Genomic DNA, 129426 nt, shown 5'->3' with positions numbered 1-129426 from the left:
TATCTCCACTTGACAGAAGAGGAAGCCAAGGCACAAAGTCATTAAGTAATATGCTCAAGGTTTCAGAAGCAGAAAATAATGCCACAGGGGTTTGGGTCCAAGTATGTCTGAAACCAAAGTTCTTGTCTTTTCCATAATGCTCCATATACTGCCCATTAAGGACTGCCAAATTCCATGTAATAGATTTTCCTCAGACAATTTCTGCTTCCCACTGGTGTGGCAGGTGCCCCAACTTCAGAATCGTTGCCCTGGTTTTACCACTTGGAGCTATTGTAGACTAATTCATTGAGGGAGAGAAAAATTGGATTCCTTCAGGCTAATCCCTTCATGGAAATTAAAACTTGGCATTCAGAAAGAGGATTTACATTTTTCTACCAGCTTCAAGATTCACTACCAAAGGGATTTCCCCCTCCTTCCTTCATTTTCTTCAAAATCTCTAGGCTTGTCTTTCACTTATTTCTGTTTCATAAGTAGCATGAGATGAAGGGCCAGTGACAAGTTTTTCCTTCCCTGCTCATCCTCCTAGAGCTACAGAGTCCACATAGGGAGGTAGAGAGAGAGAATCTAAACACGGACAGACCTACCAACCAACCTCCACTCACCACATCTGCCTCCAGGCCATTTATTTCATTAAAGCACAGGATGCTCAAGAGAACTCAGGGAGGGGGACAATTTCATTTTTCCTACACTTTGGAAATTAAAATTATTTCCAAAAAATGATGTGCTTTGTTCTTCAAGAAAGCTGAGGAGAGGAGAAAAGAGGTCAAAGGAGTGAGAGGTAAAAAAATGAGAGGCAGAAAGGGAGTGAGGGAGAAATAGATAATAGAAAGACATATAGCAGTGGCTCACACCTATAATCCCAGCACTTTGGGAGATCAACAATGCAGGAGGATTGCTTGAAACCAGGAGTTTTAGACCAGCCTGGGCAACATAGTGAGACCCTGTCCCTACAAAAAGGTTTCAAAAATTAGCCAGATGTGGTGGCATGCACCTGTGGTCCTAGCTACTCAGGAGGCTGAGGTGGGAGGATTGCTTGAGTCCAGGAAATGGAGGTTGCATTGAGCTTTGATTGAGCCACTACACTTCAGCCTGTGTAACAGAGTGAGAGCCTCTCCAAAAAAAAAAGAAAGAAAGAAAAAAAGATATATATATATATACATATATATGTATGTGCATGCATATATATGTATGTATGTGCATACGTATGTATATGTGTATGTATGTATGTGTGTGCATCGTGTGTGTGTATGCAGGAAATAGAAAGAATAGAGTGGCAATGATATCGGCTCTGTGTCTTCACTGTATCAACAACCATTTGATTTTTTTAAAATTTAATTGGTACTACTTTGTCAATCACCCACATTTGGAGTGTTTTATGGAATCCCTTCCTTGAACTCCCACTCACACCCCTAGAAAAGCCTCTATCTCAGTGGTTCCCACGAGTCTAGTTTATATCTGTGGTTCTTCTTGAAATGACATGGGGTAGTGGGAAGGAGGAACTTTCTAGTTCAACTAACCTGGGTTCAAAATACAGCCCTAGCCCAGCCCATTGTTTTCATTCAACTAGTACTTATTGATAACCATATGTGTGCCAAGCACTGTTCTAAGCACTGAGTTACAGTGAACAAACTTCCCTGCCTTCATAAAGCTTCCATTATAGAGGAATAAATAGAAAGAGGAATATACAATATCTTACTGATAAGTACAATGGAGGAAAATAAATCATAGGAGGAGGGTAAGGAGTAACAATACTGGAGTGAGGCACGATGTTCAATAAAATGATTGGGGTGGGCCTCACTGTGAAGGATGACACTGGAGGAAAGCGTTTCAGGAGGTAAGGACTGAACCCCACAGGTATCCTGGGGAAGAGCAAACACCAAGTGCAAATGTCCTGGGGTAGGAGCACTCCCGGCATGTGAGGAGGCCACTGAAGGAATGAGGAACAGCAAAGAGAAAGGTGTAACAGATTGTAGGTCATGGTGCAGTTGTAGAGTTATTGAAGTTCAGACACTAGAGGGAGTGAGCTGGAAAGAAAGATATCAAAAAGTGGGATGTAAGAAATTTACTTTATGGAATGATTGCCATTCCCATGCATAATCCAGAGTAATGGCAGTGAGTGTCTCAAGTAGGATAGAAGAAAAAATGACAGGTGGTGAGAAGGTGAAGGTTATTGGAAGTCTCACTGATGTAGGTATTAAAGTACCTAGAGTAATGGCAGTGAGTGTCTGAAGTAGGATAGAAGAAAAATACAGATGGTGAGAAGGTGAAGGGTATTGGAAGTCTCACTAATGTAGGTATTAAAGTACCTGAGAATTAGAGAATGGCGCTGGAGTATAATCGCCCAATGGGTTCATTTTGCCCACTGCCCAGATAGAGCCGATTTATCAAGGGGACTGCTATAGAGAAAGTTGAATACACGTACAGCTCCTAAACAGAAGACCAGAGTTTTGTTATTACTCAAATTGCCTCCTTAAAAATACAGAGGCTAAGGTTTTTTAAGGATAGTTTGGCAGGCGAGGGGCCAGGGAATGGGTGCTCCTGATTGATTGGAGATATCATCATAGGGAGGTGGAAAATGGCCCTCATGTGCTGAGTCTGCTTCTGGGTGGGGTGGAGCCATCTGGTCATGAGAAACACAAAAGCCTCAAAAGACATCTTAAAAGGTCAATCTTAGGTTCTACGATAATGTTATTTATATGAGTAATTGGGGAAGGGGCAAATCTTATGACTCCCAGAACAATGGCTAGTTATCGGCTAACTATGCTTACATTTTAGCAGAATTCAGACCCCTCTCATCCTCCTAACCTGACATCGTCTGTCACTAGTTTTACAAAGGTAGTTTAGTTTTGGGAAGGGCTATTATCATTTGAAGTATAAACTAAATTTCTCCCAAAGTTAGCTTGGCTCACACTCAGAAATGACAAACAACAGCTTGGGGGTTAAAGGCAAGATGGAATTGGTTAGATTAGATCTATTTCACTGTCATAATTGTCGCACTGTTATAATTTTTGCAAAGGTGGTTTCAGGAGAGGGTGACAATGAGCCAGGTCCTACTCTTCAAGGAATTAGAGGGAGGGTCTGGAGAGCAGTAGTTGATTGTGATAAGAAGGGGGAGGGGGTCTGTGACTTGCAGTTCAAGCTCGGTTTGGAGCAGTTAGTGAAGAAGGAGGCAGATGGTCTGAATGCATCAATAAGGAGCTAGGAGGACACCTACCTTACACCAGGCCCTGTAGGTAAGGGTCATTGGATAGAAGGCAGCCACCACTTGAGAGAGAACTATAGGGAAACAGGGTTCTCAAGGGAGAAGCAGGTATCAGTTAGGTCAATCTAATCGGGAGCACCTGGAGCTTAGGTTTCCTGTTGGCCCTGGAGGAAGGAAGACCTCACAAGGATATTATGAACTCTACTTAGTTCCTGCCACATCTAACTCTTTGTCCTTGGGCAAGTTACTTGACCTTACTGAGCCAGCTTTATAATCCATAAAGTGACTCAGTGAGACCTATCTTACAGGATTATGGTGACGCTTAAAACTGGACAACATCCAGAAAGCATCTATAAAAAGATACAGTCCAGCAGATGGTAGGTGCTCACCACTGTCAAAAAGATACAGTCCAGCAGATGGTAGGTGCTCATCACTGTCAGGCCCACAGCCTATGGCTCAGGTTACACAGGTCTGAGTTCAAATTCTGACTCTGCCCCTTACTATTACCGTGTGACCTGGGACTAATTATCTAACTTCTCTTAGTTTTCTTCTATAAAAGATTGGAAGGCTTATACCAGGCACAAAGGATGCTTGGAAGGAATAAATGGAAGAATAACGTAATGAGCTATCAAGTTTTGTCACCTTCTCCTTGCTAGAAGAAACTCCAAAGCATAAAAAAGTAGTTTTCTCCTTCCTACCCCGAGCGATTTTTAAAGTGAATCAGCAGGCCTCTGGAGTCTGGGCTCTATTGTTCCGGGAAAAGTAAGGAGCTTCTCTGAGAAGTTTCAGAACTGCTACTGAGGCCTAGCGTACATTAAGGGGTTAGGCAAGATCATGCTGAACTGGAAGGTAACAGAGACTGGAGTTTGGAGTTGACATTGGACTATGGGTAGCCCAAACCCAGGAAAAGACAGGTGAATTCCCTAACATGGGGGAAAAAGGAGGCTTGGGTTCTACAAAAAAGTGGCAGAGAGCTATCTGGCATTCTAAGGCAGACTTGGGGATGTGCTGGGCTGCCACTGGGATAGTGCATTCCAAGTCTTCACTTCTCTTCCAGCCCCATCACATTGATGGGTGTTTCTGCAGCCTGGAAGTCAAGGGCACCACAGCGTATGCAGAGCAAACATGTTGCAATTTTTATCCCCGTCTTGTTCTTGGCTCAGAGCATAGCAGGCCACCTGGTCAAGACGCAGTCAGATAGCTATTGTGTCAAGGTCACCCTCCACACAGGTGTCCCTGGAGGTCACCTCACTCTTCAGTATAAGGGGCTGGCAGCTGCCTTGCCAGACATTTTAGGTGGCTAGGATGAAGTCACCTGAATTCAGTGTCCTCTGCTTCTGTTTGCTCTTAATGCAGCTTCCAAATTTCAAACTCTTTCTACTCACTCCTTGGTGACTTAAGGCCAATCATTCAGGTAAAAATTTGCCTAGGGCTTGTCTTCTGTTAAATGGAAATAATTACTATTTCATAGGATTTTTATGACTCATGAACAATAGAAACTCTGCAAATGGGTGTGGCAATTAGGTGCTAAATGAATGGCAGCAGTAATAATGATACTAGAACTAGCAGTACTAGTAGTAATAATAATACTATCAAGACAACAGATACAGTGACCAGAGGCTGGCCCAGCTTTTCACCAGTCCCAAACATAGGCAGCAAAAATAGGAGAAAGCACATTGGCCCAGCAGTCCTGGGAACATAGTTCTGCTCACGGTGCTGCCACAGACTGCCCTGGTAACATTGGTTAACCCCTCAAGCCCCTGCCTTTGTTTCTGTATGTGTCAAGTGGAGATGGTCCCTTCCACTTTAGAAAAAAAGTTGCAGCTGGAAATGTTACTGGTAGGCTGGCAGAGATCCCTAAACTCCAGAGGACTTCAACCCCAGCCAGTGTCCAGGCTTTTGACACTATCGTGAGAAGGAATTCAAGGATGAGTCAGAAAATAGTGAAAGCCTGGAGATATATTGCGAAGCAAAACATACACACTCAAGAAAGGGGAGTGTGGGCCTACTCAAGAGTCACACGCAAGGGGGTTTGGGGCTGCTACCCTTATGGGTTTCTTTAACCAAGGGGTGGAACATTCATGAAAATTCCTGGAAAAAGGTGGACATTTCTCAGAACAGCAGTGCCATCCATTTTTATACCAAATATGGGTCTTCTCGGAACTTTCATGGCACTGGTGGATTTAGTGTTTTAATGCGCATATAATGAGGTCCTAGGAGAAGCCCGGGTAAAATCCAGCTCTGCGTTGGGTCCGGTTGGTCTTAGCCAGCTTGGTCCACACGCTGGTTTTCCAAGGTCTCAGTCCTTGGCTTCCGTAGCTGTTTCAAGTTTCCTTTTGCTGGTCATGTGAAACTGCCGCCTGGAATTTTCTATTTTACCGCAACTATACTACATTACTCCTGTCTCAGAAGGGCCCTGTGAGAATATCTGGTCCAACCTTCTCTCCTCTGCACCCCATTTTATAGAGGGAAAAAAATTGAGGCCCAGAAGGTAAAGCAGCCTACATGATTAGTGCAACGAACACTGTTTCCAAAACCATAAAAGCTTCATTTAATTTTGTTTTGTTTTGTTTACTGACATGGGTTGGGAAGATAGTGGGGTAGGAGCAAAGAATCAACAAATGTGAGATTCTTTTCCCTTGAAAGGCTTTTGATATACTGGGAAAACAAGGTAAATTCACGCCAGAAAAAAGTTTTTAGAAATGAGATAAGATATGATAATTTATCCGAAAAATGTAAAAATATATAGACAAATTATGGTAGTGGAGGCCAACAGAAAACCTTTCCTTTGCCCTCTGAAGTTTTGCTGAAAAATAAACTGACAAAAGGCAGATTAACAGGAGAAATGGCACACAAATTTATTAACATGCATGGGTGAGAACCATAGAGTGACTGCCCCCACGCCCCAGTGGGGTACAGAATCTTATACACCATCTTGGGATTACAGAAGAATGGGGGCTCAGAGTATAGACAAAAACAGACAAGGGTGGTAAATCGGGTTATGGCGGCAAGACAGGTTGTGGGAGAGAGAGAAGAGGAGACCTGGCTGGCAAAAGTGGTCTTGTTATATGGATGAAACCTCACATGTAGCAGCCTGCAGGGAGAACAGATGGTAAATGTTTCTTTCAGATCTTTAAGGGTGTCAGGCTCTCTGTTAATCTTTTCTAGATAAGGACAAGAGAAAGCTTCAGGGAAAGCCTGATTGCTTCAATGCAGATTCTCTACAGATGCAAATCTCCCCAGAAAAAGACAGCTTTGCAGGGCCACTTCTGTGTGCCGGCTCTCTGAACTGCCATCTCAAAATACGTCAAAGAAGTATATTTTGGGGTGAAATATTTTGGTCTACTGCAGTAGCCAGCCTGCAAGATGGCTCCCAGTGACTCCACCCTTTGCTATTCACCCCTTTGTGTAGGCTCCTCCCACGTTGTACCAGGGCTGGTCTGTGTGACCAATAAAAGACGGCAGAAGTGATGGTCGGTCACATCTGAGATTAGATAATGGAAGACTGCAGCTTCTTCCATCTTGGGCTGTCTCTCAAACTGCTTGCTCTAGATGAGGCCAGCCACCATGCTGTGAGGGCATTCAGGAAGCCTATGGAGAGACCCATGTGATGAGGTATGCAGTCCACTGCCTGTGAGGAGCTGAGTCCTACTAACTACCCCACGAACGAGTTTGGCAGCAGATCCTTCAGCCCCGGGTGACCACAAGCCTGGCTGACAGCTTGATGGCAACTATAGCAGATATCCTAAGCTAGAACCACTCAGTTAAATCTTGTCTGCATGCCTGCCCTGTAGAAACTATGAGATAATATATGTGCATTGTTATGAGATGCTAAGTTTGGGGATTGTTATGGAGCAATAAACGACACACATACATCATCATTCTTTATAGAGCACCTACTGTGTGCTGAGCCATGCTTCCCAAAGAACAGGTAACAAAGACTTCAGCAAAAACTCTGGCTAGAGATAATGAATGCATCAGCGGTTTGAACTCACAGGTCTGAGTTCAAATTCTGACTCCGCCCCTTACTATTACTGTGTGACCTGGGGCTAGTTATCTAGCTTCTCTGAGTCTTAATTTTCTTCTACAAAAAGATTGGAAGACTTTCACCAGGCACAAAGGATGCTTGTAAGGAATAAATGGAAGAACAATGTAATGAGCTATTAAGTTTTGCCACCTTCCCTTGGGTTTGTCTCTTGGGAACCAGTGGGTGGTACACACTAACCCCTCAACCCTATCAAAGTAAAGCCATGGTTTCTTTCCAAAAGCAAGATCACAAGGCTTGTGTGTGCCTGCTCGACGAGTGAGAGAGAGACTCATTTATATTAATTTCAGCATGGAGTAGAGATCCAAGACATGGCTGCCTTCCACATGTGCCTTCGAAGGGTGCAGGTTCTAAAAGATTCCCAACAGTAAGTGGGAATAAAACATTTCCTCTGAACCGGGTGCAGTGGCTCACGCCTGCAATCCCAGCACCTTGGGAGGCCAAGGTGGGCGGATCACCTGAGGTCGGGAGTTCGAGATCAGCCTGACCAACATGGAGAAACCTTGTCTCTACTAAAAATACAAAAATTAGCTGGGTGTGGTGGTGCATGCCTGTAATCCCAGCTACTCAGGAGGCTGAGGCAGGAGAATTGCTTGAATCCGGGAAGCAGAAGTTGCGGTGAGCCAAGATTGTGCCATTTCACTCCAACCTGGGCAACAAGAGTGAAACTCTGTCTCAAAAAAAAAAAAAAAAAAAAAAAAAATTCTCCTCTGGAAAACGGCCTTTAGCTGCTCCCTTGGAGAACCTGGCTGCATCTATGAACCTAGCAGGCAGTAGCTACATCATATGTAGTGTGGCATCAAGCAAGTCAGTTGCTCATCCACAAAATGGAAATACAATTGACTTTCTTCTCTCAAAAGAATGTAGCAAAGGTCAGATGAAAAAATGCTTCACAAATTATAAAACTTCGTGCAAATGTTGATTATAATGAAAATAAAGTGAGATCTTATATATAAAGTTCCTAGAACAGGGCCTGGCTGGCAGTATAAAGTTAACAGATGGTAGGGTGTATTTCTATTGATAGACTCACCTCTGGTAAAGTGAGAGAGAAACAAGTAAAGTGATGGCTGCAGAGATTTTCTGACTTCTGGACTATGCCCAGATGCCACTTCCTTCCTAGGAAGCCTCATTAATGTGCTGAAGACCACCCCTCCTCCACTCCTCACTCCCACACTCCCACCCCCAATTAGAGGCCTCTGCAGCCATGCTGAATATAAGCAGGATTTGGATCACAAAGCAGGGGGTAGAGGGCAACAGATCTAAGAGGATTTGACAGCTTCCTCTCTCTAGAATCTGAGGAGGCTGAGACAGTCTAAACGCATAGGATGTAGTCATAAGAGATAGGAAGACTAAACGGGCAGGAAGAGAAACACAAAAGCCCCTTTTATCCCTCTGCCCAGGGCTTGGGTACTGATATCAATCTCCAGCTCTGGGATTAATGGGGAAAGGAAATACATACCTGCAAACAAGTGCATTTCTCTTGCCTTTAAGATACTAACTAGATCTTGAGGTCTGTAATGAATTGAAATGTGTCCCTATCACCAAAAATGTTGAAGTTCTTACCCCCAGGGTCTGTAAATGTCCCCTTGTTTGGAAAGAGGGTTTTGGAAGGTGATCGAGTCACAATGAGGTCATTAGAGCGGCGCCTAATCAGATATGACTGTGTTCATATCAAATGGGAAATTTGTACACGCAGATGGACACACAGACAGGCACACAGGAAGAATGCCATGTGAATATGACAGCAGAGATCAGGGTGATGCATATTTGATGATTACCTGCAAACCACCGGGAGCTAGGAGGGAGGCCTGGAACACATCCTTCCCTCACTGCCTTCAGAAGGAACCAATCCTGCTGACGCAGTGATCTTGGACTTCCAAATTCCAGAACTGGGAAATAAATTTCTGTGGTTTAAGCCATCCAGCTTGTGCTACTTTGTTACAGTGGTCCTAGCAAATGAATACAAGGCCACTGGATGTCATCAGGACAAAACTGCCGGGTCAGATGAAATAATACAGAACTCTGCATTGCCATTTACTAGCAGCATGACTTTGGGTCACGAGCTTGCCTTAATAAGCCTTGGGTATTTTATCGTCAAAAGGGAAATTCCTATAGAATTTATAGATAGTTGTTGAAAATCAAAGTAACAAATGCAAAGCTTCTCGTTACAATGCCTGGCTCCTAGCACCCACTCAACAATGGCAGTGGGGTTATCATTAGCAGAGATAACATCGGAACTCAAATTCCTTTACCCTCTAAACCAGAGGTCCCCAGACCCCAGGTTGCGGACTGGTACTAGTCCATGGCCTGTTAGGAACTGGGCGACCCAGCAGGAGGTGAGCAGGCCAGCAAACCTTCATCTGTGTTTACAGGTGCTCCCCATCACTCACATTACTGCCTGAGCTCCTCCTTCCGTCAGATCAATGGTGGCATTAGATTCTCATAGGAACATGAACCCTACTGCGAACTGCACATGTGAGGTATCTAGGTTGTGTGCTTCTTATTAGCATCTAACTAATGGCTGATGATCTGTCGCTGTCTCCCATCACCTCCAGATGGACCATCTAGTTGCAGGAAAACAAGCTCAGGGCTCCCACTGATTCTACATTATGGTGAGTTGTATAATTGTTTCATTATACATTACCATGTAATAGTAATAGAAATAAAGTGCACAATAAATGGAATGTGCTTGAATCATCCTGAAACCATCCCCCGCTAGCCCCCTGGTTCATGGAAAAATTGTCTTCCATGAAACCAGTCCCTGGTGCCAAAAAGGTTGGGGACCATGTTCTAAACCACTCCACCCCTCACAGAGAAACAGGACCAACTTCCTTTCAGTCTGTGAGGATACCAAATGCTGTGAAGGAAAGGCTTTAGACTTGCATTGGACTTCTATTGCTTCATAACAAATTGCCACAAACTTAATAGCTTAAAACACCACCCATTTATTGTCTTACAGTTCTGTAGCTCAGAAGCCCAAGGGGACTCAGCTGGATTCTCAGCTTAGAGTCTCACAGCCTGGGTTTCTACCTAGTGGCTCTGTGAGCAACTGCTTCCTAGTTCCTTCAAGTTGTTGGCCAAATTCAGTTCTTTGGCCAAATTCAGTTCTTTGCAGAAGTAGGACTAAGGCTACTGTCATTGCTGGCTGTGGGCCAGGGGTCCATCAGCTCCTCAATGCCACTCTCATATCATTCCACATGGCTCCCTCCATATCTGCAACAGAGGACTGCTGTCATGTCAAATCCCCCTCACACTTTTGAGTCTTTGACTTCTTCTGCCACTAGCTGGAGAGAACTCTCTGCTCCCTTAATGGGTTCATGGGACTAGATTAAGCCCACCTGAATAATCTCCCTATGCCAAGTACTAAAGAAAAAAGTATTAAAAATACTTGTTGTTAAAGACAGGAAGGAAGACTTTGTTCAAGAAGGGACTATGACTGTTGAGACTGGCATATAGACTACTGCAACGGGGTTTTGCAGTAGGGAAGAGAGACTGTGCTCAACTCTAAATAAGACGAGGAGGCCGGGCGCCGTGGCTCACAACTATAACCCCAGCACTTTGGGAGGCCGAGGCGGGTGGCTCACAACTATAACCCCAGCACTTTGGGAGGCCGAGGCGGGTGGATCACGAAGTCAGGAGATTGAAACCATCCTGGCTAACACGGTGAAACCCCGTCTCTACTAAAAATACAAAAAATTAGCTGGGCGTGATGGCAGGCGCCTGTAGTCCCAGCTACTCTGGAGGCTGAGGCAGGAGGATGGTGTGAACCCGGGAGGCGGAGCTTGCAATGCAGTGAGCAGAGATTGTGCCACTGCACTCCAGCCTGGACGACAGAGCAAGACTCTGCCTCAAAAAAAAAAAAAAAAAAAAAAGGAAAAGTGGGAATTTATAGCAAGGAGCAATGGATGGAAAATTACTAAGAGGTAACATCAGTGGGCCAGGCGCAGTGGCTTACGCTTGTAATCCCACCACACTGGGAGGCCGAGATGGGTGGATCACGAGGTCAGGAGATCGAGACCACGGTGAAACCTCGTCTCTACTAAAAATACAAAAAATTAGCCGGGCGTGGTGGCAGGCGCCTGTAGTCCCAGCTACTCGGAGAGGCTGAGGCAGGAGAATGGCGTGAACCCGGGAGGCGGAGCTTGCAGTGAGCCGAGATTGCGCCACTGCACACTCCAGCCTGGGTGACACTCCAGCCTGGGTGACACTCCAGCCTGGGCGACACTCCAGCCTGGGCAACAGAGCGAGACTCCGTCTCAAAAAAAAAAAAAAAAGAGGTAATATCAGTGGTAAGGAAGATAATGGCTGAACTGACCTAACAGGATTCTTGCTGAAAGCAGACCAGGGTAATCAGAAAACATCTAAGGGATGGTGGAGGATACGGAATTTGATCAGATATGGAGACTGGGGGATTCTGGCTAAACTGACTTAGCAGGATTCTTCCTAAAATTGGGCTCTTGAAGGATATGCCCAGGGATAGGACCTAATGGGGCTCAGAAGAACTTGACTAGAGCTTGGTCAAGAAGAGAACCTTTGATACATGTAACGTAATAATCTCAGAAGTAGCACCAGAGGGCGAAGGTCATGGGGCCATCTTAAAATTCTGCCTAACACGCTGGGTTCCTAGTTCTGCTATTAATTGGATAGGTAGACAAGGTGCTTTTCCTTTTTTTTTTTTTTTTTTTTTTTTTTAAGACAGAGTCTCGCTCTGTCGCCCAGGCTGGAGTGCAGTGGCGCAATCTCTGCTCACTGCAAGCTCCACCTCCCGGGTTCACACCATTCTCCTGACTCAGCCTCCCAAGGAGCTGGGACTATAGGTGCCTGCCACCACGCCCAGCTAATTTTTTTTGTATTTTTAGTAGAGATGGGGTTTCACCGTGTTAGCTAGGATGGTCTGGGTCTCCTGACCTCGTCATCGGCCCGCCTCAGACTCCCAAAGTGCTGGGATTACAGGCATGAGCCACCGGGCCCGGCGTGATGCTTTTCTTTTCTAAACTACAAATTCTCTTTAACTCTAATATTCTATAACTCTTTCCATGATCAAATCACATTTTCTTAACTATCACCAGATGTGTGTCCTGCTTGAGGACTGCAAAGAAGTTTTAAAAAAAAGTTTCTCTCAAATAAGCTTTGCAATCTAAATGCAACATTGTTTAGGCTTCAGTGCAAATTTGATCATGTGGGAGCTTAAAAAAATACTGACGTGTGAGCTGACACAAGTTAGTAGACAAATTTCTACAGGGGCCAAAACACTGTGTTACAGACACAGAGTTCTGTGGGCTATGCCTGCCTGGCTCCAGACCTCAAGTCTAGGTTATGTGTCTTCAAGAGAAATGAATGGAATGCATCTTTTTGTCTAAGTATTCCCATGTATGTATACATGTCTATGTTTGTGTGTAATTGTATTGGGGGTGGAGGTGGGTAGTTAGTGTGAAAGTTGATCATACAAATTGAGTCATTCTTAACATACCCAACTAAAACAGAGTCAAGCAGCTATCGGGGTAAAGCACTCAGGACATACAACATTGCTCCAAAAATCTAATTCTCTGAAAGCCTAGCTGATGAAACTACCCACTGTAACCTGAAACCCATTTTATCTAATAGCTGCTGAAACAATCTGCTGCAATTCTAAGATTAATTTTAACCACCACCATCACTCACCAATAAAAACGTCTAAGCTCCCACCTTACTAGTGCCAATTAACTTTCTCAAAGAGCAATACATAATGTTTCTCTTTTTTATAAAACCTCCAACCTTTTTTGTTCTTCAGGCATATCAAAGACCACCTCGTCTGTAGGTATGCCCTGAATTGCAATTCTTTCTTCACAAATAAAATGTTAAATTTGGAGATTCATCTCTACATTTTTATTTTGATGTTGATGATAGATACTTAGAGAGACAGATGAAATTTCTCTCATTTGATAATAGTAGGAAAGTCCACAGTTGATGATTATATTCTCTGACAAGGTCTTGGTGTACAGAGTTTATCCTGGAAAATTTTAAATCCATACAATTAAAATATATAGTACTGGGAAGAAATGTGAAAAACTTTGTAATGGGCAAAAAGATTATTGGGTGTCCTTTCAACAGAATGCTTTTCAGTGGTGATATGGTTTGGCTCTGTCCCCACCCAAATCTCATCTTGAATTGTAACTCCCACAATTCCCACATGTTGTGAGAGGAATCCAGTGAGAGGCGATTAAATTATGGGGGTAGGTCTTTCGTGTGCTGTTCTCATGATAGTGAATGAGTCTCGTGAGATCTGATGGTTTTAAAAATGGGAGTTTCCTAAAACACCAATAGCAATGGCAACAAAAGCCAAAATTGACAAATGGGATCTAATTAAACTAAAGAGCTTCTGCACAGCAAAAGAAACTACCATCAGAGTGAACACGCAACCTACAAAATGGGAGAAAATTTTTGCAACCTACTCATCTGACAAAGGGCTAATATCCAGAATCTACAATGAACTCAAACAAATTTACAAGAAAAAAACAAACAACCCCATCAAAAAGTGGGCAAAGGACATGAAAAGACACTTCTCAAAAGAAGACATTTATGCAGCTAAAAAACACATGAAAAAATGCTCATCATCACTGGCCATCAGAGAAATGCAAATCAAAACCACACTGAGATACCATCTCACACCAGTTAGAATGGCCATCATTAAAATGTCAGGAACAACAGGTGCTGGAGAGGATGTGGAGAAATAGGAACACTTTCACACTGTTGGTGGGACTGTAAACTAGTTCAACCATTGTGGAAATCAGTGTGGCAATTCCTCAGGGATCTAGAATTAGAAATACCATTTGACCCAGCCATCCCATTACTGGGTATACACTCAAAGGACTATAAATCATGCTGCTATAAAGACACATGCACACGTATGTTTGTTGCGGCACTATTCACAATAGCAAAGAGTTGGAACCAACCCAAATGTCTAACAACTATAGACTGGATTAAGAAAATGTGGCACATACACACCATGGAATACTATGCAGCCATAAAAAAGAGTGAGTTCATGTCCTTCGTAGGGACATGGATGAAACTGGAAAACATCATTCTCAGTAAACTATCGCAAGGACAAAAAACCAAACACCGCATGTTCTCACTCATAGGTGGGAATTGAACAATGAGAACTCATGGACACAGGAAGGGGAACATCACACTCCGGGGACTGTTGTGGGGTGGGGGGAGGGGGCAGGGACAGCATTAGGAGATATACCTAATGCTAAATGACGAGTTAATGGGTGCAGCAAACCAACATGGCACATGGATACATATGTAACAAACCTGCACATTGTGCACATGTACCCTAAAACCTAAAGTATAAAAATTAAAAAAAAAAAAAAAAGGGAGTTTCCCTGCACAAGCTCTCCTATCTGCTGCCATGTGAGACGTGAGACATACCTTTCCCCTTCTGCCATGATTGTGAGGTCTTCCCAGCCATATGGAACTTTAAGTCCACTAAAGACTTGTAAATTGCCCAGTCTCAGGTATGTCTTTATCAGTAGTGTGAAAACGGACTAATACAAATAGAATGCTAAGTATTTAGAGAAAACTTGCAGAGTTATTTGATTCTAAAGAGGTCTGCAGATTTCATTGTCCCTCACAATTCTGCAGTGCTGTTGAAATAGAAGTTAACTTCTGAAAGTCTAATAGGATTTAAATCATTTTTGTTAATAGAAATGCAAAATTTTGTTGATAAACACAGAATGGATTATTTATGATCCTACAGATACTGACTAGATTTTGTGTCTGTTAGCAAATTTTTGTAATATTTCTATTACAAAATGTTTCCTATGAAGAAAAAAAAGACCACCTTCTTTTTCTTTGAAGGGAAAATTTTTTTTACTTATCTTCCTTCAAAGAAAGAGAAGGGTGCCAAGAGATGTAGAAGTGCATAAACAAGGGAGTCAGAGTCATTGAGGAAGAGTGGAGGTGAGACTATTTAGAATATGTGCTAGTAGGGTGGTCCTTTACAAGTAGCTTGAAGTTCAGTACTGTCAATATTATGTAGTAGAATGAAGCAATAAGGGAACATCCATCTTTTGTTTTAAAATTCCAATAAATCTGGAATGAATAAAGCATTATTCATCACGATAGAAGCTAATCCTTATAGGGGGAAAGTTCTTTGACAGATGGTAAAGATTGAAAAATATCTATATACCAGGATCTTAAAATTTTTAAGGCATGAATCGACAACATTTCTTCATAAATTTGGAAGTCCTTTGATATAAAATGTACCCAAAGTGTTAACTGGGTAGTGTCTTTTATATTACATGACTTATCACAGCAAAAGAAAAATACTAGTAATTTTTTAGTTTTGAATTAATTGATATTTAATATTCTAAGAAAGGCCTTGGATTATTTGGCCAATGGTTTGCTTAATTCAAGGTATTTTACCTTTTCTAAAATATTATTTTTAGTCTTTCCTATTTTCTAACACAGTTTCCATAATTAATAAAATGTTAACATCTCTCCTCAAAAATCTCATATGTACATGTGTGTAGGCAAGCAAGAATTCAAACAAAATTTTGAAACAGAATTTTCAAACAAAATTTTGAAAAAGAGGCCGGGCGCGGTGGCTCACGCTTGTAATCTCAGCACTTTGGGAGGCGGAGGCAGGCGGATCAAGAGGTCAGGAGATCGAGACCACGGTGAAACCCCGTCTCTACTAAAAATACAAAAAGTTAGCCGGGCGTGGTGGCGGGCGCCTGTAGTCCCAGCTACTCGGAGAGGCTGAGGCAGGAGAATGGCGTGAACCCAGGAGGCGGAGCTTGCAGTGAGCCGAGATTGCGCCACTGCACTCCAGCCTGGGCGACAGGGCGAGACTCCATCTCAAAAAAAAAAAAAAAAAAGAAAAAAAAAAAAAATTTTGAAAAAGAATTCAAACAAAATTACCAGCTCAAATTATTTTAAGAAACTTATTAGACAGCAAATATCTTTTCATTTTGTTATTTTATTTGTAAAATTACACTGCAGTTCTGTTTAAAACAAAAACTGTTCTGGTGGTAGTACTCGTTTCTGTATCTCTGCTTAATTTTGTAACAATAGTACGCCTTTGTTTTAAACTTAAAAATTTATCCACGTGTAATTGTTTAACTAGAAAACTAGTCAAATTATATTATAATTAAAATACTATACATATCAAGTTAATTGCAGATGCGGTCTGGCTCTGTGTCTCCACCCCAATCTCATCTTGAAGTGTAATCCCCATGTGTTGGAGGAGGGGCCTGATGGGAGGTGACTGAATCATGGGGGTGGACTTCCCCCTTGTTGTTATCTTGATAGTGAGTTCTCACAAGATCTGATTGTTGAAAACTGTGTGGCACCATCCTCTTTGCACTTTCTCTCTCTCTCTCTCTCTCCTCTGCCACCACGTAAGACATGCCTTTCTTTCCTTTTACCTTCCACCATGATTGTAAGTTTCTGGAGGCCTACCCAGCCATACAGGACCATGGGTCAATTAAACCCTTTTTTAAATAAATTATCCAGGCTCAGGTAGTTCTATATAGCAATGTAAAAATGGACTAATATAATTGCCAACCACAATTTACATAGGTATCACTATAGCTCATGCTGCTGGTACAAAATTTTGACAAAAACATTACAATACTATGTTCAGTACATAGAAAAAATCAGTTGAACTGAAGCAATCTATTGACACTGACTAGATCAGCAAAGCGTCCATGTATATAACACCAGAAAAACAGGCAGGGTGCAGTGGCTCATGCCTATAATCACAGCTCTCTGGGAGGCCAAGATGGGAGGATCACTTGAGCCTAGGAGTTCAAGACCAAACTCCTGGCTAACTAGTGATACCCCATCTCTATTTAATAAAATAAAATAGGCCGGGTGCGATGGCTCACGCCTGTAATACCAGAACTTTGGGAGGCTGAGGTGGGAGGATCACCTAAGGTTAGGAGTTCGAGACCAGCCTGACCAACATGGAGAAACCCCATCTCTACTAAAAATACAAAATATTAGCCAGGCGTGGTGGTGCATGCCTGTAATCCCAGCTGCTCAGGAGGCTGAGGCAGGAGAATCACTTGAACCTGGGAGGCAGAGGTTGCAGTAAGCCAAGATCATGCCACTGTACTCCAGCCTGGGTGTCAGAGTAAGAATCCATCTCAAAAAAAAAATAATAATAAATAATAAAATAAAATAAAAATAATATCAGAAAAACAACAGCACCCAGCCCACACACTATAATGCAACAATAATATATTATATTAAATGATGTAACTATTAAGGTGAAATTTACTCCTATTAAAACCATATATTTGTGTCCAATGGGAAAATACTTAACACTGCTTCAGTTTTACATTTTAAATCAAAATTAAATAAAATTTAAACATTAGCCATTTGGTCAGCCTTACCATATTTCAAGTGCTCAAAAGCCATGTATGAAATAGTACAGTTTAGAAAGGGAAAGAAAGAGGCTTGGTGAGCTTCTAGGAGGTGTGGGAATTTGGGAATATAGAACAATCACAGGAGAGAATTTTAAAGCTTTATTATACTCTATTATCCTACCTTTGCTAATACCACAAGAAAATCTACAATCTATGTCTTAGCAGAAGTGAACAAAATTGAGACCCAAAAATTCATACAAAGAATCAATAAAACCAAAAATTGGTTCTTTGAAAGGATAAAAAAGAATGATAAACCACTAGATAGGTTAACAAAGAAAAAAAGAGACAAGATCCAAATAAGCATAATCAGAAATGACAAAGGTGACATTATAACTGATCCCACAGAAATCTACAAAAGACCCTCAGAGAATGTTATGAACACCTGTATGCACACAAACTGGAAAATCTAGAGGAAATAAACTCCTTGAAACACACAATCTCCTAAGATTGAATCAGGAAGAAACTGAAACACTGAACAGACAAATAATGAGCAATATTGAGTTCCAAAATCAAATCAGTATTAAAAAAAAGCCTACCGCCAACATCAATAACAAAATTTCCTATGCCAGATGAATTCACAGCAAAATTTTACTAGACATATAAAAAACAGCTAGCATTAATTCTGCTAAAACTATTTCAAAAAATTGAGGAGGAAGGATTCTTCCCTAACTCATTCTACAAGGCTAGCGTAGCATTACCCTGATATCAAATCCTGGCAAAGACACAACAACAACAAAAAGAAACTGCAGGCCAATATCCATGATGAACATGGATGCAAAAATCCTCAAAAAATACTAGCAACGCAAATTTAACAGCACATGAAGAAGCTAATTCACCATGATGAAGTAGCCTTCTCCTGTGATGCAAGGTTGGTCAACATGCACAAATCAATAAATGTGACTCATCACATGAACAGAATTAAAAACAAAAACCATATGATCATCTCAATAGATACAGAAAAAGGTTTTGAAAAATTCAACACCCCTTTATGTTAAAAACTCTCAAGAAAACAGGCATCGAAATAACATACCTCAAAATAATAAGAGCTATCTCTGACAAACTCAACATCACACTGAATGGGAAAAACCTGGAAACATTCTCCTTGAAAACTGGAACAAGACACAGATGCCTACTCTCACCTCTCCTATTCAACATAATACTGGAAGTGCTAGCCAGGGCAATCAGGCAAGAGGAGGAAATAAAAGGCAACCAAGAGGAAAAGAAGATGTCAAACTCTCTCTCTTTGCGGATGATATGATTGTACACACAGAAAATCCTAAAGACTCTGCCAAAAGGCATCTGGAACTAATAAATGACTTCAACAAAATTTCAAGGTACAAAATTAGTGTACAAAATTCAGTAGCATTTCTATCCACCAATAATGTTGAAACTGAGAGCCAAATCAAGAACACAGTTTCATTTACAATAGCCACACACACAAAATACCTAGGAATACATTTAACCAAGGAGGTAAAAAATCTGTATAAGGAGAACCACAAAACATTGCTAAAAGGAATCACAGGTGACAAAAACAAGTGGAAAAACATTCCATACTCATGGATATAAAGAATCAATACCATTATCATTAAAATGGCCATACTGCCCAAACCAATCTACAGATTCATCACTATTCCTACCAAGCTACCAATATAATTTTTTACAGGATTGGAAAAAACTATTTTAAATTCATATGGAACAAAGAAAGAGCCAGAATAGCCAAAGCAATCCGAAGTAAAAAGAACAAAGCGAGAGACAACACATTACCCTACTCCAAACTGTACTACAAGGCTGGAATAATCAAAACAGCATGGTACTAGTACAAAAACAGACACATAGACTAAGGGAACATAATGGAGAACTTAGAAATAAAGCCCCACACCTACAGCCATCTATTCTTTGACAGAGCTGACAAAAATAAGCAATGGGAAAATAATTCTATTTAATAAATGGTGCTGGGATAACTGGCTAGCTGTATGAACAAGAATGAAACTGAACCCCTACTTTTCATCATGTAAAACACTAACTCCAGGTAGATTAAAGATTCAAATGTAAGACCTCAAAACTATAAGAATCCTGGAAGAAAACTTTGCATACACCAATCTGCATATTGGCCTTGCGAAAGAATTTGTGCCTAAATCCTCAAAAGCAATTTTGACAAAAATAAAAATTGGTAATTGGAACCTAACTAAACTAAGGAGCTTCTACACAGCAAAGGGAACTACTGACAGAGTCATCAAACAACCTAAAGAATGGAAGAAAATATTTACAAACTGTGCATCTGACAAAGGTCTAATACCCATAATCTATAAGGAACTTAAGCACATTAACAAGCAGAAAACAAACAACCCCATTCAAAAATGGGCAAAGGACATGAACAGATACTTCTCAAAAGGCATAAACACGGCCAATAAGAATGTGAAAAAATGTTCAACATCACTAATCATTAGAGAACTGCAAATCAGGTCTGGTTCCAAGATGGCCGAATAGGGACAGCTCCAGTCCACAGCTCCCAGCATGAGTGACAGAGCAGAAGGGGGATTTCTGCATTTCCAACTGAGGTACCAGGTTCATCTCACTGGGGCTTGTCGGACAGTGGGTAAAGTCCACAGAGCAGGATGGGGCATTGCCTCACCCAGGAAGTGCAACGAGTTGAGGAATTCCCTTTCCTAGCCAAGGAAAGCTGTGACAGACAGTACCTGGAAAATCAGGAAACTCCCACCCTAATACTGCGCTTTTCCAATGGTCTTAGCAAATGGCACACCAGGAGATTATATCCCGTGCCTGGCTCAGAGGGTCCCATGCCCATGGAGCCTCACTCATTGCCAGCACAGCAGTCTGAGATTGAACTGCAAGGCGGCAGCGAGGCTAGGGGAGGGGCATCTGCCATTGCTGAGGCTTGAGTAGGTAAACAGAGTGGCCAGGAAGCTCAAACTGGGTGGAGCCCACCATAGCTCAAGGAGGCCTGCCTGCCTCTATAGATTCCACCTCTGGGGGCAGGGCATAGCTGAACAAAAGGCAGCAGAAATTTCTGCAGACTTAAATGTCCCTGTCTGACAGCTTTGAAGAGAGTAGTGGTTCTCCCATCACAGAGTCTGAGATCTGAGAACGGACAGACTACCTCCTCAAGTAGGTCCCTGACCCCTGAGTAGCCTAACTGGGAGGCACCTCCCAGTAGGGACTGACTGACACCTCATACAGCTGGGTGCCCCTCTGAGATGAAGCTTCCAGAGGAAAGATCAGGTAGCAACATTTGCCGTTCTGCAATATTTGCTGTTCTGCAGCCTCTGCTGGTGATACCCACACAAACAGGGTCTGGAGTGGACCTCCAGCAAACTCCAACAGACCTGCAGCTGAAGGTCCTGACTGTTAGAAGGAAAACTAACAAACAGAAAGGACATCCACACCAAAACCCCATCTGTATATCACCATCGTCAAAGACCAAAGGTAGATAAAACCACAAAGATGGGGAGAAACCAGAGCAGAAAAGCTGAAAATTCTAAAACTCAGAGCACCTCTTCTCCTCCAAAGGAATGCAGCTACTCGCCAGCAACAGATAAAAGCTGGACGGAGAATGACTTTGATGAGTTAAGGGATGAAGCCTTCAGATGATTGGTAATAACAAACTTCTCTAAGCTAAAGGAGGATGTTTGAACCCACCACAAAAAAGCTAAAAACCTTGAAAAAAGATTAGATGAATGGCTAAATAGAATAAACAGCATAGAGAAGACCTTAAATGACCTGATGGAACTGAAAACCATGGCACGAGAACTACGTAATGCATGCACAAGCTTCAGTAGCCGATTCGATCAAGTGGAAGAAAGGGTATCAGTGATTGAAGATCAAATGAATGAAATGAAATGAGAAGAGAAGTTTAGAGAAAAAAGAGTAAAAAGAAATGAACAAAGCCTCCAAGAAATACGGGACTATGTGAAAAGACCAAATCTATGTCTGATTGGTGTATCTGAAAGTGATGGGGAGAATGGAACCAAGTTGGAAAACACTCTGCAGGATATTATCCAGGAGAACTTCCCCAACCTAGCTAGGCAGGCCAACATTCAAATTCAGGAAATACAGAGAACACCAGAAAGATACTCCTCGAGAAGAGCAACTCCAAGACACATAATTGTCAGATTCACCGGAGTAGAAATGAACGAAAAAATTTTAAGGGCAGCCAGAGAAAAATGTCGGGTTACCCACAAAGGGAAGCCCGTCAGACTAAAAGCTGATCTCTCGGAAGAAACTTTACAAGCCAGAAGAGAGTGGAGGCCAACATTCAACACTCTTAAAGAAAAGAATTTTCAAACCAGAATTTCATATCCAGGCAAACTAAGCTTCATAAGTGAAGGAGAAATAAAATCCTTTACAGACAAGCAAACGCTGAGAGATTTTGTCACCATCAGGCCTGCCTAACAAGAGCTCCTGAAGCAAGCACTAAACATGGAAAGGAATAACCAGTATCAGCCACTGCAAAAACATGCCAAATTGTAAAGACCATCGATGCTAGAAAGAAACTGCACCAACTAATGAGCAAAATAACCAGCTCATATCATAATGACAGGATAAAATTCACGCATAATAATATTAACCTTAAACATAAATGAGCTAAATGCTCCAAATAAAAGACACAGACTGGCAAATTGGATAAAGAGTCAAGATCCATCATTGTGCTGTATTGAGCAGACCCATCTCACGAGCAGAAACACACATAGGCTCAAAATAAAGGGATGGAGGAAGATCTACCAAGCAAGTGGAAAAAAAAAAAAGCAGGGGTTGCAAGCCTAGTCTCTGATAAAACAGACTTTAAACCAACAAAGATCAGAAGAAACAAAGAAGGCCATTACATAATGGTAAAGGGATCAATCCAACAAGAAGAGCTAACTCTCCTAAATATATATGCAGCCAACACAGGAGCACCCAGATTCATAAAGCAAGTCTTTAGGGACCTACAAAGAGACTTAGAGTCCCACACAATAATAATGGGAGACTTTAACACCCCACTGTCAACATTAGATCAACAAGACAGAAAGTTAACAAGGATATCCAGGAACGGAACTCAGCTCTGCACCAAGCAGACCTAATAGACATCAACAGAACTCTCCACTCCAAATCAACAGAATATACATTCTTCTCAGCACCACATCACACTTATTCCAAAACTGATCACATAATTGGAAGTAAAGCACTCCTCAGCAAATGTAAAAAATAGAAATTATAACAAACTGTCTCTCAGACCACAGTGCAATCAAACTAGAACTCAGGATTAAGAAACTCACTCAAAATCACTCAACTACACGGAAACTGCACAACCTGCTCCTGAATGACTACTAGGTACATAAGGAAATGAAGGCAGAAATAAAGATGTTTTTTGAAACCAACGAGAACAAAGACACAACATACCATAATCTCTGGGACACATTCAAAGCAGTGTGTAGAGGGAAATTTATAGCACTAAATGCCCACAAGAGAAAGCAGGAAAGATCTAAAATTGATGCCCTAACATCACAATTAAAAGAACTAGAGAAGCAAGAGGAAACACATTCAAAAACTAGCAGAAGGCAAGAAATAACTAAGATCAGAGCAGAACTAAAGGAGATAGAGACACGGAAAACCCTTCAAAAAATCAACAAATCCAGGAGCTGGGTTTTGAAAAGATCAACAAAACTGATAGACCGCTAGCAAGATTAATAAAGAAGAAAAGAGAGAAGAATCAAATAGACACAATAAAAAATGATAAAGGGGCTATCACCACCGATCGCACAGAAATACAAACTACCATCAGAGAATACTACAAACACCTCTATGCAAATAAACCAGAAAATATAGAATAAATGGATAAATCCCTCAACACATACACCCTCCCAAGACTAAACCAGGAAGAAGCTGAATCCCTGAATAGACCAATAACAGGTTCTGAAATTGAGGCAATAATTAAGAACCTATCAACCAAAAAAAATGCCAGGATCAGAAAGATTCACAGCCGAATTCTACCAGAGGTACAAAGAGGAGCTGGTATCATTCTTTCTGAAACTATTCCAATCTATAGAAAAACAGGGAATCCTCCCTAACTCATTTTATGTGGCCAGCATCATCCTGACACCAAACCCTGGCAGAGACACAACAAAAAAAAGAGAATTTTAGACCAATATCCCTGATGAACATTGATGCAAAAATCCTCAATAAAATACTGGCAAACCGAATCCAGCAGCACATCAAAAAGCTTATCCACCATGATCAAGTGGGCTTCATCCCTGGGATGCAAGGCTGGTTCAACATACAAAAATCAATAAACATAATCCTTCATATAAAAAGAACCAAAGACAGAAACCACATGATTATCTCAATAGATGCAGAAAAGGCCTTTGACAAAATTCAATGGCCCTTCATGCTAAAAACTCTCAATAAACTAGGTATTGATGGGACGTATCTCAAAATAATAAGAGCTATTTATTACAAACCCACAGCCAATATCATATTAAATAGGCAAAAACCGGAAGCATTCCCTTTGAAAACGGGCACAAGACAGGGATGCCCTCTTTCACCACTCCTATTCAACATAGTCCTGGAAGTTCTGGCTAGGGCAATCAGGCAGGAGAAGGAAATAAAGGGTATTCAGTTAGGAAAAGAGCAAGTCAAAATGTCCCTGTTTGCAGATGACATGATTGTATATTTAGAAAACCCCACTGTCTCAGCCCAAAATCTCCTTAAGCTGATAAGCAACTTCAGCAAAGTCTCAGGATACAAAATCACTGTGCAAAAATCACAAGCATTCCTATACACCAATAACAAACAAACAGAGAGCCAAATCATGAGTGAACTCCCATTCACAATTGCTTCAAAGAGAATAAAATACCTAGGAATCCAACTTTCAAGGGATGTGAAGGACCTTTTCAGGGAGAACTACAAACCACTGCTCAATGAAATAAAAGAGGACACAAACAAATGGAAGAATATTCCATGCTCATGGACAGGAAGAATCAATATCATGAAAATGGCCATACTGCCCAAAGTAATTTTTAGATTCAATACTATCCCCATCAAGCTACCAATGACTTCCTTCACAGAATTGGAAAAAACTACTTTCAAGTTCATATGGAACCAGAAAAGAGCCCACATTGCCAAGACAATCCTGAGCCAAAAGAACAAAGCTGGAGGCATTACACTACCTGACTTCAAACTATACTACAAGGCTACAGTAACCAAAACAGCATGGTACTGGTACCAAAACAGAGATATAGACCACTGGACCACACACCTACAACCATCTGATCTTTGACAAACCTGACAAAAACAAGAAATGGGGAAACGATTCCCTATTCAATAAATGGTGCTGGGAAAACTGGCTAGCCATATGTAGAAAGCTGAAACCGGATCCCTTCCTTACACCTTATACAAAAATTAATTCAAGATGGATTACAGACTTAAATGCTAGACCTAAAACCATAAAAACCCTAGAAGAAAACCTAGGCAATACCATTCAGGACATAGGCATGGGCAAGGACTTCATGACTCAAACACCAAAAGCAATGGCAACAAAAGCCAAAATTGACAAATGGGATCTCATTAAACTAAAGAGCTTCTGCACAGCAAAAGAAACTACCATCAGAGTGAACAGGCAACCTACAAAATGGGAGAAAATTTTTACAATCTACCCATCTGACAAAGGGCTAATATCCAGAATCTACAAAGAACTCAAACAAATTTACAAGAAAAAATCAAACAACCCCATCAACAAGTGGGCAAAGGATATGAACAGACACTTCTCAAAAGAAGACATTTATGCAGCCAACAGACACATGAAAAAATGCTCATCAACACTGGCCATCAGAGAAATGCAAATCAAAACCACAATGAGATACCATCTCACACCAGTTAGAATGGCGATCATTAAAAAGTCAGGAAACAACAGATGCTAGAAAGGATGTGGAGAAATAGGAACACTTTTACACTGTTGGTGGAACTGTAAACTAGTTCAACCATTGTGGAAGTCAGTGTGGCGATTCCTCAGGGATCTAGAACTAGAAATACCATTTGACCCTGCCATCCCATTACTGGACATACACCCAAAGGATTATAAATCATGCTGCTATAAAGACATATGCACACATATGTTTACTGCGGCACTATTCACAATAGCAAAGACTTGGAACCAACCCAAATGTCCATCAACGATAGACTGGATTAAGAAAATGTGGCACATATACACCATGGAATACTATGCAGCCATGAAAAAGGATGAGTTCATGTCCTTTATAGGGACATGGATGAAGCTGGAAACCATCATTCTCAGCAAACTATCGCAAGGACAGAAAACCAAATACCACATGTTCTCACCCATAGGTGGGAATTGAACAAGGAGAACACTTGGACACAGGGTGGGGAACATCACAAACCAGGGCCTGTCGTGGGGTGTGGGGAGGTGGGAGGGATAGCATTAGGAGATATACCTAATGTAAATGATGAGTTAATGGGTGCAGCTCAGCAACATGACACATGTATACATATGTAACAAACCTGCATGTTGTGCACATGTACCCTAGAACTTAAAGTATAATAATAATAAAAAAAAGAGAGAAATGCAAATCAAAACCACAACGAAATACCATCTCCTACCATCAGAATGGGTGTTTTTAAAAAGTCAAGAAACAGACGTTGGTGGGAATGTAAATTAGTTCAGCCACTATAGAAATCAGAAATCAGGAAGCTCTCTTCCTGATTTATGGACAGCTGCCTTCTCATTGTGTCCTTACCTGGCCTTCTCTTTGTATGTGCAGATAGAAAAAGAATGAGCTCCCTGCTGTCTCCTTCTAAGGACATTAATCTTATCAGACTAGGGTCCCACCTTATAATCTCTTTTAACTTTAATTACTTCCATACTCCAAATATAGCCACAACGGGGGTTGGGATTTCAACATATGAATTTCAGGGAAACACAAACATTCAGTCTGTAAGAGTTATTATGCAGACCAACAAGGACAGGCATGACATTTTTTTCACTGACCACATACAATTTTAGGAATTTTTTTTGTTTTTTTAAAAGAATTTTGGCCAGGCATGGTAGCTCATGCAGGCAATCCCAGCACTTTGGGAGGCTGAGGCAGGCAGATCATGAGGTCAGGAGTTCACGACCAGCTTGGCCAATTTAGTGAAACACCATCTCTACTAAAAATACAAAAATTAGCCAGACTTGGTGACGCGTGCCTGTTTTCACAGCTACTTGGGAGGCTGAGGCTGGAGAATTGCTCGAACCCAGGAGGCAGAAGTTGCAGTTAGCCAAGATTGCGCCACTGCACTCCAGGCTGGGCAAGAAGAGCAAGACTCCATCTCAAAGAAAAAAAAAAAAAGAATTTTGCTGACTAGAGAGTCACAGAAAAGGGACCCAATGAGAATCCACAGCTGATCCCGAGTTTTATAATAAACTACATATCTTTTCAGCATTAGCTGATATGTAACTAGATGTGGCTTTCCTTTAATCATCGTATTATCTAGCTAATTTGAGGTATGAGAGTCATAAATTATAATATACCATCAACCTAAAAGGAGGAAGCTGAGCCAAAACTAAAACTAATATAAGTTTATTTGCACCAAGCCTGCGGACTGCAACCCAGGAGCATAGATTCAAGTTGCCCTGAATATCAATCGAATTAGCAGCACTTACAAGTGAATTTTTAAAGGCAAAGAAGAGGGGACAGGGAGCAGACTAATACAAAGTTGTTTGTCAGGAATTGTCACTGGTTTGTGGAAATTACATTGATTCATGATTGGCTATACACTGTTAAGCTATAATGTGCGGCTTATAGTCTCAGGTGAAGAATTCTTAGGTTAATTTATAGCTACTTGTGGCAGTAGCAAACAATTTCAAGAGGTAAATATATAACTCAAAAGTGGGGAGTATGTGTTTGCTGTCTCATTTAAATGTCTCTCTGGGTCTGACCATTTAAAAGAATAAAGATTCTTTTCTCAGTGCCAGTAAATTGAGTTTATTCCTCCCCTCTTTCTCATCCTAAAAGTGGCCCCTGAGCTCACAGAAGGTTTGTATCATACCATAACATCATAGGAGACCAGAATATGTCCTCCCAAATGTGTCTCCTTGGCATAAGGATTATTTGGAGCTAATTATTTTGAGAAACAGCAGACAAAGGAGAAGCTCTGAAAAGAGCAAAACCTAGCTCTTTGTAAGGAAATTTACCTTTATAAATGGAATATCCATGTGTAACAGCTTCTCCCTCTTTGTACCAAGAAGAGAGGATGACTAAATCTCAAGAGCCTTTTCTTAATGGAAAAGACACTGACTTAAATCTGCATAACAGACCTTACTCTGATTTATCATACGGTTCCTGGTCACATTCCCGTAACTTGCCTTCCCTGCATCCTTCTTCCTTTGATTTAGCTGAAGATGATATTTAAGGTTGAATTCTAAGCCACCTCTTTGGGTTACTCCCTGGATTTCTCCCATGTGTATATGAGATATACATGTTAACAAACTTTTTTTGTTGTTGTTTTTCTCTTGCTAATCTATCTTTGTTATGGTGGTCTCCAGCTGAGAACTTAAAAGGGAAGAGGGTAAAGGAAATTAAAATATTTTACCCCCAAATATATTTATTTGACATATTTTGAGATGGCTGCCACAGGGACAGCAGACTGAAGCAGTCCTGCAAAGCTGTCTTTGGTGGAGGAGGTATGCATCTACAGAATGTCAATTAATGCAGCCAGCCTTCCCTCATCCAGATCTAGGAGGGATTAACTGAGAGTTTGACACCTTAAAGGACCTGAAAGGAATGTTTACCATCTATTCTGTTTGAGGACTGCTACCTGTGAGGTTTCATGTATATAACAAGACACCTTTGCTAGCCAAACCTCTCTTCTCCCCCTCTCATAACCTGTCTTACCACCAGAACCTAATTCACCACAATAACCTGTTTTTTGGCAATGCTTTGAACTTGTATTCTTCCTGTAACATAGCCTGAAGATGGTACATAAATTTCTGTACCTCACTTGAGGGTTGGGTCTTCATTCTGAAGCCTCCTGTGTATACACATTATATCAATTTGTATGCCTTTTCTCCTGTTAATCAATCTGCCTTATGTGAGTGATTTTCAGTAGAACTTCAGAGGCCCCTTATAAGAGAAAATTGTGTTTTCCTCCCCTGTAACATGGTGGGGTAGGGGGCAGGATGGTTTCTGCTAACATCCTCTGCTGAAGCAACTCATCCCATCTATTCTTTGCCCCTTAACTAATAACCTAAGGAATTCACTAGTCAGGTTCTCCTGTCCTTGGAGATCATGTCTTTGGTTGATATAGGCTGCTCTGTGCCTTCTTCATGCTCATCGCAAAGCCTCTTGGGCAGTCCACATTCATTTTGGTTACTATCTCATGCTTCTGTGGCATTTCCAGAGACTAAACCTGGGAACTTAGACCCCTTTTGCCTAAACGTACTACTTTGTTCATTCTGCCTTGATCGGCACCCCCATACCTGGGGTTCCATATGCAGTCTCTCTCAAATATACACCAGAAATAGAGACACAACTGTTTTCTGTCGTCAGAGCTCATCAGTTACCTGAGACATTGTATTCATTTTGCAATCACCCAACAGGTTCTTCCCACCCACTGCACAGACAAAACCAGGTCACTGAGACAGTGGTATTGCAGTAAAGAGCTTAGTTAATGCAAAGCTGGCTACGTAGGACATGGAATTATCACTGAAATTAGTCTCCCCAAAGGTTCAGAGGTTAGAGTTTTTCCAAGGATAAGTCGGTGGGCAGGGAGCTAGGAAATGGGTGCTGCTGTTCGGCTGGGGATGAAATCATAGGTGTGTGAAAAACAGTCCTTCTGTGCTGAGTTTGCCTCTGGGTTGGGTGGCGGCAGGGGCACAGGACTGGATGAATCAAGTCATGGGTCTGGGTGGGGTCAGTCAGTTGTCAGAATGTAAAAGTTCAAAAAACATCTCGAAAGACCAATCTTAGGTTCTACAATAGTGATGTTATCTACAGGAGCAATTAGGGAAGTCACAAATCTTTTGACCTAAGGCCACATGACTTCTGAGTCATAAGGAATTTTGGAAATTATGCTTATATTTTAGCCGAATTCAGATCCCTTCGTTAATTCTAATCTGGTGGCCTTTTAGTAGTTTTCCGTCCCTTAACAAGGAGGGAGTTAGTTTTAGGGAGGGACTATTATCATCCTTGCTTTCAAGTTAAACTATAAATTTCTCCTATGGCTAGCTTGGCCTGTATCCAGGAATAGGCAAAGACAGCCAGCCTGTGAGGCTAGAAGCAAGATGAAGTCAGCCATGCTGGATTCCTCTCACTGTCATCATCCTCGCAAAGGCAGTTTCCCTTTCAACCCAGTCAGATAAAAAGACTATTGATCTCCTTCTCAAAAACCTACAGCAGTTACTCACCCTCACTCTTCACCTCTCAAGCCATCCTGTACCATTACAGACGAGAAAGAGTTTCTATTGTAGAGGAAAAAATAATAACCCTGTTGACCTAATAGCAAAAGACTATGGCACAAAATATAATTTAAAGAGTTTACTCGAGCCAAAGTGACAACAGCTGCCCAGAAGACTCAGATCCAAGTAATCTTGGCTGTGAGCTCCTCTGTTCATATTTGGCCTCTGTTACAAGCAGGTGTTCAAAGCAGGTTTTCAAAGCCAAAACAAGGGCAAAACGAATAAGGTACAAAGTTGTTTACAGAAATAACATCAATTAGTGATTGGCTATACATTGTTATGCTAAAAGGTATGTGTTATGGTGTGAGACAGGGCATTATTAAGTTAATTTATAGCTACTCATGGCAACAGCAAGCAGTTTTGAGAGATGAATACATAGCTCAAAAGGAGAAGTAGAATATGACTACTGTCTCATTGTGATGTCTCTCTGGACTTGCATTCCTCTGATAAAAGTTACTTTCTTTTCTAACCCCCATAGGTTCTTAGTTAAAACACAGCCATCTTTAAAAAGACAGATTAACAAGAGAACAATAAACAGAAGTTTATTAACACGTATATTTCATATCCACATGGGTGATACCCAGAGAATGAGTAGTTCTCAAAGAGGTGGCTTTGAATTCCAGCTTTTATAGCATCTTCAACAAAATCAGTAAATATTTAGAGAAATGAAAAGACTAAGGAAAATACTTTAAGTCTTTACTGGTGATGTTACCTTCTCTAGTGCTTGTAAGGCTGCAAGGCTGGGCTACATCACTGTGACACCCTAACCCTGCTTCATCTCCAGCAAACAGGATACCTGTAGTCAGAAGTTCCCCCTCTTGACCAGACCAGCAGAAACAGGGGAGATCCAAGATGGCAGCTCATCTGACCTCTGAAGAGCCTCTAACTTCATCATAACCTGATTACCATACAACTGGCACACCTACTCGCAGCCATAACAGGAAATACCTCACCATAAAAGGAAGGAAAAAGGGCAGCATCCAGACTCCAGGAAATCTCTGCCAATTTCCAGAAAAGACATGAATACTCCTCCCTTTCCTTTTCATGTCCAACACTTACATTATAGAAACCCCATATTTTAACCCCATCACCCCTCACTAATTGATAAATTGGTTTCAGAGCCATCCTTCTGCTTTTCCAATTCCTGTGCTATTAAATAAACACATGCCCTAGCTGGACGTGGTCGCCCATGCCTGTAATTCCAGCACTTTGGGAAGCTAAGATGGAAGGATTGCTTGAGCCCAGGAGTTCGAGACCTGCTTGGGCAACATAGTGAGACCCCGTCTCTAAAAAAAAAAAATAAAAACTTGGTCAAGTGTGGTGGCACACACCTGTGGTTCCAGCTACTGAGGAGGCTGAGGTGAGATGATCCCTTGAGCCCAGGAGGTGAATCATAATTGTGCCACTGCACTACATCCTGGGCAACAGAGCAAGACCCCGTTGATACAGGAGGTAAAAAGAAATTATTTAGAAGATTAGTGAGAGTAAGAGAGTCCTCAGTAAGGCTTCCCTTTTAACAAAAAGCAGCCCCAAAATAATTTCTTTTCTAACAAACAGCAGCCTGTGAAACTCAGTTGGAGACATAGATAAGCAAGCTGGAAGCTTGCATGGGTGAATTCCAGCAGCTGTGCCAACAGGAAAAGGCTAGGGGGCCAGGCATGGTCAACATGGCAGCCCCATCTTTCCTTTGTTAACCACATGTACAGTAAACGAACTGACAACATGGCGCTAGCCAGGTAGAGAACCTATCTGCATAATAAAAGATGAGGATGGGGCGGCCAGCTTCTTCCTGCACTATGTAAATGGCACACGTGGTCCGACCAGTCTTTTGGGCCCTATATAAATCAGACACCGCCTCCTCAAGCTCATCTATAAATACCCCCCATCCCCCTCATGCATTTCGCCACTGAACTGGAAGACCCACTTGGGAGCCCCTCTCTCTCTGCAGAAGAGGGTTTTTCTCTTTCTTTTGCCTATTAAACTTCTGGTCTTAAACTCACTCCTTGTGTGTCTAAGTCCTTGATTTCCTTGGTGTGAGGCAAACAGCCTTGGGTATTACCCCAGATGAACCATACTGCTTCAGTGTCTCAGAAAAACAAACAAAAACCAAGCTTGCTCTGCTTGACACTCACTTTTGGCTTTGTGTATTGGTTCTCCAACACCAAACAGGAAAGAACCTCAGCTTTTCAGGCTACAGAGTTTATCAGTATCAGTGACAACTTCGGGAGGGTAAAGAAATGGCAGATACATGCTAGTTAGTGTTAAATTTAACCAGAAGTTTCCTCCTTGCATATTTTAAGTTCTGCCTAAAGGATTCTCTGTTCATAGTAAACTGAAACCTAACCGGCTGTGCACATAGACTGTAACCTACTCCTCCGCCAATCACCGAGTTTTGGCCAAAAGTAGCCAACTGTTCAAACCGTGTTCAAATGAGGCAAGCTCCAAGCTTAACCAATCCAGCTGTTTCTGTATCTCACTTCCATTTTCTGTACATCTCACTTCCTTTTTCTGTCCATAAATCTACCACCTGGCTGCGCTGGAGTCTCTCTGAGCCTGCTCTGGCTCAGAAGGCTACCTGATTCGCAAATGGTTCTTTGCTCAATTAAACTTTGTTAAATTTAACTTGTCCAAGGTTTTTTTTTTTTTACATTAGGAAAGCTTATTAATTTCAATTCCTCTGATACTATCTCCAGGCCTATAAGGTCCAAAGCTGTTTTCAATGGTTAATAAAGGTTAGGGAGGTAGTAGAGAGGTAGGTAGGGTAACTTTTGTCTTTGTAAATTGTAGACGCCAAGGCCCTTGGCCCCTTGAAGATTTGCTGAAAAATCAACTTACAAAAGGCAGATTGATAGCAGAAAAGGCACACAAATTTATTTAACGTTAGTTATAGACAGGAGCCTTCAGAATGAACACCCAGCTTCCCTAGGTGGTGCAGACGCTTATTTACCGTTGAGGTTAGAGAAAGAATATGGACTCAGAGCATGGCCAAGATCAGGTTTTAGTGCCAAAACAGGTTATGGAAGGGAGAAATGAAGACACTTGGCTAGAAGGGGTGGTCTTGTTTAGAGGAATCCTCACAGGCAGCAGCTCTCAGGAAGAATAGATGTTAAGTGTCTGTGTGTGTGTGTGTGTGTGTGTGTATGTGTTTTCCAGACCTTCAAAGGTGTCCAACTCTCAGTTAATCTTTCTAAATCCAGACAAGGGAAGGCTTCATTAATGAAGGTCTCTCCAGATGCAAATTTTCCTCACTAAAGACAGCTTTGCAGGGACACTTCTGTTTGCTGGCCCTCTGACAGCTATCTCAAAATAGGCCAAAGAAATATATTTAGCAGTGAAATATTTTTATTTCCTTCAACATCTATGTTCTGCTTTAGGCAAATAGAGGCAGGGCTGAGAGCTTTCCTGCATCTACTTCTTCATTGTCTTCAGCTCAACAATTCTTCCTGTTCTGGGGAGGTACATGCTGGTCTCCCACATTATCATCCCCTGTGTGGCAGAAAACCTAGTCTTAAATAATCATATATTTCTCCACTGGCACAAGCTATTTTCTGAGTCCTCTAGACCTGGCTTTAACCATCCCTACCCTCATTTTTATAAGGAAAAGTAAAGAGAAAATAAAAAGGCTAGTAAAATGGAAATCTGCATACCCTCCACCTAGATTCACCACCTGTCAACATTTTGTATTTTACTTCAGCATTCTCTTTCTGCACACAAATACTTTCCCTGTCTCTCTCTTTCAAAAATAAATGGGCAGTTTTAGTGTAATCACTCAACAGCGTCTCCCTGCACATTGCACAGACAAAATCAGTTCACTGAGACTGCAGCACAGCAGTAAGGAAAGACTTTAATTGACACAGGTTAGCCATGTGGGAGATGGAGTAATTACTAAAATCAGTCTCCCCATAAGTTTGGAGGTTAGGGTTTTACAAGGACAGTTTGGTGGGCAGTGGGCTAGGGAATGGGGAATGTTGATTGGTTGGGGATGAAATCACAGGGGTCTGGAAAACAGTTCTCATGCTCTCGGCCCACCTGTGGGGGCCACAGGACTGGTTGAGTCATGAATTGAGGGTCTATGTGGAGTCAGAAATGCAGAAGTCTAAAAAACATCTCAAAAAGCCAATCTTAGGTTTTACAATAGTTATCTAGGGGAATCATTGGGGAAACTGCAAATCTTGTTACCTCCAGAACAAGGGCTGGTAATCATTAGCTACACCTACATCTCAGAAGAATTCAGGTCCCTCTCATAATCACAACGTTGTGAACTTAGTTTTATAGAGGTGGTTTAGTTTGGGGAAGGGCTATTATCATCCTTGCTTTAAAGTTAAACCATAAACTTAATTCCTGCCAAAACTAGCTTGGCTTATGCCCAGGAATGACCAAGGACAACTTGGAGGTTAGAATCAAGATGGACTAACTACGTCAGATTTCTCTTACTGTCAAAATTTTGCAAAGGCATTTTCGCTTCTGGCACCCAAATCTGCAAATGAGGGAAGTTGGGCTGACTAGCATATCTCTAAGGACCCTAGGATTCAAAATTATATGTGAATGGGTGCTTTCTGTTTATATGCCCTTATTGTTCCTTAAAAAAAATAATGGTACTATAAACTCATATCTCACCATACATTCCCGGGAAAATCAGCCAAATCCAGAGTAAATGTGCATGATCCTTGCCAGTTGAAAAAAGGATTAAAAAGAGAGAAAACACCTGGCACAGGCCCTTGAAATACTTCTGCTCAAGTCTATTAAACAAGGCACAAATAACACTTGGGATTGCGATAATCTAATAATCTTTTCGTGAACACTATAACTAAAGATAGATATAGATATGAGTAGGGGCTTCATCAAGAAAGGAGGGCAAGGCCAGGCATGGTGGCTCATGCCTGTAATTCTAGCACTTTGGGAGGCTGAGATGGGCAAATCACCTGAGGTCAGGGGTTTGAGGCCAACCTCGCCAACATGGTAAAACCCTGACTGTATAAAAATGCAAAAATTAGCCAGGCGTGGTGGCAGGTGCCTGTAATCACACCAACTTGGACGCCTAAGGGAGGTGAATCACTTGAACCCAGAAGGCGAAGGTTGCAGTGGGCACCATTGCACTCTAGCCTGAGTGACAGAGCGAGACTCCATCTCAAAAAAAAAAAAAAAAAAGAGAGAAAAACAAAAGAAAGGAGGACAATGCCCTCATATTCTCAGACCATTTCATTACAGAGTTCTTATTACCAGCATAATACTGCCTGCCACTGACTCAGAGTCACACCTCTCTGCTCTACAAAGAAAGAAGCTGTCCTTGTAGTGGGTGACAGCCATTGAGAACTACAGACTTCTCTCCTGCTTGAGAGAAATGTGACACAGGAAACAGCAAGCATAATTCTGATCAATGGTTGTCAGGCAGTTTTGTAACTTACAAAGTATTTTCCCTTGCAGAGTTTGGTTCATCTAAGATCATGGAAACAGGAAGTGGCAAACTCCACAGCAACCACAGACAGAAGCTATGACCAGGGCCTCACATGACACTCACAGCAGTAAGGCTTGGCTCTATACACCAACATAGGTATATAATAAAAGGAAATTAAAATATTTTATCCTAGGCCAGGCATGGTGGCTCATGCCTGTAATCCCAGCCCTTTGGGAGGGCAAGCTGGGCAGATCACTTGAGGTCAGGAGTTCGAGACAAGCCTGGCCAATATGGTAAAATCCCATCTCTACCAACAATACAAAAATTAGCTGGGCATGACGGCGCATGCCTGTAATCCCAGCTACTCAGGAGGTTGAGGCACGAGAATCGCTTGAACGCGGGAGGCATAGGTTGCAGTGAGCCGAGATTGCGCCACTGCACTCCAGCCTGGGTGACAGAGCAAGACTCTGTCTCAAAAATAAAATAAAATAAAATAAATATTTTATCCCAAAATCTATTTCTATGACGTATTTTAAAAGGGCTTTCACTTGTCCTATCAATTCCGACAGAAGTGGCTTTGCAAAGCTGCCTTAAGTGGGGAAAATTTGCATCTGTAGATAACCTTCATTACTGTAGCCATGCCCCCTCCCCTTTCTATACCTTCCCCGCTCCAGGAGAGCCTGAGAGTCTGACACCTTTTAAAGTCCGAAAATAAACATTTACCATCTATTCTCTTTGGGGAAGGCTTCATCTATATAACAAGGCCACCTTTGCTAGCCAAGCTTCTTCCTTTCTGTCTCTCTTAACGTGTCTTGCCACTAAACCTGATTGACCCGTTTCTGGCCATGCTCTGAGTCTGCATTCTTTACTGTGGCCTCAGGATGGCATGTAAGCTTCTGTCACTCATTGGGAAGTTGGGTTTTCATTTTGAAGCCTCCTGTATATACACATGTATTACTCCACTCTTGCATTGCTATAAATACCGGAGACATGGTAATTTATAAAGAAAAGAGGTTTAATTGGCTCATGGTTGTGCAGACTGTACAGGAAGCAGGATGTTGGTATCTGCTCAACTTCTGCTCAGGAAACTTACAATCACCGTGGAAGGCAAAGGGAGGAGCAGACACTTCACATGGCCAGAGCAGGAGGAAGAAAGCAAGCGGGGAGGCGCTACACACTTTTAAACGAACAGATCTCAAGAGAACACACTCCCTATTGCGAGGACAGCACCAAGAGGGATAGTACTAAACCACTCATGAGAAAACCGCCCCCATGATCCAATCACTTCCCACCAGGCCTCACCTCCAACATTGGGGATTACATTTCAATGAGATTTGGGTAAGGACACACATCCAAACTATATCAACATGTTAAATAAATTTGTATACCTTTTCTCTTATTAATCAATCCACTTTATGTCAGTGATTTTTAGCAGCCTTTAGGAGGCCAAGAGCCTAAGGCCCCCACAATATCACTACAAGTACACACAGGCACTATATACCAGGAATTATAAATTTACACGTTTTCCTACACTATTGCATTTGATACTTACGTTTCTATTACTTGCAACAAAGTATCTCATCTAATAAAATAATGGAAAAGGTCTATTCCCTTGCCCTAACTACTTTTGTCACACACACACAGAATAATAGTCCTGGCTGGACACTGTGGCTCAGGCTTGTAATCTCAGCACTTTGGGAGACCGACGCAGGCGGATCACTTAAGGTCAGGAGTTCGAGAACAGCCTGGCCAACATGGTGAAACCCTGTCTCTACTAAGAATACAAAAATGAGCCAGGCATGGTGGCACATGCCTATAATCCCAGCTACTCGGGAGGGTGAGGCAGGAGAATTGCTTGAACCTGAGAGACGGAGGTTGCAGTGAGCCAAGATCATGCCACTGCACTCTATCCTGGGCAACAGAGTGAGAAGCTGTCTCAAAAAACAAAACAACAACAAAAAACAGTTCTGCTGGACAAATGGAATTTATATTCTTTATCATATTATGTATTGGAGAATCTCCATACAGTATTAACCCTCTTAGGTAGATAAGCAGGGCAAGAATTATTATCTCTATTTTGTAATGAGAAAATATTACTCAGAAAAAAATAAAAAGAATTTAACCTGTAATCTTTGCATTACACTCCAGCTATGTCTCTATACATGCTGCTAGTATTAGGGAAGTTTAACCTCAAAAAGTTTCCCAGATTTAGGTAAAATGATCATAAATTTGATGTGGAAAAATAATTGCTTCAGTATAGTCAAGGAAGACAACTAGGAAAAACAAAATAATGGGGAAAAGGTGTGGCTCTGAAATCAAAAATATTTGTATGATAATCAATAAACATACTAGTGGAACTGAACAGATAATCTAGAAATAGATCCTAGTTTATGTGAGAATATATGATAAAATTAATAGTTCAGTTCAATGGCGGAAATCATGGATTTTTAAATAACTAGTACCTGCACAATTGGCTACTAATATGGAAGAAAATTAAACTCTCTAATGTATACCTTCATACACACACTAACATCCAATTTTCAAAGATTAAATACCTAAATGTAAATACTTGTTGACTAAATAATGACAAATTGAAATAAAAACTCACACAAAAAAAATCAGAATGACTACATGTATAACAGAGATAGGGAAGGCTTTCCCAATCAAAATTTAAATCTAAAAACTCTAAGAGGACAGATGAGCTTTTTATGATAAAAGATAATATATCATAAACAAAAGATATATTGAGAAAAATATATTTATAATGCTCATCAGGTAAAAGATAAGTATCTCAAATAAACAAAAAATCCTACACTTTTTTAAGAAAAAGACAACCCAAGGGAAAAATAGAAAAAGGATACAAATAAACAGTTCACAGATAAACACCTTCAAATTGCCAACAAAACATATGAGAAAATGCTCAAAGTCAAGGACACATACTACCTTGTCAAGGACAAGATATCCTTTTACATCTATCAGGCTGGAAAAAATTGAAGAGAGCTATAATATTCACTGCTGGCAGCGATGAATGATTTTTGTTTTTTATACACTGATAATTTTTTTAAAAGGAACATGTTATTTATTTATTTTTCTTAGGCAGAGTCTCATTCTGCCACCCAGGCTGGAGTACAGTGGTGCATTCCCAGCTCTATGCAACCTTCACCTCCCAGGCTCAATCAATCCTCCCCTCTCAGCCTCTTGAGTAGCTGGGACTACAGGCATGTACCACCATGCCCAGCTAATTTTTGTATTTTTTGTAGAGATGGGGTCTCCCTATGTTGCTCAGGCTGGTCTTGAACTTCTGGGCTTAAATGATCTACCTGCCTCAGCCTCCCAAAGTGCTGGGATCACAGGAGTAAGCCACTGCGCCCGGCCATGACTTGTTAAAAAAATATTTGGAAAGCCATCTTGGAACTTCCACTAAAATTTAAATATACATGTCCTTTGACTCAGTAGTTTTACTCTTGGCATTCTATCCCATAAAAATAAAATCACTAGTGTGATGGAATATATAAAAATGTTAATGGCAGCATTCATTTATTCAACACATTTTATTCAACAGCTATTTTATGCCTGACACTCTTTCAGGAGCTAGAGAACAAGAAAAAGATTCTTGCTGGGTAAATCTTGTTGGAGGAGATAGACATGAATAATCTTAATAAGCAAATAAATACACCCTAGTATATGAGAAACAGGTAAGTGTTTAAAAACAAGCAAGAGCACAGTAAGGGGAATCAGCAGAGCTGAGATGGTAGGGCAGGGGTGTGAGTTGCAATTTCAGATAGGTGGGTGTCTTACTCAGCTGGGGCTGCTATAACAAATTACCACAGACTAGATGGCTTACACAACAAATGTTTATTTCTCAGAGTTCTGTATGCTGGGAAGTCCAAGTCCAAGGTCAAGGGGCTGGCCGATTCAGTCCTGGTGAAGAAGGTCCACTTCCTAGTTTGCAGAAGGCTGTGGTAGTATATATTGACATGGTAGATAGAAGAAGCAAGCTCTCTCCTGTCTCTTCTTAGAATTGTACTAAGCCCATCATGAGGGCTTCACTCTCATGACCTAATTACTTCCCAGAGATCCTACCTCCAAACACCATCACTTTGGGAATTAGGGTTTCAACATGTGAATTCTGGGGGGATACAAACATTCAATTTATTGCAGGAGGCCTCCCTAAGAAGGCAGTTGAGCCGATGCTTGAAGGAGGCAAGCGATATCTGGGTAAAGAGCCTTTCAGACAGAGGTACAACTAGTGCAAGACACGAAGGCAAGAGCCTGCCTGGCACGTTCAAGGAACATGAATGAGAGTGGTATCGTGTGGATGGAGCAGGCTGAACAAGAGGGACAGCAGAATAAAGTCAGAGAGAAATGGGTTGCGGGGAGGGTAGGCAGGGGTGATATGTTACATGTGGGATCTGGGAGGCACTATAAAGACTTTGGCTTTTATTTGGGAGTAAAACAGAGAGTCACTATAGGGTTTTGAGCAGAAGAGTAACACGATCTGATTTATGTTTTAAAGGATTAATCTGGCTGCTTTAGAAAATAAACTGTTATTCAGAGAAAAGAGAGAGAGAGGAGAGAAATAAGACGAATGCCCACCAATAAGAAAAAGGTTGAGTTATACCAGTTGGCTAAGAAAGATTTTAAAGAGGGATTATTGAATGAAAATGGCAAAATGGAAGGGTGCATATTAAAATCTATTTTGGAAAGATAAATAACCACCAAAGAGAGGAATATGGGAAAGGAGGAAAGCAAACAAACAGAAACAGACTAGATTTAAAAAAAATGCAAACATGATATAATCATAGACATCTTTCTGTCAAATTACATGGGTGCGTATGTCTTTATATGGCATACACAGCCTCTGGGGAGTAGATTCCCAAATCACCTATAAGCACCCAATGGGTTCTTCCTGCCTGCTGTCCAGATAGAGCTGATTTATCAAGACAAGGGAAATGCAATAAACCAAGAGTTTAATACACATAGAATCAGCTAAATGGAAGACTGGTGATTTACTATCACTTGAATCAGCTTCCCCTTAAATTTGGAGGCTAGAGTTTTGTTATTTTTCTGTTTGTTTTTTGAGATAGGGTCTCAGTGTATCACCAGGCTGGAGCACAGTGACACGATCATGGCTCACTGCAGCCTCAACCTCCCAGGCCCAAGTGATCCTACTGCCTCAGTTTTCTGAGTAGCTGGGACCACAGGCATGTGCCAGCATGCTTGGCCAATTTTTAATTTTTTGTAGAGATGCAGTCTCCAAGTGTTGCCCAGGCTGGTCTTGAACTCTTAAGCTTAAGGAATCTTCCCACCTTAGCCTCCCAAAATAGTGGGATTACAGGTGTGAACCAATATGCCTAGATAGAGGCTAGAGTTTTTTAAAGACGGTTTTGTGGGCAGTGGGGCTAGGGAAGGGGTGGTGCTGATTGGTTGGGAATATCATAGGGGTGTTGAAAAATGGTCCTCCTGTGCTGAGTCCACTTCTGGGTGGGGCCCACAGGACCTTTGAGTCATGAGACTTGGGTCTGGGTGGAGCCATCTGATCATCAGAAATGCAAAAGCCTGAAAAGACATCTCAAAAGGTTAATCTTCACTTCTATAATAATTATGTTATTTACAGAAGTAATTGGGGAAATTGCAAATATTGGGACCTCCAGAAAAATGACTGGTAATCATTTAACTATGCCTACATCTTAGCAGAATTCAAGCCCCTGTCATCCTCCCAACCTGGTGGCTTTTCATTAATTTCACAAAAGACATTTAGTTTTTGAAAGGGCTATTACCATTTAAACTATGAACTAAATTTCTCCCAATGTTAGCTTGGCCCATGCCCAGCAATGACTACGGGCAGTTTGGAAGTTAAGGCAAGATAAAGTTGGTTAGGTCAGATCTCTTTCACTGTCATAATTTTCTCACTGTTACAATTTTTGCAAAGGTGGTTTCACTTCTAAATTACATGAGAAACCAGGATGTAGTGAATAAGGTCTGATCTTGTTAACAAATTTATGGCCAATGAGTTCAGAGGCACTGAAGTACTCTAGGCTGGAGGATGGAGGGAGCGTAAATACACACCCAACCCCCCATAAATTTTGGATAATCTTTTGTCTTCTTATTATTCACATAATGATATTCACATGTAATCAATGACTTATTTTATTTTTATTTTTATTTTTTGAGACAGAGTCTCCCTCTGTTGCCCAGGCTGGAGGGCAGTGGCATGATCTTGGCTCACTGCAACCTCTGCCTCCGGGGTTCAAGCCATTCTCGTGCTCAGCCTCCTGAGTGGCTAAGTTTTGTATTTTTAGTGAAGACAGGGCTTCACTATATTGCGCAGTCTCCACTCAAACTCCTGGCTTCAAGTAATCTGCCTGCCTTGGCCTCCCAAAGTGTTGGGATTACAGGCATGAGCCACCACGCCTGGCCTAATCAATGACTTTTAAATTACTCTGTTTTAACTTGAAAATCTCCTGTAAAACCGTATTTCTGACAGTATCTCCAACTGGGGAGAAATTATGGCATAGCCCAGGCCCAAATCTAGCACCTCTCCCTTATTTGAGACTTTATGAGTAACCAGTGGATTCTAAACAAACCTTCTAGACAACCTACTGACAAGAGCAGCAATTCAGTTTATCAGCTATAAATTACCAACATGAAAACAAGCCAATATTTGTATCTCTCCACCTCCTCCTTCTTATCTCCCCCAGGGACAAAAATGGAGAGAAAGGTTTGTTTAAAAGTGATAGCAAAGCAGTTAACTGCAGTGCTTATCAGCCAGCACGGTTTCATTAAGGCTTGTTTAAGAAAAAAAATCTCACTAGTCCTAAAAGCTCCTTTGTTGTGCTTAGCTGAGTACCTTTACAAGTACAGACATCACCTAAACATCAAATGAAGATTAATGAGTTCAGCAAATTGATTAGTCTTTTTTCTCCTTCTATTCTGATGTTGAATCTATATATATTGCTCAATTTCACATCCCACATTTCACAGGAAGCCTTGGTAATGTTACTAACAGTATCTCATCTGTATGTAATGACTAGTGTACAAACACTTTTATGTACATCATCTAATTTCATTGTGAACATAACTCTGAGATACAGGCAGTGAAGGCATTATTATTTCTGCTTATTAGAGGACAAAAGCAGAACCCAGAGGATTAAAGTGGCTTGTTCTAGGTCACAGAGTTAGCAAGTAGCCAAGGTGACACTAGAATGTAAGAATAATGATTCCTCTTTGAATGAGATAGCCATTATGTCATCCTGCTGCATGGTTTGGCAACTCAGGGATGTAGTTGCATCTTATTTTCTTAGTTTTCCCCCAGGGACAGCTGAAATAAGGAAGATTTTGGAAGTGAAGAGCCAGCTGCATTGATGATATCCAAGAATAGGATTTTGACTATCAGGGATGTGGCATCCTAGGCCAGGGATATGGATAAAACATCAGGGGACAAGAAGAATGCCTTTGCCTGCTCATGATTTATAACCTGAGAAAGAGTTCCTTACACTGAAACATAAAAGCAAGAAAGAAGAATGACTAGAGAAAATGACAGTAATTCCCACTAGGAATTCATTGAGAATGGATTCAACTATAGCACTTATGATCTCAGAAGTCTATATAGTTCTGCACAAAGAGTAGGAATGACCACACTAAACATGAAATTTTCATCCAAGTAGGGAACTACAGTCTCACAGGTATCAAAGAGTTGTGGTGGGTTGAGGATCTCAGCTAATATGACCAAAAGAAAAGTTGAATCATACAAAAGAAATATTTACCAGAAGGGAAAAGGGAGTCATATGGAATGTTAAGAGGGTGTGACGTTAGCTGGAAATCCATAGACTGAAACAGACTCACAAGAAAGAGTATATGGGTGAAGCAAAAAGAAAGAGAAACAGGAATTCTACCTGTGGGGGTATGCCTCTTATAAAAAAAGACTACAGCGAACATTATTAAGAGAGGCCCAGATCTCAAGATTGAACAACAGACCAGAAAAGAACCCAAGTTTCTTTAAATAAGCAGACTTCTAGACCCATACTTGCAGATCTTTTGAAGGAAAAACAGATGTTGGCAAAATTATGAAAAATAAAAAGAAGTAAGACAAAATTCCAACTTCAATTATTTTTTTCCCCCATGGCATATATGCAAAATAATCTGTGAAAGACAAGACTGGACACAAGCCATGTTAAGGTTTCCAGGGAGGGGTGCAAGACAGATTCCAGAAACAACAAACCATTGCTATGCAATAAAAATTCCAGCATCCGGTATTTAGCAGATGGTTTTCCGTTTAAAATGGAAAGCAGTGATCTTCAGAAGCCACCATGGGGTCTGAAGTGCAAGCATGACAAAGTAATCTAATTTCTCCTGACATGGTGGCAGGATTGACAGAGCAGAAGGATGCAGATAACCTGCATTAGCAACATTTCTGACATTCTCTCTTGACATTGGACAAAGTAAACACATGGGCTGGATACTAGCATAAAGAGTTAAACTTGTAGCTTTTTGGACTTGCCCAAAGAGTATTGATTGATGCTTCCATGTCAGCTTGACAACAAAGGAGACTTTAATTGGTGCTATTGGCCTTCGTCCTGGGCATGGTCTTGATTAAAAATTTTATTAAAAACTTGAGCAAAAATACAGACACAGTGGTGTGCTGCAGCTGGCTTGTGAAAGCTGACTGCTGCATTTTCAAAAAATTTGTCAGTAGGTCAACATCATGTCACTAGTTTGTAGTTGGTCATGGTGGGAGCATTTAGACTACAGAGATTAGCAAGCACAGTAAAACAGGGCCTTTTCTTTTCCCTACCAATAAAAGCCTATTGTTAAACATTTCCTACCATACCACTGCATAGAAAACATGTAAGTTTTCTATGTATGTAAGTTAGGACTGTTTTCACTAAAGCTAAAATTGGTTTAAACAAAAAACAAGCCAACAAAAGTCCCAGCAATTTGTTTCAAGTATCCATTTGTTAAAGATACACTTTTTGAAGGCCACAGTTTGAATATACCCCTAGAACAAAAACATTCAGAGTCACATAAGTGACAATTAAAAGTATCCTGATTTTCCTGAAATGCTACCTCTAACCGTAAGCAAAATTCAAGCTTTCTGAGGTCATTATAATTTGATAATTCCTATGCAATCAGCTAAAACAAGTAAGATTAGGTGAAACTGCTGCCCTAAAAATAAAGTGAGTTTCAAGTAGCTAGTCATAATAGGAAAAAATGTACTTCCTCATTCACGTTTTCTTTTTTTCTTTATTTATTTTTTAGCCAGAGTCTCGCTCTTTCACCCAGGCTCAAGTACAGTGGCATGATCTTGGCTCACTGCAGCCTCTGCCTCCCAGGTTCAAGCAATTTTCCTGCCTCAGCCTCCTGAGTAGCTGGAATTACAGGCACCACCCCATCACCCAACATCATGCCTGGCTAATTTTTGTATTTTTAGTAGAGATGGGGTTTTATCATGGTGGCCAGGCTGGTTTCAAACTCTTGGCATCAAGTGATCTGCCCGCCTCGGCCTCCCCAAGTGCTAGGATTACAGGCATGGGCCACCGTGCCCAGCTTCATCCATATTTTATAACTATAGTTTTATAATTGTAGTCTCAAGCTATAACTGCTATGAGCTGAAGTTCTTACCACTTTTAGGTTTAAGTCTACCAGATCGTGACCTGTATTTTCTCTTACTGAATGAAAATACACTTTAAAATTTTCCTAACTTGATCTAGTTTTATTTTTGACAGTTTTGGTGTCAGAAGTAGGATTGAAAGAATTCCACATTCCTCCTTCAAAGCCAGTGAGTAATCAGATACTAGTACCTACAGAGCCCATTGTACTCACTACTTTCTTGCTGACTATGGAATTCGAGGGTAAGTCCCCTTCATGAGCTCTCTGTTTGTCATACATAATGAGGAATATTCTGTTGCTTTTTTTCAAGCTTAGGTAACTCATCTTTTCTATTTGATAAGGAAGGAGGGGTTATTGGTTCCCTAGATTCCAGAAGAATAGCTCCTTTGGCTAGACTCCCCATAGCTTACTTGGAATCCAAGGGAAACTGAAGGGAAGGCCAGAATAGGTTTTTCCAAGTCCAAAATAACTAGAAATCAATCTTTCATCTGGAAATCTAGCTGTTTGTATGTTTAAAAACTATGGACTGAAATCTTGTGCTGCACTTCTTGGAAAAATGGGTGAAATTTACTACAGATAATTTGGAATTGCACTGGTCACTTTAAGGAACTTTTAACCTAGGTAAAATTAATTCATCTTTGAGGTGCCCTTGAAAAAGAAAGGATATAAAACCTCTCAAAAATGATAGAATGCATTCTTTGATTAGCATGCAGAGAATTCTAAAAGACAGAATGATTCAAAAATAACTTATCTTAAAAAAAAAACTTTATGGTGTGCTAATATGAAATTAAAGGTTAAATATTTCTGATGAATATAGATGTGAAAATTCTCAACAAAATACTAGCAAACAAAATCCAGCATTGAATCAAAAAGCTAATCCACCACGATCAAGTAGGCTTTATCCTGGATACTAGGTTGCTTCAATATATGCAAATCAATAAATATAATTCACCACATAAACAGAACTAAAAACAAAAACCACAGGATTATCTCAATAGATGGAGAAAAGGCTTTTGATGAAATTCAACATCTCTTTATGATAAAAAGCCTCAACATACTAGGCATCAAAGGAACATACCTCAAAAAATAAAAGCCATCTGACAACCCCATAGCCAAGATTATACTGAATGGGCAAAAGCTGGAAACATTTCCCTTTACAGCCAGAACAAGACAAGGATGCCCATTCTTGCCACTCCTATTCAACATAGTTCTGAAAGTCCTAGCTAGCGTAATCAGTCAAGAGAAATAAATAAAAGGTACCAAATAGGAAGAGAGGAAGTCAAATTATCTCCCTTTGCAAATGATGGGATTCTATACCTAGAAAATCCCATAGTCTCTGCCCAAAGGCTCCTAGATCTGATAAACAACTTCAGCAAAGTTTCAAGATACAAAATCAACGTATAAAAATCAGTAGCATTTCTGTACACTAATAACGTCCAAGCTGAGAGCCAAATCAAGAATGCAATCCCATTCACAATAGCCACAAAAAGAATAAAATACCAAGGAAATGAAAGTTCTCTACAATGAGAATTACAAAACACTGCTGAAAGAAACCAGAGATGACACTCACAAATGGAAAAACATTCCATCCTCATGAATTCGAAGAATCAATATTGTTAAAATGACCATATGGCCCAAAGAAATTTACAGATTCTAAGTTACTCCTATCAAACTACCAATGACATTTTTCAAAGAATTAGAAAAAACTATTGTAAAATTCATATGGAATCTAAAAAGAGCCAGAATAGCCAAAGCAATCCTAAGCAAAAAGGACAAAGGCAGAGGCATCATATTACCTGACTTCAAAGTATACTACAAGGCTACAGTAATCAAAACAGCATTTTACTGGCACAAAAACAGACATATAGACCAATGGAGCAGAACAGAGAACCCAGAGACCAATGGAACAGAACAGAGAACCCAGAAATAAAGCCACACACCAACAACCATCTGATCTTTGACAAAGTTGACAATAGCAAGCAATGGGGAAAAGACTCTCTATTCAGTAAATGGTGCTGGGATAACTGACTAGTCATATGCAGAAGACTGAAACTGAACCCCTTCCTTTTACCATACACAAAAATCAACTCAAGATAGATCAAAGACTTAAATATAAAACCTAAAGATGGCTGACTAGAAACAGCTGTGGTCGGAGGCTCCCACCAAGAAAAAGAATGGTGAGTGAATCCTGCACCAGCAACTGGGGTATCCAGCTTCTCTCATTGGGACTGACTAGGCAGTTGGCATGACCCACAGAGAGTGAGGAAAAGCAGGATGGTGCAACACCCCATCTGGAAGCCACACAGGGCAAGGGGAGCTCCCACTCCCAGCCAAGGGAGGTGATGAGTAACCATGCTATCCTGCCCAGGAAACCATGCTTTTTCCATGGATTTGTGCAACCTTGGGATCAGAAAATCCCTTTCATAAGCCTACACTACTAGGGCCTTGGGTCCCAAGCACAGAGCTGTGCAGATTCTCAGCAGCCACTTGGCTGGAGACTGCCTAAGACTACAGAGTTTCCTGGGGGAAGGGACAGCCATCATCACTGTGGCTGCCTGCTGAGCTCCCTGGGGCTTCCTGCTGAGCGGGTGCCATCACTGCAGCTCCACTCTGCCATGGGAGACTGGATGGTTTAGACCCATGAGGAATTCCACACAACACAGCATAGTGGCTGTGGCAGATTGTGGCCACACTGCCTCTTTAAGCCAGGCCTTGACCCATCCCTACTCACTGGGCAGGGCCTCCCTGCAGAGATTTCAGCAACTCCAGCCAGGGGTTTAGGAACAAAACACTGATATCTCTGGGAATGAGCTCCTGTGGGGAGGGGTGGCTGTGGTCTCCATGGATCAGCAGACTTAGTCTTTCCCCTGCTGGCTCTGAGGAATCTGGGTAGTCCAGACAAGTGGGATTTCCCCCAAGCACAGCGTAACCCCTCCACCAAGGAGCAGCCAGAGTGCTTTGTTAAGTGGGTCCCAGATCATGTGCCTCCAGGCTGGGTGAGACCCCCCAACAGGGGTCACCAGACACCTGATACAGGAGCATTCCCATTGGTATCATGTCAGTGTCCCTCTGGGACAGAGATCCCAGAGGAAGGAGCAGGCAGCCATCATTGCTGTTCTGTACCACCACTCCAGGGGCAGAAGGGACCCAGGTGAATAGGGTCTGCAATGGACCTCCAGCAAACCAAAGCACTCCTATAGAAGAGGGACCTGACCATTAAAAGAAAAACAAACAAACAGAAAGCAACAACAACAAAAAAGTCCCCACAAAAACCCCATCCAGGGCTGGGTGTGGTGGCTCACACCTGTAATCCCAGCACTTTCAGAGGCCGAGGCAGGTGGATCATGAGGTCAGGAGATTGAGACCATCCTGGCTAACACAGTGAAACCCCGTCTCTACTAAAAATACAAAAATTAGCTGGGCGTGGTGGCACATGCCGGTAGTTCCAGCTACTCAGGAGGCTGAGGCAGGAGAATCGCTTGAACCCGTAAGGTGGAGGTTGCAGTGAACTGAGTTCATGCCATTGCTCTCCAGCCTGGGCGACACAGCAAGACTCCATCTCAAAAAAGAAAAAAATACACAACAACAACAAAAACAAAACCCATCCAAAGGTCAGCAGCCTCAGAGATCACAGCTAGACCAACTCACAAAGATGAGAAAGAATGAATGAAGAAATGCTGAAAGCTCAAAATGCCAGAGTGTCTCTTTTCCAAATGATCACAACACCTCTCCAGCAAAGGCACAGAACTGGGTGGAGGCTGAGATGGATGAATTGACAGAAGTAGTCTTCAGAAGGTGGGTAATAACAAACTTCATTGAGCTAAAGAAGCATGTTCTAACCTAACATAAAGAAGCTAAGAACCATGATAAAACATTACAGGAGTTGTTACCCAGAATAACTAGTTTAGAGAAGAACACAAATGACCTGATGGAGCTGAAAAACACAACACGAAAACTTCACAATGCAACCACAAGCATCAATAACTGAATAGACCAAGCAGAGTAAAGAATTTCAAAGCTTGAAGACCATCTTTCTGAAATAAGACAGGCAGACAAGATTAGAAAAAAAAAGAATGAAAAGGAACGAACAAAACATCTGAGAACTATGGGATTATGTAAAAAGACTGAACCTAAAACTGGTTGGGGTACCTGAAATAGACAGGGAGAATGGAACCAAACTGGAAAACATACTTCAGGGTTTCATCCAGGAGAACTTCTCCAATCTAGCAAGGCAGGCCAACACTCAAATTCAGGAAATACAGAGAACACCAGTAAGATACTCCATGAGAAGATCAACCCCAAGACACAGAATCATCAGATTCTCCAAGGTCAAAATGAAGGAAAAAATTCAAGGGCAGCCAGAAAGAAAGGCCAGGTCACCTACAAAGGGAAGTCCATCAGACTAACAGTGGACCTCTCAGCAGAAACCCTACAAGCCAGAAGAGATTGGGGGCCAATATTCAACATTCTTAAATAAAAGAATTTCCAACCAAGAATTTCATATCTGACCAAACTAAGCTTCATAAGCGAAGAAAGGAAATCCTTTTCAGACAAGCAAATGCTGAGGAATTCGTCACCGCTGGCCTACCTTGCAAGAGCTCCGGAAAGAAGCACTAAATATGGAAAGGAAAAATCGTTACCAGCCACTGCAAAAACACACTAAAGTACAAAGACCAATGACACTATGAAGCAACTATATCAACAAGTCTGCAAAATAACAAGCTAGCATCATGATGACAGGATCAAATTCACACATAACAATATTAACCTTAAATGTAAATGGGCTAAATTCCCCAATGAAAAGATACAGAATGACAAGATGGACAAGAGGTCAAGACCTATTGGTGTGCTGTATTCAAGAGCCCCATCTCACATGCAAAGACACAAGTAGGCTCAAAATAAAGGGATGGAGGAAAATTTACCAAGCAAATGAAAGCAAAAGAAAACAGGGGTTGCAATACTAGTTTCTGACAAGACAGACTTTAAACCAACAAAGATCAAAAAAGACAAAGAAGGGCATTATGTAACAGTAAAGAGATCAATCCAACAAGATCTAACTAATCTAAGTATATATGCACCCAATATAGGAGCGCCCAGATTCAAAAAACAAGTTCTTAGAGACCTACAAGGAGACTTAGACCACCACACAGCAATAATGGTAGGCTTTAACACCTCATTGTCAATATTAGACTTATCATCAAGATAGAAAATTAACAAAGATATTCAGGACTTGAACTCAGCTCTGGATCAAGTGGACCTGATAGATATCTGATATGGTTTGGCTGTGTCCCTACTCAAATCTCATCTTCAATTCCCACATGTTGTGTGAGGGACCCAGTGGAAGGTAACCGAATCATGGGGGGAAATCTTTCCCATGCTGTTCTGATGATAGTGAATAAGTCTCACGAGATCTGATGGTTTTAAAAAGAGGAGTCCCCCTGCACAAGCGCTCTCTTTTTGCCTGCCGCCATCCACATAAGATGTGACTTGCTCCTCCTTGCCTTCTACCATGATTGTGAGGCTTCCCCAGCCATGTGGAATTGTAAGTTTAATTAAGCCTCTTTCTTTTGTAAATTGCCCAGTCTTGAGTATGTCTTTATCAGCAGTATGAAAATGAACAAATACCATATCTACAGAACTCTCTACCCCAAAACAACAGAGTATACATTCTTCTGGGTGTCATATGGCGCTTGCTCTAAAATCGATCACATAATTGGAAGTAAAACACTCCTCAGCAAATGCAAAGAAACTGAAATCATAACAGTCTCTCAGGCAACAGTGCAATCAAATTAGAACTCAAGATTAAGAGACTTACTCAAAACCACACAACTACATGGAAATTGAACAATTTGCTCCTGTATAACTCCTAGGTAAATAATGAAATTAAGGCAGAAATCAAGAAGTTCTTTGAATCCAATGAGAATAAAGAGACAATGTACCAGAATCTTGGGGATGCAGCTAAAGCAGTGTTAAGAGGAAAATTTATAGCACCAAAATGCCCATATCAAAAAACAAGAAAGAGCTCAAATTGACATCTTAACATCACAACTAAAAGAACTAGAGAACAAAGAGCAAACAAACCCCAAAGCCAGCAGAAGACAAGAAATAACCAAGATCAGAGCAGAACTGAAGGAGACAGAGACATGAAGAACCCTTCAAAAAAATCAGTGAAGCCAGGAACTGTTTTTTTTTGGAAAAAGTAATAAAATACATAGACCACTAGCTAAACTAATAAGAAAAAAGAGAATAATAAAATAGACACAATTAAAAAAAGATAAAGGAGATATCACCCCCAAGAAATACAAACAACCATCAGAGAATACTGTCAACACCTCTATGCAAATAGACTAGAATATCTAGAAGAAATTCATAAATTCCTGAACACATACATCCTCCCAAGACTGAACCAGGAAGAAGTTGAATCCCTGAATAAACCGATAACAAATTCTGAAATTGAGGCAATAATAAATAGCCTACCAATCAAAGAAAGCCCAGGACCAGATGGATGTACTGCTGAATTCTACCAGAGGCACAAAGAGGAGCTGGTACCATTTCTTGTGAAACTATTCCAAACAATTGAAAAGGAAGAACTTCTCCCTAACTCATTTTATGAGGCAGCATCATCCTGATACCAAAATGGCAGAGATATAACAACAACAACAACAACAAAAATTTCAGGCCAATATCCCCGATGGACATTGATGCAAAAATCCTCAAAAAATACTCACAAACTGAATCCAGCAGCACATCAAAAAGCTTATCCACCACAATCAAATAGGCTTCATCCCCAGGATACAAGGCTGGTTCAACATACACAAATCAACACATGTATTCCATCACATAAAATAAAACAAAAACTATATGATTATCTCAATAGATGCAGAAAAGGCCTTCAATATAATTTAGCATCCCTTCATCTGAAAAACTCTCAATCAACTAGGTAACTGATGGAACATACCTCAAAATAATAAGATCCATTTATGATAAACCCACAGCCAATATCGTACTGAATGGATAAAAGCTGGAAGCATTCCCCTTGAAAACCAGCACAATCATTCCCTCTCTCACCACTCCTGTTGGAAGTATTGGAACATAGTATTGGAAGTCCTGGCCAGGGCAATCAAGCAAGAGAATGAAATAAAAGGTACTCAAATAGGAAGATAGGAAGTCAAACTGTCTGTTTGCAGATGACATGATCCTGTATCTAGAAAACCCCATCATCTCAGCTGGAAAGCTTCTTAAGCTTATAAGCAACTTCAGCAAAGTCTCAGGATACAAATTCAATGGACAAAAATCACAAGCATTTCTATACACCAAAAATAGACAAGCAGAGAGCCAAATCATGAATGAACTACCATTCACAAGTGCTATAAAGAGAATAAAATACCTAGGAATATAGGTAAAAAGGGAAGTGAAGGACCTCTTCAAGGAGAATGATAAACCACTGCTCAAGGAAATAAGAGAAGACATAAACATGGAAAAACATTTCATGCTCACGAAGAGGAAGAATCAATATCGTGAAAGTGGCCATATGGCCCAAAGTAATTTATAGATTCAATGCTATTCCCATTAAACTACCATTGACATTTTTCACAGAATTAGAAAAAAACTACTTTAAAATCCACATGGAACCAAAAAAGAACATGTATAGCCAAGACAATCCTAAGCAAAAAGAACAAAGCTGGAGGCATCATGCTACCTGACCTCAAACTATCCTACAAGGCTACAGTAACCAAAACAGCATGGTACTTGTACAAAAACAAACACATAGACCAATGGAACCAAATAGAGATTTCAGAAATAAGACTGCACATCTACAACTGTATGTTTCACAAACCTGACAAAAACAAAATAGGGGAAAAAGAAATAGGGAAAGGATTTCCTATTTAATAAATGGTACTCGAAGAACTGGCTATCCATATGCAAAAATTGAAACTGGATCTCCTTCCTTTTTTTTTTTTTTTTTTTTTTTTTTTTGACATGAAGTCTTGCTTTGTCACTCAGGCTGGAGTGCAGTGGTACAATCTTGGTTTACTGCAACCTCTGCCTCCTGGATTCCAGCGATTCTCCTGCCTCAGCCTCCCAAGTAGCAGGGACTACAGGTGTGTGCCACCACACCCAGCTAACTTTTGTATTTTTAGTAGAGGCAGGGTTTCACCATGTTGGCCAGGCTGGTCTTGAACTTCTGACCTCAAGTAATCCACCTGCCTTGGCCTCCCAAAGAGTTGAGATTAGATGCGTGAGCCACCATACCTGGCCGCTTTCCTTACTTCTTATACAAACATTAACTCAAAATGGACTAAAGAATTAAATGTAAAATCTGAAATCATAAAAACTCCAGAAGTAAATCTAGGCAATACCATTTAGGACACAGGCACACGCAATTATTTCATGATGAAAACGCCAAAAGCAATTGCAACAACAAAACAAAAAAAGAGAAAAGCAATTGTAACAAAAGCAAAAATATTGACAAATGGGATCTAATTAAATAGCTTCTGCACAGCAAAACAAATTATCATCAGAGCAAACAGACAACGAACAGACTGGGAGAAAACTTTTGCAATTAATCCATCTGATAAAGAATCTACAAGGAACTTAAACAAATTTACAAGAAAAAAACAACCCCATTAAAAAGTGGGCAAAGGATATAAACAGACACTTCTCAAGAGGAGACATTTATGTGGCCAACAAACATAAGAAAAAAAGCCCAGCATCACTGACCATTAGAGAAATGCCTATCAAAACCACAATGAGATATCATCTCATGCCAGTCACATGGTGATTATTAAAAAGTCAAGAAATAACAGATACTGGCAAGGCTGAGGAGAAACGGGAACACTTTTAAACTGTTGGTAGGAATGTAAATTAGTTCAACCATTGTGGAAGACAGTGTGGTGATTCCTTAAAGACATAGAACCAGAAATCCATTTGACCCAGCAATCCCATTACTGGGTATATACCCAAAGAAATATAAGTCATTCTATTATGAAGATACATGTACATGTATGTTCATTGCAGCACTATTCACAAGAGCAAAGACATGGAATCAACCCAAGTGGCCATCAATAATAGACTGGAAAAAGAAAATGTGGTACATATAAACCATGGAATACTATACAGCCACAAAAAGAATGAGATCATGTCCTTTGCAGAGACATGGATGGAGCTAGAAGCCGCTATCCTCAGCAAACTAACAAAGGAACAGAAAACCAAACACTGCATGTTCTCACTTTTAAGTGGGAGCTGAACAATGAGAACACATGGACCCAGGGAGAGGAACACCACACACTCGGGTGTGTTGGTGTGGGGATGCGGGGGAAGGAAGAGCATCAGGATAAATAGCTAATGCATGTGAGGCTTAATACCTAGGTGATGGGTTGATAGGTGCAGCAAACCACCATGGCAAATATTTACATATGTAACAAACCTGCACGTCCCACATATGTATCCCAGAACTTAAAATAAATTAAATTAGATTAAAAAAATAAAAATAAAACCTAAAACTATAAAACCTCAAGAAGAAACCATAGAAAATACCATTCTGGATGTAGGCCCTGGCAAAGATTTTATTATGAATACTCCAAAAACAATTGCAACAAAAATAAAAATTGATAAGCAGGACCTAATTAAACTAAAGAGCTTCTCCACAGGAAAAACAAAACAAAACAATAAAACAAAAACAAACAAACAAAAAACTATTGACAGAATAATCAGACAACTTACAGAATGGGAGAAAACATTTGCAAACTGCAACTGACAAAGACCTAATATCTAAAATCCATAATGAACTTAAACAAATTAACAAGCAAAAACCAAACAACTCTATTCAAAAATGGGCAAAGTACATGAACAGACACTTCTCAAAAGACATACATGAGGCCAACAAGCATACGAACAACTGATCAGCTGGGCGTGGTGACTCACACCTGTAATCCCAGCACCTTGGGAGGCCAAGGCGTGCGGATCATGAAGTCAGAAGTTCAAGACCATTCTGGACAACATGGTGAAACCCTGTCTCTACTAAAAATACAAAACATAATTTCGCCCAGTGTGATGGTGTGCACCTGTAATCCCAGCGACCCTACAGGCAGAGGCAGGAGAATCAAGTGAACCAGGAAGGCGGAGGTTGCAGTGAGCCAAGATTGCACGACTGCACTCTAGGCCAGGTGACAGTGCAAGACTCCATCTAAAAAAAAAAAAAAAAAAAAAAAGAAGAAAGAAAAACTGATCAACATCACTAATCATTAGAGAAATGCAAATCAAAACCACAATGAGATATCATTTCACACCAGTCAGAATGGCTATTATTAAAGTCAAAAAAAATAACAGATGCTGATAAGACTGTAGTGAAAAGAGAACACTCATACATTGCTGATGGGAATGTAAATTAGTTCAGCCATTGTGGAAAGCAGTTTGGAGATTTCTCAAAGAAGTTAAAACAGAACTTCCATTTGACCCAGCAACCCCATTACTGGGGATATACCCGGAGCAATATACATTATTCTGCCATAAACATGCATGCATACGTTTGTCACAGCACTACTCACAATAGCAAAGACATGGAATCAACCTAGATGCCCATCAATGGTGGACTGAATAAAGAAAATGTGGTACATATACACTATGGAATATTATGCAACCACAAAAAGAATGGAATTATGTCCTTTTTAGCAACATGGATGGAGCTGGAGGTCATTATCCTAAGTCAACACAGGAACGGAAAACCAAATTCTTCAGTTCTCACTTATACATTGAGTACACAAGGACACCAAGAGAGGAACAACAGACATTGAGGCCTACTTGAGGGTGGAGGATTGGAGGAGGGTGCAGATTGAAAAACTACCTATTGGGAACTATGCCACCTACTTGGGTGCCAAAATAATCTGTACACCAAACTGCTGCAACACACAATTTACTTAAGTAACAAACCTGCACATGTACCCCCTGAACCTAAAATAAAAGTTGGAAGGAAAAAACAAAAGCAGGGAGTATTCCTGTGAAATGTTTATCAAATACTAAAGCATAGGCAATTCTAATTTAAAAATAAAAGAATCATAAGTGCAAAAAATAAAAGGAAATTAAAGGCTAAAATTCAGACTGATTCAACTGATGAGAGGGAAGCACTTGTTAATCCCACTGCTCCTCTTACTTTCCATTGCCTGATTATTCTGAATACACTAACTCTTTTGTGCCTTTTCTCTTTCCCCTTGAACTCTCTAGCAACAGATGTCCTTTAACATGGGGATCTTCTAATAAACCTCAGGTACCAGCCTCAGCACAATTTAAGCCTTGATCCCAAGCCAAACTCTGAGCCATTTTCAAGGATTTTCCAGACCCTAAAAAAGTCCAAACTAAATTTACAGAAGAACTTAAAATTATTCTTTGTGCTTATGATTCAGGACTCATTGATTTATATCAATTTGTCAATACGATAGTCCTGGATGTGCTCAAAAATGGCCTCAAAAATAGATTAGAAGTATCCCACTAAAGATTCTGCAGATCCTACCAAGCATCCCTCTAAGGATGGAATAAAAAGAGCTAGTAAAATAGGACAAATACTTCTTGAGACCACATCTGAGGTTTTTCCTATAAGAATAGACTGGGCAGGCCGGGCGCGGTGGCTCATGCCTGTATCCCAGCACTTTGGGAGGTCGAGGCAGGCAGATCACGAGGTCAGGAGATTGAGACCATCCTGGCTAACACAGTGAAACCCCGTCTCTACTAAAAATACAAAAAAATTAGCCGGGCGTGGTGGCGGGTGCCTAAAGTACCAGCTACTTGGGAGGCTGAGGCAGGAGAATGGCGTGAACCCGGGAGGCGGAGCTTGCAGTGAACCGAGATGGTGCCATGGCACTCCAGCCTGGGCGACAGAGTGAGACTTTGTCACAAAAAGAAAAGAAAAAAAAATAGACTGGGCAGTAATCCAGTCTTGCAAACAGGAAAAAAGGTGAATCTGCTATGAACTATCACATCTACTTAGAAAAAATATTTAAGCTGCACTCTGGCTTTAATATCTGAGATGATGAATTAGTCTTGTAATCCCATTTTGTTAACAGATTGCATACAGAGATAAGTGATTTATTGAAGAATCATACACTAGAAGAGGAAGTTACTCCCTTGGTGGAGTTACAACATTTAGCTGAACATCTTCAGGGAACCTTGGAACAGGAAAGAAACCACAGGGCTATGCAAATTAATGACCTTGCAATTAAAATTGCAGGAGTCCTGTCCTAACTTTAAAAGACTTTTTTTTTTTTTTTTTTTTTTTTGAGACGGAGTCTCGCTCTGTCGCCCAGGCTGGAGTGCAGTGGCGCGATCTTGGCTCGCTACAAGCTCCGCCTCCCGGGTTCATGCCATTCTCCTGCCTCAGCCTCTCCGAGTAGCTGGGACTACAGGCACCCACCACCACGCCCGGCTAATTTTTTGTATTTTTAGTAGAGACGGGGTTTCACCGTGGTCTCGATCTCCTGACCTCGTGATCCGCCCGCCTCAGCCTCCCAAAGTGCTGGGATTACAAGCGTGAGCCACCGTGCCCGGCTAAAAGACTTTTATAACTCTTTTGATAAAGAGACTTACGGTTATCACAAACAGAAAGTAATTTGGAAAAAGCATTTAAACAGCAGTATGGACCATCCGACATAGCACAAAAGGGAGAACCTCAACCTCCCACCTCTGGTGATAATTGTCCATGTTGATAGAGTTCCAAGGAATCTCCATGTAAGCAATTTTCAATAATTCCTTTAAATCAACAAGGAGAAACTAACTTAAAATATAGAAACGTGTACTGTGTTGGCAGTTACTAGAGTAATTCTTTATTCTTAATCCCACTATGATACATCAAGAACATCCTAGGAATAATAAAAATACCTTAGTAATGGGAGTTTCCTATCAAATACAAAGAGTTTCTCTGTGGGAACCCATAACTGTCACCCTTGGCCTTATCTCCGAAAGTCATGCTTTTCTATGTTACTGTCCCTGTGAATCTCCTAGAGACCTGCTTTCTGTACTAACAGGTCAAATAAAATTTCCTCTGAAGAAATAACCATAGAAATTCCAGATTCATCAGACACTGAAGCATTATGTTCTCCAAGCCCAAATTGATTGTCCTGAGGAGACTATTAAATTCCATAGAAATACAGATATTACAGATCTTGCTGAAACACCTGACACTCTATGGGCCTCTGCTTCAAAAGATGTGAAAAAAGTTAAAAAAATCCTGAACCTTTTACAATTCAAACTGATGCTTCAAAACTATCTCCTAAATTGTCTCAGTACTGTTAAAACCTGAAGTCATACAAGGGCTCACTCTTAGAATATTCAATGAATCAAAGGCTTGTTTCTTGTTTTTCTTGAAATACTCCTATCAATGGAGGCTAAAGCAACTCCGTCTTGAACCGGAGACTAAGCAACTCTATCTTCCACGCTAATCTACCACGTTGACTTCTCATTAACCCCAGTTACAGGAAGGCCTCCAAGACTTCCAGTTTATCTATTGTTTCTTGTATAAAGGTGGGTACTTACTGTAAATCCTGCCCTTAGGTCAAATAACTTTGATGTTACTGCACTTCAATTGTCTTACAACACTCCTTCGGAATCACCTCTCCACTATGGTATGTAATCCCTGAGTCTAGTGGGTAATAGCATGGGGATCCACCATCTTGTCTTGCTGCCACCTGAGACACAGACATTAATTTGTTTGTAAGTACCTATTAAATGTTTGTTTCTGAAAAACTAGATATGTCAGTCTCTTTCTTTGGTCTCTCACCTTCCTTGAATTTTAGGGGTAGGTTTGCATAAACCTACCCACTGAGAAACACTATCCTACCTATAAGAACCCACAAAGAAGAATAGAGATCTATACAAGATCTTAGAGCTATAAATAAAATTATGCCAAGATTTCATTTAGTGCCTAGCCTAACCACCCTATTGAGAAACGTATCAACTGAATCCAAATGGTTCATAGTAGTGAATGTATGCCCTGCTTTCTTTAGCATTCCTGTAGACAAAGGGAACCAATAATTATTTGCCTTTACTTAGAAAATTTAGCAATATACTTCGACAGGAATGCCTCAGAGATTTACTAAGCCTCCCTCATACTCTTCTTAGGTTTTACATCAGGACTTTAAAACCTTACTATTTCCCAGAAATTCTACCATGATTCAATATGTAGATGATTTGCTTTTTTGCTTTGTATCCAAAGAGGACTCAGAAATTGATTTGATATATTACTGTAACAATTGGCTTGCAAGACCACAATGCTTCCTGAATAAAGTTTATTTCTCATAAGATTTAATGCACTATTTCTTGTGGGAATTGATATTTATCCACAAAAGGATTTTTTATGTCTCTAGAAATAATAAATACTATACCAAATTATCCTAAACCAGTGACTAAAAGACAATTCAGAGGATTCTTCAGACTTGCAGGAAATTGCAGGTCCTGGGTGACTAACCGTTTTATGAGATTATGCTTCTCTCTCCCTCAGACCAACATATTCTTCACTGTATCTCGCTGAACCCTGTTAACGCTCTTACTTTGCCTAATGAAAGAGAGGCTCACAATTGAGTCAAAGTGGTTTCCCAAAATTTGACTCTTAGCCTAGATTGACAAGAAACACCACTGACTAATCAGAATTGGTACTCAATGTTGACGGCTCCTGTACCAAAAATTCTAAAAGAAAATACTAAGCCGAGTATGCCATCACAACTCAGTATAAATTAGTAGAAAGAAGAGTGCTTCCTCAGCTTAATTCAGCAGAACCTGCAAAATTATTTGCCCTCACTTGAGCCTGTGAATTAGCCAAAGATTAAGAATGTAAATATCTATGCTGATAGCAACACGCTTTGAGCATCATCCATAATTTTGGTATGTTATGAAAATCCGAGAAGTTTATGATACCAAATAGCAGGCCTATGAAAAGTGAATCTCAAGTTGCCAATCTTTCTGCATTACTGCTACCTTCACAAGTTGCTATAATAAGAGCTCAATCTCCTATCCACAAATCTGACTCTGATTATCAAGGAAATACTGTGGCCAATGTTCATGCTAAAGCTGCAACTCCAGAGACACCTAATGTACTGAGGCTCTGTAACTTGAATGAGCTCCCTAAGGTTGATCCAAATCAAATAATTTATGAAGATTTGTTAATAAACAATGGTATGCTCCTGAAATGAAACAAGATTGGCAAGATAACAGATGCAAATTTAATTAAAAAAACAAGAACAAAAACAAAAAAAACAGAAAAAAAAGGGACTCATGGAAGGCCTATGTGGATGCTTGGTACTTGCAGTCTTTAAAACTTCCTTTGCTGAAAGCCTTGCATTCAGCAAATCATAATGATATTAATAAGATGACACAAATTATGGAAGAATATTGATGGAGAGATTGCTCCAAGGTGGCTAGATGGGGATATAATCAATGTCTGACTTGTCAAACTCATAATCCTGGAAAAACCATTCAAGTGGCCCCAGGAACAACTCCCCAGCCATCAGAACCATTTGAACATTTGCAGATGTTTCATTCAATTACCCATTTTTGTGGGTTATAAATATGTGTGTATAACAATCTGTATGGTTTTTGGATGTATGGAAGATTTTCCCTGTTAAAAGGATGATGCAATTACTATTGTCAAAAAATTATTAGAAAATGTTTTTCCACTTTGGGGAACTGCAAATAAAATTTCTAGTAATAGAGAGACTCACTTTACTGTATAGACTATAAAACAACTAAACAAGATTATTCAAACATTATGGTATTATCATTGTCCCCAGTATCTCCAATCTTCAGCAAAGGTTGAATGAACCAATGGCATTTTAAAATTAGAACCAGCAAAACTAACTGAAACCACAGGATGACATTGGCCTGCTCTTATGATCCACACCTTTAAGAAAACATAAATTGACTCCTTACAAAATTGTTACTTGATTATCCATGCTTTTAATGATAGAACCCCATGTTCATCCAGTACTTATAAACTCTGACACAATCAATATTATAAAGCATTAATTCAATATTGCAAAGTATATTTACAACAGGTAAAATAAGTATTCAGAGACTCACTGCCTAATGATGACTTCATGCCCAACACATTGGAACTTGATGACTGGATGTTCTGAAAAAGACATCAGTGAAAAACTGCACTTGAGCCTCACTGAAAAAAAAAAAAATCCTATCACATTCTTGTACCTCTCATACAGTAGTTAAATTAGAGGGCATCAAAACTTGGGTCCATGTCTCTCAACCGAAAAGAGCTTCCTCAGACTATTGGACACGTCAAGCCACAGTTGACTTAAAATTAAGTATATTGAAGGAAAAGTTTTCCCCAGAAACAGATGACAAAATGAGGTGGACAGCTTCTGCCCAAGAACACAGAACAGTGCCCCCTTGTATTACCTTTATCTTTCCAGAATTTGCTCTTAACTTCCAAAATAATCATAGTAAGATGATTGTGATCCTACTACTTTGCAAACTAATACACAACGTTTAAACTCACACTTTTATTTCTGTTACGAACATACACCACACAAGCTGAACATGTACTAAGGTCTACTCTCCAACACATAGCCTCCCTCACTAACCCAAATAATTGATGGTTTTGTAGCCATCTAAATGCTTGGGAAGGCTGGATGCAGTGGTTCATGCCTGTAATCCCAACACTTTAGGAAGCCAAAGCAGGAGGATCATTTGAGCCCGGGAGTTCAGGACTAGCCTGGACAATACACCAAGACTCTGCCTCCACAATTTTTTTTTTTTTAATAGCCAGAAATGGTTACAGGCACCTGTAGTCCAGGAGGCTGAGGCAAGAGGATCACTTGAGCCTAGAAGCTGGAGGCTGTAGTGAGCTATGATCCCACCACTGCACTCCAGCTTGGGCAACAGAGCTAGACCCTGTCTCTGTTAAAACAAACAAACAAACAAACAAAAACTTGGGAAGAATTGCAATTAATACTAAAACCAGCTCCTATATATGATTTGTTGACCCATTCAGGAAAACGACTTTACAAAAAGGCTTAACATAAGTCATTTGACTAATACTCATGGCCAGCTGGTTTGGCATTGGGAAGAAGCACTGGAAGCCACAGGATAGCTTCTAGTTACTGTAAGTTTTATTACTGGTGACTTATCTGTATGCATAGAAAGCCTTAATGGTACTAAATCTAACTTAGGTAAGGTCCCAGATTCACTCTGTAATTAAATCCTTTGGTTTGATTCAGATGATGGAGACTGGACTTCTATACATAATAACATAAAATCATTAAAAATTGACAATGTTACATCATTAAGGAACCTACTGAAACCCATACATTGGCTCAATGGAAACTGTAGGTAAATGGAATGCCTCAAATGTACCACTATGTAAGGTAGATAACAGTTTTGGATGCTGGATAGATCAATATACAGGACATCTCAAGAAAGGGAGTTAATCATATTTGATTTATGACTGAATGCATAGATTATTTATCCAATTCAAAGAAGTGTTTTTTGCCCCTATTCTGATTTAAACTACAATCATTCAAACTGACAATGTGCACACGCCAACATGCCAAAAAATAATCATGATATTCATCTCACTCCTGATTTGTGGGTAGTGGGATCTGTCTTAATACTTTATCTCAGTAATACTGGGTTTTTCATTCTGTGTGGTAAAATCATTATTAAGTGATTTTATTAAGTGGAAAAATCATCAGTCCAAGCATCATAAGTTGAGGACCTTCTGTACTTCAGAACAGAAAAGTTCTTGATACCCTAACTACTCAACAAGGAAGAGCTTGTGCGCTTATTGGAGAAAGATGCTGTTTTTATGTCCATAAACAAGGAATTGTAAGCCCAGAATCTGGAGACCTAAAAGATAAAATCCAAGTATTCCAACTAATTGGGAAAGCCCAATCAGTTTATCTGTTAGTTGTTAAAACTTGACCCTGGGAGACCTTGGCTTTGGGGTATTTCTCAAACTCCTGGTATTACCCTCCTATTAGTCATATTGACAATATCTCCGTACACTATATTCTTTCAAGAGGCTTACATGCTTGTCAGCAGCCACTAAATTATTGGATGATCTCCATGAGAATTGAAGGGCAGAAACTATATGAACTCAAATCATAAGAAAATAATCTGTGATAACTTCAGTATGCAATCTTCAGATGATCATGGGAAAAGAAAACAGTATGTGGTGACTGAGAGCAACACTTAATAGTTGGCCACACTCCCAGTTAACTGAATGTGTGACCAAAGAGGGGAAAATGTTAAAGATACACTTTTTAGAGGGCACAGTTTGATTATTCCCCTAAAACAGACATCGATAGCCACGTGAGTGAAAATTAAAACTGTCCTGATTCCCCTGTAATACTGGCTGTAACCATAAACACAATTCAGGCTTTCCCAGGTCAGCATGACCTTACAATTTCCAGCTAATTAGCTATCAATAGGTAAGCTTAGAGAGCACAGCGGCTTGAAAAGTAAGTTTCAAGTAGCCCATCATGACAGGGAATAATGTTCTTCGTCATTCACACTTAATAAACTGTGCTGTAACTGCTGTGGGCTGAGCTTCTCAATGCTTTCAGTTTGAAGTTCCCCCGATCATGGCCCGTACTTTAAAATCTTTTAAATTGTTCCAACTTGATCTGGTTTTATTTTTGTCAAACTGAAAAGTACAGGTTAAAGCCGGGTTTAGGCACAAGGAAGCTGGACTCAAATGATGTCACAAAGACTTCATTTTTCTCCCCGTGTTGCTCAGTTCTGCTTTCCTTCATGTTGGCTTCCTTCAGTAGTAATTCAAGGCTTTTATCATATCAACATTTGCAACCCCAATAGCTTAAGCAAAAGATCCAGTCACTTTGGTGACAGGGATTGGAACACTGATTGTTTAGTCCTGGGTTATTATTTCTATCTCCGGGTACACAGACTGAGGGTAGAAAAGTGCTGGCCAAGGAAAAACCATGACACAGTTACCAGGAGAAAGAGAAATCAATGCTGGGCATCCAAAGACAAAACATGCCCACTAACACACACTCAAGAGCATTACTTGATCTGCGAAAAAGAGTAAGGAATTCTAATTCACCTCAAAAAGGTGTAATCTTAGGATCACTGATTAATGAACATCGAATATCAAGTTATGAAATGTACAGCTATAACTGCTTAACTACTCTTGTAGTATTGTATACAGTACTTGACATTTTACTTTATAGGGGACATTAAACATTCAAGAGAAGGCAGATGAGGTTGTCCTAAAAACATAAATGTAGAAAGATTTACAAAACATAGTTGAAGAAACCAGGAAATGTTTGCTTTGGAGAGAAGAAGACTTAGGGGATACAGGATCTCTGTCTCCAAATATTTAAAGCCCTTACTTCCGACAGAGGATGTCCTCTGTGTGGCTCTAGAGGGTACAATCACAGGATCAGGTGGAAGATTTAGGTTCCAGATAAGAAACTACCCTCTAACAACGAAGGCTGCCCAACAATAAGATGGGTTGACTCTTAAGTCTGGGAGGACTCCTTGTCATTAGAAATGTTCAAACAGGGTTTGGATAATCAAACTTCTGGAAGGCTATTGGAGTCTGCTGGGGATACTGCATAGTGGATTTTACTTCAAAGTTAGGCTCTAAAGTCAGTAAGGCAAAAACCACATATGCCAAAATTGCCTTGAAAATTACCTGTCAAGTATGGTATGTGAATCATGGTTTTAGGACCTGTGATATATATATACACAAATGTATTATATATTTAATAATGCACAATATAATAAAGAATGCAATTTTTTAAGCACTGGCATCACAAAGCCCTGTGAGAGATTTTGTAGATGTGTAGGAACTAAATAAAGCAACCACTGCAATCACTGATTCAAGTATCCTATTTCACGTTCACTTTGGGGCACACACTGATGGGGTGTAATAGTAGGTGCATTGCCATGAACACCTCACTCCTTGCTCTAACAAGTATATTTAGTTGAATCATCTTATTGTATAATAAAGAATTTGACTAGCTTTTGTCTCTGGCTCCTGGGAGGGAGACTAAATCCTTAGAGTTTCCCAATTAACAGCAGTGTCTTTGTTATTCATGAACCTCTAGGATCACATCTGAGTTTATGGTAAGAGATGAGATGACTCAGGATGGGGATTGGTGACAGAAAAACCTACTATATGAGGAGAGCTTTGGGACTTTGAGCCAGCCTGACCTCCACAAAGGGCAGAGGGGCTACAGATTGAGTCAGTCCACGGTCAAGGATTCAATCAATCATTTCTACATAGTGAGACCCCAACAAAAACTCTGGACATTGAGCTGAGTGGGGAAACTTCCTGGTTTTTGGGCCCATCAGCGTGCCAGAGGGTGGTGCATGCTGGTTCTGCAGGAATAGGACATGGAAGCTTTGCATTCAGGATCCTCCCAGACCTTGCCCTGTCATCTTTTTATTTGGCTGGTTCTGATTTATATCTTTTCTAAAACTGTAATTATATATACAGTGCTTTCCTGAGTTTTGTAAGTTGTTTTAGTGAATTATGAAACTTAAGGGTGTTGTGGGAAGCTCTGAATTTGTAGCTAGTGGTCGTAAGTGTGGGTGGGCTGGGGACCCCTGAAGTATGGCTGGCATTTGAAATAAAAGCAGTCTTGTTGGTGACTATGCCCTTCAACCTGTAAAGTCTGACACCAACTCTGGGTGATTAGCATAGAAATTGCTTGGCAGTACATCAGTTGGTGTCAGAGTGTGTCTTAAAGAAATACAGAAGGTGGTTGCACAGTACCTCCAAAGAGCCTTGTGATTCTAAAATTCTATTTTTTTAAAGGCAAAGAAACGAACAAAATTAATACTTTTATTCTGGCCTATAGAGAAGTGATATGGCAATTGTCTCTTTCACTATCTCGCTTTATGAGATTTGTGTTCAAAAAATGCAAGAAAAATGCAATGTAGGAGTCTTTAACTCATGAAATCTTAGCTTAAAGAAGCTAAGGTCTAACGATGGAACAACAGCTTGTCCACAGTGAGGCTAGGCCAATTCGGAAGAGAAGGCAGAGCTCCTGTTTGTAAATCAGAATATGGCCTGGAAGACATCAATATTCTAGTAACAAGATGAGCATGCCCACAGCCCAATGGCTTAAGGGTTGCTGAGATTTTTCTTTTCTTCTCTTTCAGAGAAACGTGAGTCAAAAATACCTACTGCTAATATTAACGTAGAGGGAGGGGAAATCTATTTGCAAGGTCTTTTGGGGCCAGAAGGACAATGCATTATTTTCCCTGTCCCTTCAGTCAGAACCTAACAGCAGCAGTATTTATCCCAAACACATCTATTCAAATCCCTTACGATGACCCCAGAGACACTGCCCTGTTCCCTTGGCACAGAAGGGCAGAGAATGAATTCCCAGAGAGCAGAATTGGGAACAAGGGTGGAAGTTACAGGGGACCTTCTCAGCTGACTGTAAAGAAGAACTTTCCAATGGAGAGGCATCCTCAGGAGATAGAGAACAAACACCGTGTTACCAGCAGGGTCTATGCTGAGGGCCACAGCCGTATCCTGGGGACGAGTGGATGAGGATGCACACAGAGAGGGAGCAAAGACACCAGATGTTATCTAGATCCCTGTAGTTCTGACAGTCTAGCTCTAACCTGACTGTAGATTCAAAGAAAAACCGGGGAAAATATTCTCACATAAGGAGCTTTCTCAGCTGTGTTCTTACCACAAATATTCTTCAACAATAAATCCCACTAGAACGTCTAGTGGCATGACGTTATTTAGTGCAGTTAAGGGAAATTTTAGAACTACTGCAATGCCGTTTAAATTCATTATCTAATGCTAATTAAAATGATCTGTTTCGCTGTCACCAAGGAAAATCTTGTTAGGGAAACTGATGAGGTGCAGCAAGCTCTCTGGTACTGAGCTGAGAGCAGATGTGTGCTTACAACATCATACATCCTGTGCCATTGACAATTAAGACACAGAGAATTAACCTGGCAGTACAGCCGGCCTCGGGCAGGTTTGGGGGCCAGCCAGGCATCCAAAGAGCACTCGACTGTACAGCAGACCTGCCTGTGACCCTCTCTGCCAGTTACCTTGGGGCAGTCACCTCACCTCTTTGGGTTGGGTTAGATCAGTGGTTTTAAATCTTGACGCACATTAGAACCACCGAGGGAATTTTTAATCCAGATTCCCCACCTAAACCAATTAAGTATGAGTCCCTGGAGGTGGGGCCCAGGCATAAGGATTTTAAAGCTCCTCAGGTGATTCCAATGTGAAGGTAGGGTCCATTACTACTGCATTTGGTGGTCCCTAAGGACCATGCCCATTTCCAGACTAATTGAGAGAAGAAAAATCATTGGGGTACTTCATCACTCCCTTGCAGACATTGGTTATTAGGAGTCTGACTCAATTAAGTATTCCACGTGGGTATCAGCCAGGCAGTAACTGCTGTTAAACCATGGTCCATGTCTTGGTTACTTTTGTAAATGCCTAGCACATCCTAGGCACTCAGTACTCATTTGATAAATGGATGGTTCAGAGGGCAACAATTCAACTTGCAGTTCACCCTTTCTGCTTCATTTTGGGTGGCAAAATGAGTAACAAAAGAGTTACAAATTTTAAATAATGTATTAAATTCATCTTTAATAACAGAATAGCACAAAATAGCAATGGCTTAAACAAAAGAGAAGTTTATTTCTCTAACACATAAAACATTGGCTTTCAAAATATGGTCCTTGAACCAGGATGACCCATATCACCTGGGAAATTGTTAGCAATGTAAACTCTTGGGCTCCAAACCAGACCTACTAAAACAGAAACTGTGGGGTGTGGCACAGAAATCTCTTTTAATAAGCCCTCCAGGTGATTTAAGAACCACTGCCATAAAAGAATTTGAGAGGTAAGTAGTGCAAGGCTAGTATAGCAATTCCACGAAGTTGGGACCTGGACTCTCTGCTCACCATTCCTTCATCCCTAACGTACAAACCTTGTCCACATGATATGATATGGCTGCTGGAGTTCCAACCATCATATCCAAGCTCAAAGGAGAAAGAAGGAGAAAAACCTAGAGAAGAGCACTCTTATTTCACAGGACTTCCTGAAAGCACTTCTTGTCCTCTTGGATCTCACAGGCACAAAAACTTGTCTGTGAAGAAAACTAGAAAATGTTATCTTTTAGCTGGGCACATGACCACCCCGCTAAAAATTTAGGTTCTGTTCCTGAGGTGCTAAGACAGTAATCTAGTTGTTTCTGCCTTAAATTATTACTCAACAGTGGTAACAAAGAAAACTAAAACTTAGTGCTAATATGTCCAGGAATTGTGTTAAATTCCTTATGATAGTATCTTATTTAACCTTCATAACTCCATGGGGAATTGTTTTTCTCATCTTACAGAGTAAAAAAACAAACAGAAAACAAACAAAAATGGGTTTTTGGAGATTGGTTAATGTGCTTGACGTCACCTAACTAGGAAGTGATAAAGCAGAATTTCAACCCAGGTGGTTTATCTGCAAAGCATGCATTCTTAGCCTCTAAGATATGCTACTCTGATAAAAAAGTTTTGGTGGAGATGAAAAATGAGTAATAACTGACACTTATATCTGTTCCTCATTAGCAGGAGTAATGTAACATTTGTTTTGCCATCATTTGATTAGGTTGAGCTTGCAAAGCAACTCCTGCCCCACTCCAAATGGCTGATACGTTCTAAGACTGTGTTTTCAGGTCACTTAGGACAGGTCTGCAGTGGTGTCTGCACATTAAGAAGCATTGGGGCTAATGCTAGGGAGAATCAAGGGCTCATGGGACCTGAGGCTTGTACAACTTAGGATCCCCTATTAAGAAAAAAACCATTAAATTGTGAACACACAATTAGGTAGTGGGCTTTGGAATGCCCAGCAAGTGAGGGGCAGTGATACTTAAGCCTCATTGGCTTAATGAGGAATCTACCTCCAGCCTAATGCTTCCTTTCCCAGCACTGCTTGCCTGTAGCATGGAGGACACAATGCAGGTCACTGCAATCAAGCAATCACCAACTGTAGAAGAAATACTGGAGATGACATTGATCAGTGGTCTTCTAACTTTGGTTTGTTTGTTCTTAATGGCAGAACCCTGTTACAAAAAGAAATCTCACTCTGGATCTGAACACATTGAACAGATACAAGTGTGGCTGCTCTGGCTGGAGACCAGGTGGTAGTAGGTCAAAAGTCCCATCTGCTCTTGCCCATAATGTAATCTTCAAATGAGTTATTCTTCCCTGCTGCACAGATAAACCCAATTCACTGAGACAGCATTATTGCAGTAAAGAAGTAGTTTAATTAATGCAAGGCTGGCCAAGAGGAAGGACTGGAGTTATTACTCAAATCAGTCTCCCTGAGAATTTGGAGGCTAGGGTTTTAATAGATAATTTGATGGGCAAGGGGCTAGGGAATGGGTGCTGCTGATTGTTTGGGGGATGAAATCACGTGGGAAACGGTCCTTGTGTTCTGAGTCCATCTCAGGGTGGGGGCCACAGGACTGGTTGAGTCATGAGTCGTGGGTACAGGTGGGGTCAGTTAATTGCCAGGACGCAAAAATCTGAAAACCATCTCAAATGACCACTCTTAGGTTCTACAGTAGGGATGTTAGCTACTGGAGCACTCAGGGAAGTCACAAACCTTGTGACCTCTGGCGACATAACTGCTGAGCAGTAAGGGGTTACAGAAAGTACACCTACATTTTAGCAGAATTCAGGCCCCTTCTATAATCCTTATCTTATGGCCTTTCTTTAGTTTTACACAGACAACTTCAGTCCCTGAATAAGGAGGAGGGGGCCAGTTTTAGGGAGGGACTATTATTATCCTTGCTTTAAAGCTAAACTATAAACTAAATTCCTCCCATGGTTAGTGTGATGGTTAATAATGAGTATCAACCTGATTGGACTAAAGGATACAAAGTATTGATCCTGGGTGTGTCTGTGAGGGTGTTGTCAAAGGAGATTAACTTTTCAGTCAGTGGGCTAAGAAAAGCAAACCCACCTTTAATCTGAGTGGGCACAATCTAATCGGCTGCCAGCACAGCTAGAATATAAGCAGGCAGAAAAATGTTAAAGGAGACTCTGGCCTAGCCTCCCAGTCTGTATCTTTCTCCTGTGCTGGATGCTTCCTGCCCTTGAACATTGGACTCCAAGTTGTTCAGTTTTGGGGCTCAGACTGGCTCTCCTTGCTCCTCAGCCTGCAGATGGCCTATTGTGGGACCCTGTGATCATGTGAGTTAATACTTAATAAATTCCCCTTTATATTTATATATATATATATGCACACACATACACACACACATATATATATACACACACACACACTAAATTCCTCCCATAGTGTGTGTGATGGTTAATGAGTACCAACTTGATTGGATTGAAGGATACAAAGTATACATACACGTATATATATATATATATATACACACACACACACACATATATATGTGTATGTATATATATGTGTGTGTATATGTATATACACACACACACACACACACTAAATTCCTCCCATGGTTAGTGCGATGGTTAATGAGTATCAACTTGATTGGACTGAAGGATACAAAGTATATATATGTATATATATATACACATACATGTGTGTGTATACATACACACATACATGTGTATACACACACACACACACACACACACACACACACACACATATACCATTAGTTCTATCCCTCTAGAGAACCCTAATACAGTTAGCTTGGGCTATGCTCAGGAAACAGTGAAGACAGCCAGCCTGTGAGGCTAGAAGCAAGATGGAGACAGCCATGCTAGACTTCTCTCGCTGTCATCTTTGCAAAGGCGGTTTCAATTGCAGCTCCAGAGGCATCTTGGGGTGCCCTGGGGCCTCAAGGAACCTATCTGAAAATCACTTGATGTATTCTAAGCCCCTCCTCTTATCGGGGAGAGAACAAAGACCCAGAAAGACTAAATAACTCAGCTTAGGTCATCACCTGGTTACTGGCAGGGTAGGGACTGCAACTGTTATCTATCCACAGATCTTTTCACTATACCATTATAACCCTTTGATTTCTAGGCCAGCCTTCAAAAGCCTTTTATTATCTCTTGCCTTATCCCAAATGTAGTATTTGTAGAATATGACAGAATCAAACCACAAGGTATTACCCATTTCTATGGGAAAAGTCAGGAAAGGTCTCCCCAACTGCAGCCTTAGTAGAGAAGGGGTGGGTACTCTCTCAGCTTAAGTCACTAGAGGTTATTCCCCTGAACTGCTGTTCTTCTTTCTCCCCTTGTTTCACCCTGCATCACTAGCCAAGTCCCTGGCACACCCCAGGGAAGGCAAGAGGCAGAGAATGGAACCAGTGGGTAGCATTTGTACCACTGAAAGGGAAAAAGCAAGAATCCCTTGGGTCATGGGGACATAAAATTTATAAGTTGTGTATAGAGAGAAGCTACCATCTTGTATGAAAAAAGGAAACAGACATGCAATGAAATATTACACATAGGCACATGGCTATTTTCTTTTCCATCTTTGATTTTTATTGCTGACTGACTTAAATATGGGCTGCAAATTTAATCCTCGTCACTTGCTGGAATGTCATGTTTTTTTCTGACTATGCTTCTGGTCCTGGCAAAACTTTGCCTCAAGGAATTTCTCCAGAGGTATTTTAACTTGACGCTCATTTCCATGGAAGTATCACTGGTTTTTGACCACCTAGGTCTTAACAATAAACTTTTTCATAGGGTTGTCTGCTTTTTCTTCACAGCTTTCCTTGATTCAAACAATCCTCAAGTAAGTTGTTAGTGGGCAAAATTACTTCATTTAGGTCTTCTAATTAGAAATGAAAAATTCTTCCATCAGTCCCATGCTTTCCTCAACTATAAAATTTCACTTAAAAATCTCAAACTCGTAAGAAGACTTAATGTTATTCAGTAACTAAAATTATAAATCTCTAAAGCTTTCTTTAAAACAAAAGAAACCTAAAATGCAATCTGAATGTTATAGAATCGTTTTCCACAGAACAGTCACATCATGACCACAGCTGACAACAAATGGTAACTGGAAACAGTTTGTTCTTCTACTTGGGAAATGGACATCAACTGGCCAACTTTTAAAAGGAGTAAATATATCTCTTAGGTTTTGTTTTGTATTAGTCAGTTTTCATACTGCTGTAAAGACACTACCTGAGACTAGGTGAATTATAAAGAAAAGAGGTTTAATTGACTCACAGTTCTGCATGGCTGGGGAGACCTTAGGAAACTTACAATCATGGCAGAAGGGGAAGTAGGCATGTCTTACATGGTGGCAGGAGAGAGAGGAGAAAGCAAAGGGGGAAGAGCCCCCTATAAAACCATCAGATCTCACAAGAATTCACTCACTATTACAAGAACAGCATGGGGGAAACCACCCCCATGATCCAATCCCTCCTTCAACACGTGGGGATTACAGGACCCCACTCCACACGTGAGGATTACAATTCGAGCTGAGATTTGGGTGGGGACACAAAGCCAAACCATATTAGTTGCACAAAAAGGCGGCTAAATAACAATTACCTCTAAAGTGCAATAGAGAAACAAAAGGCTACTTTGTGATGTTAGAATATTAAAAACACAATTCTCACAAAAATATATGTCAAAAATTTATGTAACTCATTCATGAGAAAACAAGCAGGTAAAACTAGTTCAAAGGAGAATACAGCGGACTGAGTTATATATGTACATTTTTCTGGATGTCCATTTCAAGAAAAGGAAGTCTACTGGAATAAGATTGCAGTTAGATTAACACCAGGTAATAAATAGGGCAATAAAACTGTAATTTTTGGAGCTGTCTCTACTATTGGGCAGAAATCATTGGCAACTTACTAATATTCTACTCAGCATTATCCTCCTTCCCAGAGTCTAGGCCCTAATAGAATAGCATGTCAAACAAAATCACACCCCTCTAGAAAGTCAAACAGCCTGTGGTTTTGCAGACCATGCCCTAATATGACTTTAAATGGGACAAACCTTTTTGCTTTATTTCTACACTTTGGATAATTTTACTTAATGGTAGTAGAGGTTTTTTGTTTTCGTCTGTTTTTTTCTTTATAATCTGTAAACTACAACCCTGTGACTCGGGAACCAAAAGAGGTAAGGAATATTTGGAACCATCTGGGGAGTCATCAACACAAAGTTTTACAAGGCATCTTCACATACGGTCTCACTTCATTCTGACCCCAGCCTCCTGAGACGTTCAGGTATGATTCCTATTTTCACAAATAAGAAAATAGAGGTTTCTAAAGATTGTGACTTGTTCACATACCTGGTCAGAACCAGGGCCAATTTGTCAAGCCAGATCTTCTGAAAACACACACCTAGAGCTTTCACTGTGGTGCTGCTCTCAACGACCCCTCACATTGTAGAGAAGCTTATGGTTTAAAAATTCCTTGGCAGGCTGGGTGCGGTGGCTCATGCCTGTAATCCCAGAACTTTGGGAGGCCGAGGCGGGTAGATCACGAGGTCAGGACATCAAGACCATCCTGGCTAACACGGTGAAACCCCGTCTCTACTAAAAATACAAAAAATTAGCCGGGCGTGGTGGCGGGCGCCTGTAGTCCCAGCTACTCGGGAGGCTGAGGCAGGAGAATGGCATGAACTCGGGAGGCGGAGGTTGCAATGAGCTGAGATCACGGCACTGCACTCCAGCCTGGGCGACAGAGCAAGACTCTGTCTCAAAAAAAAGAAAAAAACCCTTGGCAAATTGAGAGCGCATGAAGCAGGTGGTTTTGTTTTATAGACGGGGAAAATGAGGACCATGATCACCTGCCTAGCAAGTGACAGAAGCCAAATCATGTCCAAGTTCCCCAACAACTCAAAGGCTAGTTCCTGCACAAAACCATCACCTGGGGTTAATCCACTTTGTCCCTCGGCACTGACCCAAATTCCATCTCTGGACGCCACGACCGCCAAACAACTGAATCCCCTCCATCTAGCAGGCCAGGTATGTGAGTTCAGTTCACCCCTTTCTCCTGCCCCAAGAAACAAACTCCCTTGTTAACCTGTGTAGCTCTCTGCCCTCTAACCTCAGCAAGTTGACAGACTTCACAGGAAGGTGTTAATGACAGGCAACAGCTAGTGGTGCTATTCCACCAGGGTTATTTGTATTTTCAAAGAAGCCCATTTTGGTATAAGTATTTTCACCTTTTGCTTCCTACTCTATGTTGGCAGAAATGATTACAAGGAGCCTGCAAACCCAACCTTAGCCCAAGCACCCCCTGCCAAGGGAATGAAGCCTCATGTTTTGACTATTTTTCAAATGTATATTGCTGATGTTTAAAATTGTAAATATATTTTGAAGTGGTAATGAATTTATAGGTGTTCTTATGTGACGTCTCAGCCAATATATGTTTAAAAGTGTAACTGTGACTATGTGTAGGGGCAGAAGCTGCTGAAATGTTTTATGAGAAAATCTCAAGGAGGGGAACCAAACCCTCACAAAGACACAATGAAGTATGATTATCTTCATTTTAAAAATGATGAAAATGAAGCAGAGAGGGTATGTAACTTACAAATATCATCCAGCTACAGAGCCAAGCTTCAAATGTGGTTCCAGGCCTGTGCTCCCAACCACTATTTTATATTGCCTTTAATTTAAACTGACTTTCATTTTCTAAAAGGGTGTGACTTATATGCAAGTATGTAGCAGAAAACACCTCATCCTAACCCTGATCATGTGTAGGAGGGTCCAGCAATAAAGAAAACTTTTGAGGGGTGAAAAGCTACTATAGAAAAGCAAAGCAGGCTTATGCAGACTGAGAAACATTTGAGAGGAAAAGATGGAACTGCATTTTACCAACTGTGACACTTTGACTTTAAGACGTACCATTATTTTATCTATCATTCAGAAAAAAAGCTGCCTATCAACGGTCATGCTAATATGCCACTGACTATAAGTGACACCCTGAAAGATTTGTTAAATGCAAAATAAAAATGTACATTTTTAGAATTGATGAAATATAGTAACATGCAGTCAGACAGCCCAGGCCATGGTCTAAGTTTGAGATCCCAGAAGAAGGGAGAGCATCTTTCACAATTTTTCTTCCAGAAACTGACTTGATATTGTTAACATTCAACAGTAGGGAGCAAATGTTTTAGCCAGAGAACTGTAAGTGCTCTGGTTTCAGTCTCATGCCAGATCCTGGTATGGTGCTACTCTTAGTATTAAGAGTACAGACTGTCCCTGACTTATAATAGATCAACTTACGATTTCTTTTTCTTTCTTCTGAGACAGAGTCTTGTTCTGTCACCCAGGCTGGAGTGCAGGGGTGCGATCTCAGCTCACTGCAACCTCAGCCTCCCAGGTTCAAGCAATTTTCCTGCCTCAGCCTCCCAAATAGCTGAGATTATAGGTGCCTGCTACCACTCCCAGCTGAGTTTTGTATTCTTGGTAGAGATGAGGTTTCACTGTGTCGGCCAGATTGATTTTGAACTCCTGACCTCAAGTGATCCGCCCACCTCGGCCTCCCAAAGTGCTGGGATTACAGGTGTGAGCCAGCCTACTTACAATTTTTCAACTGTGCAAAAGTCAAAATGATGAAGCAAAGTGATACGAATTCAGAATTCTCTTCAACTTACCATGGGACATGTATACTTCATTAACTAATCACGGTGGCCAAGGGAGTGTTGTGGTTCAGAGGCTAGAGTCACATGCCAGGTCAAGGCAAATCATAATTCTACTCCACCCAAAAAGGCAACTGAAATGTAGGAGGAGGGGAACCTCCAGAAAGGTGCCAGGCAGGGTGTTATTACCAAAAGAGCGGATTCCAACAGATATTTAGAACTAGGCTTAGATATCGAGTAATACAATGGGGCCAAATAGTTGATCTGGTAAGAACAACTGAACCCATGTCTTGTCTGTTTCTTCAAAAGGATATTCCTGCTGTTACAGGTCTTTTTAAGATTCACGTTTTTCTATCACTGCCTACTGCTGAATGTGATAACATCAAGTCAGTACGTGCTTACTGGTAGATATATCAGTAAGAACCTAAGTTTTAAATGCAAGAGGATTTTCATCTAAAAGGAAAGTCTGTTGTCAAGCATCTGGAAGTCATTTTAAGACATCTAAATTAGTAATTATGTTTAATTATAGTCATCAAGAGCTCAAAGTCAGATGATTCCCATGACCTTACCAGACTCCTCTCACCTTTCCCTCAAGCAGTTATCACGTGTCAAGCACAACTAAGAGCTAATCATTTCCTCCCAAGGTACAATTAACTCCCTAAGAAAAAGAGCGCACAGACCAAAATTTCTCATTCCCACATTTTTGCAGCTCTATCTGTCCACTTACATTCAGCCATGGGCATGAGCCCATGTTTAAAAACTGGATAAAACATTTTGATGAAAAATATTTCAAACACTGTTCTTTTATAGGGTGTTATCTGTGGTATCATCCAGGGCATTGTCATGGGTACAAACATACATAGCAATCAGTGTCTGTCTGCACACTATGGAATGCAGAGCAGCCATTTAGTTACTATTCATAAAAGACACACAATCCAAAGAGCATACTGTATCTCCTGGTTAAGGCCATTCATTAAAAAATTTACTAATGCGGCCAGGCATGGTGGCTCACGCCTGTGATCTCAGCACTTGGGAGGCTGAGGCGGGCGGATCACGAGGTCAGATCAAGACCATCCTGGCTAACACGGTGAAACTCCGTCTCTACTAAAAATAAAAAAAAATTAGCTGGGCGTGGTGGTGGGCGCCTGTAGTCCCAGCTACTCAGGAGGCTGAGGCAGGAGAATGGCGTGAACCCGGGAGGCAGAGCTTGCAGTGAGCTGAGATCACGCCACTGCACTCCAGCCTGGGCGACAGAGCAAGACTCTGTCTTAAAAAAAAAATTTACTAATGCATTTGGGGAAGAAGTTACGGGACTTGGGGCACTTTGGTGGTGGTGTTTTTAGGTTCAGAAAAGATGAAGATGATCATAAATTTAGTTTCCTTAGGTTAAGCACTATCAAAAGGTAAGACAAGAGCTCAAGTCTCAAATTTTTGTTTGTTTACGTCATTAATTTTGGCCTAGAAATAGTCTGATTATGGGTTCCATACTAACTGCTGCTGTTTTGTGATCTTGCGTTCTCTTAACCATTATTCCAAATACATATATATATAAATTTGCAAGACTTGAAAGTGATTAATCTGCTAAAATTAAGATGTAACTTTTTCAAATTTTCACTGATATAGAAACAGAAGTGCCATCTCATGTTTTCAAGAGCAAATCTTTTTAGTTTGGTCAGGTAGGAAGCCATTTCCTCTAAGAGGCCTTTATTCTGTTATGCAAGTGCTTATTACACCAGACTTAAAGGGAAAATTGAGTTCTCCTTCCTTCTAACATCAGCTGATTCCTAGGAAAAGCAGGGTTTGATGCAAATTGAAAATACAATAAGCTGAATTTTCAAAGAAAAGACATTCTCAGATCTGCTAAGTTCATCCACGAAAAAGAAGACCACCATGAAGCCAGGTAGGTTGTTTTCAGTCTGTTTAAAGCCATTTGTGGATTTCTGCTTAAAAATGGTGCATTGTTGAGTTTATCTCTGTTCCTTACAGAAAGAGTAAGATAAGACTAGAAAAATAAAATTGTATAAATTCACAGGAAAAAAGTAAACAGAGAAGCCACAGTGGGTGTGAGATAGCACCAAGTATCTGCAAGAACAGGAAGCAGTTGAGAAGGCCGCAGAACTGTGAAAGCGGAATACCTAGTGCATGGAGAGGAGCGAGTCAATTCTCACCATGATAGACCAGAAAATTCCGGCAGCTAGAGGTGCCAGGTACTGGAGAACGCTGGGGTGAGCCTTGGAATGGAAAACAGGGGGATTGGCCCAAACTGCTTGACTACCACTCCCAACCCTGGCAGCAGGCTGAGGATGTGCTTTGTGAACTTACGTTGACTCATTTTCTCAAGACTAGGGGGCCCCAGATACGAGAGGGCATGAGGGAGAGGCACTGTGCTGAAAGCAGGTAGGTTAACTAAAATCTGCACACTGACTATTGAGCAACTGAATGCTGGCTGCAGGTGGATTTCTCTCTGGAGGCACTGAATGGCCTAGAGGAAAGGCCTACAGATACTGACATCTGGAGGACCCCAGTGAAACAGCAGGATCCACAACTAATCACTGGTACAGTAAAGTCAACATTAGAGAATAAAAGAATGCCCTCTTCCTCATCGGTTTTAAGATTTTAAATGTCTTAAATATTTAAGAGAGCTAAAGACCTCTCCAGGAAAGTCTCAAACAGAGCCCAAAGCAAACATAAAGAGCAGATGACCAGAAAAGAAAGTAAAACAAAACAACTAACCATAAAATTGGGTATCACCAGGAAAAGTAAGAGATAATGCATACAATAAATAAAAAAAGGACACTTTAATGAAAAGGCTGGGAGTGGCTAGGCATGGTAGCTCATGTGCTCAGGACTAGCCTAGGCAACACGTCAAAACCCCGTCTCACAAAAAATGCAAAAATTAGCCAGACATGGTGGTGCACGCCTGTATTTCCTGATGCTTGGGAGGCTGAGGTGGGAGGATCACTTGAGCCAAGGAGGTAGAGGTTGCAGTGAGCTCAAGTTGCACAGCTGCCACTCCAGCCTAGGTGACAAGACCCTGTCTCAAAAAACAAACAAACAAACAAAAAACCCAAAACATGAAAGGCTGGCAGAGAAGGTAGAGAAAATATCTCACTCAGAAAGCAAAGCAAAAAAACAAAAATATTAAAAATAGGGAAAAGTAAGACGATCAGACACTCAAATCATTTCAACTCCCAGTGATAGCTCCAAAGAGAAAGAAAAGAGAAAACAGCGGGTAGGGGGTACATGAAAAAAATCAGAAAAAAAACATGGAAAAACATCTCCCAGGATGAAAGGATTTGGCTCTTCTGACTAAAATGGTTCACCAAGTGCCTAGCATAAAGAGTGAAATGAAAATATACCTAACACATTCCAATGCACACGATCCTGAAATACGAGAAAGCTGGAGACTTAAAGGCCGCATGTAAAGATTGAGAATAAGGATGGCACTGGACATTAAACTTCTACAACTTTGCAATCTAAAGACAATATTGACGAGCATCTTCAAATTCTAAGGCAAAATTAATTTTAAACTAGAATTCTATATCCAGCTAAATTAGACATCTGGGTTTGAGAGTAGAATAAAGACATTCGGACTTGCAAGGTCTTTAGAATGTATTTTCTCAGGAAGCTACTAGAGGATGTGCCGTATCGAGAAAAGGGTGTTAAGCAAGAAAGAGATGCATGGGATCTGAGAACTAGACTTTTCATAGGAGAGAAACTACAGGCAGATGATGATGATGATGGAGGAGCAGCAGTTCTTCAGGACATCCCAAAAGCCAAGAGGGGTGTCTCCAGGAGAAGGTGGAAATGCTTGCCCACTTGACATGTTGGATAGTGTGGAAATTGGTATTTAGAGACAGTCAGCTTAGCATACTTTTGGCTGCAAGTTACAAAAGATCCAACTCAAAACTGACCTAAAATGAAAAATTGGGATTTATTCTCTCACATAACCAGAAGTCCAGGGCTAGCGCAGCTCCAGGAGTTAACTTATTCAATAGCTCAACATCACCAAAGTTCCAGACTCTTTTCACAAACCTTTGCTCAGCCATCCTCGGCGTATTTGCTATTTCCTGTCAGGCTTCTAGCTTGCAGGGTGGGCCTAGTCCTGCACGTACCAAAGCTGACAGGCAAGAAGGAGACTCTCTCTACAACACAAGAGACCTAAGAAACCCCTCCCAGGAATACCATCTCTCTTCCAAGTTTCACTGGTCAGGCTCCTTCCTAAATCCATCACTGATTTAAGAAATGGGCCCTCAGGATTTGGTCATACCAGTGCTCTTCTGCATAGGACGCACAAGCGCAACAGGTGTACAGCTGGGTGGGGTAATGCATGAGGTTGTCAAAATCTCAACACATTCACAACTCACTAGAGAAACACTGATTTATGTCAGTTACATATTTAAGCCACGTGGAAAGGAGCAGACACCAGATTAACACAGAAGCCTTGGTGGGCTAAAAAAAAGAGGAAAATGGCTGCTGGGTAATTGCTAAGGGTGCCTTCAAGAGAAGAATTTAAGCAATTCTGATGTAAAATTTAGGAAAAATCAACAGAGATGTAGAAACTAAGCAAATGAAAATAAATCACTAATTCCAGAAAAATTAAAATAGTAGAGGAAATGTAATGGCTGCTCACTACTTGAATCAATATTTAACAACATTTATGTAGGTAAAATAAGGTAAACCCTGAACACTGATTTCATCATACATGATGCAATTCTATTGGGAAGGGAGGGAAGAGTAGTGGGGAACAGTGATGGTAAAAGTTCTTCATCTGCATTTCCTGTAATAGGAAGTCAAAAGAAAATACCTGCAAATGATAAATTAAAAAAATTACATACACTGTATTTAGACATTTAGCAGAGCAAAGAATAATCAAAAGTAGTTCTGGAGAGGGTGAGGCAGGGGTGCAGAGGAATGGGGCAGATTGCTGCCTCTGCTATAAGCTTTATAAAAGTACTCCTCAAATTATGTACACATTATTTTAGTTTCAAAGATGAAACAAAGAGCAGGGGTTCTTTCCCCCTTTCTCTGACTGGCTTCTTTATACAGAGAACACAAATCACAATGTATTAGGCAAACAAATGCAAGCTCTACTGTTGCCTTTTCCCTATTCACCTCCTTATCCCATCCCAGTTCCTCTAGCTCTCCACCCACACCCTTACTGGGTGATGGGAGAATCCATGTCAAAAGTTACAGCCATCAGCGCTTTTGCAGTTTGGGAAGGATTCAGTACACCATGGCAGGAGGGGTCCTGGTAGTCGGTAGGCTGGAGTAGTCCTGGGACCCCATGGTCTGGACAGGAAAGGCACAGCCAATTCCCCAGCAGGTGTAACTGCAGTGATTGAGTACCCCGTTACATTAGACTACTTTGAGAAAGCAGCCAGATACTCATAGGCATGACTACATGAGCCTGATTGAGCTAACAATCATTCTAAGCTTTGTTTGCTGAAACAACTGCAGTTTTAAAATTCAAACATCCTACCTGTAGTTAAACTTCTGCACTATAACAAATTTCCACCTTCTTCCTTCTTATTCAAACTCCATAGGCTTTGACATTTTAGGGACAGTCTCAAGGGAGAAAGTCTAATCACAAGGAGCTATTTACTTGGAAGGCCTAAAATCAGAGACAAGGAGAATTTCCCAGTGACCCTGACTTTAACACTGCAATCCACAGTGATCCCCTAATTCAATTAGCACATTTCCTCCTATGAGCTTAACTTACCTGAATGGCTTTCAAATAAAATCTAGCATGGAACCTAACCCATAAAACAGATAGGAAGGCAGCTGTGAACCCCCCACTGCCCCGGTACTCATTAAATTCCACTTTACTGTGCCCATGACTCCCCCCTGGCTCTTCTTTTCCACATCCTGCCTTCCTTTGATAGGATGAAAGTCTTCTCAAGTCTCACCTTCTCCAGGAAGCCTTCTCAGACTATGCTCACTGAAGATGTCTTCTCCCCTGAATCAACTCATTCAACTACACTTTATATATCTGGGTGGTTCCACCATATATGATTGGTAAACTTTCCACATTAATTGCCTCACAATGATATGCTTACTACTCAATGTAACAGAGGAGACAGCTGAGATTTTTAAAAAAGACCATTTAAAAAAACAATTTATATAAATAGATTCGTATACAAAGAAGAAACACATATACAGAGCACCCCAATTACCAGTACGGTGGACCCTACCCCTTCTTTTCTGCATTGGGAAACAGAACAGAGAACAGAAAAAAATGATTCCATCTTGCTCTTAACTCTTTCCACCTATGTGCTCAGTTTTTCAAGTAGAGTTTCTATTCCTTTGCTGGTGCTTTTGGTTTTTTCCAATGTAGGAATCAAGCTTTTCAGTGCAGCTTTGACTTTGTTTGCAACTTCTAGGTCGCAACTCTGGAGGAGGCTGAAGAGAGGAAAACAATTAAATTTCATAAGAACTCCTAGATCATCTCCAATACTACCTGTACCAACAGTACAAAAGACTTTGTTAACTGTCAGACAAGCCTTGTAACTATATACACATTATTTTTCATTCAAAGGATGAATGATGAGACCAGTGGCCTATATTACAAAACCATGGAAAAAATTGTTTTAGAATCTTGCTGGTGGAGTCACCCAAGCAAAGACATTTGTAGGACCAATACCATTCCACACAGAGTTGGTTCTACCTTCACATTATCTTAGGACTGACTTACATCCTGTCTTAAAGTGATTCTACATGTATTCTATCTTTCCTTCCCCACCTCAGGACTATAAGCTCAAGAGCAGGGACCGTATTTTATTTATTTCATGATGCTACATTTACAGAGCAGACAGGCAAAAAATGCCCACCACGTGGCTGAATGAAACTGTGTGAACACAGGCACAGAGAGGTCAGAGTTAGCAGGCCTTCTCACTGAACTCCACAGCGCTAACACTGAGTGAAGGGGCAAAGAGCTTCACCGTGGAGCTTCACTGCTTGGGTGTGAAACCTGCCTCTACCACTCAGTAACTGTACAACCAAGAGCATGCTATTCAAACTCTCTTAAGACTCAGTTTCCCGAGTTGTAGAATGGGATTCACAACAGAGTCCACCTTCTACCTCACAGAGTTGTTCTCTGAGGCTTAAATCGCCTTGTATCTAAAGCACCCAGCCAGAGCCTGACACTTAGTAAGCACTCAATAAATGTTAGCCATTCAACAAAATAAGCCCGGCCTCTGCTTTCTGAAACCCTGCCCGAGGACTCTATCGGAAGTGAAAGGAGACCTAGAGGCTGGTAACGGCAGGCCCATTTCTCTGTGAATAGGACCTACAGCTCTGACCGCAGAGTACCAGGCCTGAATTTCCTGTTCTCTTCTTTTTCGGGACCCTATGTAAATACGGACCTCTGAAACACATTCTAGAAATGAGGTACTTGGTATTTTCCAAAGTCCCCGGTCCCAATAACTTCCAATATGTCAATAAAGAGGAGGATAAATTATCAGCACCAAGCAATATTCTACTGCTTGTGGGAGACAAGCAACAAATTCAGCTTGCCACCTACAATGCTAAAAAGTAAAGTTCCCTTGTAATGAATTTGTGACTCACTAGGTGTTTTTATTTCATACATCTTGGCTAAACACACAGTTATACAACACATAATAGTAAGTTATTGCTTACTGAGCATATGCCACATATTAGACATAATGCTAGGCATTTTATATGCATCATCCAATCTAGTTTTCGTAACGACCATAGGGTTATGATTAATCTCATTATTTTTACCACCAAGAAAATTAAGGCCCAGAAAAGCTGAATAATTTTCCCAAGGCTATGCACTAAGCTGGAACCCAGGCAGTCTGTCAAGTGCCAATGCTCCCAAATGTTAGCGAATTCTGCTTCTCTGAGTTACTTTTCAGCCAACATACAAGGCTGATTTTCTTTTCACCCAAAATTCACAAAAACAATTTTTTTGTATTATTGTTATATATAGCTCAACTTCCATTTAGAACTTCAAATATTTCCTGTGCTCCTGTTCCAGTTCTAAGTAGTGCTCCAAAATAAACCTATATATCCTTCCTATGTTTGAAATCCACCTCATGGGAGTTCTGATTGATGAACAACCTTTATAAATTAATTTCATGGCATTGCTGAAATTTCCAGTTAATTGAGTGTAATGAAAGAATGTGTCAGTAGGTGTTAACACTCCAAAAGCCTGGTGAAAAAATTTGTGACAAAAAAGTTCACGTATCAGCTAATGAATTCTGACTGTTTAACATCAACTGGAAAATCAACTAATTTTAAGCAGAAATGAACAAAATGATCTGTAACACATATATTTGGAGACACTGACATACCTGAAGATATGAATGCTCCTGTGTGTGTCTGTGAGTATATGTGTACCAGATCACGTATATGTTGAAGAAACACTTAAAATAACATTTACAAACAATATAGATTAAGTTGCATAGCATGTTGCAAGTGAAGTATCTTGAGAAATTCAAACTAGGGTTGATATCTGTTTTCCCAAACCTTAATAACACAGCAGGGGAAAAATCAACAGTAATTGCTTCAAAGCAACATACAAATCTTTTTTTAAATGAATGCTCTTAACAGAAGGTTTTCATCTGCACACAGAATGTATGGAAAATTTCAATGATTTGTGGATTGATTATAAACTCAACTAAGTTCAGAGAATAATACAAAAGAGGCCATAGTTCATCACTGTTTTTTTCTCATTTTAAGTCAGATATCAACAAATAGCATACACACTTCAGTAGCAAATGCTCTTCCAATCCTTTTAGAATCTTTTAAAACAATGAAGGAAATTACATGTAGAATTAGGCATGATTTAAAAGTCAACATTGTCACAGTTTTCACAGGGACATAAGTTATTCATTAAAAAAAAATACAGGCTGGGTGCGGTGGCTCACACCTGTAATCCCAGCACTTTGTGTGGCCAAGGTGGGCGGATCACAAGGTCAGGAGATCAAGACCATCCTGGCTAACACGGTGAAACCAGGTCTCTACTAAAAATACAAAAAATTAGCCAGGTGTGGTGGTGGGCACCTGCCGTCCCAGCTACTCAGGAGGCTGAGGCAGGAGAATGGCATGAACCCAGGAGGCAGAGCTTGCGGTGAGCCGAGATCGTACTCCAGCCTGGGCGACAGTGTGAGACTCCGTCTCAAAAAAAAAAAACACCAATTATGTTTTGGTCAAAACCATAAATGTGGTGAAGCCACCTGATACCTTGTGAATGTTATAATTTGTCAAAAAGATGGTAGTTTAAAAATCCTAAGGGCCAGGCTCAATGGCTATGCCTGTAATCCCAGCACTTTGGGAGGTCAAGATGGGAGGATTGCTTGAGCCTAAGAGTCTGAGGCAACATAGGGAGACCCTCATCTCTACAAAAAATAAAAAAAATAAAAATTAGTTGGGTGTGGTGGCACGCGTCTGTAGTCTCAGCTACACAGGAGGCTGAGGTGGGAGGAAAACTTGAGCCCAGGAGGTTGAGGCTGCAGTGAGCTGAGATCGTGACACTGCACTCCAGCCTGGGTGACAGAGTCAGACTCCGTCTCAAAAAAAAAAAAAAAAAAAAAAAAAAAAAAAAAAAAAAAAAAAATCCTAAGGACTGACTGAAAGAGTTACATTTGCTTTCTAATATTTGGTATGCTTGTCTAGATCATGAGTGACTGGGAGTAATACTAGACTATTGGGAACAAATATTAGAACTGAGAAATCAATGTGAAGGAAGTGTGTCTTCTGCATGACCAGGCCCTGCTCAGGGAAGGGCACACGTTATACATACCTAGAAAGAATAATGGCACCTCGATTTACACTAGCCCAGGACTTCAGGTTCTTCATGCCAACATGCTCTACAAGTGTTTTTGCAAAACAACCTGTAAAATATACTGAAGCTTAGTGAACATCATATAATAAGATTTATACTCCCTACCCCCTTCTCTACTGCCCTTAAATCTGCAAATATTTTTAAATAAAAAAGCTAACAAAAGTAGCTTTCACCCAATCTCCCTTTTAACACAAAAAATTCCAGTGCAGGTTTATCTAATGCATTTCTAAAAGAGCCATTTCTTTTAACTCTGATCCAAAACCTAAGCTATGTTTAGCAGTAATTACTCAAGATAAACTATGAATTCTAATAAAACACTCACTTGGTTATATCTGCATTTCTTAGTATTATTTAATGATTTAACTTTGACCTGAAAGCTATTCAGGAAATAAATGTTTCACAGTAGCACCTCATGCTTGGTTGAAATCAAGTTCTTCCTCATGGAGAAATGCTCACTCAGAAGGTGCCATGAACATAACACAGTGTTCACGTGTTCAACGGTGGTTGATGACTGTTCTAGCTTACACTTGGCATTTCTCTTTACAATGCTTATGTGCTCACAAATCAAAAATACCATTTGTCTCCTGTTATTCTAGTATTTCTGATTCCCAAGGTCTTGGTATTATCTTTTTCGCTTTGCAATTAATGCTTGGACAAAGGAGAAATTCTGATAGCTAAGATTTAGCGCAGATGGAGGTAGGCACAACCTATCTTGAAGGTAAACATCATAGTCAGGTAGCATGTACTATATCATTCATTCAAAGATACCTGAATGTAAGGACTCTTTAAAAGCCAACAGGCCTATGGCTATTCAGCCTTTCATGGTACCTGCTAAATAGGGACAGAGTTCAGCTAGTGAGGCAAATTGTTTTCCAAAGCTGACCACAATAATATCTCCTGTCCTGTGTGCTCTTCTAGAATGCATCCACTCCATCTACAGGGGGAATCCATGTCTTCTTTTGAATCACAGTGGGCCTCTGTGACTGACTTGACCAAGACAGTATGATGAAAGTGGCATTAAATGACTGCTAAGGATAAATCATGGAAGTGCCAGGTATTTACTTTGTTCTCTTGGGAGGCTCACTGTTAAAAAAGCAACCATCTCGTGAAGGAGCCCAAGCAGCCTAGAAAGGGAAGCTGAGGCTGTTGGTCCCCAGCCAACAGTCAGTACTCACTTGCCAACCATGTGAGTGAGTTATTGGAAAAGTGGACACTCCAATCACAAACCAAGCAGCCCTAGATGACTCTGACTCTGAGCATAGAGGAGGAGAGCTCCACCAGACCCTGATCAAGTCATTGTTTTGAAAACTACTAAGTTTTAAGGTGGCTACTATACAGTAAGAGAATCAAAACAGCTAGACATGCAGGAGGACAAACTCATTTGGTGCTGTATGAATACGACAAGACAAACACATCAGACCCAAACAGGCAGATTTTAGCGTTCTCAGCACATTTTAATTAAGAGGGAGAAAAACCACTGGACATTAAGCCAGACTACTTTTCTGGCATAAACTCAACTATACATCAACTTTTTAATAATGAAAAAGATGATTCCATATGTTATTTTTTTAAATATTTATCACAAGGCTTCTCTTTTACAAAAAAAATTAGTGAAAAATAGCCCCAGGTCCCCATTCTTAAAGGTAAAGTGAGAAGTGACAGCTCTACTGCTATACTGATTGCCTCACTAGCCATTAGAGCTGCCACTTGCCACAAGACATGAATTCATGATCTGTCACTTTTTTTCAGACATTGTAATGAAAAGCCCAAACTGTTTTAACTCAGTAGCGGAAAAAAATCTCTCCAGTGGTTTAAATACCAGATGGAATTTGGATTTTGTTAGTGAAGGTCTGGTTGGAGATAGGACTGAGAGGTGAATGGCATGCAAATGCTAATGCTGTCCTTCTCTAGAGAGCTCAGTTTCTACAGAGCAGCTGTAAGGCTTACAAAAAACCAGAAAGCCCCAAAGACTGGCTTACTCCTTGGTCACATGTATTTCAATGCCAAATAAACAGGCACTAGTCCAAAATTCTCTTACAAGGATAATCTTCTTCTGCTTATTCTTTCTTCAAACATAGAGATAAATATCATGCCTTTCTACTGAGGTAATGATACTCAACAATTGAGGCCCCCTACCCCCTCTCACTATCCTCATTAGAATGGCATTTTAAGGCATTGACCAAGCCAGGTTAGAAGCCTGCAGCAGCAGAGGAAGGAAAGCATGGAGAGTGCAGGGGGGCTGTGTGGGGGGCGGGCAGGGGGCAGGTGGGAGGTGGAAAAAAGAAAGAAAATTAAAAGAGTTCTCAGGCACAAATATTTCTAGGGGAAAAAGCATTACCAGCAACCACTGAATCATTTCTTATTCACAGACACCATTTCTAAACACTTGACAAACTTCATTTGAGCTTAAATGGCCGGTATAAAGTTCAGGGATGCCAGGAATTATTGGAATTCCACATGAGATACAAGAAAAAGTCAAATTTCATAGCCTACCTTCTCTCCCATTTTCTTTCATCTTTTTATCTTGCTCTATTAACCACTTCAGAACTAGATGTCCTGCAGGATGTTCTGCAATGTGAAGCTATGAAGGGTCAAGAACAGTTAATTTTAAAAGCTGTTTTCATTCATGCAAATACATTTGAATGAATACACACAATTTATGTCATCACATACAGATAAGGACTCAGCCACTTTTAAAGTTCCACAGGCTTAAGAGGTCTTTATCTAGAACAACCATCATACTTGGGGGGACCACAGATCTATTCTAATCCCCAGACTGAAAGATGGTTATGCCAGATAAAACAGCCACTGCACAGCACTTCAGTCTCAGCTTCATGAAATCTGCTCTGACCAGTAGCAGCACAAGGCTCATCTTAATGCTAATCATGTCTTGGATTGAAATATGCCATTCTCAGACACAAACCTACAAGACAGAACACTATAGCACAAACATCAAAACCTACTGCTGCATGCTGTTTAAGTACACATGACCACCTAAGGGGATTATCTGATGAGCGAATCAAGAAAGCATCTCTTCAGCTCAACCTTACTCCTTTTCAAGAGCAATACCAAGCGTTCCCAGTTATTTGTGCTTCTCCTTAGCAAGTATGGGAGGCAATCGGCTCAGTCTCCGTATAGAGAAACTTTCAAGGTACATTCATCTTTCCCATTTGTGAATATGGTCAGGGGCCAGGGCTTCTCTAAGATCCATGGCCCACTTCTCTTCCCCAGTCTCAGGTGTCAGACGCACCTCGGGCACTCAATACTTGGCAATGATTTCATTCATAAGCAAATTCACGTCTGTAAAACATTCCTAAGTGCCAGGTTTGACCCAGATGGTTAGAGAAAATTAAAGATGAATGTAATTGTTGCGGTGAGAGGTTCTTGGTTGTTTATTCAACAGGCATCTCCCTCCCCAGCTTTCTTACTGACACCCCACATCCTCCAAAAATGAAGTTTTTGTGGCCTTTGCAGCTTTCCTGCCTGTCCTTTAATGGCACATTACCTCTCCATCCTTGCCACCAGGATGCAGTTCTGTTGCTGCCAAGCTGGCGATGACATCCATGGCAGGCTGAACGTCTCCAGTGGCAGATCCCAGAATGTCGGACACCAACACACACGCAGACTTATCCAGCACCACTTCTTGGGCGTGTTCTTGCAGGTAGCTTAACAAAGCTGGAGAAATGGATTCTAGGAGCTCCCGTCTGCGGACCTCTGTATCTTTCTTACTGTTGAATATGTTGAATGGGGTATTAAGGTAAGATAAATCGCAAAGGAAATGTGGTGATATTATCACAAAAACTTCTAAGAGCTTATCACAGACTGTATCACACTCTATTATTATTGTCTATCTTTCTGTTAAGCATGTAGACAGTGAGTGATTTGAGTATGTGTTCTATCTGTTTCTAAAAATGTTTGTGTCCCACGATCTGAATAGTGCCTGGCACAGAACAAGAGCTCAATAAAGGGAGTCTGGCTTGTGTAATACCAAAAAAAAAAAAAAAAAAAAATATCCAAAAACCAAATAACATACCCAGAAAACAACACATTTACACTGCTGTATGGACACCATACTCTAGGGTACTCAAATATGTGGTATCGGTAGCTTTGAAAATAAAGCAAAATAAAAGCCAAATCGCACGCTTGAATGCCCACTATGTGCCAGGTGCTCAGGTGTTCTTTTGGCAGGACACTTTTATTTCCTTTTCAAGATAAAAACTTTAAGAATCTGTCAAAAATATAGGCTTGAAGATGGAATTCACCTTTTCGGCAGTTTTAGAGAGAGGGTATGGATGCGTAAATGGATTTCTGGAAGCATGCACTACTCAGCATTAACAGAGGAATAAAGAAGTCAAGCCATTCTACTTGGTTTTACCTGTGTGCATTTCCATCTCCTTTTTGCAGAACTTCAATGATTTCTCGTACTGTATGTGCAGGATCTCTGGGGCTTAGTAAGTACAATAGGACCTTCCTTCCATATTTGTCATTTACTATGCTAGGCAATGAACTGATAATTTCCTATAGAGTTATAAACAAAAACAAGAATCAATATCTGCATTCTTAAAATAAAGTACCACAGGACCTTTCTTCCATATTTGCCATTTACTATGGAACTGATAATTTCCTATAAAATTATAGTATATGTGCTGCCAAAGTGAGCAGAATGTCCTATAAAATTATAAACAACAACAAAAAAATGAATCGATATCTACATTCTTAAAATAAAGTATGCCTGAATTTCAATGGTGAAGAATACATACTTAACTACTATTTTTCCCAGAGTACTTCATGGAAAACATGGAGCTAGTTCTGAAATTGTCTCATTAAAGCACACAGAGATTTACATTTAGAACACAGAATCAATTCTCTTTTGTGACTAGCATTACTGAACAACTCATTTATATTAACTGACCAAGCCCAAGGACTTAAAAAATATTTAAAGGTGTTATCTTCATTCATTATGGCCAGTATTTCTCGGGCCACTATTACTAGGGACATCACTTGCCGAGGTCACTGAGTAGAGATGGTTAATTTGCAGCTGCATTTAAATGTAGCATCGGCATGAATGAAGAACATTTCTATTAGAATTTCCCTGCTGAGATGTATGTGAAAGGAGATAAAGAAACTCTGTTAAATCGAACAAGTGGATAAAGGCTTTTAAAGTTAGGTTGCTTATTCATGGCAAATGAAGGCTGTTTAGCTACTGGAATGAAAAACAAAAACAGAGGAGGAGGGGAAACCAAATCCAGAAAGCCTCGACTAAGCAGTTACAAATTACGCTATATAACATTTCCAATCAACATACCCAAGAACAGTAACCTCCTTTTCTAGTTGTTCGAATTTCAGGGACAAAAGCAATGTCATCCCCACTCTAACTAAACTCCTGTGTAAATCTGATGTTTTCAAAGATAGAAAAGTCACTTGAAAATTTTTAAAAATTCCTTTATTCTTAATAGAGAAGATGCAACAGAAGAGTCATCAATTTGTTTCCCCCACCTCTAACACTCCTATTTCTCGTAACAAACTTTATAAATATTCAATGATGTTTGAGCACCCCATATTCTTTAGAACTGGCTGGGCCTCGGAAAGAGTTCTGTCCAACCGGCCAGGTTTACAGATGAGGCATCCAGAAAGAGGAAAGGATCTGCCAGAGGACTCACAGTGGCAGTGTCCTGGTCCTCCAACTCCAAATCTAGTCTCTTTCAAAGAAAACATAAAACCTCTTCTTAAGGAAAGGAATTCTCTCTGAGATGATATATTCAGATCTGCTCTTCTTAAAAGGGCCTATTTATTATGATGAGATTAGTAATTTTAGTGTGAGGAACCAAGCTCAAAATCAAGTCAGCTATCAATCATGAGACCATGAATCTCACTGCATCATGATCCTACGGCTGATGATGCTGCTCCAGGTTCCAAACACCATGTTTCTCTTTTTAAAATCTCAACCTTCCCTCATTTTTTGCACAAAAGTATAGCACGCTTCTGATAACAGTAGCTAACACTCGTTAAGTGCTTACTAGGAGTCAAGCACTACTGAGAGCTGCACACTGATCATCTAACATAATCTTCTGACCACTATGTCCTGTTTCTACCAGTCCTATCCCCATTATGCTCTCCTAACTACTTCTGAAGTTTAAGATCACCGTATAAAGATTCCCATGTAACACATTAAAGTTTTCAGAGAGGTGAAAATTCAACAGGTCTAACCACCTCAAAATGAATAAATAATTTCAACCACCCAGGGAAAATGAACTTAAAATTTCAGTAATAAACGGGTAAACAAACAAAAACATACAGAACTTGCTACAAGGTAGGGAACTCTCTCAAGGCAAACAAACTCCAAAGTGAACTCAAACTATGTTTTTTGTTTTTTGTTTTTTTCTGAGACGGAATCTCACTCTGTTGCCTAGGCTGCAGTGCAGTGGCGTGATCTTGGCTCGCTGCCACCTCTGCCTCCTGGGTTCAAGCAATTCTCCCGCCTCAGCCTCCGGAGTAGCTGGGACTACAGGCTGCGCCATGACACCCAGCCTATTTTTGTATTTTTAGTAGAGACGGGGTTTCGCCATGTTGGCCAGGCTGGTCTCGAACTCCTAACCTTAGGTGATCCACCCGCCTCAGCCTCCCAAACTGCTGGGATTATAGGCATGAGCCACCACACCAGGCCAATCTATGTGTTGCTGATAATGAAGTGTTTAGTGCCCCAAATGTGGCGTACCTTGAGTGTGCCTTTACTGTACTTTAGGTACCTATATTAATTAACCAACTCATAAAAGAGGACAAATGCTTTAATTTGTTATATATTTTGTTAATTTGTTGAAAGAAAGAGGTGAGAATAATACATAGGCTGGGCCAATTTCTACAGTTTAAAAAAAAAAACAAAACAAAACTTCGCTGCCCTTAACAAAATGACTCTGAAATATAACACCTTTAAAAATTTGTTTTTTTGAGAACAAGAAAACAAAACAAAACAAAAAAACTAGGCAGTATGTAGTGAACAACTATAATGGCTACTCTACACTTTTAGTTAACATTTTTTTCCCTTGGTATAGGGAGGAAACGTGAAGCCGGCAATGTATTCCTCAATACACCGAGCTTTCTCCACAGCTTCCACGCTTACGCTTGGGCAGAAATGGTTTTATAAAATGAGAAACTGGGACTTCATGATATGCATAAAACCTGTGCTTAAATACTACTCAGACCAGTCCCCAAATTCATTGAACTTTACTCCCTTTTGGTTTGTAATTAAGGAATTTAGAATCTGAATTCATATTTCATTAAGGTTTTTAAAAGAATGCATGTTTATAAATAACAATTTTACAAAAAACTAAAAAACTTTACTTCAAAATGTAATATCATTTTTTCAACCAATCTTACTGATCAGAAAAAAAAAATGTAGTATCATTTAATCCTTGCCCAGCTCACCCTCGTTCCGGCTTTCCCCTACCATCAAAAACATACATCCTTGAAAGAGTACTACTCCATTTCTCTTTAACTTGGGTTACAGAGAAAATGGGGAGGAAGTTCTAGATTATCACATGGTGTGTACTAACAATTCCAGTAACATGTAGAAATAGGTAAGAGACAGCTAAGGCATAGTTGATTTTGTGCAGAATTTAGTCTCTGGGGTCTTGAGTTCAAGCTGTGTAGCCTTTGGCAAATCCATTAAACTCTTTGCATATTAATTCCCTTATATTTAAAAGGAAATGATGCACCTGCCTAACTCATGGGCTATTACCAGGAGCAAATCAGAAAAAGTCACACTGCAAAGTGAAAGCTGCCATAATTATTTCATATTAAAAACATACCTTTCAATATGTACAGCCTCCTTAACTATGGAGATTAAATAAAGCTAGCTGAGTCATGAGTTTTCACCCTCAAGAGAAAGAATATCAAAAACGGTTCAATTCAAAAGGTTTTGGCTTAGCTTACTCCTAACAAGAGTTAACTTACAGAAAATTCACACAGGCCCATTTATTGTAATTTCTTCTTAAGCTCTAAAGTAGGCATGTAAACAAAGAAAGCATGGGAATTACAAAAGACTTCCCTTCTGAAGACATCTTTGGCCAGTTCTGACTGCCTTGTGCTGAACTCTAGCTAGATACCTTGGCACTCCTGTTTTGTCAATGCTCTTTTAAAGAGGAAGGGTAAACGTCAAAATAAAGATGCACACATGAAGTAAGGTTAAAGCGTGTGCATTTATGGTTGAGGATAGAAATGTAAAAATCAACCCATCCATGGTGCTGAAGGCTGAGCCTGTGGTGTCCACTCTTACGGTAGTTTGCCATGGGGACAAAAAGAAATGCAGACTACTATATAGAACCTAAAATCTAGTGAAGAGGGAAGAGAGTTAATAAAAAGTTAAAACTAAGAGATTTAACTAACGGGTAACAGAAATATAGAACGCAGGTTAGATCATCAGGCAGCTTCCCCAGTATTTTGTTCTGAAAACAGGGTGACTGTTTCCAAAAGTCTACCTTTTCAGCTGCACTAAAAAAACTGGAAGGTCTAGTTCAGTGGGTACACTGCTTCATTCAGTTTTGCAAAATAAAAAATGTCCTGCAGATTGCCTAACAATGAGCATATTTAATACTACTTAACTGTATACTTCAAAATGGTTAACATGGTAAATTTTGTTATATGTAGTTTATCTCAATTAAAAAGAAAACAAATGTGAAGATCTATCGCCATGGAGCTCACACTGCCAGGGACTGGAGCTGAATGGTGCCCACCACCTTGCAGAGGGCGTGTGCTCTTGCTATTTCCTACTGTCCCTCCCACATCTCCTTGTCTCACACCTGGCCTGGCCACTCATTTACCCGTCTGGTCAATGAAGGTTTGAAGGTTTGTGAGCCCTGGGTGAGATCATGATTAACTGCTCAAGGAAAGGATGGCAAAGAAGGCTACAGTAGTTGACTGGGTGGGGAGACCACATCTGACTCGAAGATCACTATCTGGTGATTACACTAGAGCTTAGTCTTAGTAGAAAACAAGCAGTGATTATCGGGCTATGATTTCAACTTGACATTTTGGGAAATCTAGTTACTCTAAATGGAATGCTTAGCAACACACTAAGCTTTCTTGGCTATTTTTAAAAGCACTGTGTAATGCAATGGTTTTGTAGTGGCTGAGTGGGAAACAGGAACACGTGACTGTCTATATAAACATACAAGCAGCAAATTTGGCAGCCCAGCAATTCTGCTAAGTGCCTTAGAGAAACTTAACATGTACCCAAGGAGACATATACAAGAATGTTCATGGATTTGGATTAGCAAAAATTAAGAATTAAAGTTAGTTTTTAAAACTGTAAACAACCTAAACATCCATCACCAGGAAAACAGAAAATAAATCGCAGTATAGTCACATGTAATAGAATACTATTTGGCAGTGAAATATAAATGAGTTAGAATAGGGATGGGTAAACTATGGCCCATTGGTCAAATCCAGCCTATAGCCTGTTTTTGTCCATCTTGCAAGCTAATAATGGTTTTTACATCTGAAAAGGGTTTTATAAAACAAAAACAAAATGAACAAGAATACATGATAGGACCATATATACCCCACAAAGGCTAAAATAATTATTAACTGGCCCTTTATAAAAAAGGCTTGCTGACCCCTGATGATAAATCTCACAAATATGAGAAAAGAAAAAAAGCAAGATGCAGAATATATGTAAGACATCATTTATACAGAACTTGTAAACATGTAAAATAAAATTAGATACATGTTTTACAAAATAAAAAATGTCTACATATAGTAAAAGGATAAGGAAATAAGGAAATGCATATGAATAATAAATACCAAATTTATCATAGTAGATATGGGGTGATGATAGGATATCAGGGATGGGTACACAAAGGGCTTAAACTTGAACCGTATTTGTCAAGTTTTATTTCATGTCAGGTGGTGGGAAGCTGGATGTTCACTGTATTGTTCATATCTTTCTGTATATTTTAAAGACAATGGCTTTAAAAATATGCATCAATATTTATTCACCCTCAAACAACAATTGGCTAGTGTACTTATTTACCTTCCAGTGAACATTGCTGTCAAACTGCCTGCACATCAATGACTGCAAAGGTAAACTGGATGAAACTTTATGTTTATTTAGGAAAGTAAAGTAGTAAGAAAGAGCTAGTATCCATTTTGAAAGGCGAAGAGCTCAGCTGACCAGGCTGTGATTTCAACCTGACATTTTGGGAAGTCTGGGTGCCCTGAACAGAGTGCTTAGCAACACTAAGCTTTCCTGGTTATTTTTAAAAAGCACTGCATACCGCAACTGTTTTTGTGGTAGATGAGTGATGGGAAAAATCCAAGGGCAATTAGCATTCCAGAATTTTATCACAAGCTACACAATTTAATAATACACAGAACCTGTTGAACATTTGTCAGTTACAGGCGAGAGATCGGCAAATCAGGCCATTCAGGGAAAGCTGCCCTAAGTATGAGAAAGTCATTAAGAATGTGGGTTAAGCAGTTGTGGGAATCAAAGTGATAAGCATAAGGAATTAAAACTTTTTCAACAGCAACTTTAAGTGGCATACATCTTTGGAAAAAAATTAACAGACAATTCTGGCAAATTGTGAAGGAAATTTGGTTTCTCTTGAAATCCATTTGGAACAGTTATGCAAATTTTAGTTGTCGTGCAAATATTAAACAAAAGCAAACTTTCAATATCCCAGCCTGTTTCCATTTCTGTGAAACAACTTTATTCATCGGCCAATTCTATGGCCTCACATCTCTGTCACAGGAATGAAAAACAATCATTATTGATTGGAGTCAAAAGGGTAATAAAGTCACAAGGAACATGTCAAAATACTCAGTTTGTAACATGAAAGTCTTGCCAACTTGTTTCTTCCCACAATCCTATCCCAAAGAAAGTCATCACAGTCTTAAAACAGTCAAGGGTAAAGTTGGAAAATGACAGCAAGGGCATGAGAAATTCACACACACTGGGACCTACAGCTGGCATCTAAGAAAACAATCTTCCCCTCCACTAGCTGGTATACTTTTTCTATTACACTCAGCTCTACTGATCCCGGGAGGCTACAAAGAGAGACCACAGCACCACCACCTGACAACAGGTAAATTCTCTTTTTGAATCATCATATTCTTCTTTCTTGCAGATGTGAAAGTACCACTTGTTGTCACTAAGATTTCTCCAAGGATCCCATTCATGTATATCAAACAGAAAGGCTTGTGTAATTTTCAGACAAATAACCTATGTCTATACAGATTATGTGGTTTTCAAGACGTTTCCAAGTTTGGCCACTGCTATGAAACTAGTATTTTCTTATCCCCACCCTGCTGCAACCTCTACCATATACTCAACACCACTCATACACTAAAAACAAAAGACAATCGTAAAATCAGAAAAAGAGACTATCAATGCAGAATGAAGAAAACAAATAGTTTAGAATGCAATTTTTACTTTGGAGTACTTCCCCTAAGAGGACAACTGGTTTTTCTGAAGGCAAGTTTAGGGATAAATACACTACATTCAAGTATTACCACTTTATGGTCATTACACTGGACTAGAAGGAATTGCTGAAATGTGAAAAGGAAGCTAGAGTTTTAATTTTAGTAATAACTTTTAATCTGACCCTACAAAAGCTCTAAGAAGCATCACAACTGAGTGAGTTTTGTACATTTTTCTTCTCCATCAGCTCAATCCAACACAGATGCATTGATCAACCGGGTAACCGTGCAGAGGTAATTATTTCCCCACAGGGAGAGAGATAATTTAATAGGTCACAGATACTCTCTGCTTGTATTTAAGTTCTGCAATAACTAAGGAATTACTATGCTAATTTCTGGTCATATCTAAATATCACTTTGCTAATTTTCCATAGTTTAGAATCACATATGGTCTAAAGTACCATGTTATCCTAATCCAAAATAAAAGTGTTAAATCTTAATTTGACCAGTCTTAAATATTTAAAACAGTATTAATAAAGTTACAAGGTTAAGATTTATACAGGAATAAAACAAACCTCCAAAATATAATTAACTTAAAAGTAAGCAAAAATACTGATAGAAGGCACAGGTGCAAGTCTTTACACATGCATGGTGAAATCAAGCTTACACATCCACAACTGATTTATCCATGTAACTTAAATTCAAGACCATCAGAGTTACTTACTGATATGATTATCTGCTTCACAAGCTTAGTATCATCAATACAATCAAATGCCGCCAGTAAAACCAAATGGGAGTATTGGCCCTACAAGAATTGGAAGCCAGTAAAGGTTAAAAACAAGTGCACAGATTTTCCCTCTTATTCTACACATGGAATATTTTCAGAAAGGTTACCTACACTGACAACTTGTCGAACATAACAAGATGAATAAAAGCCATTTTAACGAACTTCCTCTCTTATCACGACCTCATTCATTATATTCTAGAGGTAAGGTTGATTTTTTTTTTAAAGCACATTATCCATTACCAAATAGTCTAAAACTAATACCTATGTAAACAGGTACACTTTTAATGAATAGCTACCCAAAAATTAAAAGTTCAAGTTATAAGATTAAGTTAAAAAAATCTACATATATAAACACATATATAAGATACTCCAATCATGAAAAAGAAAATATAAACTCATACAATTTTACACACACACACATACACACGATACACATAATACATGTACACAGGAAATCCTGGAAGGCAAGGCATTGTAATAGTCATCTCTGGGTTATACAAATGATTTTTAATTTTCTTTTCTATATTGCTCAATTTCTTTAAAGTGATCTCACAAAATTAGAATATAAATAATTATACACTGAATGAGAATGATATAAAAATCATTACTTTAAAAAAGTATAGCTGCATGAGATCACAGAAATACACATGTGGCTTTAACAACACTCATCTTTTGAAATAAAATTATTTCCATGATGCTAATACTGTTCCAAACATTTAAAGAACACCTACTTTATGTTAAGAACAGAAACAAAAGAAAACAAAAACCTGTTTCCAGAGCTTGTGGCATGAGTATCCCGGATGTTGATATAATTGTTTTAAACTTTGATAGGAATTTGATTTTTGATAATGGCCCACAATCATTCAGAGCCAGATCTGATGAATATCACAGATAATACAATTTCAATTAGAAACAATAACGAAGTTGCTAACTGTAAAGTCAAAAAGACAAACTGAAGATAAACAAAAAGGTCTAACACCCTTACTATACAAAGACCAACAACCAACTAAAAATGGGCAAAGCCAGGCGCGGTGGCTCACGCCCGTAATCCCAGCATTTTGGAAGGCTGAGGCTGGTGGATCACGAGGTCAGGAGATCAAGACCATCCTGGCTAACAGGGTGAAACCCCGTCTATACTACTAATACAAAACATTAGCCGGGCGTGGTGGCGGGCGCCTGTAGTCCCAGCTACTCGGGAGGCTGAGGCAGGAGAATGGCGTGAACGTGGGAGGTGGAGCTTGCAGCGAGCCCAGATCGTGCCATAGCACTCCAGCCCGGGCGACAGAGCAAGACTCTGTCTCAAAAAAAAAAAAAAAGAACATGAAGAGTCAGATCACAAAAACAGAAGCACAAATGTCTTTAAATGTATGAAATAATGCTTTATGAATTAATTAAGGACAATAACTAAAACAATGAAATGCCATTTATCCTATAGGCGATGATGAAAACCTCTGACAACAGACTAATTTATCAAAGGTTTAGGGAAAACCAGGCACACTTTTATGTTGATGAGAATGTAAAGTGGTTCAACTTCTTTGAAGAGCAATTGACAACACCTATACAAATTTAAAACGCAGGTATGACCTGATCCAGTAATTCCAGTTCTAGGGATTTATCTTGCAGACGTGTTTCCATGTAAGTACAAAGACTTACATATGAGTATATTCACTGGAGTACTAATTGTAATTTTAAACATTCTAGAAACTACCAAAATGCCCAACAGTGGGGACTGGTTAAATAAATTATGGTACAGGCATACGATGAACTATTACAATCACAAAGAAAAGTGAGGTAGACAGATGTATGTATATTGAAATAAAATGACCCATAATATGAATTAAGTGAAGGAAACAAAATAGAGAACAATGTGCCTAGTACAAAATCACTGGTTTCAGATCTCTTAACTCGGACACACATAAGCATAACCAAGCATAAAATATTTCTGGATGAATACAACAGAAGGTGGTACAGAATTGAATATAAGTGAAAAACAGACAAATCCACAAGTATAGTTGGAAATTTTAACATGTTTCTCTCAGCAACTGATAGAACTAGAAAATAATAAGTCAGTAAAAACATTGATGGTATGAACACTATCAACTACTTTGATCTAATTGACAAATACGGAATACCTCACCAAACAACTCTACAATATATTATTTTCAAAATACTTAGACCACATGTTAGGCCATAACACAGGTCTCAATAAATTTAAAAGGAACAAAATAATATAGAATATATCAAGAAACCCCCAATATTTGGAAATGAATAATTCCGAATTATCCATGGATCAAATCCATGGGTAACATTAGTTTATCACCCCTTTAGAAGTCACTCTTTGAGATTTAAAAAGATATGTACTTAGTATTGAATTACCTGACATAAACAAACTGTAGAACTAAAACAATCTAATTTTGTTATTTTAAAATGTCATACTCTTAATACCTTTGTGAATTTTCTATTAACATTCTAGTTTTTACTTATTTTAATGTATTCAAATTAGAATGTCACACATAAAAATTTACTTAACACTGAATTATGAATTATAAAAAAATCACATACACTGGAAACGAGAATTCCATATTTCACTTTGTTATAGGAACGTTAGCTGCCTTCTGAATTCTTCTAATCTCTAGCCCAACAGAAGACAGTAGTCAAGTACACAATCACACAGCATTAATTTTAACTGGTTTGACTTAGTATTTCAAACAAGTTGAAGTATTCACCAGATGCTAGTAGTTCTCACTGGATTTTTTCAAAGGATAAAGCAGTTGATTATTACATAATTTTAGTTCATCAGTAAATCAGAAATTTACTGATGAACTATTATCCATCAAATATATAAAGTATAACTCAAAAATTAAAATTGTATTTACTACATATATTCTAGTTACAGTACTCCATAGTAACAGCATGAAAAATTATTTAATATCTAAAAACATATAAACCCTATTTTTGAAGCAACAAATCCCCCAGAAAAAACTTTTGTACCTATGAATTTCATTAGGAAAATTGTTACTGCATTTCTAAAGAGCTATAAAATTTAACAACTAAAAATTTCCATAACCACACTGCAAATTTATTCTTAAAAAAAATAAAAAGATACATTTTAATTTCTTTTATGGTTTTGGTCATAAGGAAAACTAGTATCAAGTTTCTGAAGTGCAATCTGGCATCATTCGCCCAGAGACTAAAATATGTAGATACCGTATCCAGGCAGTAATTCCCATATTTAATTAACATGACTGGACAAATTCACCAAAAAAGCTAGTAAATATCAGGTTTTCAAAGAATATCTAATAAAAGTAGAGAACTATCATAATACAATGTTAAATTAAAAAAGGAGAAAAGAATGCATGTGGCATGGTTTCCATTTTGTGTAGATAAAATACGAAAATACATGTAGACGCACAGACAAATATAATAAAACAATTTTCTGCTTGGTAATTTTCTGAATTTTTCCAAATTTTCTATAATAGACATGAATTCATCTCACTATCAAATATAATTAGAATATGTAGTTTTATTATACTTACATTAGCCACCTTTTCAACATAAGTCTTCATTGTTTTCACAATCACTTTCCTGTCCTTAAAAAGGAAAGATTGTCTCACTGAACTTTCAGTTATGTATTAAGGGTATTTCGTAAACATTTTAATATTATATTTATTAAGTTTTCATTTGAGTGGCATATGTTTATCATTAGTAAAAATAATAGTTATGCAGCCAGAACGAAAAAACTGTAATATACCAAAGAAGTTCGCTTAGAGCTATTACAAACTTAGATGTGTATGTGATAGGGTTAGGGCTAGGGTTAGAGTTTGCAAGGCAAACCTAGTGAAGCCACCTTTCACAGTGAGACGGGACAGATCCTTCTTCCAAGGTCTAAACTGCCCTCAAATGGACAGTCTAGCAAACAGTTAGTACTCATCTGCATTTGTTGAACAAAATTAAATTTGCATTAAAAAAGTAGATATAGTACAACTATCTTTTAAAGGCAGAATTATGCTGACCAAGGAAATAATGATAATTTCTGTTAAACTTCTGTGATTAATAAGGATCTTTACCTTTTCCCTCAAGTACTTAACACCTCTGGGAGCAAATGAGTGTGGCCAGCTGTTTGTTATCCCTTCCCATTTTCCCGTGCCATAGTATGATCATTAAATGAGGAGGTACCAAAACCTCTAGAAACTAAAGCTTAAATACATATTATGTTTACTTGCTTGATAGATCTCTTCCCATCCTTTAATGAAACTTCAAGGTTTCTACTAAAGCAGAGAAAAGAAGAAACACTAGGCCTAAAGAAGATGGCTCATTCCCATCAGGCCCTAAGGCACAACTTTTGGAAGATAATGTTGCTATGCACAACAGGGCAAAGACCAAAGAGGGTTAAAAGTCTAAGGACAGCGAAGTCAAGCCTGCAGATAAAGCACGGCCCTGACTTGTACAGTTTAAATGCGCAAGTGCTGTCACACTTACCTTGGGCGTGCCATGCCACAGGCAGTGCATGGCCACTCTGGCGCCATCGTGTGTGTGTGCCAGGTAGACCACCGCTTCGCGGATGGCTTCAATCATTTCCTAGGGAACAAATGCCGTCAGGAACAGGGCTTTGCTTTATTTTCTTCTTTCTGCTGTTTTATCTGTCTGTCTACAGGGGGCAGTTATGCAGAGAGAAGGAAAGGAAGAGAGTGCCAGGTAGCAAACAATTTCATTTTGTAGACAATCAAACAGAAACACAAGCTCTTTCTAGAAACGTTCTTTTCCATCAAGAGCAGTAAATACTGCTGGCAGACAATTTCTATTAAACACAATACCTGACTTTTACCAATGTCTGTTAAAAAAAAAGGTCAAGCTATATGTGTAGTATAAAATATTCTAAATAATTTTCCAAGAAAAAGAAGCCCAGGAGGTGGTGGTGATAAGGGAGCTTTGAACAGAATAGCGAGATAAAGAAAATGCTCTTCCCTAAAAGAGACCTGTATGCAATAAGCAGAATCAAAACACTCATTTTGACTGAAAAAGTTCCCTTTTTAGTTCATAACTGGATTATCTCCAAACATCATATTCTTTACCATAAACATGCTTACGTAACATTTCCTCATGAAAAATTTCTATACTAACATTTAGACTAAGACCTCATGTATAAAATGACCCTTTAGTAAAAAACATTTCTCACTAGGTAGCTTAGCTTAATTTACACTTTAGCCTTCATTTTCCATGTATATAATTTCTTATTTACATTTTCTTTTTTTTTTTTGGAGACGGAGTCTCGCTCTGTCACCCAGGCTGGAGTGCAGTGGTGCCATCTTGGCTCACTGCAACCTCCGCCTCCCAGGTTCAAGCAATTCTCCTGCCTCAGCCTCCTGAGTAGCTGGGACAGGTGCCCGCCACCACCCCCGGCTAATTTTTGTATTTTTAGTAGAGATGGGGTTTCGCCATATTAGCCAGGCTGGTCTCGAACTACTGACCTTGTGATCTGCCCACCTCGGGCTCCCAAAGTGCTGGGATTACAGGCGTGAGCCACCGTGCCTGGCCCTATATTTTCAAAGTCTAAGCACGTAGGATGTAAATGAGTTCTGGCAACTAACAAGTGCAGAGCTCCATTTTAGTCTGTTCCCAATTTAAAAATGCACGTTAAATAAATACAAAGCCTCATGCCAGGAACGAGAGGGTAGGTGCCTAATTTCATCAATAAGGAACAAACAATTTCAGCCTCAATTATCTAACAATCCCTTCCCAAGATGACTCTCAAGAGCAGTCTCAACTATGAACTTAGGAATCTCTTCAGAGCTACCCAGACGGAAAGCCATGCATATATTCCAATTATGCTTCCATTTTCCCCCGAGGTTTTTTTTTTAAGTCTCTTTTGAAAATGCCCCCCATACCAGAAAAGACAATTTGTCTCATTACTTTACACGCATGCTAAGTTCCAAATGATTTTTTGCTGTTACTAAACATTCAACACTAAAAAGATACTTTCTACCACTGAATATATTCAAATAATCACTGTGCCACTTCTGGGCATACAGTCCTGCCTCAGAACTGTGGGATACTGTATTTTTCAGGAAATAAGAGAAATCTCCAAAAGAGAAGGTGCTGCTATGGTCATCAAACCATAAGCTTAGGTAGGTGGCTACCTTCGGGAAATTATTTTGCATGCCAATTTTAAGAGGGTCAAAACTCCAATGAATGTATAGTCTGGCGTATTTGTTAAGTCGGTCTCATTATTTTCACTATCCCTTGTGATTGGAAAATGAGGACAAATGGACAATGAGCTCACTGTACGATGAGGCAAGCAAAGTTCAGGGAACTAAATGATGAATTCTCATTTGTATTCCCATGACTGACTTGAAGGGCAGTGCAATTTACCTTCACTCTGTTCTTCTATCATATAAAGTCCAGGTTTTCATGGTCCATTTAGTTTTACAAACGTATCCTCCTCTAACCTTTTAATGCCAAGCTAATTTTTTTTTTTGTATTAGCACAGTTGAATTTAAAACTATCCGAATGCTTGAATATTCCTCCACGAGTTAGTTAATTTTCAGATTAGGTTAGCTAGCAGATACTCTCTGGATTATAATTAAGATATAAAAATTTAATTTGATTAGTAAAACTAGGGTCAATTCTATTGTTTACTAGAATAAAACCTAAATGGAATTAGCAAACGTGTTCAAAGGGAGTTGAGTAAATTATCTTCCCTAAATAAGGAAGCAACTCTAAAATTTCCAAAAGACAATGTACATCAAAGCAGTTTTTCAAATTTCTACACCGCTCCTCCTCCATATTTTAGTTTAAAAACAAAAACCAAGAACTTACTGATCTGAGTTTGGAGGGTGCATAGGTAAAAAAGTCCAAGAATACTTTATGCACCAGTGAGTGCTTAATCACAGCTTCCCTGAAAACAGAAAAAAAAACAAAAAGACACATCAGATCTGGCACTACAGTCATACAAAGACAGGTAATCTCAGAAGTCCTAAAGTAATCTAAACAAGTGAAATGGTTTTACTGAATATAATTTGTCATAAAATAGGTTTTACTGAATATAATTTCTCATAAAATAGACTATCTTTCGGAAATACTAAAACTTAAACAAAAATTTAGATGGCAAAATTGATTTAGTGCCATCTACAACCAAGATTAGAGTACAAATTTCTAGTATTTAATCGGCAAACATAAAATCAACATTTGAAATATGCTCTGCTCTGTTAAATAAGGACATCTACATTTTTTTCCCCGGCACTGGATATAATGATTAGAAATCCACATGTGGACCTATTTTTTTAATAGTTGTTTTATTTCTGTTAACACCCTTCACAATCCATCTGTTTCACAAAATAATTTTAGCAGAATTAAAACTTGAATGAACCAAACATTGTCAGCAACTGCAACAACACCTACTTAATCCAAACCCCCTAGGTGTGACACTTGGTGGATCCAGGTGTACAGTGGAGGCCGATGGTCAGGCATCAAAGATCTAAAGTTCACAGGCGATATCCAAGTAGACAGCAAAAGCTAACACTACCTTTATGGGCAAAGCACTGTTCTGAGTGTTTGGAACAACCAACCCATTTAATCTTCATAAAATTCCTATGAAGTCTGTACTATTATTATCCCAATTTTACAAATATGGTAATTGAGGCACAGAGAGGTTAAGTTGCCGAAGATTACAGTTAGTTATGGTGGGGCGAGTGGGGAACCAGGAGTTGTACCCAGGCAGTCGGGTCCCAAAAGCTATGCTCAGCCACTCCACTATGGGACAGATGCCATGAAGGGCACAGGCACAGGCTCCTAAGTCTTACAATCCATTTTTAAAATTTTTTTATTTTTTTTAGGCAAGGTCTCACTCTGTTGCCTAGGCTGGAAGGCAGTGGCACAACCACGGCTCACTGCAGCCTTGACCTCCTGGGCTCAAGTGAGCCTCCTGCCTCTCAGCCTCCCAAGTAGCCAAGACTATAGACACATGCCATAAAGCCTGGCTAATTTTCTTATTTTTTCGTAGAGATGGGGTCTTGCTATTGCCCCAGCTGGTCTTGAACTCTTGGCCTCAAGTGATTCGCCCACCTTGGTTCCCCAAAGTGCTAGAATTATAGGCGTGAGCCACTGTACCTTGCCTGCAACCAAATTTGAATAACAGATTATATTTGTGAAACTGTTTAGTATACATGGCTTCCATGTAACATTTTATTTGGAGAAAGAATGCTTCATTGCATAAAAAAGCTCATAAATCACGAATGCATGTTAGTTATCATTTTATAGGATACAATATCAGAAAAAGAAATCTCCTTTCGCACCAAGAATGGTTTCAAACCAACACTTTTGCACTCTTATTTAGGACAGATTAATACTTGTAAGCAGGAAATATCTACCTCTTCTGGGCAACAGTTATGTAAAACCTTCCTCCTTTGAATGTCATTTCTTAAGAAAAAAACAAAAACAACTTTCTTACTTTTGGGCCATTGGAGTTAGAATCTGTTTCATTTCATCCATAATAAGCTCTAATTTTTCTGGCTGTACCTCTAACACTTTGTCCAGAGTTGGGTGATCTGCTGACTGCAACAAAACAAAAAAATCAAACCCCTCTAAATTTAATCAATTTTTTCACTTCAGGAAAAAGAAAAGTAATTAGTCATTTTAAAGTAAGTTTTAACAAATTTAAGATTTCCCATATTTACATAATGAAAGCTCTGCTATATATCCTTGTGGAGTAACCTGATGAGCTGATTCTCAGTCTGTGTATCTATCAGTGCATTTAAAGAGCCAGGCCAACCAAGTTAACCAGCTAATAGTTACTTGCCAAGCACCTAGCTCTCGCCTAACTATGAGATCAAGTAGTCACTTCACAAATTCTTGCCACCATATGTCTTATAATTAGTTGGCTATTCCTATTAAATATAATGAACTGTTAACAAAATTAGTACAGCAACAAATTCAACCCAAGAATTGAACCTGACTAATGGAGGCAACCCGGGAATCAGTCCATATCCCTTCAGACAAATGTTGCATTTATGTTCCAAGGTTTGAAATAGATTCTTTAACCAGCTAGTCCCACTGCTAACTATTCTCAGATTCAATCCCTGTACTCTATCCGAGGTTAGGTCTCTCTATTCCCCTTCATCTCTAGATACAATCTGAAGAAGGGCAATGCATGCACATGAAAAAACACAGGAGAAGCTAGCAACAGACAGCCAAACACACTTCAGCCAGAGCTGGTTGGGGGTGGTCACACAACTTTGGTGACTATTGGGAGTCTTCTCCTTCAGTCTGACTGTAAAAATAGAAGTATTGAAGCGCGAAGCGCTACACACAGAGCACCCAGCAGTGGAACAAAAGTTTGAACTGAAGGGGATTTAAAGCCAATGCTCTGGAGAAAGAGAAACTTGCTCACGATACCAGAAACAAAATAAAGCATGAGGGAAAATCAAGGGCATAAGATGGTCTCTTAAAGAACCAGCCGAGGTAAAAATACATTCAAAAAGTAGGGCACTGGAAGTTAAGGAAGAGCATATCGAAAAAGTAAAAATACTAGAAAAAGACTTCTGGGGATGTCACCTTGTAAAGCTGAAACGTGTTCCCATAGAGCTCTTCCGTCAGCATGTTCCTCTGCTCCAAAATGGCTTTGTCATTGTACGCGTACTCCACGATGGCTGATGCTTCTGCATGCCGCAGCATCTTCCTCACGTGGCCTTTAAAACTTCTCATTATCTCTGCAATCTGTGGTTTACTTCTAAACACAACACAATTATGGAAAAAATAAATGATGGAGAAAGCTTGGTGACAATAAAACACAACTTACTTCTCCCAAGACCAACTCATCAATCTGTGTCACTGAGGAGTAAATGAGTTAGCATGCATTGAGAAGCTGTGGCTAGCACATAGTAAAGTCTCAATAAATGTCATTTCCTATTAAACTGTTCTGCTCGAAAAAAACAGTAGGGCAGGAAAAAAGATAAAAGTAAAAGATTCAGGGAAATATAAAATAATATTCTAAGATTCTTTTTGAAGATGGGACTTAATCACAAGTATTTAAAAGAATCAAATAGCTGGAAACTACAGCTAGGAATACGTTTTTGAAAATTTTGTCAACTGCATATATTACACTTTTTGTTGTTGATTATCATATTCTAGCACATTATTACACTCAAAAAGATTGGTCAAGACAAGTACTAATTCCACTTAATTTAGGAAATTCTCCCATGTTGACATTTTCTAACCCACTGACCTTGTATCAGTCTACTCAACTGTCCCTCCCCGGTCTCCACCCTCTTAATACTGGTGGCTAATTACAAGTTAATTATTCTATTTCTCTTCTTCCAGAGGTTCAAGATAAACATTCACTAATCATCCATCATGTAAAATTATTTTTACTATGCTACAGTACCAGTCTACTTCAAAAGTGCTTATTTGTTGCTCACTGTGTCTTTAAAACTTTTGAATGCCAACAAATCAGAAGGTGAGGGTATACCTCCGGCAAAGTCATAAATTTCAAGGAGATTTGCAAGACATCTCTCATGTATCTTTTTAGGAATGAAGGTAGTACCATAATTTTACATTAATTTCAATAATTGTATTTAAGATGATACTCTCTAAAAACAACACAAGCATCTGCTGAGAGCCATTACTATTACTTATAAAGACCACAGACTTCCTATCTCGCATCTGAGCACAGTTGGAAACCATGCCTTCAAAAGACAAAGAAAAAATGTATTTTATAAATAAAACAACTTACCCATACATGAGAAATTTCTTAACAATATTTCTGGAATATTTGGCTTTACTTAATTCAACCAAATCATCTGAAAAACAAAAATACATTACAATGACTTGAGATCTCATTTCAGCTCTCTGGAAACAAAGGGAGGAACTAAATAAATGCACAATCCTGGAAACACAAATAATTCTCAATTTGTCCCAGGCAAGGAAAAAATAAAGAGAAGACACACCTAAACAAAAATTGTTTGCTAGGACAGTCTTGGGTATTTTAAGAGAAAAGAAGTGACTTATTGCAAATGATAACATAATCTTCAGTACGTAATAAATACCTCGCAATTCTTCAAAAGCCTGTTTTCTCTGTTCTTCATTACCATACTGAATGTAACACTGGATCACACGAGTTGAATCATGTGCAAATGCAATCTGTAGGGAAAAGTTTGAGTTAGACTAATTCTCTTTTGAGAGTTATGTATCTCGTTAATTTATTGTGACCTCTTCTGGTATTTCTTGTTAGAAAAAAGGTAGTCTTCATGGATAAAATCAAACCTAGATTACTGAGAACTACTTGTTTTAATTATACAAAACATCATTCTTTTGTTTTGAGACCTACCATATTTGACAGGTACAATTAATAATGACACTGAGGCAGGGATAAATTTCACCATCTTGCAAGACTCCTCTCATTGTAATTCAAACCAAACCAAACCAAACCATCTGATGATCATACAGACTATACTTCTCATTTCTTTGATAGTTACCATCCCTAAAAGGGAAATATTTCTGTTTAAAAGGTCTATTACTCTATGATTTTTATATAAGTGATCTAAGAATGTTTGGCTTTGGCAACCAGAAGTGTACTTGTAAGATCAATCTAAAAGTCTTCCTAAAGAAATATATACAACTATATCCATACACACTGGCAATTATATAATAAGTTAATCATCCATTTGTCACATTTTCATTATAATTCCTGCACATATATCCAGTTATATTTCTAGAAGAGTTGTTGTGTTTTGAATCTGATTCTCTAACCCATTCCTCCTCATGACTGTTGGAAGGACCCACTGATCAATTTTCTAGAGCACCCTCCACTAATCATCCGTCATGCAAAATTATGTTTACTATGCTACAGCACCAGTCTACTTCAAAAGTGCTTATTTGTTGCTCACTCTATCTTTAAAGTTTTTGAATTCCAACAAAGAAGGCAAGTGTATACTTCCATCAAAGTCATAAATTTCAAGATTTGTAAGACATCTCTGAAGTATCTTTTAAAAAAATAAGGCTGTTTTTGTGCATATATTGAGCACCTATTATGTAACCAACATAAGTGCCTTAAACATAGTGTTCTTATTTATATCTCAAAGCAACCGTAAGAATGAGCTGTTACTATTCCCACTTTACAGATGAGGGAAGTAAGGTTATGAGAAGGAACTCACTACCTCTGTTACCCCGAGGAAGAATCTTTACTTCTCTGAGTCCCAGATACATCAAATACACAACAGGGATGATGACATATGGTAAATGACACAATGCATGTGCTGGTTAACACAATTCCTAGCTTATAGTAAATAATCAATAAATACGTTATTGTTATTGTCCAAAGGCACACATATTTTAAGCAGCCCACCCAGGATGTGAATACCAAACTCACTTCTAAGACCATGATCATACAACTGTGACCTCAGGGTAGTTGAGACAGAATCCTGAGTGAAATATTCATAAATTGCTGAAGCTGAGGGGGCAGTTCTATCGTAAAAAGATCCTGCTGAATTTATACGAAAGCAGCAGCTGATGACTTGCTATTTTCCTACAAACTGTAACATAGCATCTGGTTAGACCTATGCATCTGACTTGATAAAGGCTGCCCATCCAGGTACCGTAAAACTATGAGAATCTGTTGTCTTCCAAGCCATTGTGTATTAATCCAAATACATGAGAGTCAAAGGAAATTTATTACAAAACAGGATTAAGCAGCAACAATGAAAACTACTTTAGAATTCTCTAATGATTATATTTTAGTTAAAGATCTTTGCATGATGTTTACAAAAGCATGGAGGAAAAGAAAGAGGTAATATGTTCACATCACAAATATAAAAAAGTTGGCAACTGAGAACACACTAAATTACATGCAGTTTAGAACAAGACATTTATAAAATACTACTGAACTAATAAACTTCTCAAGATAACTTTAAAGGAACACTGGCTTATTTTAAGAATTATTAAAAAATGACACAGCCAACTGACAATCTTTTCAAAACTCCCTAGCAATAAGGTCCCTCACTTTTAAATTTTTATGTAGTTCAGTGTTATGGAAGATATTTAAAACTTGGCCAAATACACTGGAAACAATGACAAGATCACCTGTCATGAATGGTCAGCTACCCCTGAGAGTGAGGCAACTTCAACTTTTTAAAATTGCAACGATGAGTATGTCCTACTTACAGTTTTAATTTTCCCTTGAATCAACTTCTGCAAATCACTCATTAACTTTAATCTTTTTTCTTTGTCACAGTCTTTTCTACAAATGAGGAGAGGAAGGAAACACAGTTTAAGTAAAGAAGTTATTTTAAACACACAAAATTAAAAACCGTACCAGTATATGTTCTCCAAGTTCAGCATGATTTTCTTTTCTAAGGCAGCAAAACTCTGCCATTAAAATTACTATTCCAGAGCAGCCAGACAAAAGTAATTTTCTCAAAGGCAGAAACTCATCTCAAAAGGTATAATTTTAGGTATCAATCCAAATCTTAACAGCCAGAACTTCAGAAGTAAAAAAAAAATAATAAAACAAATGTAAGATAACAAATACTGAAGTATCTCAAAATCTAGCTGGTAAGAATTGTCCTTCGTTTTCTCGGACATGTCTCAGGAAGAATGTCAAATTTATTTCAACCTCATACATTTTCATAAGCGTATCTGATGCCATAGTAATGATTCTACACACTTCTGCAGCGGGCACACACCCAAGTACTGATGTCTCTACCGGGATGTCATGAGGACCCCCTCAATAACCCAAGTGCTATGTCATTCATTTTAGGACATCTCACTATTTACAAGGTACACTGACTTCTCCGCTGGCGCAAAGGGACTAACAAAGACACTTTTAGGTAGAATTACCTTCTTAAAGTCTCCCAAATCTGCTTTGCCCGAACAACAATGTCATAGTTGGTTTTATCACTGAGTTGTCTGCTTTGCTTCAGTTCTTTCTTCTTCTTTTTGAAGTCATCCCATTTGGGCTTCTTGGCTGCTGATTCTAGTTATTACAGAAATTATTTTCAGTTACATTTAACATTCTAAGTGTCATAAACCAATACAAATTAGGTAAAAAGGGCAATCACTAATCAGGATCAATGCTCATTCTGGAAGCTAGAAAGGGGAACATACCATCCCCCATATATACTTTACTTTGCTTTCTGAGCAGTTTGTACATTTTACATTTGGTTAAATTTAAATCTTTATTAATTCTTCTAACAGGATGCCTATTAAGACAAAAGGACATTAAAAGAATTACAAAAGTAACTAAAATATTTTAAATATCTTTTTCAATTCTGAAATAAAATTCTACTTTTTAAGATTAAGATCATCGGACTTTAGGTATAATTAACTTCCAATGAAAACAAAAATTAGTCCAAATGAAAACAGGAAAAACAACTTCGAAAATTCACTATTCTGAGTGCTGTTGTATATTAAGTCACTTATTTCTTCCAACAACTCCAAGAGGTAGGTATTAATATTACCCTCCCTTCCATGGTGGGGAAAAAGAACAAAGCAGTTGAGCTCTCTATCTGAGGCCACACAACCTGCAGTGGTACAATTAGGATGGAAACCTAGAAATAACCCTCTGCTGTCTTAGTCATGACAATGAACTACCAAAATTTCCAAGTTCGCCACAAACAGAGTGATACCATAAAAATCGAATATCTTTCTATCACCACTTTTTTGTCTTCAAAATCCAAGTAACTTACCAATTGAACTAATGATGCCAAACAAAGAACAACTTACTAAAATGGGTATTATTTACATTAGTATCCTGCACGGAATCTTTTGGGGGAATTAGTCACTTCTGACTATCTCCCTTTCTCTATAAAAAACTGGGGAAAATGCAAAAAAAAAGAAAAGAAAAACTCTGTAAAACCAAAACCTAGCTGTAGCCACTGATTATTTTCCTCTTGCTTTTTCTCCATGCACGTTTTAATCTTTAAAAACTCAAAAAGTGGACAGGTGCAGTGGCTCACGCCTGTAATCCCAGCACTTTGGAAGGCTGAGGAAGAATCACTTGAGGCCAGGAGTTTGAGATCAGCCTGGGCAAAACAGTGAGACCCCGCCTCCAGAAAAAATTAAATTAGCCGGGTGTGGTGGTACACGCCTGCAGTCCCAGCTACTTGGGAGGCTGAGGCAGGAGGATCACCTGAGTCCAGGAGGTTGAGGATGCAGTGAGCCATCATCACGCCATTGCACTTCACAGTCTGGGCAACAAAGTGAGACCCTATCTCAAAAAAGAAAAAAATTCAGAATCTGCATTCACTTAATATGATTAGATGATGTTTTCTCACGAAATTAACATTCCTCAAGAACATAATTTTGGATGGCTATCCAATATACTACAATGTATTTATTATTCCTTTATTGTTTACTTATATATTCCCTGTCTGGTAATACAAAAGATTATAGGCAACAGAGGGCATATTTACCACTATATTAATATGGTATCCTTTACTATACAATAGAGGATATGAACTGATCCAGGGCTAATTTAATTCCATAAGTATTTGGGTACCGTTGACATATGTCATGCTAGGCTGCAGTACATTTATCAATGAGGGGGTTGTCTAGTAACCAATCTCTCATGTTATTCTATCAGTCCAGTTACTGATACAAAAATATAAGAAAATGAAATCAAGAGTCCCATTTTGAGATATCAGGAATGTTATCTCCCATAGCAAAAGAAATCGTGGCTTTTCTCACATCAATGTGAGAAATTAATGTATATGTGTTTAAAATGGAGGCATCAAAAGCTCCAGTAGAGAAAGGAAGATGTGGGATCTATTAGAGAGGCTAGGAAAGAGAAAGTAGAAAAGAGAGCTGGAAGAGAAGCTACTGGCAATGGGGGAGGAGGAAGATGAGGGAGAAAGAAAAAATTTAAAGAGAAGATTGAGACTGGAGCATGAAAAGATCCTACAGCCCTAATGGGAAACAATGGCATTTCCCCTCCTTCCTCTCTCCCTACCTCCTTGTCTTAAGGCTGCTGTCGCTCTGGTAAGCAGCCCTTAGGCAGGGTAAAAAGCAAGCACCAGGACTAGGGGATGGCACTGAGAAAACCATCCCCAGTGGTCTCAGCTGGCAACAAAGGAGCAGTGTCAGGACATGTTGTGCTGGAGAAAAAGTGAATAAAAGGCACCAGAAAAATTCTCAGGATGTTGCAAAGAAAGTAATGATATGACAATCCACATAACCTGGAAACTGCTTGAGATCAATGCAGGACAATGCACAACAGTGGAACGTTATACAATAGAGAGCAAAGCTCTGGGTGAGAAATGACCCACTGAACATTTGGGCAGTTTGTTTCAACAGACAAACAGGAGACCTGCCAATACTTCCAATCAGTGAGCAACTTGTCCTGAACCAATTAAAATCAAATCTGTCATGTGTGCACGACACCTTCTCTGGAACTACTAGGATCTGCGCCATCAGATGGGTTTATTGTATTAGACTGGCCTAAGCTCTGTGAAGGCAAGGTCTGTATGTTTCTTGCTCACCAAAGCATCCTTAACCAAGGCTGACACTTAGCTGGGGACAGACTGATTCTTTAAAGCCAGATTCTATGATTAGTTGGGGCCTGTATCCTTACTGATTGTTTTTGTGTGTGTGCGTGTGTGTGTGTGTGTGTGTGTGTGTGTGTTTTGCCCTATCTTCTGGTACAATGCATAGAAAACTCAAATACTCGTTCAACAAATGAATAAACTTTAGCTTATAGAAAGAAATGTTTTATTGAGGTTCCACTGTATAAAGCCATTATAATTTAGCTTAACTCCATGGCTAAGGTAATTCAGAAAAGGGCTAAGAAATAAGAAACTCTAAGCACCAGAGGGAAATTGTGAGCATGAAAGATGCTCTGTTGTTTATTTAGGCCATCTACCTGTCCCATAATGTTACCTGCCAAGGAATAAGAATGTGAGGTCTCTAATACACCTCCAGAGTCCCTGCACACAATGCTTCAGGCAGGGCAAGGGCTCTGCAAAGACCCTGCTGAACGAATCAGTACTTACCATCGCTTTTACCATCTGGCTGGAATTTCCTCTTCTTGTTGAATTTATTTGCCTGCTGGAATTTGTTCTTTGGTGATTTGTCCCCTTGCTGCTTATTCTTGAACTGCTTCACACCCTTTTTCCCAGGTTTTGTGATACTTTTCTCAAAGTTCCTAGATGTGATTTTAGGTCCGCCTTCTTTAGCAACTTTTCTTGGAAATGTCTTTGAAGAACGAGAATCTAGTGACAATCATAATTGTAAGTTCAATGATTCCAGGCCCAAATCTCTTTTATCCATTGGATTACATTCATTACAGAAAATTACACTCTTTAATCCTAATACCATGTCTTACTCTCAAATATGCAACATACAGCCTTTTGAGTAGAACTGGATTTAAACAATCAAAAGAAAAATAAAAGATTCTTTCCTTGATTATAAAACTAATACAGGTTCATGACAAAAACAAACAAACAAAAAAACCAAACACCTAGAGAGTAGAGAAATATAAAATAAAAGCTACCCATGATTCTACCACTAGAGATAAACACTGGTGTCAGTTTGGTATGTTTCTCTAGTTTTAAGCATATAGCAGAGCTATTATTTATATACCTCTGTATTCTGCTTTAATGATGGTCTACACAGAATTTTCAAGAGATCAATAACAAAAGAAGTCTAAGAATAAAATGAACATTCTTAAAATTTGGAAAGTGTATCATAAGGACATCTAAAATGTTAATTTTAAAATTTTCTAGTTTTAAGAAAATAAAATTTTAAAGCCTATAATAAAATTATTTAACAAAAACTTTTGGTCAAGAAGCCTTACAAATTAGTACCTAACAAATGAGATGAAAACAGCAACGGCTAACATTAAGGAAACATTAGTCATATGTATAATTCCCTGACTTTTCTATTTTACAATACTGACACCTGATGGAATAACAAAGACATCACCATTATAAATTCTGAACCTAAAAGTATTTGGCTTATGAGCAGTATGTATTAAACAGTCCTGATTTATCAAATGTTAAAACGTATGGTGAACTAGTGTGAATAAAATGAGGCAATAGCAGCAACAACTGAGATAAGGAGTCTTTCATGACTAAGGCATTCCTCAATTATTCTGGCAATTTCTTTCTTTTTTTTTTTTTTTTTTTGAGACGGAGTCTCGCTCTGTCGCCCAGGCTGGAGTGCAGTGGCGCAATCTCGGCTCACTGCAAGCTCCGCCTCCCGGGTTCACGCCATTCTCCTGCCTCAGCCTCTCCGAGTAGCTGGGACTACAGGCGCCCGCCACCACGCCCGGCTAACTTTTTGTATTTTTAGTAGAGACGGGGTTTCACTGTGTTAGCCAGGATGGTCTCGATCTCCTGACCTCGTGATCCGTCCGCCTCGGCCTCCCAAAGTGCTGGGATTACAAGCGTGAGCCACCGCGCCCGGCCCATTCTGGCAGTTTCTTAAGTGTCTAAATGTCATGAGCAACATGTTAACTCATACGCAATAACACATACTTCTTCCTACTATTTTAATCCTAATCCTAGCCAATGAATACAGATTGAAATTTACTACATGCCCTCCCATCTCCCAATTATAATAGCAAAACACCCACATGGGAAGCATATCTTACCACTATTTTTATGAAATCTGTTTTTTTCTTGTGCTGTCTTTGTACTCTTTCCTGTGAATTGCTTTTTCCCTTTGACTTCCATTGTAGCAACTCTGGAAAACCAAAACCAAAACCAAAAATAATCACTGCAGTTCTCTTCATTAAATAAGGCTGTTTCATAGTCATTGCCACATTTAGTCCTTCAGTCTACAAATACAATACAAATCAGCCAGATATAGAACGGGCAACTACTTAAATGCAGCAATTATGAAATCACTGCCTCAGATTTTAAAACTGAAAAATGATTTTTTATTGATACACGGTATCAATAAAAAAAACTAAGAACAACACACACCCTGGCCAATGTTTGATATATCCCGAGGCAACACTTCACTTCCACAATAGTACTGGCTAAAAATAGACCACTATTGACACCAAGTATAATAAGCATCAGAGTTTGCATTTTGTAACCTGGGAAGACTAGGGGATGCTAGGGGATGAATAACTGACAAAATTATCGCTTGATTTCTTGGAGCCTAAAAAGCCAGGAACAAACAACAGGTTGCACGTACCACTACATGCATTTAATATAAGAAAATAAAGGATTACCTGAAAGATTGCTATGTAATCCAACATAGCTAAAACAAAGACTAGCATCCAGTGTTTAATTTGTGATTGTTTTAGAGGCAGCCAAGTAATTGGCAGTGAACTCCAAAATAAGATGTTGAAATAGTTAATATTTCATTGAAAGGAATCTGTCTAATAGGCGCTTTATAGGCTACTGAGACACCATGGTGCACAGGATAAACAACTTATAACCCCTCATCTACCCAAGGTCCTTGAAAGCAGCAGAACAGATCAAGAGCAAAAGCCATTTGGCTCACTTCCCCACTAGTTGGACGATCAACGCATTTGAAAGCTGACTGTAAACACAGATGTTAAGGATCCCTAGACAACACCAGATATTTCTAGATTAGAATTGCCCATTCAAGAACTAATTTCTCAGGATATTACCATAAGAGAAAAGAAGGGTTCTGGGATAAAATATATTTGGGAAACAGTAAGTTAAATGACAACGATCAGCCCGTAAGAAAAGGCTTTTCAGATTCTTTAATTTGCTAATATAAATCATCAACTGTCAAGCAAAGGCTAAAGGATGCAGGATTTTCCAACTCCAGTTGAACCACTTTTTTCTGGAACATCACAAGGGAACAGCAGAGTTCCAAGGAGTACTCTGGAAAGCACTGTTCTAATCTAGACTGTTCTAATGATTCTGAAAAATGGACAGCCCCTGAATTACTCAGCTTCCTCGAGGCATTTAGAACTGAAGGGTCACATTATTACTTGGCTATGGCCATCATAACCATACCTGCATCTCTCAGCTCTTCCACACCTCTAGTTTTCTATGAATCCATTCATTTACATATTTTCTCTGTATGTTTGTTCTAATTTTTATATTGAAAAAATTTTAGCTTTACAAAAGAGTTGAAAAGATACACAGTTCACATATACCCTTTCCCCAGCTTCCCCTAATGTTAACATACAATGCAGTTAACTAAGCTACAGAGTTGAGTTGGAGTTTACCAGTTTTTCCACTAATATCCTCTTTCTGTACCAGGATACACTGAATCTGGCCATCAAGTCTCCTTTGTGTTTTGTAGAATATTCCTCATTTGGGGTTTGCCGGATGTTTTCTCATGATTAGGCTAAGGCTACACACTTTTTGGAAGACTACCAGAGGTCAAGCTTTCTTCTGGTGGTACTCTATCAGGAGGTACATGACATTAACATGACTTATTACTGTTTATGTTAACCGTGTTCACTTGGTCAAAGTAGTGTTTTCCAGGTTTCTCCACTGTAAAGTTGCCACTTTAACCTTCTCATCTTTATTAGATCCAAGCCACAAAGTCCAGCCCAAACTCAGAGGAAAATTAAGCTCCACTTCCCACAAGGAGGGGTACTAAAGAATCCAGGCATGTTAAACTACCACAGCAATTAATAAACATTTTAGACAAGATGTTTGAAGAATATGTATACATCCTACGTACTCCTAAGTTTTACCTGCTATCTTTAGCATTTGTCGGTGGATTTCGCCTGCAGCAATTACTGCGTTTAAATGGTGATCTTCTGTTTCTCTTATTACTTTTACCTTTGTTATTCTGAACTTTTCTGTAGGGAAGACTTGTCCCATCTTTTCTATCTATTTACTTGGATCATATAGTCTCAGATACCTACTTCATTCCTTGGTTATAATCCAATACCATTGTTATTTTGTTGCTCAAATAATTCTAGCTCCAGCCAGTGGGAAGTTTTTCAGGTTGCTTCTATGTCCTTTTGACATGGCCCATCTGTTTTGTTTTGTTTTTTAAAGCACACCCTTATTTCCTGGCACTAGCTCCAGGTTCATTCTGTATTTTCCTTAACCTAGCCCTGAAATCAGCCACTTCTCCAAGGAATCCTGGTTCATTTCATTAAGAAGGGTATTTAAAAACCAAGAACTGAGTGCTAGGTGCGCTTTTTGTCACTGAGGTGTCCCTGTTTCTCTGTCCTTTCAGCAGATTCAGGAAACACACATATGTATATTAACTTACGCATATGCACATACCTATATTCATTTTTATATCCATTAAAATAACATGAAGCTCATACTGATGTTTCCAAATCTAATCAAGCACCACAGATTTTATTCTAGGCATCTCCTCTTGCTCATTTGTAACTTCTTTCTCTGACAGTCAGCAACCTGCTTCCCACCACCTACAATTTATTTATACGTATGTTCAACCCTACTATACATGTATAGTTTCAGAATTGCTAACCTGTACCCCATGAGAAATAAATTTACAATGACAGTACAGTGTTGATGTACAATTGTTTTTTGTATCCATTCAGAACACTTTTCCAAAGTTACTTAGAGGCTTGCATGGTGGCTCACACCTGTAATCCCAGCACTTTGGGAGGCTGAGGCGGGTGGATTACCTGAGGTCAGGAGTTCAAGACCAAACCCCGTCTTTATTAAAAGTACAAAATTTAGCTGGGCATGGTGGTGGTGCACACATGTAATCCCAGCTACTCAGGGGGCTGAGGCAGGAGAATCACCTGAATTCAGGAGGCAGAGGCTGCAGCAAGCGGAGATTGTGCCACTACACTCCAGCCTGGGCAACAGTGAGACTCTATTTCAAATGTTAAACTACCATAGCAATTAATAAACATTTTAGACAAGATGTTTGGAGAATAGGTAGACATCCTACCTCCTCTTGTTTTACTTGCTAACTTTAGCATTCAAGTCAGTGTATTCTGCTTGCAGCAATTACTGCTGCAGGCAAAAAAAAAAAAAAAAAAAAAAGCTACTTAGATCAGTCCTTCAGCCCCTCACACTCTTTAGTGAAGTTACATGTTTATACTATAGTTTAATTGATTTCTCACAGTCTGCATTCCATCCCCAGAAATGCTGGCAGATTTATTAAATGTGCATATAGTCAAGTTTACTCTTTCTGGTGTATAAGTCTATGGGCTTCAACAAATGGCTAAGAGTCCTGCATCCATTACCAAAGTATCTTACAGAAAAGTCCTGTCACTGTAAAAAGTCCCCCGGTACAGCTCCTTTGTAATCAACTCCTTCCCTCTTCCCTGACTGCCAATGATTAGGTTTTCACTCCTGTTTTGTCTTTTCCAGAACGGCATTCATATACATAGAATCATACAATAAGTAACTTTCTGAGTCTCGCTTCTTGCACTCGGCAAAATGCAATTTCCTTTGCTCGGGAACCCTGTACCTTCGTAATCAATCATCACATTCCATAGTGTCGCTCAGAATTGGCCCTCCTTTTTCCTTTCCCTCTATTACCCATCCAGGCTCCTGTTACCTCTTGCTCAGTTTTGTTTAGATCCTATCTGCTTTGATCCACTTTCTGCTGCCTGATTAACCTTCCACTAGAATACCTATTTCATGTTATTTCCATGCTCCAATAGCTTCAAAGCTTTCCCACTGCCTTCAGGAAAAAGTTCCAACTCAGGCATTCACAGCCATTCAAAATGTGGTCTTAATTCGCCCCACTCATCACCATCACACAGGAGCCAATCTTTCTCACTATTCTTTATCAGAATAGTGAAGTTTAAAGCCATTCTCTCTGCCAACACAATTTCTACCCATCCTTCAAGTTCAGTTTAAATGGCATTTTCTTATAGACCAACCTCTAAGTGTTAGCATTCCTCAAATCTTTGTCCTAGGGAACTTCCCTTCTCCCTCTACACTTCTCCCTAGGTGGTCTCATCCAATCTCCTGGCTTTTTATGCTGAGTACTCCCAAATCATGTCTCCATTATGAACTTCTCCTTGGGGTCCCAACTTGTGTATAACTGCTTATCTGATACGTCTAATTATGTGTCTAACAGGAACCTTACCCTTAATATGTCCAAAACATAATTCTCTATGTTGTTCTCTATGTTGTTTGCTCCACAAACAATATACTATTTTTCCCTGCCCTATCGTCCCCCAACTCAGCCAAAGGCACATCATCTACTTTACTGCTCAAGTAAGAAAACTGAGTCACCCTTGACATTTTCCTCTCTCGTCTGCCACACTGAACCATAAGTTAGTTCTCTTAAATGCCTCTTAAGTCACCATCCTAACGCAAACTATTATCAATGCAACCTCTCGAGCTTCCATATGTAATACATTTTCTAAAGAGAACCAGAGCCTATTCATGATTCTCACTTGCTTATAAGCCTTCAATGTTTTCTACACATGGTAATAGGAACGGAAATGTTTTCCTATTGTATAGAAAAAAAAAAATTCCCCATCATGACCTTCAAGGCCCTAAAGAACCTAGTTCCACTCTATCCGGCTAACTTTATCTTGTACTCTAACTATACTCCTTCCTAGCTCCCATCTCAGGAACTCGGCCCATTATTGCCTCTGCTTGAAGACTCCCTGAGCTTCCAGATCTCCGCTTAAAGATCATTTCTTCAGACTCCACTATCTCCCAACTCAGCATCCAGTTCGTTTCCTCCCAGCACTTACAATCTGCGTACATTCAGGCACACCACCTAGCACTGGAGTTGGTGTTTGTGAAACAGCACAGACAGGCTGATCAGGCCGAGCACGGACTGGGATTCTAGAGTGAAGCCAGTCCAATCTAACCTAGCACGCAGGGCAACGTGGTGGCAGAGAGGTCGGCGCCCCGCCCTTCTTGCCAGGCTCCCGTCAGTCCCAAACTCCTAGCCCAGAAACAGGCCACAGGAGACTGCCCAGTGGACAACAGCCCCGAGAGACATTCCCGACTTCCAGCGCCCGGCAGGGTGCGAACCCCTCCCAGGAGCGACCGCTGAGCCTGCCACACTCACCGTACACGTGGGACAGAGGCAGCACGCGCAGCGGATGCCGACAGCCGCCCCGCTTCCGCTTCCTTGCCTTGCTCCGCCCCCCGGCCGCTTTTCTTCATCTTCCGCGGCGGGTCAGGGACTAAGAGGTGGGGCTTACCAGACAATACAAAAATTCGGAATTTCTATTGGTCCGCTGCTGTTATGCCGCCTCTTGAGACGCGAGGATTTTGGCCCTAGAAAGAATCCGTCGGGCACAGGACGCGACAACGGCCACAGGACGCGACAACGGTCACGGGAGAATGACGTCATTAACCCTGCCGCTTCCGTGCTGGAAAAAAAAAGGAGAGCTCTTGCGGGGCAGAACAGGCTGGTGAAGGAGAGGGTTGGCTGGCGCGGTTCGTAAGAGGCCTGAATCCGGTAGCCTGAACAAATATTGAAGTAGCTAAAGTTTCTAAAGTGTGTTAATTTGCATATTTCCTCAGCAGTCCAGCTTGGAGGATAAAAGGGGTGTCTCGTGAGTCGATTTGAATTGTAATCCCGTTTTTTTCCCTTTCTAGCTGCGTGGCTCTGGGAAAATTACACAATGTTTCTGAGCCTTGGCTTCCTGATCAATAAAAGAGAAATAAGTTTTAACATGCAAAGCGCTTAGCATGGAACGCTCTCAATAAATGTTTGCCATTTTTAATGTCTGCTCGTGCCTGGAAAGTGCTGTTATTCCATTTAATACTTCAGGAAATAAGATTGTGGTTAGGATATATGCCCCATTTTCCAGATGAAGAAGCTGACACCACAAACTTGGTCGTGTCAAGCAACAGAATTTTGTTCTTTAACAGTTCCAGAGGCAAGCATTCCAAAATCAAGCTGTTGCCAGAGCCCTGCACCTTTTGAAGGCTCTAGGGGAGAATCCTTTGCTTCTTCAGCTTCTAACGGCTCCAGGCAGTCCGTGGCTTGTTGTTGCACGACTCCAATCTCGGCCTGTCTTCTAATGGCCATATCCTGTGCCTGTGTCACTTCTCTGTGTGTTTTTAGGACACTGAACATTGAATTTAGAGTCCACGGGGATAATCCAAGATCATTTCATCTGGAGGTCCTTAATCACATCTGCAAAGGCCCTTTTCCCAAATAAGGTCACTTTCACATGTTCTGGGAGTTAGGACATAGACATATCTTTCGGAGACAATTCAACCCACTACATCTGGAAAGCTGAGGAACTGGCACTTGATCCCAGGTGCCAGATTTCAGATTTTACTATCTTCCAACTTACTCCGTTTTCTGGCCACTAAGGAGTTAGAGTTGAAACTGGTAATTTAGTACACTGTATGCTTCTTGATGACAGGGGCCATCATTATTTTCCAGGCACTTAGCTCACTATGCAGCACATAGATATTTGATAAGTTCTTGTTGTCTACCTTAACTGTTACTAGTTTGTTTACATTTCAGCTCATTTAAGTCTCATAAGAACAGTTTTAAATAGGTCTTTTCTCATTTTACAGAGAAAGGCAAAACATAGTAGCTTTGGTCCAGTGAGCCTGACTCTAAACTCAACATGGCTGCCTCCGTACTGCTTTCAATAATTCAGTAAATGCGAAGAGAAAAGAATATGGAACAGGAATTGCAGGAGGCCCATCAGCAGTGCCTTTTGGGCAAATAGCACAGTACTGGGGATATTAGACACCTTGAAACATCTGACAAGTAAATGCTGGCCAAAAAGGAAAAAAAAGATAGCAAAATACACCCTATCACACAGCCCTGGGAAGGGATACGTTTGTGGTTTCAACTCGACAGATAGCAGCACCCCATATTCTTGAAGATAGGTCCATGTAGTTGCCTTAAGCATCTACACCAAAACCCTACTATTCTTTTGCCTTTTCAGCAGGAAGGAAAAGAAAATGTTATCACATACCAAAGCCCTTGATTATTATTAAAAACGTTTTTATCAAGTCTTCTGTGAAAGTGGATTGATTTGGATTTTTTTTTTTTTTTGGAGTGAATTGAAAGCATGTGGTTTTGCAGAACAGCGCAAGAAATGTTTATCCTGTGATTTTTTTTTTCAAGCAAACCCATTAATTCTTCAAATATCTAATGATCTGAATGTAGACCACTAGGTGTACTCCTGCAAGCCTAAGATGCTCTTCTTGCGTGATACACAATTTAATCAGAACAACTAGACTTGCACACATCCAAGAGGTTAATAACAGTACTATGGCAATGCAATGAAGAGCATTGAGATTAGAATCAAAGGAACCTGGCTTACAATCTAAATTCTGTATGGCCGAGGACAAGATAGTTAACTTGTATGGGCCTCAGTTTCTGCATATGTAAAATGGGAATAACAACACTTGTTTCTGGAGTTGCTGTGAGGCTTAAAAGTGATAATATCTTAAAGCTCTTAGCCAATAGTAAATGTTGAGTGATTCATAGCTTAAGGGAGAACCAAGGTGTACCCATTTGAAATACTTTGGGGCCGGACGCTGTGGCTCACACCTGGAATCCCAGCAGTTTGGGAGGCCGAGGCAGGTGGATCACCTGAGGCCAGGAATTCAAGGCCAGCCTGGCTAACATGGTGAAACACCATCTCTACAGAAGTACAAAAATTAGCTGGGTGTGGTGGTGCATGCCTGTACTCCCTGCTACTCCGGAGGCTGAAGCACGGAGAATCGCTTGAACTGGAGAGGCGGAGGTGCAGTGAGTGGAGATTGTGCCACTGCGCTCCAGCCTGGACTGGACGACAGAGTGAGGCTCTGTCTCAAAAAAAAAAAAACATTTGACTTCACGTAACGGAAAGTTCAGCTAATGATGGCTTAAGCAATCATTTTCTTAATATAAAAATATATGGAAGGTAGTTGGTAGTTGTGATTCAATGACACAACAATGTCATCAAAGACCCAAGCTCTTCCAGTCTCTGTTCTACCACCACCCTCAACATGTCGACTTTTTATTCTCCCATTTACTGCGTTTTGATTGCAAGAGGTACTCCTCAGTTTCCATATTTATCTAAGAGTTCAGGGCTAGTGAAAGTGGAGAAAGAAATGAAATCCACTTTTTCCTCCCAGTGGGGCTCTGTCCTTTTATCCCAGAAGGGAAAGACCCAGCAGGAGTCTCCCTTCTATTTCAGTACCAAGAACTGGATTACACAGCCACCCCAGAATTGAAAGACCATCAGATAAAATGTTAATCAGGCATTTGGATTTCATTCTTTTTCCAGTACTCTGGTAAAATTAAAGGTCACTTAGCAAATACGTTTGTATCCAACAGTAGAGATTTAATTTGTGACTTGAACTAATCTGGTTTAAAACTTAAAATAACTATAGTATCCCAGGTGGTGGATAGCAATCTGGGCAGCGCATTGAATCACCTGTGGAGTTTTTGTTTTGTTTCTTTAAATAGCAGTAATTCTGATTTAATTGGTCTGGAGTGGGACCTGAGCATTGAGAATTTGGTGCCTAGATCATGCTAACATGCAGCTAAGGTTAAGACCCAGTTATTTAAGGAATGAGGTTCAAGTTTTTTTGTTTCTTGTTTTGTTTTTTGTTTTTGTTTGTTTTTGTTTTTGTTTTGAGACAGAGTCTTGCTCTGTCACCCAGGCTGGAATGCAGTGGTACGATCTCAGCTCACTGCAACCTCCGCCTCCTGGGTTCAGGCAGTTCTCCTGCCTCAGCCTCCCAAGTAGCTGGGACTACAGGCATGCACCACCAGGCCCAGCCAACGTTTGTATTTTTAGTAGAGACGGAGTTTCTCCATGTTGGTCAGGATGGTCTTGGACTCCTGATCTCAGGTGATCCACCTGCCTTGGCCTCCCCAAGTGCTGGGATTACAGGTGTGAGCCACTGCCCTGGGCCTGTTGATTTGATTTTTTAGTTAACTACGGGTTAAATCTCCTGGTTCCTCTTTGTATTGCAGGCACCAGAATTTAAGAATTAAATATACAATATGCCTCTCTCTGTAAGTAGAACATTGGAGAGAATTGTATCTTTCTTGCTGATTGAGTTCTCCTAAAGTGATTTAATACCATTAGATGTTAAAAAATGGTTTAAATTTGAACTATTCACTTTCAAACATATTCTGGAAAATGTTTGCTTCTTTTTTCCATTTCACATAATTTTGTGCAATTTTCTTTTTTCCATAAAAATAAAATAGGTTAGGTGTCAGCTCCCATACATCTTTCCCTCCCCAAAATCAGTTCTCTGGAATTCTAATTAGTGGATTTTTAACAAATGGTGTTGTTTTTCTGTTTCTCAAATGCATAAGCAGGGATAGAGGGCATGTTACTGATATAAAGCATAAGTGATATTTTGGCAAGGATTGGGCTTTATTTTCAGGACCTATTAGAAACATAAATCCATGGAAACGGAGCAGTTGCCAACACATTTTTCCTTAGTGAAAAAGAACTGCTTCTGAATAGTGTGCATTATGTTTTTCAATATCATACATTTGCTACAAAGTGCACTAATGTAGTCTAAACATTAATTGAGCATTCATAATGCTGTAGTTGCTGTCTAGTAAACACAGTATTAACCTTGTCCTACTTTGCTTTCTTTGGTGACGTACTTTGGAGCAGCAGAAAATTATATGGCTAAGATGTAAGTTTATCTGATTGTGGTAGTATCACCTTAATAAAAGCTTGTGTCAGCACATGATGGAGAAATGAAATAAAAAGTAGGTAATATCACTTAAAGCCCAAGAATTGTCACTTATACACAGTGCATATATAATGCGCTATGGTTTTGTCAAGCAAAACTCAAGCAACACGTACTAGCTTCAGTTTTTTGTCTAGGATAAGAACAATTAATGGGTTGACATTTTAAGTTTTTAAAATTCTGCTTTCAGGCTTGATAAAAGTTATTTCCTTTGGAAAGTATCAATTAGTTTTTTCTTGTGATTTCCCTAATTTGTGAGCAATAAAGACTTGATAACCAAGCATATATTTTATTAGGTGAACAAATAAGAAACTTGTTTGTTTCAAATATGAATAAAGAATAATTTTCTTGCAAATCAAAACCACAATGAGATACCATCTCACACCAGTTAGAATGGCGATCATTAAAAAATCAGGAAACAATAGGTGCTGGAGAGGATGTGGAGAAATAGGAACACTTTTACACTGTCGGTGGGACTGTAAACTAGTTCAAACATTGTGGAAGACAGTGTGGTGATTCCTCAGGGATCTAGAATTAGAAATACCATTTGACCCAGCCATCCCATTACTGGACATAGACCGGAAGGATTATAAATCATGCTGCTATAAAGACACATGCACACGTATGTTTAATGTGGCACTATTCACAATAGCAAAGACTTGGAACCAACCCACATGTCCATCAATGATAGACTGGATTAAGAAAATGTGGCACATATACACCATGGAATACTATGCATCCATAAAAAAAGATGAGTTCATGTCCTTTATAGGGACATGGATGAAGCTGGAAACCATCATTCTCAGCAAACTATCACAAGGACAGAAAACCAAACACCGCATGTTCTCACTCATAGGTGGGAATTGAACAATTAGAACGCTTGGACACAGGGTGGGGAACATCACACACTGGGGCCTGTCATGGGGTGGGGGGAGGGGGGAGGGATAGCATTGAGAGATACACCTAATGTAAATGAGGAGCTAATGGGTGCAGCACACCAACATGGCACATGTTTACATATGTAACAAACCTGCACGTTGTGCACATGTACCCTAGAACTTAAAGTATAATAAAAAAAAATTAAAAATAGAAAAAAATAATTTTCTAATTATTCGTCCCACTTTACTTTTAAAAACTATAGAAATTTCAAGTTGGTACTTAGAATAATGATCTAGCTCTACTTACCTACCCAATAGTCCTCTCTTCCTTTTTTTTTTTTTTTTTTTCTTTTTTGGAGACACATAGGTTTTACTATGTTGCCCAGCCTGGTCTTGAACTCTTGACCTCAAGTGATCCTCCCACCTCGGTCTTTCAAAGTGCTGGGATGAATGGGCATGAGCAGCTGTGCCCAGCCTACCTCTTCCTTTTAAGATGAAGAAAAAAAGTAATCCACTTGCTCAAACCTATTATGTCAGTTTAAATTCTCCAGGAAGCAGATGCCAAGATAGAATTAGGAGGCCAAGAGACATGTGAGAAAAACTTCACAATAAGATGAGGGGAGAGGAAATAGCAGTAAATAGGGAGCGCCTGATACCATGATACAGATCTGACATGTGTCGAGAGAGAGGCAGAGCGAAGGAAGATGTGGTAGAAAGTCTTCAGGCTGTAGTAAAGCCCTGAGAAAGCCTCGGTGAGGCCAGCACGGCACTGCAGAGCAAAGATTTCTCCTTAAACGAAAGCTAAATTGAGTAGGAAAGGCCCAACTCAAGTACCCCTGCTGTGCTCAGTCATTGGCTGGGAGCAACCAGGGAGCGCATGGCCTCAGCATGAATGCTGCGGTGGATGCTGAAGTTGTGACAGGTGGAGGCGTCAGCTAACTATACCCCTCTCAGCCGGTTCTCTCTTGAAAGGAGATGGAGCAGTTCACTCCATGGCTGCCAGGGTCGACCCCTCACACAGCACAGGGCTATTTCTCCATCTGTGTTTGGGGAGCGGCTCCTCCATTGTTCTTATGGTCGTCTGCTCAGGAGGGGAAAGTTAGAAGAGGGAGACTGGGGGCAAAATATAGTCTCCTGGTGGCTGCAGCAAGTACTCATCATCTCACTCCAGCACTGTCCATTCTAAATTCACCTCATCCTTGGCTATTAGCTTGGCAGGTCTTGATGAGTAACCTGGTCATGTGACTTAAACCATTGGTTTTACAGGGTCTGAGACTCTAGTAATCATAGCCTCTAAGCCAAGGGTTGCTTCCTGTGTTCATTTACCGTTACAGTGGGGACTGATGAGAACTGAGAAGTACCTAAGTGGATCGCTTGGGTTCTATATGTATTCCTCCATGTCTCAGTTGACCAAAAGCAGTCCTATCTCCTCTAGTTATCGGAGTTGATCACAGTTGCCCAGATGGAGACGCCTCTGGATCACCTGGGTTCTATATATATTCCTCCATGTCTCAGTTGACCAAAGCAGTCCTATCTCCTTTAGTTATTGGAGTTAATCACATTTGCCCAGATGGAGACGCCCTTTCTTACCTGTTGATCTTGGATACAAGGAGTCCAAAATGTCCAGGAGACATCCGTAGTTCAATGAAACTCTTGCTCTGTCCCCTGGCAAGAGTGTCTCCTTTGAAGACAAGGACTTCTAAACATGCAGAGCCCAGAGTTATGCGGACAGGAAACATGCATTTCCCCAGAGGGCCATTGAGAATAATGGTAAGAATGATGATTTCTGCTTCTTTCCCTTGGTTCTTTGGCCCATGTATTTTTATTAGGAGCATAGCAGTCTATAGAGATCTCTGATTTATTTATTCTGCATCCTGGAGGATAGCACCTCCTTTTTATAGACTATTGCCTGTAAACAGGTGCTCCAGCTGTGCCTTCGATATGCCAACTGCAATGTCCTACTGTGGGTTGGTTGCCTCTTGATGGAGCATCTGTGACGTGATCTGGGAATCACATGACCATGGGCTCACTCCCGTGCCCACTTTGCTGTGAGTTGTGGCCCCTGTTTGGATGCTATGTGACATAGGATTACATGCCTGTGGATCAGGCACTGCATAAACATCTGGATATTGATGCTGGCTGAGGCTCTGTGGGTGGGAAAGGCAAACTCATATTTGGAATAAGACTGTCCCACTGAGGGGAAACTGTTGGCCCTTCCCGAATAAAAGGAGCCCAAATGTTGTCAAGTTGCCACTGAGTGGCTTGTTGGTCTCTTTAGGAAATAGGGCCATATCAGGGGTGCTGCATTTGTTCCTGTTGCTGGAAGACTCTACATTTAGAGGAAGCAGCAGTTAGATTGGCCTTGGTGAGTATAAGTTC

The 129426-nt window shown here is 39.9% G+C and overlaps 1 protein-coding gene and 1 long non-coding RNA gene across 6 annotated transcripts; one reads left to right on the top strand and one right to left on the bottom strand.

The window, feature by feature from the left end:
• Positions 1–54653: 54653 nt before the first annotated feature.
• Positions 54654–121700, bottom strand: PUM3 (pumilio RNA binding family member 3). Of its 5 annotated transcripts, XR_010113772.1 has the most exons (20): positions 121554–121665; positions 116233–116324; positions 114632–114850; positions 111483–111618; positions 110808–110883; positions 108695–108788; positions 108382–108448; positions 107205–107379; positions 106102–106205; positions 104472–104550; positions 102135–102233; positions 101192–101245; positions 97593–97673; positions 89829–89971; positions 88959–89181; positions 87947–88034; positions 85412–85502; positions 81906–82047; positions 70442–80452; positions 67737–69970 (listed from the first exon to the last, which is right to left on the bottom strand). XR_010113772.1 is itself a non-coding variant. In XM_063609906.1 (19 exons), the coding sequence occupies exons 1-18, from the start codon at positions 121649–121651 to the stop codon at positions 81915–81917; spliced, it is 2052 nt and encodes a 683-aa protein (XP_063465976.1). In that variant the 5' UTR covers positions 121652–121665; the 3' UTR covers positions 54654–55300; positions 81906–81914. The 5 variants fall into 5 exon arrangements, 4 of the variants coding, with proteins under 4 accessions (XP_063465976.1, XP_055150319.2, XP_055150318.1 ...); XM_063609906.1 differs by lacking the exons at positions 67737–69970; positions 70442–80452 and adding an exon at positions 54654–55300; XM_055294344.2 differs by lacking the exons at positions 67737–69970; positions 70442–80452 and having other exon boundaries at positions 81735–82047; positions 121554–121700.
• Positions 120472–122217, top strand: LOC134731470 (uncharacterized). The gene is made up of 3 exons (XR_010113776.1): positions 120472–120742; positions 121105–121988; positions 122090–122217. It is a non-coding gene; the product is annotated as an uncharacterized lncRNA (long non-coding RNA).
• Positions 122218–129426: the final 7209 nt, after the last annotated feature.

This window comes from Symphalangus syndactylus, chromosome 9 (genome assembly GCF_028878055.3).
Source record: "Symphalangus syndactylus isolate Jambi chromosome 9, NHGRI_mSymSyn1-v2.1_pri, whole genome shotgun sequence".
Lineage (NCBI taxonomy): Eukaryota > Metazoa > Chordata > Mammalia > Primates > Hylobatidae > Symphalangus > Symphalangus syndactylus.
The sequence above is the reverse complement of the archived record's forward strand: the minus strand, read 5'-3'. Positions and strand labels throughout refer to the sequence as shown.

Excerpts from the sequence above, each read along its gene's own strand:
- PUM3 (XM_055294344.2), bottom strand. The coding sequence starts at position 121,651 with ATGAAGAAAAGCGGCCGGGGGGCGGAGCAAGGCAAGGAAGCGGAAGCG. Across the intron at positions 114,851-116,232 it reads CAGATTTCATAAAAATAGTG|ATTCTCGTTCTTCAAAGACA; the intron begins GTAAGATATGCT and ends GATTGTCACTAG. Across the intron at positions 108,789-110,807 it reads TTCAAGGGAAAATTAAAACT|ATTGCATTTGCACATGATTC; the intron begins GTAAGTAGGACA and ends TTTTCCCTACAG.